The sequence below is a fragment of the Buteo buteo genome, chromosome 17 (assembly GCF_964188355.1).
Source record: "Buteo buteo chromosome 17, bButBut1.hap1.1, whole genome shotgun sequence".
NCBI classification, from domain to species: Eukaryota; Metazoa; Chordata; class Aves; order Accipitriformes; family Accipitridae; genus Buteo; species Buteo buteo.
Genome location: NC_134187.1, coordinates 15,997,047 through 16,141,225, shown reverse-complemented (window position 1 = coordinate 16,141,225; position 144,179 = coordinate 15,997,047). Strand labels below are relative to the sequence as shown.

At 41.0% G+C, this 144,179-nt stretch overlaps 3 protein-coding genes across 6 annotated transcripts; 1 reads left to right on the top strand and 2 right to left on the bottom strand.

Moving 5' to 3' along the window:
- Positions 1-23,376: 23,376 nt before the first annotated feature.
- Positions 23,377-77,837, bottom strand: NOL10 (nucleolar protein 10). Of its 4 annotated transcripts, XM_075049137.1 has the most exons (21): positions 77,717-77,831; positions 77,193-77,238; positions 76,319-76,417; positions 75,435-75,512; positions 73,572-73,609; positions 69,612-69,748; positions 68,804-68,869; positions 67,293-67,353; positions 66,690-66,775; positions 66,265-66,343; positions 64,897-65,046; positions 62,522-62,588; positions 56,268-56,320; positions 37,884-38,010; positions 36,131-36,210; positions 35,874-35,972; positions 35,140-35,229; positions 33,206-33,379; positions 32,568-32,815; positions 27,155-27,257; positions 23,377-23,805 (listed from the first exon to the last, which is right to left on the bottom strand). In XM_075049137.1, exons 1-21 carry the CDS (start codon positions 77,780-77,782, stop codon positions 23,686-23,688), a joined length of 2,067 nt encoding a protein of 688 aa, XP_074905238.1. In that variant the 5' UTR covers positions 77,783-77,831; the 3' UTR covers positions 23,377-23,685. The 4 variants fall into 4 exon arrangements, with proteins under 4 accessions (XP_074905238.1, XP_074905239.1, XP_074905241.1 ...); XM_075049138.1 differs by lacking the exon at positions 75,435-75,512; XM_075049140.1 differs by lacking the exons at positions 73,572-73,609; positions 75,435-75,512 and having other exon boundaries at positions 77,717-77,837.
- Positions 77,838-84,070: 6,233 nt separating this feature from the next.
- Positions 84,071-104,947, top strand: ATP6V1C2 (ATPase H+ transporting V1 subunit C2). Its single transcript, XM_075049136.1, has 14 exons — positions 84,071-84,115; positions 84,271-84,428; positions 85,976-86,043; positions 91,367-91,452; positions 92,553-92,582; positions 96,144-96,238; positions 96,916-97,007; positions 100,020-100,118; positions 101,193-101,261; positions 102,272-102,364; positions 102,788-102,881; positions 103,191-103,288; positions 103,696-103,825; positions 104,649-104,947. Exons 2-14 carry the CDS (start codon positions 84,300-84,302, stop codon positions 104,742-104,744), a joined length of 1,179 nt encoding a protein of 392 aa, XP_074905237.1. The 5' UTR covers positions 84,071-84,115; positions 84,271-84,299; the 3' UTR covers positions 104,745-104,947.
- Positions 104,948-105,554: 607 nt separating this feature from the next.
- PDIA6 (protein disulfide isomerase family A member 6) lies at positions 105,555-121,829 on the bottom strand. Its single transcript, XM_075049135.1, has 13 exons — positions 121,729-121,829; positions 118,700-118,841; positions 117,429-117,486; positions 116,534-116,660; positions 115,850-115,956; positions 114,263-114,396; positions 113,727-113,841; positions 112,649-112,789; positions 111,366-111,450; positions 111,200-111,272; positions 109,958-110,116; positions 107,304-107,400; positions 105,555-106,574 (listed from the first exon to the last, which is right to left on the bottom strand). The coding sequence occupies exons 1-13, from the start codon at positions 121,760-121,762 to the stop codon at positions 106,506-106,508; spliced, it is 1,341 nt and encodes a 446-aa protein (XP_074905236.1). The 5' UTR covers positions 121,763-121,829; the 3' UTR covers positions 105,555-106,505.
- Positions 121,830-144,179: the final 22,350 nt, after the last annotated feature.

The window sequence follows — 144,179 nt, the reverse complement described above, 5'->3', positions numbered from 1 at the left end:
CTGAAGCTTAGAGAAATCTGGCAAAAGCCACAGAGCAAATCTGCCATGCCAGAAAAGAGGTCCAAACTTTCAGCTCCTATTCATGTTTCGGCTCCTTTGGTCTTGCTACCTCTTGGTGCACCGAGAGCAGAGAATCCAGTGAAGTTACTTGTAAATATGACCAGAGACCACACTGCTCCAGTCCTGCCTGTCTAATCAAGTCCATCTCCTGTGTCCCTTGAGAGCACTGGAATGACAGGGTGACCTCTGGGGTCCAGAAAACCCTAAGAGATGTCTCCCTAGGTATTAAATGACCACTCGTATTTCAGGTCGTGCCTTTGCATTACAATAACATCTTTAGGATTTAGAAAAACTAGGGTGCCGACACTGGACAAACAGCGAGGCATAGAGGGGACAGTAACACCAGCAAATAAAATGGGCCCAGACCCATTCTCTGATCCCGAGGTCAATGGCCCACCAGATGGCATCTGTCCAGCTTAGCTTTCTGCAGCAGGGTGGCCACATCCGAACCGCTTAGTAAGACTAGGTCCAAGCTGATCCCCAAGCCATGGGCTGGACATTGCCTGAAGGTCCAAGCTGACTCAGGACCAAACCATGCTAGGCACAGCAGCAGGTGGTCAACGGGACTCCACAGACACCACAAGAGCTGCAGCAGCAAACCTCCTCCACCTTTGAAGAGGGTGCCCAGTCCAGCTCTGAGTGCACACACAAATCAAATCAAATCTGTCAAAATCAGCCAGATTATTTTAACGTACCGGTGCCGACTGTTCAAACCCATGTGGCTGACTGAAGCTGATCAGAGGTTGTTTCTATGGTCTTGTCCAGCATCAGAGCTTTGGAAGTGGTCACCTCCAGCAAAGGGACAGTCACATGCACTCTGAAGAGGCAATAACACCTTCAAATGGCACAGCTGACAGCAAAGGGAGCGTTTGCTTGTGCCCTTACTGCTGGGGCACTGACTTGTCTTTTCCAGTTGATTAAAGCACTGGGTCAGTTTTTCTGTAAAAAGAACTGTTGCAGCTACAACATGGGCAACAATAACACAAGGAGAAAATCCAGACAGGTCAGACCGTCTTGGCAGGGATCAGGTTGAGAGCAGGTTAAGCTCAGTTGTGGTGGTGATTTGTGACAAATGGGGTTGGATTGATATGAACATGAATAAATCATATCAAACGGACCACTAAAAAGCTACTGAAGAACAGCCTATTTCAGTCATGACTGATCCGATTCATAGCCAAATTAGCAACCCAGACAGTGAAAGGCTCCATATTGCTTTACCCATCCAGCCCAAGAGCTATCTTTAGACACAGCAGGAGCTCTGTCTTGTCTTCAGACCATCCCAGATCTCTGGGCATGAGTGTGAGGACGCAAGAACAGGAAGGGGGAAATGTACCATGAAAAAAATAAAGCACGTTTAGTCTTGTGGGCTGGAAGTGGGAAAGAGATCATAAAGGAGCATAACCAAAGTGCACTGACAAAAAGAAAACATTGGACCTTGAAAAGATAAATAGATTTAATGGTGTTGTGAAAGGATTTTTAACTTATGAGGTCTTTCTGGTGCTTTATAGCATATGAAGAAAGGTGGATATTTTCTGGTTTTACTTTAAAAAAGCTTTTTTAAAGCTCATCTTCCCCAGTTTTATTTGGCACATTTTTAAATAGAAAGGACAAGATCTGAGAGTTTACCAAATTCATTTTCAAAGTATCAAAGTATTTTGTCTTCTGATTTGAACTGTCACTGTTGTACAAGTAAAAGCTGGTCTAACACAGTGCAAAGAAACAAAAAAACCTATTTATGCTCAGATTTCTGCACCAATGTAGTGACATGCTTTCAAGACTGGTTTAGAAAATGGCTTAAGCAAAACCATGTTCAAATTCATTTCAGCAACCTGACCAATTTGAAAATAATAATTAACAGCCTTTAAACTGTAGGAGTTAAATCAGTGCTAAACTGTCTGTGGAAGATGCTTCAGAGCTTCTACAAAAAACTTCCCTGGTTTGTCAGCAGGCTGTTGCTATTTGTGCATGTAGAAGAGCCCTTGAAAACACAGGTTTAAGCAAAGCCAAAGTAGAACTGTCAACAGCTAAAATAGAGCGGCTACCTAATTTTAACTATTAACTGCAAAAAGATGTGTTCCCTTTGGGAACAGGAGGAGCAGTTTCAGAATTGCCTGCCCCTTGCAGCTGGCCACCTCTCTGCGAGAGGTTACTGCTCTGGCAGTTGGCAAATTCAGCACATTTGTGTTCCTCAAAGCACAGAGGAGGCTGCTGCGGCTTGGTCTGCTTGCAGAGGGAGCCCTAGCTAGGATGTCACACTGCCTGCTGGAGCAGCTAAGGGGTGTAACCTGTAATGCTGGGCTTATGCTTGGGGAGCAAAAGCACCTTAAATTTCTCAGTCAGGCTTCATTGGAATACAGCTGCCAGTTCATTCAAATAAGAGGGCCATCTTCATAAATCACACTGAAGTATCAAGCTATAATGCTTACACTTAAGGAGCCCTCTCTAAAGGAAAAAAAGATAATTTAGCTTATTTTATCAATTCCTACCAAGCTTCAGAAAAAAATTAAGTTTTTAAGCTGTTGGGTCCCTCTCCTTAGAGACAGATGCTCGCAGTCTGCAGAACAGCTGACTTGAAAAGAGCACCGACAACTTTGGCTGGCTGAGAGTATGGCTTTGTAGCAGCCCACTGCTGGTCCCAAGGGTCTTGTGATCCCCCAGCCAAAGCTGCTTACACACCTTCCCTTCTGGCTTTTTGTTCTGGGCGCCAGCCCTGTCTCTGCAGCAAAGCCCTTCCCTGCTCCGATCTGGTCAGTGATGTTTTAGTGAATGGGACAGACATCCCTTCTTAAAAACACCTTCCACTGAGCGAAAAACACGGATGAGAAAAGCCCGATCAAAACTACTAATCATGAAATTCAAATGCCATCCAAGGCTGCTGGGCAATTCTCCAAGGTGCATCCTCATCTTCTCACTGTGTCCTCAGTAGTGCAGTGAGGGCAGCAGAGACAAATCAGCTAATTGGTCTCCAGCCTGATTGCGCTGTAGCTCTGAAGGCCTGCTCCTGAGAGCAGTTTGACATAAAATAGGTGCTTTTAAACAGATTAGCAAGTGCTGGGCCTGTCTGTTGGTGATGGCAGCATTGCAGGAACGTATGGTCATGGCAGCCTCGTGCTAACTGTGAGGAAGGACTTTTCTTCATGGGCAAATGTGCCTACACAGAGATCATTGAAAGTTATACACAGCAAGGTAAAGTGTCTCCTTGCTTTTAGGCTGCACATTCCAAAGATCTCCCTAACTACAAAAAGCTGAACTTCAGGTGTCTGTAGGAGACACCTCAGGAAAAATAAAAAACCCCACCAAACTCAGAGGACTCCTGCCACCGTGATACCTTTACCACCATCAAAGAGGATCCCCGAGTGCCACAGCCTACCAGCTTTTCCTCCTCTCTCACACTTGGTACTTGTTAGGGTCTCATGACTATATTCTCCAGTTAAGCCACAAACTTTCATTACTTTTTCTCCTCCAAAACAGGGAATTGCTCCTGTTCCTAAAGTGAAGCAGAGTTTAAGCTACTTCCAAAATCACACGGGAAAGCGCAGGTAGAAACTACTACTGCAGTTCAGTCCTACCAGTCCAGTATCCTAATTGTAAGACCATCCTTTCTTCCAGATGCTCAGCTTTAACAGGAAGCCGAGGTAAAAAAGAGGTTTCCAGCACGGCTGTGCCCCACCAGTGCCTGCTCTGCAGGGCAGGAAGCACCACTGTTATTCTGAGATGGGCAATCCCCACACATCCATCCCTGCAGTGAAAATCCAGCCAGTATCAGCTGCCACAACCAAGGACACTGCTGATGAAGATGCCACATTGAAACGGATGTCCGGGCTGTTTGTGATCATGAGGGCTGAGGGGGTCTCTGCACCTGGACCAATTCCAATGCAGAGTTTTACAGTCTTTAGCTGCCTGGATCAGAGCTTGCCCCATTTCCTGGCCCCTGGCTGCTCCGTAGTTGAGTGGCAACATTTTTGCTTCTGTGGGGAAAAAAAGGGACAAAGAAGAACGTCCTTTGCAACACATCACATGAATGGGAACAGTGCCTCCATTCCCACCTTCCTCAATTGACTTAAATGACATAAATCCTATAGCAATTAAAAAGACACAAGGGCCCTATCTGCTGCCACAGCCTTAGGAGTAGGGAAGCTCTGGGGACTCCAGGATTAGATGTGGAAACAGAAAAAAATTCCTGTGCCTGGATGCACATTCACAGTGGCTTCTTGAAGACCGTCACTGGGGTGCCAGGGCTGTCCTGGACTGCAGGACCATCCCAGATGAGCTTGTGACCCTTTGCGCATTTGAGCTTGCACGGGTAAAATTCCTGCTCCTTTCCAGCGACGGTTGCATTTTTACATTGTGTGCAGAACAAACAGATCCCCATCCGAATGAACAGGCCTTTCTGCCAAAAGGCTCAATCATACAAGCAGCCTCATCGACCTTGCGGGGGCCGACTCGATGAGTAAGGACTAGTCCCATGAGTAAGACCCACGGGACTGGACGCAGCTTGTCATTTTTTTTCAAGTGCGTGCAGGCCTGCTAAAGCTGACCTGCAAATCAGGAAAGAAAGCAAACATTAAAGGTTACCCTGTCCTCTCTTCTAAGGAAAACCCTGGGATGCCTGGGGTACTCTTCTTTCCCACCATACTTCCTTGCTCTCTCCAGACAGCCCCAAACTTGGAGTTTCAGTGCCCTTGCCTGAAATGAGAACATCGTTTGACAATTGAGACAAGCCCCACCAATTCCCAAACCTCATTTGCTCTCCTTGCTTTACCTCGAGGCCCTCCAGTGCAGTAGTCAACATGCTAAACCCCCTAGCATGTACTTAGAAATAATCTTTAAAAAGTATATGCAAAAGTGTTAATGCCTGCATGGTGAGAAGGGCTGGAGAAGGGGCTGTGGTCAGGCAACACTACTGGCTTTCCTCTGCTCAGACATTCCCCTCCTTTTTCTGGAGTGGGTCTGAACAGAGCTGACCTCTTGCTAGAGCTCCTTGGATGAATCATTTTTCCTTTAGAAATGTTTTACTGATCCTACAGCAACTGAATAAATGCAGACGAGGAAAGTTTGCTGGAGGCAGGCGTCCAATTCACGTTCCCTGCTATTTCAATAACTCATTCATACAAGAACATTTACAATAATGTATGTGCACCACGTGTGACAAGAAACATAACTGTAATGTCTGCAGTGTCATCAGCATTGTTAGCTTCCGGGAATGAAGAACAAGCAAAAGCACATTGTAAATGCTGGTTTAGTAGGGAATACCCCAAGACAGGAGTCACTGGAATTTGCCATGTGCTAAATCACAGTGAAGACATGTTTGCATTCTTCCTACTCATCTTTGCATGCTATTCTCAGGTTTGTTATCACCAAATAGCATATGCATGCAAGATGCATATTATCAGCTCCTGTATGTACACATGATCATTTAATTTCCTGATCTCTCTGAAACACCTCCTGCTACACAGCTGACACAGGACAAAAGAGAAGAGAGAAAATACCAGTGGTGACACTGACCTAGTAAAACGTTTGCTGCAGCCTGTTTGTTTATGGGGGATTACTATAGTGTGCTGATTAAAGAGATTACAATTATCTCTTTATAAGAGATTTATCTGCTGTGATTGTGTGTACGTAAATACCTCACTGCAAGGAGCTGGAGGAAAAGCTATAGTCAGATAATACCAGATCCAAGACCAAAGCATTTAGGATGAGTAACAGAAAATGTCTCAGAAAGCAAAGAACGTCTAGTCAGATGCCACTAAATCTTGGCTAGGTATTATTTCATCTGACAAAGCCAGTGCCCATTCCCCGTCTGGCAAGAACTGGCAAAGCTCCAGTGACCAGCTGAAGAGCTGGCCTATATCCAACAGAAATCCCATCTTTCCCTTCTGCTTCCAAAATAAACCAGGCAGAAAGTCAGAAAACCTAGCAAAGTGTCAGAAGTGAGCTAATGGCTCACTAATGGCTCACACAGCTAATGGCTTACGGGTTGAGGTGGGTTGCCATAAACCAGCTTTCAGATTAGCCTTTGAGAGGCCCTCTGGAGTTGTAAAGACGTATTATGCAGTGTACACAACATGGTTGTGGTAGGTCATATCAAATCTATAGTGTTGCAGACGTAAAGCAGGGGAAAAATTCAGACCCATACTTTTTTACAACATTATTAGTCCATGTATTATTTCAGCTTTAAAAAAATGTTGTCACATGAAAGTGATGTCAAGCTCACCTCCAAATAAAATCACAAGAGATCAATCTGCACCACTGCCAACTATGAAGTGATGGAAGGGCCACCCCAGCCAATGCAGATGCAGGGAGCCAGAGCGAGGACTTCAGCAGTGGCCGTGTTGTTCTGTGCTGCCCTGATGGTGCAGCTACAGCTCTGAGATGCAAGTCCCTCCCGCAAAGCTTTCCCTCTAAGCAGGACACTTTTTGACCAGTTGATTGGTACCCTTGGAGTTGCTGGGGGATGGAACTGTTTAAATGGGGGTGTTGCAAAAACTGGGACTTCAGAGCAGATCAGTGACAGCCAGTTGTTTGTGATCATCTCTTCTGGCATGACTACATGGGAAAAGGCCCCTTTTAACTCTGGGATCTGGCAGAGCAGCTCTAACAAATTTTGTCACAGTGGTTTAAGACATCCCCTTTATCTTGCAGCACATCCAGACAGACGGGGCTCAGAACTGCACCCCGGCTACCCAGCTCACGGCACAGGGCATTAGACCGTCCACCACACAGGCACCAAAGCCAACCAAAGGCACCCGCACCACTCTGCCACCATGTCACCTCATGCATCGCCTGGGCCAGGATGACAACTCAGGGGGTGACGACGGGGAGGACAGCCCTGCAAAGCAAGTCAGTGACAAAATCATCCCGGCCAAGCCGAGAGCTATAGCACACACCTCTTGCTCTTTGACGTTTGCTAACACGGTGTTGTTAGTACCCATGGCTCGTCCAAAGTCCCACTCAGGAGGGGTTACCCACAACAGAGGTCACCGACAGCCCAAAAAGCAGCAGCCACGTTCATTACAAAAGAGGAGAAGCATCCAAAGGAAACGCCAGTGAGCACCTTCTGTGCAGCAGTTCAGAGGCTAGTTCGCACCTCAGAAGAGATGGAAAGATGGATCCTAGGCTCTCACAGCTTCTAGGCTTTGCTCCCACGCTTGTGTCTTTCACCTTTAACACCTCTCGCTCCTGGGTAGCTGTATCCAACAGTCCCAGGGACAGGCTCCTCTTAGGCGATGAATCTTGCTGGCAAGAGTGGTCCTACTCCAGCCTTAACCTGAGCACTGGGACACGAGACAGACGAGGTGGTTTCAGACATAGTCCTCTCATCATCATTGATTTACCTGTCTGCTTGCGCTAACTGGTGGCAAATCTCAAGCTTAGGAGACCTGTACCACAGAGGGAATTAATGCTCACCTTTCCCTCTCCAGACCCATTCTGCAGCCTGTGCTTCAGACTTCTGGGTCTCTGCAGCAGAGCCCCACAGTAAAACCAGCTTCTGCTGCCTCTCACACTTTTTTTCCAGTTAAAACCAGCTTCTGCCTCCTTTCACGCTTTTTTCCAGTTACAAGGGGTACAAGCAGGAGGTGGAGTGTCCCAAGACAGGCTGGTAGGACCAGGGATCCATTGGCCGCATGCTGGCAGGCTCTGCTTCAGACCTTCCATCGTCATCAGAGTCCCCGAGTTAGCAGCGGGTCAGGGTAGAAGCCTCAGGGAAGATCACAGCACTGTGCCTTGCAGACGGTTGCTCAGTCCAGATTTGAAGGCCATCGAGTTTCTTTGCCAGAGCTGTAGGCTGAAAGGGTAGATGTTTTCTCTGGGAAGCAGGGCCTAAACATAGAAATACTTTAAAAGAAAGCAGTTATTCTTATCTTCCAGTTCAGTGAGGGCAAATGATTTACGGTTGCCTTTGTCTCCTATATTAATGAGACTCATTATTCCCTATCCCTTAATTCTTTCCACCTTCCATGTTCAACACTCCTCAATTCTGAAACCTGGCAACTCTTCCTGGGCTCATCCAAATCTGCTGTCCAGAAGACAGAACTGTAGCACTTTCTTTTCCTCCTGCTTGCACTGATACAGAACAAATCAACATCTGCTACCAAGCCTTGTGATAAAAGGAGACCCTTGCAAAAAGAGTCTTTAACACTGAATGCAGAATTTTATTAGAATAAGAAAAACCAAATTATTAACGCTATTCTGCCTCTCTCCTTGCTCCTGCCAGGGACATACCCAAATTACTCCCATCTGCCACCCTGCTGCAAATTTAAAAGCAGCAGTAATCCATAGAGCCTTGCAGCTATGATTAATTCTATCTGGGAAGGAAGAAAACCTCAGAATTCAATGAAGAAGTTACCACATACAAAAGACTTGTTGCCTAATAGTGGCCCGCTTTTATTTTATTAGAACTATAACACTGAAATTAGTTGCTAATGTTTTGAGGTCTGCCTTTGATCTTAATAATATATGTGGTGAGAATTGGACAAATCGGTAATTGTCTCCAGCTGGAGACAAAGCAGTTGGAGGAGAAGCCATTTCAGGATCCTGTGTAGTTGCTTAAGTAAATCGTAGGATTAGGGACATGCAAATTTTACTGGGGAAGGGAACAGAGGAGGGGCTTGCAGGGTTGAACAGAAAAATGAATACAAATCATTTTAGGTGGGCTAGAAACAGAAAATGCTTGACTTTAATTAATTTCAAGAAAATGAAAAACTCAGGTTTGGCCTGCTCTATCTGCAGTGAAAGCCATTGGCTGAGTTCACAGCTGCAGGTGACAAACCTATCCAAAAGGTCTGTCAGAGCTAGTACAGAGAGGAAGAGACACGACAGAGAATTGGTTTTGGAGTCTCCTCTGCTGTGTGAGAGCAGGCATGTGGACGGAGACCTCCCTCTGAGCGGTGTGTGTTAATCACTTCCATACAATGTTCTGTGTGGAGTTATCCCAACCTTACCTGATGAAGCTGTCCTGGGATCTGCAAAATATTTAAATACAAATTTGGGCACAAATGAGCAATGCTTCATAGAGGAATGTTTTAACCATAGGCTATAGACTACTTGTTTCCTTGTGCAGTCCAAGCTAAAATTTTGTGTAAAGTACACCTGTCCTGCTTGCTAAAGAAAGGGAGCCCCACCCCCAAAATGCCTTGTTCCTCAGAGATGAAGACTTCTCTAGTCAGCTTGTGTAAGAGACCCCAGTCCTCTTGCCCCTGTTCTGAGTGGTGCCCAAATCCTTCAAGAGCCCAGCCTAGAAAAATCTCAGGAATTTAGGTCAGAGTTTAAACAGGCCAAACCCGCACTTCTTAACAGAAAAATTGCTCTCTATAAACACTCATTAGGATCCCAGTTAGGATGTTGCAATGTAATCTTTGATTTCCCTAATGCTGGGAGCTCATAAGGACACACAAACAATAATGGGCTGATACCTCATCATCTCCCTCCTGCAACTATCATGCGGTGGCTCCAAGATGTGCCTATCTAAAATAGATGCGATTCCTTCGGTCTACCTATGTTAAATACAGAACTACTTTTGGAATGGCAGAGGTTATGTCCTGTCAGGCTCTATTTTCCAGCAGGATTACAGAAGTGCCACCTTCAAGACTACTAGCAGTCAGACTGGCATTCTTCCAACCAGGTTTTATTCCACAAACATGTCCCTTATGCTCTAATTTTTTTGTGTTATGCCTGCATTTAATGAATGCAAATAACATAACAAAAAATAAACAAATGAAAGAAATGCAGGTCTCTAATCACTTCAGAAGTTGTCGGCAACAGTTAAAAACAAGCTGGAAATCTTTTCATTTGTTGCTCTGGTTTCAAAACCATTAGGGGAAGATCTTGCCCCATATGAAAAGGAGAGGGCTTGTGGAGGTGGAACACATTTATGGACTGCAGGGAGCTGTTTGCAATTATTACTTGTAGAACACACCTTAATGGAACCACACTGAAGTGGTTTACTTGTTCAAAGACCGGCTGTTACTCATACTTTATATGTGGTAGACACCATGAGGTTGACTTAGGCAGGAGCCATCAAACACTTCTGACTGCTAAGCCACATAACATGCATGATATGGCCATGGAAAGCATCTTCAGGTTTCTTCACAATAGCTAGTCAGAACCTGGAAGCTGTTTTGCCTCTGAGAAGGGATTTCCAGGCTTGGGTATTTGTGGTTAGATGCAGCTCCGGCCTCCTGAACTGAAGGCCGATGAGCTGGACTGAAAGTTAGAGGTTCAGCTATCTTCTTGGCAATATTACTTGTCCGTTAATAACAGAGGACCTCAAAGTAAGTCCCTGGAAAAAAAAGCTGTAGCTCACATAAATCTTTGGACATTTTAAAAGAGGACATAGGGGAATATGCACTAATTCACTGCTTGTTTATACCTTTTCTTGCATGCTGTGATTTTCAAATGCCAGTTCTTGCTATGTTGAGTTCTTTGGGAGCTCAATTCATCTCTAATTGCAAGTATGTAACACTTGATTTTTTTTTTTTTTCATGTTTTCCTCCCAGCATAGTCTGTTAGCTCTTCAAGTCTATTGCTGTCCATTTTCAATGTTATCTACAGGGATTGGTTTTGCTGGAGGAGAGTGCAGGAGACTCAGTCAGTGGTAACTTCCCCATGGCACTGCCTTGAAGAACATGCACTCTGAAATGCATGAGCATCAGCATCTGCTGTAGCTGCCCTCCCTACCACCAACATCACCCTGCATCTGGCAACAGGGTCCTGCAGGATAGCTTACAGTCCAAAGCCACAATGACTCCAAAAGGAGAAACTAAGAGCAGTGTTGTAGGGACAAGACTGCCATCTGTCCTGTAAGCCCATTCCTGTTCTGTCCTTTTTCCCATGGAAAGCTCATGGGCCAGATGTGTTGCGAAACTACTCCTTAGACGCCTCATCTGGGTCTTCACCACTTCTGCCGCAACGTTATAACAACAGCTACAGGCTCAGCGGTTGCAATTCCTTTCTCCTAGGGCTTGAAGCAACCTCATTCTGCCACTTGCACTCCTCTGTAGGCAGACTGCCTGTAACAGAGCAGACTGACACGATGTTGGCTCCAGCGCCTACAGACCCGGATTATGGCTTAGACTGGCCTTTGAGTCACATCCTGGCACGTCTGCTCTGGTGCACTTCGGAGGCATAACTCACCCTCAGCCTCCACAGTGATTGCAATGGTGGGAAGATTAGATGCTGGCTGCAGGCTCTGCCCTTGTTTCAGCCTTTCTTTCCCTTTAGCACCCAGGACCCCTTTCCGTCACGTCCTGATGACAGCCCAGAGGTGGGAAGGGGAGAAATAGGCACTTTCACTCACCGTTTCCATAAAAATGCAGGAAATGGGATCAAAGTGACTTTCAGAGGTCCCTGAGTCTAGTTTCCCTTCTGAAGCAGGATAAGCTCTACCTACCCTGCATCAGAGAGACATTTAGCTAATCCGCTCTTAAGCTCCTGTGATGGTAATCTCACAGCCTTCAGCATGCTCATAGCAACATACAAATACAGGCAGACTAAAGTTACCTGCTCCATTGCAGACACTTAAGAAAGGCTATAAGGAGCAGGACAAGTACAGCATGATCTTTTTCTCAATACATGCTTCCAGCTTCAGGCAATTACTGATTTAAGGATTTCTTGAGCTGGAGATGGCATCCAGGTTCTCAGGTACAGTAAATCTCAGCAGATTTATCACTTGTGAGCATATCTCACCCCTTCTAGGGCTTGTACCTACATTTGGCCTCTGTAATAGCCTAAGATATTAGCTTCATAGTGTACGTATTTATCATATACATAAATGCTCCATATGTCTGTCTTAAACCTGCTACCTGATAATTTCATTTGATGGCACCTGGATCTTACATTATGAAGAATATTTAATAGTAGTTTTGTAACCTTCCTCTACACACCATTCCAACTATTTTATAGGCTTCTATCTTATGGCTGCTCAGCTGTCTTTGTTTCCAAGCCGAAAAGTCCCTCACTATTTAATCTTTATTTGCAAGGAAGCTCTTCATGTCTCATAAAAAATGCTGTTTCTCTTCAGTGCGTTGTTATACCACACCCTTTCTTAAAGTGAGGTGATCAGAACTAAACATAACACCCAAGATACAGGAGCTCTGGGGGTTTGTGTATAGCACAGATACATTTTTTTTTCTCTTCCTCTTTTCTCATTTCCAATAATATTTAACTATTGCTGAACACTGAATGTTTTCAGAGAACCTTCTCCAGTGACAAGATCCTTCCTGTATACCAATAACAAGCTGAGAGCTCACTGTTGTGTCCCTGCAGCTGACTGGATTTTCCTGCCTGTGTCTATTACTTTGCACAGCCGACATGCTGCTGCCATGTCGCAGCATGCCACAGTGACAGCTGTTGCTTCTTCTTCTACCCAGGTTTACTGGGGTAGGGCACAAAGCACACAAAAGTAGGTCTCCCTTAGCTCATCAGAAGTAAAACAGAAGAAGAAAAAAAAATTCAGTGAATTGTTTTGTTTATTTATAAATATTTTTTGAAGATTTTCTTTTTTTTTCCTCTCTCAAATTCTATCTTCTTGAAGTGTGTCTTTGGTTTAAATCCTTAGCAACAGCAACTGGGTCACAGAGATGTTTTGACAAATACTGTCTCTAATTAAATCACCGATTTCAGAGCAGGGAATGCACGTTTTTTTTTCCTGCCTTGCGTGTAATACAGAACCATTTGCACTTAACCACCTTCCTGGTGTATAATGTACGATACTGTCAGGAAATCAAAGCAAAGGTGTAAAACATCTTGTCCATCACAGCAGACCAAAACTTCAGCTCCTTCCCACGTCACTTAAGACAGTGCTCTGACAGAACCACTCAGTGGATTCAGAAACTTTCACCTTGCTTTTCTGAGACACGGTCCTCATCTCATCCCTTCTGATTTTGGGACCCACTATAGCACATACATTGGGAATGAATGTGAAACAAGGGAGCAGCAGAAACCTTACAGAGCTTCCAGTGTTTTCCTGCATCCTCCTTCCACTCTGGGAAATTATGTGGCCACCAGGAACTGGGTCTATGCAAAGCATACAGCAAATCTGACTGCTCAAGGAGGGCACCCTGCTAGACTTGTGCACGACTCACCTTTGGCCTCTGCCGCAGAGCAGGAATCATGGGCTACTCTGCACAGCCATCGTTAGGGGTCAGGGCAGCAGCCATTAGAGATAGTGAACTCACCACACCTAAACAGCTGTTTTCCCTTACCCCAATACTACATACTCTTTCCCCTCAACTCCATACACTAGAACAACCCAAACCAAAAGGCAACCAGTAAGCTAGACAGTACCTTGCAATTGTCACAGTAAACATATGACCAACACCATCTCAACACAGGCAAAACTCCTTTGATGTCAGCGAGAGTGTCGCTTGCATCAAAGCAGCAGGATTGACCCTGTTATTTTGGAGGCTGTGTAGGTAGAAAAGACAAGACCCGCAGGTGGAGTAAAAGCCCACAGAAAATTAATTGAGAAATTATTCAGTAACAGTTCAAAGCCCTGCATGTGGGATGAAAGCTGGCTTATGCTTAATAAATCTAAGAAATCATTCAGTAACAGTTTATCCTGTGCAATGGGTTCCCTGTAATTAATGTATGGTAGCATCCACAAGAGTCAATACAAATTAAGTACCAGTCGTTCAAATTAACTCTCTGCCTTTCGGCTGCTTTACTTACGTACCAAAGTAAGAACTTCTAATTGAGAGAAAATTAAGTCTTTCTCAACAATCACATGCTACTCAACACAAGCTATGGATCTGTTGTTGAGGGATTTCGAGCATGGTCACCATAGCTAGCTCTCATGGTATCACTGCTTCTCTGGTAAAAACACAAGAGATCCCATTGATCTAACAGAATTTCCCTCTTTCAATGCTTGAAATCCACATGCAAAAGGGTGTTCAAAGAAAACTGTTTGAGTAGCTTTCAAAGTTCTTGCTTTATTTTGAGGCATTTGCATCAGACGCTTTGAGAGATTGACACTGAAATGCCTCAGAATTGTTATTGTCCCTTGTTTATTTATGTCCTTCTGCCTTAGGGCTTAGTCCTCCTTTCTCTGAACCCAGTGGCCAGCTTTGCTCTACTTCAGACACTCTTAATATTTATGGAAGAAAATAAAATCTACTATGGACAGTTTTGGTTCTATTGCTTTTCAGCTTGGTGGTAAGGAACACTGCCTAGGCCCCACAGGGAGCTTGTGGTACCTTTCTGAAACACTGAAGATATTTCTAGATATGTTGGCCTCAAAACACATGAATATACTGAAGGTTTTCAAGAAAGAGCAGGGAGATTGTTCAGAGAATGCACAGTAGAGGGAAGGCTAGAAGCATGGCTGTAGCCAAGCTCTTAGGACAGCCTTGTGGTGAAGATTTCTAAGCTGTGGTCAAAGCAGGGATAGGCCTATGTTCTTGGATTCAAGCACCTTTGAACTCTGAGCAAGCCTGGAGGCCAGTCCGAATTCTTGCCTTAGCCAAGAGACAGAAATTTTGACCTATGGGAATTACACAGTTTAATACAGTAGAAGTTCATTGGCCATACGAGTACCTTACACAACGACAGATTCTTCAGCCCATCTTGTTCTTCAGCCTGGTTTGTATCATGATGTATTAGTTTAGATGCCCTAAAATGCATTACTCGGTATGCTGAAATAGATGGAAGTGATGCACGAAGTAAGCCAGAAGTATGGTTGTCTCAAAGCCAGAAGCTCCAAAGCTTCCTGTGATTAAGAAATTATTTCCACTTAGCTCCTATCAGTTAGTTGTCACCAAATCCCAACTACACTGGGAAAACACATCAGCAATGATAGTAATTTTCATTCTCACTACTCCTACTTAGTGCAGAAATTGGTTCACTGTTAGGACTTAACAGCTAAAGACAGCTTGAAGAAATGAAGAGGTTGTCTATCAAACTTCCTATACCCATTTTGTCCTCGAGGCTTGGAAACCTGTTGCTGACAGCTGCTGTGGGTCACTTTCTTGATGCTGTCGGTGTCTAAACATGCCTACTGAGAAGGAAGGGGAGATAGAAAGGGTTCAGACAGCTTAACACTTCAGCAGTCACAAGCTGCAGGCACTTCGGACTGCTGCTCAACACGGGCACTCACTGACTCAGGACTTGTGATTAGATAGTGGCCAACTACCTAACCCCCAATAACTCCAGATGTTGGGGGAGTGTGGAACTGGGAAAAAAAAGTTTGAAAGAGTTTGCATTACTATTTCTACCTGGCCAGTTCTAGTAACATTGTCATGCTAGCTGGAGGAATCCAGTTTTTAAAAGACACTGAAGTGCAAGAAACCAGAGCAGGTCAGGACAGGACTGTACCCTGTAGGAGAAAATGGTAGTAAAATTAAAAGCTAGAAAGTCCTCATTGAAAACCCCAAACCAGAACAGATTAGTTTCAGCTCTTGAAAATTTGACATTTACAAGCTCTTTTCTCTGTTGGAAAGTGTTTTAGGAAAAACATTTGGCCAGATCTCAAATGATTTTCCACCTCTCCTCTCTCCTTTCCTTCCCATCTGCTTTACTGACTGCCTTACGAGACAGTTACTCCTTTTTCCGAATTATCTCTTCCTATGAGAAATTCCTCTAATTTCATGGGTAGTCACGGCCTCTCTGAAGGAAGGAGTACTGCTTCCCCAGCTCTTCAGAGGCAAGGGGAAATAGTATGTCTTAACTGACACCAATGGTCAGTTACTTTTCTGTGATTAAGAGGAAGCACGTAAGTATCACTAGAGACCAAGAAAGACATCCACCATCGGACATTACTCTCTAGAAATTGCCTCAGTAGACATCATGTATACATCATATAACAAGGGAAAGTAAAGAGAGATCCTCTGGAAAAATGGTGGAGAGAAGGATCTGCGTGCCTTGACTGTCTGGTTATTTCATCCTCTGGTACCCTGAGGCACACTGTTCTCTCCACTTGGGTGTAAAATCTCCCTTGCTTTGGTCACATTAAATATCCACCATATACTAGCAGCCCTGCCCTCACATCTATCCAAAATGCCACCACTGAAGTCAGCTTTCATTCCCACCATTCCAGGGAGGTCAAGCATTTCTTGAATACCTGAAGTAGCCTTGTACCTAATCTCTGCTCTGGAGAAGTTTCCATCTTCTTCCAGTTTTGACTGGAACTTCTCATGGTTTGAGAGACTGACCCTGGAAATAAAGGATCGTCTCCTTTGAATTCTCCTAAAATAACTTTCTCTAAACTTATCAATACTTCTAATTTCTTCCCTTAACTGGCTAAACTACAGTTAATTTAGTGATACTAGTTGCCAGCTACATGCATATGTGGAATATTACACACAACGTCCTTACCCATACCTATACTCGTAAACTGAACAGCGTCAGGCCCCATACTAAGCACTGGAGCATGATCATCTATGCTCTGCTTCTAGTAATATTTAAATTGCAGCTATGTAGTTACCATGGCATTGTGCAAAAGAGGTTTGTTGTAACCTGTCTAAAATATCTCAGATAGAGGATATTTACTTGCTGTGGAGATCTGTTTAAAATATTGCCTCATTATTTTCAGTGCAACAGTGTCAGTCCCATTAGGCAATCTCCTGTTTGTATCTGGGAAAGGAGAAAAACACAGTAGCTACGACAGGAGTGCTGCAAACTTGCCTTTTGATTCGGTTTACAAGAATATCAGCAAAATCCTAATAGACAAGAGAATTACTTTTCACAACATTCTCATTTGCATAAAATGATTAAATCCTTACAGGTAAGCATGTGGTCTTTTATGACCCCTACTGTATGCACTCCACTTGTGATATAAAGTTGCAATATTACAAAGGTTAAAATACATAAGAAAATATATTTACAGAAGAAATATTGATAAATGGAATGGACATAAGATTCATTACTGAAGTCAGATGATATATAATTTGAATGCTTTTGAATGTTGAACCTTTTGTGTAATTGTACATAATGTAATTGTGCATGTATGTAACTGTACATTGCAATTGTACTAATGCAGTAGTAAAAGTCTTAAAAACTATAAAACACAACCACCCCACCCAAAACACCCAGACCCTTACTGAAGTAGAGCTACCACAGCGGTAGAGATGCACACAGAGCAGTAAGAGTGGAAATTTTTGGGGTCATTCCCCCTGCCCATCACCAACAATGTGCACAGGAGTGCGTGCCAGCTCTCTGAACCCCCACCGTGCACTTTGATGTCACAGCTCTCCACATCTCCAAGTTCATACAAATCCATTCTGCTCACAATGTGTCTCTACACAACCTATTACCATTTTAGTGCTCATTCTCAAATCTGTGCTGTATCTGTACAAATTTGTACTATAGATCCTGATATTAATAGAAAAACTGGAGGGTAGAGACAGGCACCCCACAAGAAATAGCCAGATGTTAAAAGAAGAGATAATAAGTAGGAGAGACAGAGCAGCTTTGGCAGAAACCGCTGTAGGGAAGGGAAGGGTGGTTCCAGGAATTGGGAGTATAAATTTTGATTAGGGCTGGGCTGGTATTTCCCACTTCAACTGCCTAGTTTTCTCTTTAATGAGGAAATGGGATTTTCACTTTTGCCCCACTCAGTGAAGAATTAAATGGGAACAAGGACTTGCCTTCACAGGTAAACTGACCCAAATGTCACTTGTAAAGCATGACCACACTGGGAACAATAGTATTTTAAACTCATACCTGATCTTGCTGTAAAATTACTGTACTTAAACTCTAACTGAATATAACTCTCAAAGGAAACGCAGCACTTCTCTCTGTAATTACTTCTTTCAAACTGTAAGAGAAAAATTACTCCTTTCTGAACACGCTCAAGGTCAACCTTCACTCCTTGCACATGCACCACAGTCTAAAACACTAAGCAAAGAATACAAAATGAGAGCCTGAAAAACACAGTCAGCAACAGACATACATTTCTGAATTTACACTAGTATGGACAAATTACAGTCATTGCAGTTTTCATTCACTTGTACAGAAATCAGCTTACTTTACCTCTGCTGATGCGAATGTGCAAACTGTCTGTACCATGGGATGCTCACAAGTATTTTGTACAGAAGTGCTGCTTACAGTACAAATGCAGAATAACATGTGACATATTCATAGAAATTTGCCACTAGGCCCCATGTGGATCAAAGATCTGGGCCAAATTAAAAAACAAAGGAGGAAGGAAGCAATACTAAAATGCAGTTAACATAAACAGAGTCATCAGAGGAATGGGGCAGAGAGAAAATGCCTAAATTATAGGTGGGGGAATGGGTGCGGAAATTAGCAATGTGCAGTTTTATAGAGAATGACTTACGAACCACATTGCAAGGTTTACAGTTATCCATCTACAGAATCTTTAAAATTCAGGAATTCTTTTTCCTCTGGTTGTGTAAACTACTAGCTCTGCTAAATCTGATTATTTTCTGCAGGCTGTACTATAAATTGTTCATTTTGGTGATAGGACTACTTCATGTTCATCACAAAGAGTCAGTTGTTGAGTAAAATGGGCTTTGAAACACAGAGATAATGATCAAGAGCTAAAGTTTATTAATAGATTTATGTGCTTTCATTCAGCTTAAAACTCCCATACTTCCCAAGATCAGACAAAATATGTTAGCTATGGAAACAAGCAAAGTATTTAATCATCATGAAAGAGATAAAAAGATAGAACTAGTGAGTGATTCAGTTGAAGGATGGGACAACGGGGGAAAACTACTCCAGTTAATTAATGCTGCATGCCTCTTCCTTATGCCGTACAACCAATCATAGTCATTGGGCTGGAGAGGTCCTCTGAAGTTCATTAATCCCTTCCTCCTCCTCAAGGCAGGCTTCACCATACCTGTGGGATTCCTACAGATATTTAATCTGTCATTGCAAGTCTTTCGGTGGACATTGCACAATGTCCCCAGGTAAGCTGTTGTACTGCTTCACTGTCCTGCATCTGAAAGTTGGTCCTTTCTTCCTAGAATTCAAGTCTATTACTTGTTTTCCCATCTGGAAACAGAGAGAACACAAATATAAAAGGCTGCTGCGAAGCAAGACGGAGTAATTTGAAAACTGTTACACCCTTCCACACAACACTTCCTGAAGCTGGTAATCTCAAATCATACCTACTTTAAGCTCCATACATAAACAAACCCCATGAGTATAAAAATGTGTATGTACGTTTTACATAAGCTTGCTGTTTATACAGGGAAATATTTTAAAATCATGTTTTGCTATTTTGTTCAGATATTAAAAGCCAGCAGTGTGGTACCATAAACTCTTTCACTGTTTTGTATAAACTGATGGATGCTCTCAATTTCAGACAATTATGCCAGCCACAGGAACACAGCATGCTTCTTGGCTTGGTAATAGCATTTTGGAAAGAATATTACACAAATAGTTTTGGTTCACTGTTTGTTCAAGGACTAATAGCCTATCTGAAGTAAACTATATTACTTGCGGAGTAAGAAAGTACTTAAGTATAGGTGACACATCAGATCTAGGTTTTTTCTTTATCATGCTAGTATTTCACTCACATTTAACCACTATCTGTAAATTTATTTATAAGGAGTTTTTAAACTGATTCTCACCACTACATTCTCACAACTGTGAAACAGTCATGGTTTCCATGAGGCTACAGCATCTAATCACCCTTGCCTTAGAGTATGAGCCTTAAATGTGAAAAAAGATCCCAAGAGCTGCTCAGCTTCTAGGAATGGCAATACTGGATCAATACCAATTCCTGCAGTACAGCAAATGAAGTACTGTTGACTGAAAAAAAGTTGATGTAGTCAGGCTGATACCTCAGAAATGTCTGCTTTGGTTGCATTATGAAGTTAATTGGCTGCAACGATGTTGCATTAATATGTCAGCTACTACTAAAAGTCTTAAATCTTCCCCCAAATAGCTGTTCAAGGACATTAACCTGCTTTATCAATCTCAAGAGTCTAAACATGCTTCATGTCAGGTCCTTATGTGGGACCCTAGGGCTCTGCTACCTCTTCCCCCACCTTGCCAAGGGTTTGGCTGTCTCTGCTGAAAGCCAGCTCTGGCAACAGCATGACCAAACAACTGGGGACCAGACTGCTATGAGAAGAGCTGTATGAGAAAGAGCCCAGAGCGGCTTTGCCAGAGACCTGCTCCTGCTTTGCTTGGGAGCCACGTCACCCTTAGTCCTTGCCTAAGCTATACTGCAGGTGTGCCCATGCCTGCCCAAGTACCTCACAGACCCTCATCTGCTCATTTGACCTTGGACCTGCCTTGTCATTAAGGACTGGTCTGTGTGTCTGCTGGTTGAGCCTCATTGCTGTCACCCTACTGCTCTTCTTGTTTGACAACTGCAGGACTGCACCTCCTGTAAGGGGGTCACTGCCCCTGCCCTTTGTCACCCTGAGCTCCCAGCCTGCTTTCCCTCACAGAGCTGCCCACTCTTGCTGCTCCCCAATACCTCAAAAGCAAGGCTCACAAGGAATCTTCAACCCTATTCCATCAAAAAGCTCTTGGGTTCGAATGCGTGCCAGGCAGTCTGGCACTGCCCACCAACTATAGCTCACCTGTGTTCCAGAGTTCCAGTGCTGGACACATTGAAGAGCCATGTCTCACTGTTCACAAAATACAAACATCAAACACCTCTCCTGACCCAAAGTGAGCAACAATAGGAAGAACATCGCCTTCTTTCAAATATTTAATAGTCAGATCAAGGCTAGGAAACCCACTTTTCTGGGTATTGCTGATTCTTACAGCTGCCCTTTCATGGGGAAAAAGTAGCCTGAGATTAATTATTAGTTCAATTAATGTATGAATTTTTAAATTATATACTATCTTCCTGCTTTAGAGACATGCTGGATATCCCTCTGCCTGTATTAGAATGACATGTCTCTCCTTCAGGAACATGGCTGCAGAAGGAAAACACCTTTGGCACTACAGACCTGGTTATGCTTAATTCTCTCTGGTCTTTCAAAACCTACATCAGCCGCTGATTATCTAGTAGAGCACAAATTCAGTCATAGCTATGATAGAGGCTGCACAGAACTTTGCCTCTTCTTTACCTTACACAAATGCTCTGTTCCACCATGATCTCATGCAAGCCCTGAGCAATCCAGTCCACAAATGAAGAAACTGTTGCATGAAGAACTGTCCACAAGGCAGGTATTCCTAGGCAAAGACAAACAGACGAATTTACAATGCACTACAGTCTCCCTCCTTGGAGGGCACATCACAACCAGTTGTTACATATGCTGTTCATGAATAGTCAAGATTCTTGAGCCAACACTAACATTTTCATTCGCAAATGCTATCCGTGACCTCCAATTCTCTAGGATTATTGTCCAGAATGGCTGTATCTATTACTTACACTTTTATCTCTAATTAGCCTTAATCACAGTCACAGTCCTGTTTTTCCAGGCATCTCACTGATTATGCCTAGTATATTTAAGCACCATTTAAAGTATATGCCAAATATCCTTTATATGAAGTAAATGGTGTGCTAAGTACAGTTTGCATGTGCCTTCTCTCTAGCAGTATGAAGTATATTGCTCTATCATACATGCTCCAACCTAAATACATGATCAGTATTATCATGAGGTACTCCATAAGTGTATGAAAAACAAAGCATACACTGACCTAAACCAGTGTCAGTCATGAGATACTCAAAACAGAAGAAATACAGTTTTTAAGCTGAAAGTTAACCATTTCAAACCCAGTTTCACTAGTATCCCACAGATGAACCAGATTTTTTTTTTTTTTTACTGCTCTTGACAGCCAGCAAAATCACTGCTGAAATAAGGATGCCTTAAACCATAAATGCACCTCCAGCTCTTGATCAAACATAATGGTATTTAGGCCTACAATGAGAAGGAGCAAACTCCTCCAAACTCCTGTTCTTACAGTGCCAGTTCTGTCCACCTAATCCCCAATTCTCCCTGTATCAACCAGAATCGTGGCAAGTTTCCACCATTAATCTTTCCACATTCAGTATAGCCATGTATACAAAGCAAACACACCTGAATTGCATGGAGATAATTTCTAAGAGATAACACAATGCTCCAGGGGAAAGATGTTGCACTATTACAAACTTTAACTTGTCATTGCATTTGGATTTCAAAGGCTTCAATGTTATCAAAAGACAAGACTCCAAGAAGAGGGACATACCCTGGAGCAACCACAACTGCATTACATTTTCTCAGTGGCTAAAGAGAAATAATGGTTCTTCTTGATATACAGCATGGGTGAGACTGAGATTTGAATATTGGATAGTTCTGTGTTAAATACAAAGCATGAGAAGCTTATGGACAATGCAGAAATTTGACAGCTAGAGATAAAAAATAGGTATTGAGACACTCATCTTTTAGTTGAACGCAAAGACAGAGAGGTGACGATTACAATGTATGTTTTAAAGATGAAAATACCAGGTGCAAAAGGCATTTTTAAATTAAAGGAAACAATATAATTAAAAACAGAAGCAAGGAATTAAAGCAGGTAAAATTAAATCAGGGAGAAGAAAATAAATCTAACCATGTGACTGATTATTCTACCATCTAAAAAAAAAAAATTTTAAAAAAGCATCAGGCTATGAGAAACCAAAGTTTTTACTGAAATAACTGCAAAAATTCTACAGTAAATACTGTCCAGGAGACCTGACCAGATTAATAACGTCTCTGGTTTATAAAGCAAAACACTTAAGAACCTCCAAGTCTCTTAAAGAGATTTACAGTGATGGGGAGATTCACTGATTCTTGTTGGATCCAAAGTTCAGTTTCTTGGATTTAGCAAAGAGACAATTTATAAAGCCTTCTAAAAAGCTCCTTGAGGATCAAAGGTAAAAATTAATTTCTTTGCTTAAGTAGTGAACTACTTATGTAAATGATGGGTTTGCAAGATAAAAAAAATAAAATCAAGAAGAGATGCTGTATCCTGGTTAGCAACAAGCATTCTTCTGGGAATCAAAAAGAAGACATAGAAAAGAATCAATCACCTCCTTATCATAGGTTCTAGTTTCTTATTTAACTAAACTAACTTTCTGAAGAATAGGAGGCTACTGGCATGGCCTTAATGTGCTTGTTATGTGAACATATGCCACTTGATTTATGTTGAACCACGGCTGGCTTACCAAAACATGTTAAACCTGGTCCTAAGGATTCTGAGTAAAGGCAATATTCACAAAATTTAACTTAGTAAGACTATCCTTCTGAGATTCCCCTTTGTACATTGGTGTGGCAAGAGGTTTCCTTATAGAGTGACTTAGAGGAACTTAAATCAGGCATTCTCAGTTGCCCTCATGATGACCATTTGTACCTCCTCCTGGCTACTAAGGCAACCCAAGCATATAAAGCCCAAGAATATAAAGCTCTTAAGTTAAATAAAAGACAGGCAGCCTTGGTGTATCATAAATTCTTATATAGAAAATATCCAGGGTTACACAATAACCAGTTGTTGGCTATTTCTGCACAAATACAGTTCACACTGTAGTTTAGAACACACCATACTCATAGCATCCTTTGGTCAATATTTTTACTTTCATAAAACTTTCAATAATTAACACAGGGTTTAGCAAGTTCTGGTTTTTGTGTTCATGAATGAATGAAAATATAAATACATTGGTACTGTGTCCCAATTTGAAAAAGTCCCTTTTTCAAATGAAAAATGAGATTAAAAGTTTCTTAAAAAAAAATAACATAAAATAAATCAATGAAACAGACGTCCTCTTCCACACTTGCTCTTGAGATGACTAGCAGAACGCCTAAGAGTTTTCCTCTCTTGACGATGTTGTTTCTCAGCTTCCTGCTGTTTCTTTTGTTGCTCTGACTGGAATATTAAACAAAAATAGACTTAGGTTCTTGTAAACTTATGTATCACCTCATTGTTCAAGTATCTATATATCAATTCAGAATTCCATTAGGAAAATCTGGGAATGTTACTGTAAATGGTTCCATGCTATCTTGTCTTATACCACACCTGTTGATTCTGAGTATCCCTAGGCATTATCATCCCAAGTAATTCAGAGCAAACATTTTAGACAAAGATATCAAAAACCAGTGAATAAAATCATGTATTTCAGATGAAAACCAGGGTCTAACAACAGACTGTAAAATTACACTCCAGAATTTATTTTTTAATGCCCTTAAGAAGGTAGAGCACAATTTGAGGCTATTTAGTATCTACTTTGGTTAACTACTTTTACCACATTTAATATTTGCACAAATGGATTTTTAAAAGACAGAACAATTAGTTAAATTTGCTGAAACATACAGGTTTTCTAAAAAATGTTCTTAGAAGTTCTTGCAAGTGTTTGATATGCTGTATGCAATTCTAGAAAGACTTCCCACATGAAAATCATCTAAAATCTCTGCTCCTGTGGCACATGCTCTATTAATGTTTCTCCTCTTCATCAAAAACAAGCTGAAAGGGTTTCATTTACATACCACATAGATGAAATGGCTCTTACAGCCATAAACTACTATTTTCTTTGGAAGACTAAGGTTTGTCTTCAGACTAAGCATAAACTGGAACTAGTCAACTTGAACTAGCCAAGCTCAGGCAACTCTCCATGCGATAAAATACTCAGGCACTTAGAGCAATTTCAACAGCAGCACAGGATAAGTGCATTCACAGTGTGATAGAAGTATCCCCATTGCATCTAATTCTGTAATCAGCAGCATTCATATGTCAGCCCATGTCCTCCTGAATCTCCGATCAAAGTACCATTTAAACTTGAGTTAAAGATTTGCACACACAGACAACATTTTGATTGAGGTGAGATATGAACCAATTCACCAAATGCAGCAATAAGCCCATACCAGCATCAGCATAATAAAAACTAGTGGTCTTTAGACATTGTTGAAATTTATTGACTCCTGTTTCCACTGCAAGTAGGGAAACAAGAAACCCACTATGTGAAAAAGTAAGTAGTTTCTCTGTCTCCAGACTTCGTCTGAAATGGTCTTGAGAAATCTTACTGAATACAAGTAATTACAAGAATGACTGCTACCACTAGTATACTGAAATTGAATGATCTTGATTTGCATTTGAAACTTTGGGTTTTTTAAAAATATGTCCTCTATACCTCCCCAGTATTGTAAGTACTTAGGTATTTTTGAAACCCTGCTATTTTGTTATATCTATTTGCTATCATAAAGCATGCTGAAATTGAAAAACAGGATACCACACTGTAGGAACCATACAAAAATCCCCTGAAAACTAAACTGTGAAATATCAACAACAAAGAATTTCAGCGCTGGATCTGTCAGTGGCTGCGGGGCATTTGGGAGGCTGCTAACATACCACAACTGCAGCAGCCAAGTTTAGTCTCAATTCCACTGACTTACAAGGTTGAGTGACATCAGTCCCATGGAAGCACAACTCTCTCCCCCACTGAATCTTTCTACCTATTCTTAAATACACCTGCTCTTTAAAGAAAGGGCATCACTAAAGTAGAAGCTGATGATCAGAGTAACACTAAAATCCCTTTTAGCTTGCCAACTTCATCTCCGCATCCTCTGAAAACAAGTGTCAAGTCACAGCATACTGCACAGCGTGCCTTCTTCCCAGCTCTGCCTGCTCCATTTCCTGGGACTTCAGAATATATACACAGGGTCTATTTATTTGAGAGAAGACTTAAGTCTTATTTTGCTATTCTGTTGATAGGAGAAAAGATTTCCACTGTAGATGCATGATTTTTCTTTTAATTAGACTTTTAAAAGTCTTTTTAATGCAAATGAGCACAACGTATGTATTTCAATAAAGTAACATCAGTTAACAGTCAGAGAAAAAAAATCCATATATGTTAGCAGCAACATAATTAAAAAAAACAAAAGCTATAGCATATCTGATGGAATCAAGTAAAAATGGCAGTCTGAACCACTGCAGTTTCTGCCTTCTTCCACCTTACTCCCAAATCTTCACAAAGCTGTTAGCAAAAGGTGATAGGTTATTGTTCACCATCAATTGCAAGAAACCTTGTGGCTTTGTGCTTCCTAATTTAAAGCTACTATACAAAGAGACTGTGCTTTTGAAGCCCTGCAAAGCCCATTTAATTAGCTGCAAGACACCAACAGATCAGTTACAGCAGCTGGTACAATCCCCAGAATGGTTATCCTACACAGCACTGCAGAGGAATCTGTGACTTATTCTAAACTCAACACATTTTAAATTCCAGCAATACAGGAATCAAAAACAGATGAAAAAGGGCATCTGCAAACAGACAATAATCAGGTAAAACAAGTAAGGTAGAAATAGTCCAATAAATTTTGTTATTTAAAATTTTTTTTCCAGACATACCCAATGTGACAATCAAATAACTATTTAGCCATTCTTGTGACAGCAGTTTTACCAGTGAGAAAAATATTTGACCACTGGGAAGGAGAAATGTATTACAGCAAAGAGGCTTACCTGAGGAAAACCAGTTTTAATTGAAGTACATTTTGTCAGCTCAAATGTCAATTAAGATCAGTCTTCAGCTTTAATAATGTGTCCTTTCCTCAGTTCTAAAGCAATTTTCTAGTAAAAATTCCCTAAGTGTTCTACAGCAGTAGCAGATGCACACATGCATTTAACTCTGCCCACACTATAAAATAATCACCTGCCTGCAATCTACAAAATTCCTTAGGATGGGAAATCAAAACCCTTTGGGAAAGGTAGATAGGCAGCAGTCAACTACACACTTCAAATGGAATTTGGCAAGTAAAACAGGACCAGAGCTCGTTCTTGTGATCTGTGTTACACAAGTTCAATGACAAAGGCAGTTAGAAGCTCTGTTCTTATCATGCTGAGACCTAGCAACATTATCAACCAAGAGAAAGCCTGTCATCTACAGCATCCTGATTGCATTTGGACCTGCAGACCAAGACCTCATCAGTCCTGGCAGAGAAGTCAGGTAAGGTCACAAGCGTCTGATGGTATGTCTGCAAATAAACTATTAAAAGATGGAAGCCAGTATTTTCCACCGGAACGTAAGATTTTATGAGTGCTGCCTGAGTTATAAGTACACACAGTGTACTACCGGAGGCTTTCATTCTCTTGGCAAGAAACAGAAGAGTTGGCAGCTTATAAAGAAATGAAGAGGGACATTTGTTTGACGGTTTTAAAGTTCCTGTTCTTTCTTGCAAAACCTAAAGTTACTTGTGTATTATCTTAAAAAATTATATATATAGCTCACCTTCTTTAATTTGAATGTTGCCTGTTTGCTGCCTACTGTAGTATCAGACACATTAAGCGTGCCAAGTTTTTCTTCAAGCTTTAGACGATCTTCAAGAGTTTTCCTGCAGAGAATAATTAACATTAATCCCAATTCTTGCCATCTTTTTACTATAATAAATGCTGATAATGCAGTCAAAACTAATCTCAATTTCTCTGAAACCCTGAAATGCCATAACTCTAAAAAATAAACATTCAGTAAACAGAAGAGAAAGACAAGTTTAAATCATTCCCTCCAGATATTGCTTTTAGTAGAAACAATTTTAAAATTTATGTAAAGTTCATTGTTTTTTCTGCTAAAAAAGCAACAGGACTCTAGTTGAGAAAGAAACCACACCCTTCTATTGCTATAGTTTTCTATGAAATGTCAGAAAAAGTCAGGAATATTCAGCTGCAGTAATAGATACATACACAAATAAAAAAACCAGTAAGGTTTCTTGAAATCTTATAATTTCTGAACTGGAAACACTTTTGAGGGAAGGAAATAATCTTGACTGTACATCAGAACAAATTCATTACTGAATGAATCACTTCACTGATAGAGACAAACTACTTAGCCCAAATAAAAATGACCGTTTGGACACTGTAAGTCTAATGCAAATAGTCTTCTAAATAAAAGAACAATGCAAACAAGTGAACATGATAAATAGACAGACTCTGACCCCAGCAAGGAGCTCCACATGAGCATAATGCCTTCAAGCTCATGGTACTGATCAGTTACCTTCTGTGAGCAAGCTGGTATAGAGCCTCATCCTCAGGCACTGAACTCTAGTATTTCTGTGGAGGAGGTAGCCATTGTGGTTGAAACCGATACTGCTGTCAGCTCTCCCCCACTGAAAGTAAATGCCCCTACAAAAGGGAGACACATGGACATGCCCCAGTTGCTCCAGGTTGTGAGCTGATATTTAATATCACCCTGCTGACTTCAGTAAGTTGGGTCGTAAATTGCAACAGCTGAGGAGTGGAAATACACTTTGTTCCCACACAGCCTCCAGCACAGGGGTGAGGCAGGCAGGGATGGTGCTGGCTTCACCCAGCCTCCCTAAAGGCACCTGTGAGTCCTAACACGGCTAGTCCTTCTTCTACAATGTGGGCCCTACGAGTAGGTAGTGCCACCTGAGAATATGACATGGCTTGTATGATCAGACAACTCACTCTGTGATGCGCTTAGAAAACATTCCCCGAACTGTAAATGAAATTAGCCTCTGCAATTTGAGATGCAGCTATTAGGTGCCTTATTAGATCTCTGAAGAAGGCTAAAAGACACTTTTTGTACAAGTTTTAAAGTGGAAAATAAGTAATCATAAAAATACGGACGATTAGCAGCCACCAAAGTCATTGGCATTCACTGTGGATAAAGGGCTCATGGATGGTGGCCTATGCATGAAGCCTCTGAAGTCCACTGAATTTTGGTTAATGAGCCATTTTATGTAACAAAGACTGTTCAGATTAACAATGAAAAATTACTGTCAAGAATTACTTTATTTCTCATGACTAGGTACTTTGATTGTGTTGCTTTTCTGTAGTATATTTTTCATTGAGTACATGTAAAAACTTGTTCCATCTGTGCGTATTGGGAAGACAAGCTAAGCCTTAGAGCTAACTATGGCAGAAGATCAGTCACCAACATTGTGGTGGGATTTCTACATTCAAGTGAAGTCCCATTTTTCTCCCCTTTGAAAGTGAACTGGAGAAATATGGCTATTACCCAGCAATTATTTAGCATGACTGCCTAGATACTGCTTCAGTCAGGAGAAAAATTAAAATGAGGAGATATTAGCAAAACACTGTGGGGTTGCAATTTTACTGAATAATTGCAGGTATGGCTATATTTATCTGAAAATGTGCAGACCTCAAATGATAGTCAATTGCACACATTGATACACAAACACTTAAAATGGCTGGGTTGTTTGGGGTTTTTTTTGTTTTGTTTTTTTGTTTTTAAATCATCCTCAACAAATTGATTCAAGGGATACATTAACAGTGTTATTAAAAGCAACTTCCCCTGCCCCACAGTAAAAAAAGCAAACAAACAAAAAAATTGCCCAGGCACTTTTTTTTTTCCTCGTTATAAAGAGAACAGTTTTTCAGGACTTTTCCTGCTGTTTTACTTTAGCAATACCTAGGAATGTCGACTATGCTTTTGTTGGCTTTTGTTGACTTTCTTGGCCACCTCTGAAGATACATACATTGACTGTCATAGTTTATAAAGTATGACTACTGTAGTTTTTAATTTTGACATGCTCTTAACTTCAATAACAAACCTTTTAAAGGGACATCAAGAAAATCAGAAGAGCTCTCAGCACACTGATAAAAACCCTTTCCTTTTATGGATCCCTTTTAAGTTACTATGTAAGGAACTTACGCAGGAAGTAAACAAAGCAAAGTTTCACAAGTTTTCATGTGTAAGCCTAAGAGTGAAAAAGGGGAAAATGAAATGTAGAAGATTTGAGACAAGGCATTTTTTACAACCATGACTAAATTTTGCAGCTTTCCTGTGCAAAGAAATGTGTAGACTGTTGGTCTATGAAGAAATTTATAGTATGCACCACTGCTTTAGAAGTTGGGCTTGGAGCCGTGCTGAGTCACGAACATGTTGAAAGAAACACCCAGTTTTATGTAAGTCATAAACTGTTTCCTCAGGTAGAACATTATATGATTAGAGAAAAAAAGAACACCTAGCCATTAAATGCATAGTGAAGGTATTAAGGTACTTAATTATATTGGTCACAGACCATCATTCCATAACTTGGATAAATCAAATCAAACATGCCAGCCTCACCAGATGGTACATGCCACTACAGTCTTTCCAATTTTCAGCACATTACTTGAATTAATTATTTTTATGCTGACTACTTAACACTGAATAAGGCCAGCAGAAAACATATTTAAGTATTTTCTTCATAAAATTATAATATGTAAAAATGCTTATTAACCAAACAAGTAGCTCACAACACAGACTAAGTCATTATGATTACAGAATCGTGTCAGCTATACATTATAAGAAACAGATACCAGCTGTTAATTTTTAATTTCTTCTAAGACTTTGAGGAATATCAAACTCCGCACTATGAACAGTGCTTGGATGAGCACAAATGGGATCAGTGAGTATAGAGCCAATTCTTAGACAAAAATAAATTATGGAAAGACAATTCAATGACAGCAAGTCAGAAAAACATAAAGGATGTAATGCTGTCACATCCATTTTTTTGTCATCTAATTCTATCCTCAATTTTATCTCCTTTTTTTCTTTTTTTTTTTTTTTTAAAAAATTTTACATTACATCCCATCTATGCACCTACCACACAGAGGGTAACTAACCTAAGCAACCCTAATTATGCATCATACCTTGCAAAATATTCTGCAGAGAATTAGCAGCAAATCTTAAGACATATTCTCTTTTCCCTAAAAGCAGTCTTTTAAAAGTCTTCCCATGGTTTATGTCATCACTGATATTCCTCCATTCATTGGACAGGTCTGTGGTATTTGATTTCAATTTTCCCAAGTTAAAGCAATAATTTTTCTCCCTTTACACAGCAGATGAAAGAATTTACTTTGTCCTGTGTTACACTGTAATAATTTTTTCCAAATGTTTCTCTTCCTTACACCTGTCTTGGCTTATTTACTTAACTTTCAGTATCCTTGTTCACATTTAAGCCTTCCATGTTTTGAACAAAATGAAATCTTAATACTTCAAGTTGAGTGTCCTTGAGAATTTCCTTTAGAGGTCAACAGCTGAATTTGTGTAAAAGAACAGTATGTGAGTAGGCTGCAGCCATACTGCCTTTTAGTGAAGTATTTCAATGGCAATGAGAATACAGGGCCATTTGACCAGTGTCTCAGGCTCCTTTCAAGTCACTTGTTAACATGACTATAAATCTAAGTACAATGTAAAAAATATCCTTAACCTAGAATACTCTGTCAGAGTGTCCAGAGTGGATTTTCTCCTGACAAAGAAGAAAAACTGACAAAAGCAAGAAGTTGTTTCATCTTCTGGAAGAAAGAAAGAAAAATAATCAGAAGCAAGGTGATGGAGAAATCTAATAAAGTTAAGAGTCCAGAATGTGGGTATACTCAATATAAAGAACAAAGAAAAATCCCTGTGTGAAAACACTTGCTGATAAAAAACAGCTAAGGAAAATATGGGAATCAGTTCTGCAGAACTGCTATAAATGCCAATTTATAAAAACTACTACTTCTATTTAAAGAGGTCTTACAGGTACAGCATGGAAGACTACTAGACTATCTAGAAATACTATCTCAGTAATACTTGAAGACCATTTTACATGATAATTCCAGTTAAAAACTTGCACATTTAAAGGGACAGGCTAAATTTTTTATCAAATGTTTCTTTACATATCTCCAGAAAATTTCCATCATGAAACAACTAGGTTGTAGAGTCAGTCATTAGTGACATAAAGAAACAGCTCCATTATATGTATTATTCATTTCCTTTTCTTTGACTGTATCATTTCATTCTATGTAAAGACATAATGGCTATCACGAGATCCATCTAGCCCAGCAACTTGTTTCCGACATTAGTCAAAATTCTGCTCTGTATCCATTGTGCTGCAAGAACTTTGAAGCTATTGTCTTTCAATGTTTCAATATTAGCATCTGTGCTCCAAATAATAAAAGGCTATTAAATCTCATTTTTGAAGGGGGAAAAAAAAAAAAAGTGAGATTTGCAGGCATTAAGCACCTCAAAGGCAAGTCCTTTAGTTTGACGTGCTCTTTATACAGTACCCAACTACTTCGGCTGATCATCAACTTAAGGAAATCCAAATTAAAAAAAAAAAAAAAAGTCTGATGATTTTATATTGCAAAAAGAAAACCAGAAATAGTAAAACCTGATAATATCAGGACAGCACAGTTTTTTGAAAGTTTCTGGATGCCATAAAAATTCCCAGACAAAACAATATTTTCTTTTTTACCACCTTGATCCTTCCTCCAAAACAGTGTCTAGTCATGCAGTATTCTACACCTTTTTAGAGGGTCAGATGAAAAACATGCAGCCTGTCAACCTCATACTGACATTGGTGGACAAATATAACCAGTCTCACAGACATCAGTGTTGTTATTTGTGAGAGCAGCAGTTCACCAGCACTGATTAATGGATCCCCAAACCTGGCTCAGAATATTAATCTCTTACTCATCTCATTTGTGTTGTCTCTCTGCCATACTTTAAACATCATATTTGTTTAACTACAAAACAAAGCCTTCAACAACTATGTCGCTTTAAGTTATATCCCTGAGTTGCCAGCTGTGGCTTTACTAGTAAGTGCTTCTGAGCCAAAATGCCACCGGCCTGCATTGTAGAGAAATACTTGAGAATTGCCCACCCCCAGCTATTAAAACAGGAACATTAGTCTTACTTCATTAATTTTTGTTTTTTGGCAGAGTCTTTGAAGCTTCTGAATTCCTCTCCTTCTTTAATCTCAAAAAAATGAGGTTTTAGTAATGTTTGCTGATCCTCCTTGAACCTTTCCTGCCACTTTACTTTTTCCTCTTGGCGTAGAAGCTTGCGCTGTTTCCTGACCTCTTCAACCCAGCCTTTTTCATCATCTGAACTCTCAGAACTTTCTGCATCACTTGCTTTTCCTTCTGGTTCTTCCTCCTCTTCCTGCAGACAAAAATAGTACAAAATAAGAAATCATCAACTAATTTTCTTTTTAAACCATTCCTGCAATGAGAGTACGTGACAGCTTTTACATAGACACAGTTGAAGAGAACTAAACTTTGAACAAAAGCAGTAACAGCAAATGAAGCAGAAGATATATTATAAAATTTCTTCCACCTACATATTTTACGCTTTTCAAACCTACATTAATGTAGACACAATATTGTTCACATCTAAAAACTAGAATAACATTATAAATTAAACTTAATTACTGTAGCTGATAAGACATTCTTGCATTGCCTCCATCTTTCCTTCTTTCTAGGGTGAAAAATCTGAATGCTTGAAACAAAGAAAACTATGGATTTTTCCTAATCCAAGTGGAAAATATTTTACCTGTTCTTGTGCTTCCAGTTCCTCTAAGATCTTTAGTTTCCTCTTTCTTTTCTCACTTATTTTAGAAACAAGTGGGTTAAGTAGCCTAAATTCTTCACTCTGCTCATCCACCTGGTAATCTGGATTCTCAAACATGACCTTAAAACGATCATCTTTGAGAAGGCTAGGCAGATTCTGGAAAAGAAGCAAAGCATGAGTGAGTTATAAAATTCTGAAATGGACACTGGTAAAGTAAGTAACACCTTTTTAATTAAACAAAACTCAAAAGCAGCATGTGAAATGCCAGTTCCTTCCAGGTCATATAAAAATCAAGATTTATGCTTATTATATTTTATTACTTTCACAAAGATCAAATAAACATCATTCTAAGCTACCTGTAAGCAAGACAGGTTGGTTTTCTTTATGCATACTATAGACACCTTAAATACACAATTACTAATATTTTTGAATTAATGTTTCTCATACATTCAAGCCAGCTAGTCTGGAGACGTGTTGATATCTATTGACTAATCAGCAGTACCTCCAAGGCAAATACCCCGCCTGACGGGGATGATTGTACAACATGTACAACAAATTATCAAGGTAAACATGTCTTTATGCAATGCTACTACTGTTTTACTGTAAATACGTAAGAGTAAGTGTTTCTATACACCTTACACACTTTTTCTTCACTGCCCTCGCATACAGAATGAAAAAGGCAGTTTCATTCATGTCAAAGTAAAATGAACTCAGTTTAAATTATGCTACTGTTGAATTAGGAACAGTTCAAGCTACAATGTCAGCTTCTGCGAATACCTGTTGTCATCATTTTAAAATCATTAAGTACATAGCTTTTTAATATAAAAAACTGATCTTTCAAAATTGTCAAAATTACATCAGCAAATACATCCCACCCTAGCATTGAATTTTCATTGTTACCTAAGAAGGAGGGGAGGGGGCGGGGAAGATACAGAAAACAAATGTAGATTTCAAACACAGAAACTGTTGCAAATGTGTGACTTGCAGTCACACAGCCAAAAATTAAATCCCAAAGCCTAAAATAAATTGTTTTTCATAAGACTCTAATGCCATTTCAGGAAAATAACCAGAACATGCATTTTTACATATACTCTTTTTAGTCCACTTAATAATACAATTTATATGTACTCCTAGACAAATCAGCCCCCATTTATTGAACTCATATTTCCATCATAACACTGGCTTAGTCTGCATTTAAGGTTTTACCACCACCTACTTTTTCAGTAGTTCATGCTTCCTAGTAACTGTAACACACAGGATTTCATTAGATGCCACATGAAGCTAATGCCTGCCTTTCACGAATGCCACAGGCCTGTGAGAATGAGCACCTATGAAGTGATACCTACAGACACCCCCCCCCCCCACCCCCCCCCGATACTAAACATTAACTCATTTGGTCATTTAGACTTCGCTTAGGATAAAGATTGATTATTTTGAACATCAGGAAGAATTCTGGTTGCATAAGAGCAAACCATTTTGGCTATTTTATAAAATGTAGTCAACTGTGCGCACAAAGACAGGCAATTGTATCTTCAGTTTTACAGATAACATCTGTCTTGTCATGGTCACCACCAAGATACCAACAAATGCAAACAACAGGTCTTTTTTGAACAACTTTGGTATTGACTCTGCATTTAGCTAGCTTCTGGAGTCCTGTGAAGCCCATATCACTTCACAGTGAATATTTCATCATTTTAAGCTTTAAGTTACTACATGGTCTTTTTGGCACTGCAGCTACAGTGAAGTACACCTTAAAGCCACCTACTAGGATAAGTTATTTATGAGCAACAGAAACAATGGAACGTTGAATCTGTTTGCCAGATAACAAAAAAAGCCCCAACAACAAAAAAATCAATACTGTAAGCATTACTATTTCTGTGATCCCAGTTAGAGAAGTCTCCAAAATGAAAGCTCACCTTCTGTTTCCTTTTTCTAGTAACCTGTTGCTCTTCTCCTTCTTCTTCAATCAGTTTGAGTGCAAGCTCTTTATTGACTTTTGGAAGTTTCTAAAGAGAGGAAAGCAATTAATCAGTAAATTACTCTTTTAGACATGCAAACCCCTATATGCATTACATTCTTAAGTGTCGTGAAGAGAGTATTCTTATTCATTCTTCTAACTCTTGCTGAAAAGCTCCTTGACTGTTTCCAAATATTTCTAGGTATTAGTTAAGCAACAGCACTTGGAGAAAATTTAAGCCGAACTTCTGTATTATTTTTTCCTTGTAATGCATCAGCTTTAGTACTTTAAAAGCAATTATTTTTCCTTGTATGTTGAACAAATTCAATCTAGAAAGCTACTAGTTACAAATGCAATACTATTTTTATATTCTCTTTCCAGAGTCATCCAGTATTTTAATGGCTTAAATCACTTAGTTCAATGACAGAGGTAGAAACTGCAAGTTTTACCAGTAGGTTACTCACTCAAGTGGCAAATGTGATGAGAGCTGCTCTTTTACATCTTTCTCATCTGTGGGGATCACACGCATGGGAATTTTATGGTTCCATTGAACAAGTTCTATAAATTACTTTGTGTCTCCGATGATAAACAGAATCAAATCCTAAGTCATTACATCTCTGAGATACACTTAAGAATATACTGCTCTTTGTGAATAGTTTTCCCAGGACTATACTCATTGTTTACAGGATTTACCTTTAGCTGAACTCTCTGTGCACGTGTTTCTTCTATCTTCTGCCTTATTTTCTCTCTTCTGTATTCTTCATAGGCAAAGGGGTTGGCCATCATTTTTGCCTTTGAACAAGGAGGAAGTAAAAAGAAAATACCATTAATACAGGAGACAGTCCGTTATTTGGAGGAAAAAAACCCCACAAAACAAAAACCACCCCCCCCCCAAAACCCAACACACATTTTATTAAGAGTAAAAATTGACAAAGATCAGCCTTATTTACCTTATGATAAAGTCTTATGTCCATGAAAAAGCCATGCATATATGCTCTGAGCAATGATGATCCAATGAGATGAGAAAGGCCTGGGAAAAAAGTTACAGAGGATTTCAAAGAGCTTTCATATACAAAGAATTCCTATTCCAAGCTAGCCACTTCACTTACCTGATTCAAGACAAACAAGCACTGCTAATGCAACACATCAATCTAACAGTCACATCCATTACATAAAGACTAAGTAAAAACATTAAAAAAAAAAAATCAGTTTGGCCAGCTAGAAATTCAAGCTTCTTCAGAGCAAGAAAATCCATTTTTCTTGACATAACACATGTTACTGTGCACTTTTTAAAAATGCCCACATGTACTACGCTCCTTAAAAGTTCATGAAGAAAAATTCCGAGAGAATTTTTTTGAAAGTCCATAGGTGTTTGACAATCACTTTTTTAGTGTGGTATAGAGATGTTTTTAATTAAAGAGTTTTGCCTTGGGTCACTATCTTTGAAGAATCAACATGTTGGAAAAAAATACAGTACCACATCAGGTCATAAAACTGTCACCCTAGGCCCTAACCTAAGTAAAAATGAAAATACTTAACAGTTCTCTGATATTCCTTCCATGTATCTTCACAAAATTCCAGGACTGAGAAAAGGAAAAGCTTTTTATAGCAAAATATCCTCTACAGACCCTGAATCTTTATTTTAGTGTCTTATAATTAAGAATTAACAAAATTCCTCTAGAACTAATTGCAAAAAAACAGAAGTGAGAAACTGCTCTGCATCTCAGAAAGCAAAGTTGTTTCTAAAAATTTTGTTAACTGTTTGCAGGAAACAATCTTCCTGCATATTTCAAAATGAGAGTACCTCCAGCTAATGGCGAGTAATACAAAGAAACCCTAACATATGAAATATAAAATATCCCTTAAGCTGGTTCTTCATTTGAAAGCCTGCATCTATAGGGAAATGAATTTGATTAAGTTATAGCGAATTTAAAGCAGAATAAGTATTCCCAGTCAAGTCTCTGTGTAGATAACACTACATTACCTTATTCCCTTACAACTGGGATAGGGGTCTGTGGGCTACATTCAGACCATCTACTCTAGAACTCGTAATGCTGAAGATGCAGGTGCTTTGGATGACCTCCTCCTTGTATGGCGTCCTGCCAGGCCAAACCCAACTCCCATATTCAGAGGTTAATTAAACTGGAGCAAAGCACTGCAATCAAAACACGCAGCAGACAGAAAAGGACTAACTACCTTGGGAAAAGCACGCTTACCTTCTCTGCTATATAACTTTCAGCATTCTAATTCCTTGAAACTCTGTTTCTATTAGACCCAGAATGATTTGTATTTTCTGGAAATCACTACCTTCAAATAGGATAGCCTTTGGCAGATTTTCCTGAGTTCCACCACACTATTTGAGCACCTAAAAAATATTTTGATAACTAAACCAACTTCTCTTCCTATGCCTTTCATTTTGTGTCTGAAAGCACACACAACAGATTCCTGGACAAATCAGCAAATATCAATCATCTTCACGGGATAAATATCTGAGAAACACAAATACCTAGTGTTGCACTGCTTGGGAACCAAAGAACATCAGCCATCAGCCTGGTATATTAATAACCAAGAAGACTGGAGGAAACTACTGCCAGTGACTTTCTAACATCCCTCCTATGTCACATCAAAATTACAAAACTTATTGTGTAAATAATCAAAAACTGAACAAAGAAGTCAGCTAAAGAGGATATTCAACTGTTTTACCTAAATTTTCAAGGTCTTTTCTGGTAACGAATTTGTAATCATCATAAACTGTGCTCTCTGGATTCTCTTCCAGTTCTTCAGTCAAGTTGTCCAAGAAGGAACACCATTTTGGGGCAGGTCCTAAAACCTGTGGATATTATAGAAAGTTGTAACATTGTATATTCTTAGAGAAAAAAACCTACAGTTATGCTTTCAAGCTACTGCGCTGTAATGGAATAGAGAATGATTCCCCCTGAAATTATAACAGACCTTAAAAGCAACAGCAGTCAGAGAACACAATTAAACCTATGGCTTGCAACACCAATAAGGAGTATTATAGATTATGCAAGTGTTATTTTAATTTAGGTCATTTGTTCGAGACCAACAATCTAGAGGTTTCATGTTTAACTGTTTCAAGTGGTCCCAGTCTGATTAATTTATTAAAAACTCAGAGCCAAATGTTATAGATAAAATTATGAACTAATTGCATTAGATAGTAACTAATCTGTAAAGCACTGTTGGATCTTGAACTCATTAGGTTCACTATGCAATCATGTTAAATGCTATTCTGCCTTATTTATTTTAATTAAACCACCACAGGTATATTTCATGTATTTTTATTCAACGATAAACCCAGACTGTATGAACAGAAAATAGGAAATACTAAAAAGCTTGCATATTTCTACCATGAGGCAAAGGATTTATTTGAACAATATTATGTTGCACTATCAATGTACTTTTCCATATAAGCTTCCTCCAATTTCCCAAGTTAACAATTAGCTCCCTTCACTTTTCCCTCCCACTGTTCTGATTTAAATTCCTCTCTATCCTGATGCATGCAGCCATACTCAACTGTTCCAGTACTATTATTTTAGTAGGTGAGTTAGACGAATGGAAAAATCCAACGCTACATTTTTTTCTCTAGAGCAAATCATCTGACATTTTAGAATGTAAAGTGGCCAGTTAACTCCTAGAGTGGGATTTCAGATGAGGCTTCTGATTTGTTTGCTAAAAATTTACGTTAAAAACTCTGCAGTCAACACAACTACAAGAATGGTTGTGATTCAACAACAACATTTTAAGATTCTATTTGGTTATGGAAACAAGGAGAAGTGATTTTATGTATATAAAATACATATAGTTTGACATGATAGTGTGTAAGAGTATGAGATAATGCTGTTCATTTAAAAAAGTGTGTTACTACTCATTTAAAAGTCTTTTGAAGACAACTATACACAAAAAAATTGTAAAAATTGTATTCTAGACCATAATATTCTCGACTGTAACATTCCAGTATTCTAGACCACTATTGTCTCTGTATCAAGTACAATTTATCTCGGTAAGATTTCAGAACTAGCTGAGAACCACAACATGCCAAATGAAAAATTGCACTTTTTTACAGTGCTGCATAGTTTATTCCAATTAGTGAGAGCTTCTAAGGAAAGACCCAAGATGTCACTAACAGGAAAGACTTTACCTACTTAATGAATTAATCAAATCCCTGTATCTGCTCCAGTAATACTCAGCTTAAACACTATAAAACATTCATGCTGATTTCTTACCAACATTGCAGAAGCTTTTCTCTCCATCCAGATTTTAAACTTTTCAGTTATTTCCCCCAAACCCACTTCTTCAAGTCTAAATGCCAAACTTTCATATTAATAAGAAAGCAGTCTAGATATATTAAATGTACCACTGGTTTTCATGCCATTCAAGAAATCAGTTATCTGTGCTTCATTACCAGAACATCAAAGCATGACCAGGGTGGAGGAATCTTCTCTAAAGTTTACTTACAGTTTTGTTTTGGATGAAACCATTTGTCCTTTTTACAAAAAAGAAGTTGCTTACTACCTAAACAAAACTTCTCTTGTAACAAAATTTAAGTACAAGTTTCTCTGCTGAAGATTATTAGAAATGAGATTAGAGAATCCTTGACTCGCGTCCATTCCCATTAAATAAAAAGTTCCCCCTCATTCCATCTTGCTGACACATGATGTAAAGATCTCTATCACTTCAATAAACCTTTTCCATCACTTCCACATCTATGACACTACCTGCTCAAGCCTTACAAAGTGCACGTTACTCATTAGAATTCAGGCCATTCCAAGCCGTTAGGGTAATCCCCCCATGGGATCCTGACTGGTGTAAATCTTTGAACATATAACTAAAGCAGAAGTCTCACAAATAAGGGGAAAACAGTTAATCTGCTCTTCAGCTGTAGCTCCACTCACTGTTCCAAGTATCCCTGTACTCAAAACCTGATATTGAGAGTAAAACCTTTCATAGCACATAACATGTGCCATGAAAAACACAAAAAACACATAAAACCAAAAGTCCCGATTATTCGTTATAATCTGTGGAGTGAGTTGGATGATCAGATCATAGAAAACAAGGGGGTGGGTGGGAAATAAGATAATTAACAGAAAAAAGCAGTGACAGAATACCAGGAAAAAATAGAAAGTCCAACCATTATTCAAATTTCACATGTAAGCTGACAGAAAGTAAAACCCTACAGAGATGTCTGTGTATGTTTTATTGCCTTATTTCCCTCTCTCTCACCCTACTGAAACCACTTGCCTACCTATTCTAAGACACGCTAGGAGCTTTGCTTTGTATGTTAGAACACTTTTTAAAGCTTAGGAAGACATTTAAAGATAGAAAAGGCAAACAATACCAGCCACAATGACAAAAACATAAACAAGAAATGTCCTTCTCTTGCAATAGTAATTCTTCACAAAATTTAATTGCCACTGCATTTTAACTGCGGAGTTTAATGCTCCTCTCTCACCCGCTGTCAACCATCAGACATCCCAGGACAGTGCCAAGAGCAGTCCGAAATAGCAGGCTCTGCCATTCCTGTGCCCAGGTACAAATGCGACAGTTCAGAGGGCTGGTCTGCACCTGGCCACCAAGCATGAGGCAGATAGGTGAAACCTGCCTCCCCAGCCACTTCCCGGGTTTCCATACAGCAGGTGCGCAGCAGCACAGGTGGGACCCCTTGGGACCCCTGCCACCACCTCAGCCTGCTGTGCAGTACCTGCCAAAACCAGCAAACAGCCACAAAGTTGTGGAGTTGGGGTAGGCTAATATACTTGTCGATTTTGATTGGGAACGTACAATTCTACCGCATCTAAGGGAGAAAAAAGCACTGGAATTCACAGCAAGAATAAGAAAATGTTATCGAGGTAGGTAATCACATGCAACCAAACTGACAGATCTCATTTTTACAATATTTATGATATACCAAATAGGTTTCCCTGCAAGTTTTAGATAAGTTGCACACAGCTAATGGGAAAATCATTATTAAATGAGTGCACATCTACACTCGGCTTTTACTCAAGTATTTCTTAGGATAGGAAAACCAGATATCATCACCAACAGTGACCAAACCTATATTTTTGCTATTTTCATTATTATTCTATTTTTAGTAGGATAACCACTTCTCGAGACAATTTCCTCCAACTGCTGGTGAAAGTCAAGACGTCTGCCTTTGAAAATATTTTTGCCTATGAACAGAGCAGCCTCACCTGCAGACTGGGCTCCGCTGGCAGCAAGCTGGGTGAGCTGCTCCTCCTCTCCTCCCCTGCTGCTCTCCTCCTCAGCCGATTGGGAACTGCACCCACGAGGTGATCAAAACACAGTTATCCCACACCGTGTCCCACCACCACACTGCAAGACGGAGTGGCAGCTAGGTCACGCTGGGCCAGAGACGAGGAGCAGCCACGGGCAAGCCACGCGGCCAGACTTACCACAGGGGCCTTCCCGCTGCGGCACACAGCCAACACAGACACCTCGCCACTGCCTTTCCCGTCTTATACCAAGGCACAAGAAGTAAAGATGTGGACTTTATAATTATTAGTTTTGTGCCTTCTAATGCCAAAGTTTTGTTAGTACACATTAGAATGTCTTTTTTTCCTTAACTTTAGATGCAGAAAAAACAAAACATGATGAGTAATCAAGCATGCAACTGAGCAGAGACAAGTGCAAGGCCAAACCGTTCAAGAAAAAGGGAGAGAAAAATGTTGACAGAAAAATATTTTTTAAAATATTGTAAAATAACTTCAAAGAACACAGTTCTTTGTATTCTATTTTATAAGACATTTAACTTGATAGTCCCGTAGCAGCACAAATCTTATGCGGCACAGCTCTGCAATGCCCTGCACTTACAGCCATGCCTAACTCCTGAGCAATTCTGTAAAAAGTATCATCCTGTCATCAGCCTGTAATTCCCCTGAAATTAATGAACCCTAGAACAGAGTAGGTATTACTCCCAACCCACAAGAGATGTTCCTTATCTTGAATCTGGAACAGCTAGCTCTGCAGAGCCCTTAGAGCCACAGAAAAACTGAGTCTAATCCTAACTAGTATTAAACATGCTCAACGACTCAAAAGAAGGCCACGATGTGTAGGAGATTCCAGAGTCAGATGTCATGAGATTTAAATTAAATTACTTTGAACACACATACAGACGTATGTTAAGTATGTGTTTGAAGGTTTCAGGGACCAATTCTACACCAGTGAACAGTTGCTCTTTTCTTCTCAGGGAGTCAAAACAGGTTCCAAAATCTATTTTTCAGGTTATTAAATAGTAAGTCCCTGGAGGATTTCATACAAGGCAGCGATAAACTCGTCAGCTGTAAATAAGATGTCAAAATATATTAATACTCAACCAGCAGAAACTCCTCTCAACCTTCACTGATGTATTTTAGCAATCAAAAATATGCATAACGTTCACAGACAGTATAAATCAGGTTTGAAAATAATTAACTAGAATTTGCAAAGTTTACACTGCCTGATTTCCCTCTAGAAGATTAACTTAATGTATGTGGACATCAGTCAATGAAACACTTCCAAAGACTGTGGAAAGCAAAAGTATAAGCTGCCATGGCTGTACAAGACAGCAACAGGCAGCATCAGAGAAACTGCAGTTTCACAAAAATTAATGTTAATGCCGTATCATGCCATACCATAATAATATGGTTAATAACAAATAAGTATGAAAATACATCACAACACTGCTCTTTCATAATGTATTTTGGAAGTAAAACCTTCTTTCAAAAATCTTCAAATTGTTTGTTGTGGTCTCCTATGGATTTTAAGTTAGACTCTAAGACCTTTATCAGGTAGCAAAAATGTACTAGTTTATTCAAATAATATGGCAGTGAATGATTTATGTCAATTAGAACAAAAATAGCATATTTTTAAGGCCTTCAGCAGAGCTCTGGGTACAGTGTATTGTGCAAAATAGTAAGACAAGAATTTTAATGACTGTAAGGCAAGATAGGAACTGGCTAATGAGAAATAGTTTATGCTGAAAGGGGTGTTACTGCACAGGAAGTAGGTTGCAAGTGAAGCTCCAAGGACAATCCTGTTAAATATTTTCAGTAATGACTGCCACATATAGTAGGAAAATGCCAATAAAATCTGCTGATGACACAGCACAAAAGAAGGGTCAAAATCTCTCAGGGAAAAAAGCTACCTTGAAAACTAAGATGCTAGAAATTGGAGGAAATGTATAGCCAATCGCTATCAGCTGTAAAGAACAGAATAGGAAAAAATGATACCAACTGATCACACAACAATAAAATAGTCATATAAAGCCATTTTATTGGCATAGGATAGGAATAATGACTCAATGGAGGTATCCTGTACAACTCCAGGCAATAATATTCAGCATACGTGAATGCAAACTGTAGCAAGTACAGTGAAAGGCTGCTAGGATGATTTCTGGAACAGTAATGCTTGCACAAGAGTAAATACATGCAAAGTTATCACAGTGACACTGTAAATTAGAAAAGTTAACTAAGCATCAGAGGAATGTGACTCTTGAACAGCCTGTTAATAGAGATAATGAGGAAGAAACAAACAACTAATTTTCAGATTAAATCTGACATATTAATGGAAAAGATTATACAATCTGATTGCTTGTGACACGATGGGACTAGACTCCCATGATCCAAGCAAGCTCGTCCATTTCTCTATTCCCATTAAAAAACAAACAAACAAAAAACAAAGCCCCAAACAAAACAAAAAACCAAACCCAAACTTAAAGCACTTTAACAAAGAGAGATTCTTTTCTAGTTTATATTTTTTTAAATTAAATATATTTTATACATATGACTCAATGACTTCATGTACATATTTACCTGTAGGAGACAAAAATGATTCTTTGGAGACGACAAAGAATAATAATAATAATATATTAATTTTGGGGGTTTTTTTTAATAAAATGGCACAATAAAAAGCATTTTAAACTTTTAACAGGACACATTTGCTGCAGAAAGCAAATGCACATCTATGCATGCATGTTCTCAGCTTCAATCACACCATTTAACAGGAGAAGGAGATTACAGAAGGTCTAATGAGGGAGGAGGAAAAAATGGGTGATCCCCAGGGCGTGGGCAGTGATTGAAATGTGCAATTGTGTTTTAAACATAATTAGCTCCCTAATTGCATAGCCAAGTTTAATTAATGCAATTACATGAGTAATTAATTACTATTCATTTTAAGAGTACTGTTTTCAATGTTTTGTTCTCTCATTTTAAGAATTAGACCGATCTCAGTATGTAATAACTTTGAAAAGTTTCCATCTATATGCATTGAAAAGGCAAGAGAAGAACGAACACCTTTTTGTACCTCATTAACAGTCAAGGTTACATCAATTGCAATTGGTATCTCTCAAAAATCAGATGGATTATTTCTAGCTTGTAGGCATGAAAAGTTATGGGTCTCCATTCTTGTTTCTGTGCTTTTGGGCTTCAGTCTTACCCAGCCCAAGAGATTCAGAGAGCCCAAGAAATTAGCTTGTGTTAGAAAGGAGCCTTGGGATCACGTTACCATGTTATGTTTTTTATCTACTACATTTCCATATACAGTGTTTCCCTTAGCAACCAACATGCTCCGAACAACTTGTGATTTTGAATTTTATTCTGCCATTCCTTTCTAATCTACTTTCTCCCTATGAAAGGTCTACAATCAACTCCAATTGTGCCCTGTTAATCTCATGAGTAATTCCATTTAGTGTACTGAATAAAATTCTTTAATTCTCTAAATTAAATGAGTTTTGGGAATAAACTCCAAACAAATCTCCCATATATTTTCATTTTTCATAATTTCATGCTTTCATTCACCCTACATTACACGGTGTAGATTTGATGCTTTTATGGCCATCAAGTAGCTCACTGGAGTACAGCTATGACCAAGAGAGAGTGAACAGCACATTTTTCTTTTTCAGCATACTACTGACAACAGCATTGCATTTGGTTTTAAGCCCACACACTCATAAATTTTACTGAACTATACAACGAATTGGCTTTTTCTCTCATCCTAACTCCAGCGCATCCAGATATTTTTGGCAGATTCATTAATCAGAGAGGTTGGTTTTCCTACCTTTCACTATGCTATGGAAGCTGCCAAATCAACAATTTAGAGGTTTTACTCCTTAGAGAGCATGTTCAAGGAAACATTGCTTTTAAGATCTTCCCAGTGTTAAACAAAAACTGCTGCAGGAACTTGCACACATCTTCTAGGAATGACATACTAAATCTTTCTGTCCTGGTAGTTATCAGATAGTAAGTACTTCTTTTTCTAATCCTAAGCAGTTTGGTTTGATAGTGTTGTGTTTGGTTTTTTTAAAAAAAAATCTCATATTCTCTGGTCTGACAGGTATTACAGTCTGTAAACCAGTCACAGGTCTGCTCTCACTGTAAGGGTCTTTCTGGTGAAGCCATCATCTTTCAAAGGAGGCAACAGTCCGATTGCTCATATTGTTGGGGAAGAAAATGCCCTCCAAGACAGGAACAGCAAATAATATTTCAGCAGAGAAAGTTACTCCTTAAAATTGTAAGTAAGTTTAGCAGAATAGTTTTCTTCCTCACAAGACAGGAAGAAAAAGGGACGCTTCTCACAAGCCATCTGTAACTTACCAGCCATGGCATTAAGAGTAAGAAGCCTGATGCTTTCACCAATGTCCCTGTCATGATCTGACATGCTGACATACATAAAAGATAAAACACTTGTCACTATTGCCATGGAACATTTTATCAGACTCCCTGCACATTTTAGGTCTTTAGATAACTGCAGCTGAGACAATTTGAGGTCAGAAAAATAGATAGAAACTTGAAGTAAAAGAATCCACTACTTTTGCATTAAGTCAACTTATCAAATGAAGCTCAAGAGGTAAGGAGAGAGTGACTTTTCAAAGCATGTGTTACAAGCACGACCCGCTTCAAGCACTTTCCCATAAATATCAGCTGGAAATGAATTAAAAGTTCCTGAAAGTCTGTTCTTATTCTAATACAGCAGCTTCTATAGCATATCTGCTGTAATATTAGAGACACTTAAATACTGTGCAATAAGTTCAGCTGAGACTCACTTCACAGGATTTATTTAGCTGTGAACATCTGCTGATGGTCTGTTTCTTTATCCATGGGGGAAAAAAAAAAAGTGCAGATCAGGTATGATCAGCTGATTTAATGTCTTGCTGATGATAAAAGGCAGCAACCACATTTTAGTTTGGCCATCTACACATCCTGTTCCCTACCACATCTGACTATGTGCTCTTACCAATTCCTTTGCATAGGTTCTGGCATTTGTTAGACCCTTCATGAAGCCAATTTACTGTTCAGTGACTCAATGGCACTGAACCAGCACAACCCCCTCCTCACAAACACACACACCTCCACATTTTATTTGAAGTCTAACAAAAAAAACCCCCACCCTATCACGATACTCTTTGAAGAATAAACCCCTCACAAAGCTCTCCCCCTGCATTTACAATTGTGACTGCAGGGGAGGCAGAAAAGGCAATGGCAAGTGGGAGACTTCGTAACTGCCGTGACCTTTTTCTTACACAAGGAGAGAACTTCTACGCAGCTTTCACCTGTTCCAACATGGTCAGAAATTTGTTTCTCAAAATACAATAGCACTTCTTGCAGTACTAAGGGCATGGGCCATCAATGGACAAAAACTTGCGCTACTAATAGAGATGAGAGTAACACATTCATTGATTTTAGTATGTAAATAATAGCCTCTAATTGCAATCTAAATTAACAAGTAAGAAGAACCAAGAATAAGCCAGAAATGCAAAATCCTGCCAAGTCCCCTTCTCCACTTCTCTGATAGGACAGGAAAATTCCCAACCGTCACACTGTCTGGGGACTTGCCTCTCATGCTTTTAAGTAGACAGGAACAACAGGGCTCTCACAGTACAAGTCAGATGCCAAGGAATGTTGCAGCATAAATATCTTTACAGTCATGAAAACAAAACTTACTGTACTGGAGTTCAGAGCATGACCTGCATTTTAGAGAAATCTGAAGGATGCTACAGATATAAAGGTAACGGCAAATCCAGCTGTACATCTACCTTACATAACTGACAAACTACTAGAAATCTAGGAACGTGTGAGCTTCTAATAACTCCCTACCACGGCAGCTTAATTGCTCTTTGCAAACCTGGGAGGAAGGCTGCTCTGTGAGTTTATACAACTACTGCCAGACAACACAAAGGGAAGGAAAGGCAACTACCTGTTGGGAATGTGCAACTCCTCCAGACAGATAATGAAGATAACCTCAGCATAAACCAACCTACTCTTTGCAGAGCATAATGTTAGAGAAAGGAAATTTCATATAACGTATGAAATGATTTTCTTTGAGTAGGAAACATCTTTCAAATATATATTTGAAAACTTTCATGTATTTGATGGTTTTATTTCTCTCTCAGGTTTGTGTGATAGAAGTCTTAAGTCCTCACAACTTTGTTAGTTTTTTTTTTATAAAATAGTCATAACTTACAACACATTTGGTTCACTACTGAGTGCAGCACAGATTACAATACAGATAAGCCACGAGTCACTTGCCTCTGCTTTCAAATATAATGAAATAAAGACTTAGTTGAAATTATCACAGAGAAAATTCTCACATGCTTTGTCTTTTCTGATCCAAAAGCTAAAAAAAGACAGTAATTCTTATTACACACTGATAGACCATAGTATAGTATAAAACTTCCTTTCAGCAATTACATCTTTTCATTATCTGTGACTGCTTCTCTCTTCACTGACTGAAGCTGAGCAACTGTACCTCTTAAGTTTTCAGAAACCAGGTGAAGAATAGATGACCTAAAGTAAGGAACAAGCGGAACTTAAGAAATAAAAAATACCTTTCAGAAACTCAAGGCTTAAATTTTCTACCATTTAAAAAGGGCAGCACACTCCCCCCTCGAAACCTGTTTTCTTAAAATAGGAACTCAAGAACAGAGGGTCCCACACTACCAATTGCTTGTGAAACAGTCACAACACTAAAAAACTTTTGAGTCTATCAACTGGCAGAGCAATCACCATAATTCAGTAAAACTGCTCTGAAGAGTTTTCTCCCCTGCTCTATGAAGGGGATGATGTAAACTATAAGAAAGTATGGACTTAACAGTCAGCATGCTGCTATCTATTAAAAAATAACGAAGACATACTGCCTATCGTACTATCATCCACAACAGCAGTAAGCAGGGATCATACACCTTCATAATCTATACATGATGTTGAACTAGTACATCATCAGCACCAAAAACATCTCAAACAAGTTTTACAGGAAGATCAGAAATTGTTTCCTGATTATTGCACGTTGGCGTTTTCCTTCTACATATGAGTGATAGTGGTACAGTGTCTCTCAGCCAGTGCATGGGAAATGGAGGATATCCTTCGTTGGGAATAAGGCCAGCATGTTACTTTTCAGTTTGAAAGTGTTTAGGTTAAAAATAGGAAGCTCACATTTCTGCTTGTGAAGATAAACAACTTTTTTCCTATGCTTGTAAATACTGAGACATAGGTAATATATCATTCACCAGGCATTCTTTTTATATCGTTTGCACAATTTTCTGTGTAAAGGATTAGACTGTTCTGGATGGAACACACAGTTCTAAAAGACTGATATACCAAAACTCAGAATTAGCTTAAAGGCCAAAGATGCACTCAAGTGTCTTTTTATTAATGGAAAGTTTTTTCTTTTAAACTTGGCAGCCCCAAAGCACAACTGTAATATGCTACTTCATAACAACCCTGCTTTCCAGTCATTTCACAGTTCTCAAAATGAGCAAGCTATGGTTAAAGACCAACATTTCCCATTCTATGTCATGACTACTATATTTCTATTTTACAACATTTTTTTCCCAGGGAATGAAACATTTTTCTACACTATATATTGTTTCAGGATAGAAAAAAAATCTCTTAGCACAATTGAGTTTCATGGCTGCTTTCCACTTTATCTAAAACTTCTTAGGTAAGGGCTGTATTGAAGGAGATTAACAACAGTCTCCTAAAAAATACAGCCTCATCATATGAACTTCAAGACAACAGTTGAGGCAGCAGTAATCCAGAATGACCTAATACTGCCAATCAAAAGACATGAAAACGTCCTAAAAGAAATCAAAATCTCACACTCTAGTCCTAATCCATTCTATTAATGTCAAAACGCCAGCCACAAATATACAAAGAACTGCATCATTTGCATCATAGCTTTTGCCATGCAGAAGCCAGAAATCAGTTCAGAATATCTTTCTGTAACTCTTCACAGCACCCATAAACCATTTAAATGACAGCTAATTGGTCTTAAGGGCATGAAGTACAAGGTGTGGATAGGTGTTTCTCTCTAATTGTATCCCTACCATATAAAGACACAAGGGACAAAAAAGACAATCAGTAGACCCTAAAATAACGAAAGGATGAGAAAGTTAAGACTTAGAGTGATAAAATTGTTCTGAAAGGCTATGACCATAGAGGTAAGTGCGGAGCATGCCACACATGAGAAACCTCCCACATCTTTTAAAGTGAAAAATGACAGACTGTAAGGGTAAGATATCTGATGATCATAACCCCTTGTACAGAACTAGTGAGAGCACTCTGTCACCAGGCTGAGAGAAAATACTAATTCAGATAAATACTATTTCAGATAAATGCTTTTTCTGTCTGTGACTGAACTGAACACAACTCTTTGGTCAATTCAGTCACAAGTAGGTTTAGAAACAGCTAACCTGCAAGCCTACAATCGAACCAAAGCATGTTCATCCTTACTTTACAATCCAGAATTGTTCCAAACTAGTATCAAGAAAGAAATAAAGGGGTGAACCAAAGTATTAAAAAACTGCCTTTACTCATATCTCCTTCAGTACAAGTTCGTAGATTTTGGTGCCTTAATCTGTGATTATGTTATTTGAGGATTAACTACTAAGGAAAAACTAGCTTTTTCTACAGTTTTTCTAAAACTTTCTTTTCTAAATCTAAGGAAAAAACATGGGTTTTTTTTAAGAATGAGCATTTTTGAGGCATATTCAAAACAAAAAGATGGTGATAAATAGTAATTAAACCAGGCAAGTAGAGGACCTAAAAAAAGGATAAACGAAATAATTTAAAATAGCATGTATGAAAGGAAAGAAATACCAGGAATGGCTGCTTTAGTTGAAAAGCCACCCAATTTGAAAAGTCATAAATATTTCTAGCTATAAAGAGATCCACATATCCAAAGCAGGTATTGTATTAGAAACCAGACCCATTATAAAGATATTCTTGGAGAAACTGAATCATTGAGTAGGCAAGAAATACTTGCCCTTGAAATGTTTCCAGTTTATAACTCCAACAACCCTGAACTAGGACAGTGCTAGGATATCAAATGATTTTTCCAAAACCACCTGAAAAGAAGCCAGAGACGCTCCAGGATTTGTTTTTTCTTAAGGAGCTTAATATCTTCTCTACACCAAAAGTACATTGCTTCTAGCCTCAACAGGGAGTTTTCTGCCAAGACTGCAGGAAAGTAAAAAAAATCCAGAACACAGAATATTACACTCAATTAATTACACGCTTAATTGCTCTCTTCTTTTAACAGCCTAATGAATAGAGCAAGTTTCAGTTTCAGTATGTAGAGGTAGCCCAAAGTTTCAAGTCCAATAAAGGAGACAGGACCGATTTGAAATGTCTGTGCTAAGATCAGACATGTTCATGTAACCAGTAGTAAACACGCAGAATAAATAACACCTATGGCCCTTGCCTTCCACCCTGAGTATCCAGGAGCAAACATGTAGTGCTTCTTCTGTACAACCTGAAAAGAGAACATTATATGCCATGGAAGCTGACAGCTTCAATTAAACTTAAGAGAATCTGACACATCTTAAGATCCCAGGCCAGTGGACCACCATGTGTCAGTGGAGCTTCTTCCTCTCTTTACTTCTTTGGCCAGGACCTGGTTGCACTATTGACTCAACTTATATTTCTGAGTCAGTAGACTGAAAAGTATCCCAAGGCACACACAACTTTCATTTCAACCTTCCCGAGGCACACATCAAAGTGATAGACCAGGAAGCCAGCTGGCAAGAAGTAGGTTCCAAATGTTTGCATAAACTGCAAGTTAACTATTAAACTACTGGCAAACAGCCCAATTCCAGTCAGAGGCACTTGTCCTCATTAAAGCCCAACAAAATAAAACAAACACAAAGTCTCTGAGCTAAGCCACTCAAGATGTTACCTATGTAAAACAAACATTTCATTTTAATGGTCAGATTCAATTTGGCTTTTACTCACTCTCTGCACTATGTACCTGCATAAGGCATCTTCTTGCCATTTAAAAGCAAACCTGCCTGTCCTTTCCAATAAACCAAAAATCACCTGATCACCTTCTTTCCCCTCTACTAACAGCTTTGCACACAAAAGAAATAACTGGGGTGATTTTTTGATTTTTTTTTTTTAAGAAACACATAGTTCTCTCAGACATTCCTAGTCTCAAATGTCATACCTATCTTGTTGAAAATTCTGCAGGAAAAGCTGATGCATGCCATTTCATTTACAGACAATATTATGATACCCGTTGTCAACTCTTTTATAATCCTGAAGTTCAAGAGTCATTTTTTGGTTTTGCAATGGAAATTTAGCTTTGGCATTAACAATGGAGAGAATGGGCACATGTACACAGATAATTCAGTCAGACATGAGCTCAGTCAGACCGTACTCCAAGCTGGCCGGACATGAGCCAGCTGTAGTTCACAATTCATGTAGCTGTGTTAGCACAGCACTGTGCCCACACTAATAAAACCTGCTGAGAAGAAGGGTATATTAGGCTGGGCACAGTCCTACACTGTCTGGCCAACTTCAATCAAGGACAGAGGATGCTGAGTCTGTCTGCACACATCCACGCACATATGCACTCCTGCTCTCTAAGACTCTGACTTCTGTGCATGTCTTCTCCTGAAGATTTTTTTCTCAGGTTGTAAACTAGAGGGCTAGTGCACAGCACCATACATTTGAGATTTTAAGTATCCTCCTTGACCATAGCCATGGTTAATTCCTTGTAGCTGTTCCAGTGAAGACTTAAAAAAAAAAAAAAAGAGAGAATAATTACTAGCACTACAGGGCATTGAGGGTCTAGGGCAATCGAATGGATTCTATTTACACAAAAGTACTTCCAAGAACTCTGAAACACAACTGTCCTTTATAGTAGTAGTATTTCCCCCAGGCATTTATTCTGTTGTGGAATTCAAGAATTATAACTCAGTTCTTGTCAACATCTCAAAAACAGAGGACGCATTTTAAGTAGTATTCACATCTATCTCAAAGTAAACAAACAAATAGAAAATTAAGCTATTCATTGGAAAAACAGTGAATCCTAGTTCTTAGAAAAAGCCAGAAAATGAGACTATGAAAAGAGATCAGGTAATACAGCAAATCACTAGTTCTTTAAAGTTTTGCTCCAAAGACGCATGCAACTAAACTCATCTTCGCCTGTGCAAGGAATTACTGTGTTCCAAGGATGGAAAAAACCCATGTCTTACTAATCTACTGACACAGAAACCAAAGGACAGGTGTGCATCTCTGAGATCAAATAACTAGCCCAAAAGATCAAGGAATAAAACTGTAACATTAACACATTAATAACATTGCGTTTTCCTTAATAACAAATGCCCTGGAGCAGCTTAAGGCTGACACAACTTCTCCATTTTATATTTTCTTCATTTAAAAAGGAGATTAAAAAAAAACAAAACAGCCAACCAAAACAGATTTAGTGAGCTACATACTTGATTTTTAGGAAACGCAGTAAGAAACCATTCAATTATACAAAGCTATCTGTGCCAGCCCCTTCAGTCTTGCCCGTGAAAAGGCACAGGATAAAAAAAGCCACTTACTAGAGCATGAGACTTCTCTGTCTGTTTCAGAGTAACTTCTTCTCACCTATCCACTTCTACCTTTAACTTTTCTATTGTCTAAAATAAGCAATCCATGTTTTGAAATGAACTATTGATTGCTGACTAAAAAAAAAAAAAGTCATGCCAGTATTTAAGATATGTATCTTCAGCAGCCTTCAAACTCAAAGCCATTGATGTGAACAGGAGAAGTTTAGCTTATTCAAAAAGCAAATTTAATAATTTTCTTATACACAACAGTATTTCAAAAATAGAACTCATATCTGCATTTATGCTTCAACATTCATCATTTGGGTCCATTTGTATACTCATGTGTCACTGTGAATGTAAAACCCATAAAAAGGTATGATCCAAACAAGTTCAGGCAGAATCAGGTACCAACAATCAGAGAACGGTGACAAAGGAAGATGGTTTAAGAAAAGATTTGTGTTAATTTTCATTAGAATAGCCTGCATGCTACAAAATTACTAGATAGTATTAGTCAATATTTAGGTTTGCAATAGTGTCTGTTAAGTGATCCGAAATCTAATATGGAGCGTTTATCTCTTAGCTAAAAATTACTTATCTGACTTCAGAAACATAAATTCAGTATTCACAAAGGATTCTACGAGAATGAGATTTTTGAGAGAGTAAAAAAATAAGTATTTTTCATTTTGGTTTACAATATATGCAAGAATACTCAAAATACTACTGGCTACAACAAGTTCTAACAAACATTCATTGCTGGTGACAATCAAGACAATGAAATAATTTTTTGGCTAAGTGGCAATGTTGGATATGCACCTATAAAGTACTATAGCTGTAAAGTTCATGTATTGCACACCTGCATGAAAAAAATCTCAGTGCACAATTTTCAGAGAGAAGCTGAACCTTACCCTTAGTGACAGTAGGAATGCTTTTTCCATCTGAATTACTTAAACTGAGTAACTAGTCCATTCAAGTTTGAAAAACTCATCAGACTTTGAAAATCTGGGAGTTTGTCTTACCCAATCCATTAATTAAAAAAGACGACAGACTAAAAAATGCTTGGAGAGCTATTCTTTAAACCTTAAACAGAACAACGTAAACAGAAACAGTGTTCAGCTTCTAACTACAGCTAATACTTTGTCTTAAATACAAAAATATTTGTTGTCCCCCTGCCCTTTGTTATCCAAGGTATGGAACAGCTCCAGCTAACAAAATATAAGTTGGTTAGAGCTGAATTAGAGAAACAGATAATTTACATCCAAAGAACAACCCAACACAAATGACACACAAAGAACTCATGTATAAAATTTTACCTTTCTTTAAATGCAAAAATCTATTAATACAAGTAAACATAACCAGACTACAGAATTGTTCAGAGGGGTATACTGTTGTGTTTAGACATGTACATACAACAGGTATATAGTGTCTATGCCACAAAGAAAAATCATCTAGTTCCAACCCCCCTGCTATGGGCAGGGACCCCTTCCACTAGACCAGGTTGCTCAAAGCCCCATCCAACCTGGCCTTGAACACTTCTAGGGATGGGGCATCCACAGACTCTCTGTGCAACCTGTTCCAGCGCCTCACCACCCTCACAGTAAAGAACTTCTTCCTTACATCTAATCTAAACCTACCTTCTCTCAGTTTAAAGCCATTACCCCTTGTCCTATCACTACATGCTCTTGTAAAAAGTCCCTCTCCAGCTTTCTTGTAGGCCCCCTTTAGGTACTGGAAGGCTGCAGTAAGGTGTCCCTGGAGCCTTCTCTTCTCCAGGCTGAACAACCCCAATTCTCTCATCCTGTCTTCATAGGAGAGGTGCTCCATCCCTCTGATCATTTTTGTGTCCCCCCTCTGGGCTTGCTCCAACAGGTCCATGTCCTTATGCTGGGGGCCCCAGACCTGAACACAATACTCCAGGTGGGGTCTCATGAGAACAGAGCAGAGGGGCAGAATCACCTACTTCAACCTGCTGACCACACTTCTGATGCAGCCCAGGATGCGACTGGCTTTCTGGGCTGCGAGTGCAACTGCTGGCTCATACTCACTTTTTTATCCACTAATGCACCCACATCCTTGTCTGCAGGGCTGCTCAATCCACTCATTGCCCAGCCTGTATTTGTGCTTGGGATTGCCCCAACCCATGTGCAGGACCTTGCACTTGGTCTTGTTGAACTTCATGAAGTTTGCACAGGCCCACCTCTCAAGCCTGTCAAGGTCCCTCTGGATGGCATCCCTTCCCTCCAGCGTGTCAACCGCACCACACAGATTGGTGTGGTCACTGTAATGCCTTAAACGTAATCAAGATCATACAGGGGCGGGGAGGGGGGCAGGCGGATGACAACGACCCAGAAATAAACTGAAGAAAATTAACTTACAATTAATTTAAAATTTATGATTTAAATGAAGACTTCTTGGCTGATTTAAAAAACAGTTAAAAAAATAGTTCAAAATTAACAACTCTTATAGTTTGTCCAGAATGTGAATGAAATGACTTAAGAAGAACTGTACATATTTTTAGAGTCTGGTCAGCTATTCTGCACGTAACATTCGCATATATATCCTACTACTTATCTCCTACCAGGCCAAAAACCCCCTAGTGAATGCACTGTAGAATCAAAAACAAGAGTGAAATGCATGTGTACCTTTCTGTACCACACCCTAACACCAGAAGGCTTGCTGTTAAGTCTCCCTAAAACCAACCTGCAGAGATATAACACAGAGCCAAGCTACAGTTAAGCCCTTCAAGCGAAGAGCTTCTCAAGTGAAAAGCTGCAATTCAAGTAGGGCACTGAGCAGAAGCTACAGCCAAGAGCCATACTTGAAGCCACACAACAACATTTCTTTGCCAGAACAGAATATTTACTGTCATGACTCTGTCACTACATATCACATTTTAAAGACAGTAATGAACTATTTCACAACAAAGCAAAATTATTATCTTGAAAGTAAGCTATATAGTCCCTATTGAAGAATTCGTTTCTGATCAGCTATCAAAAAACTACTTTTTCTGGCAAAGCTCCACTTGAATTTCCTACTGCCACCAGCCAGTTTTGGAACTGGTAGCAAAAGGCAAATTACTTGCTGTTTTTTCAGTAATTCAATGTGTTACATTAATTAATTATGGTTAGCTTGAATTTCCTTTATCGTGAGAAGTCAGAGAACGTAGACATGAATTTGCAGAAGTAATTTTCCAACATGAATACTTGAATGGCACCAAACAACTGAGTTTTAAAAGAGCAATATCAGCAACAATGTGTATTACTTACTGGTATATAATAGATATTCATTTTAGGGGCTTCATTGGCAGTCATTAGCATTCCTAAAAAGAGATTTCCACATTTAAAAATATTGGTCACAAGAAGATAACACTACTTTAAAAAAAAAAAAAGTATATACTTGAGGCAGTTAATTCATATGAAGTAGATTTGTACATAGGACTTAAAATATCTTTCCAGGAAAAGAAACAGAAAAAATGGAAAATTTGCTGGCACCCAAAAAAAAAACAAAAACCAAACAAACCACCAAAGACCATTAGCATGGCAACCTGAGTATTTGTAAGGAAAAAACTCTTCATGGGTTAGAGGAGGAGGGGTGAAATCACATTACCTGTATGTCGCTCATACAGTACATATTCTTGGCCTGCAATGGAACAGCTAATTGGGACCCATAATAAATTGTTGCATCAAATGCCAAGGAAAGAAAGGTCTGATAGCAGCACAATTAATGAAGCTTTGTTTCCTACATATTTATCCCCTTTTGTTCTTTATCTTAACTGTCCAAGCAAGCCTAAGTCCTGACAACTGTGAGCTGCCAATTTTCATGACAAATTTAAATAGTTCATCCCATAATACTGTTTACAACAAATCCAGTTAGCATTGCACTTAAAACCTACCTTGGGCATAAACTTGTATTATTAATACAAGGGGGACTGGGTTTTTGTTTTTAAACACACACCTATATTCTAAACAAAGTCATAATTCATAACATGGTTTACACCTTTCTTCATATTTCATCTTGGGAAATCAACACAACAGTAGCTTCTCAACACAAAACGAGAGACAGGATATTGTGGCTTCAAACGCAGTAATCTTAGTGATACTTGCCAACCAGGGCAAATGTAAAATTTGAAATATCTATGAATGCACCTAAGAAACACCATGAATAATGGTTGTAAATACTCTGATTATAAAAAACTACTGTAGAAATATTAAAACCCATGGAAAATCTCCAACCACCAGAAGACTTCATGTTAAGTTCAAAATGAATACTCCTCTCAATTTCCTTCTACATAAGAAAGTAAGAAGGACATTTGGCACATGCTTTTACGTTTATCTCAATTTTGTCTCTCCAGCGTAGCTGATCACTACGTAATGCAAGAGATGGAATATGGAGAAGAAAAGAGCAATCAAGTTAGATAACATTCTGATCTAAAAGTACTGTAACATATGCCACTGAAACTATGAATAATTGGGTCAATTACTACACACCCAGAGGGTGGAAATATAATTTACACCCAACTAGAGGAACGCAATTAACATGGGTGGAGTAATCCTTCCTACCTAATCCTTTTATTAAAAATGCACAATGCAGCTGGACTTAAAATGTCAGAAAAAAAGGGGGCTTGCTTTCCTGGCAAAGCAAGAAATTTGTGAAAGCTTAGTCAGCAAACTGAGGCTACAAGCCATACCCTGAAAGGTTTCCAAGCAATTTAGGGAAAAATCAAGAATTTATACTATATACATATATACACACACAATATACTATAGTATATAGATTACATGCTCCCTTAACATACCAGCATGCTCACTACTATTTCAAGAGACAAAGTATTTCTCCATTGACTGAATATGAATCACTAGAGATAAAGGACAGAAATTAATTCTGCAGGTGCTTCAAAGATGACAGTAAAGGGAAAACCTCCTCTTTGAGAGTCTTCCACCAACAATTAAAGGAGGGAAAAACAGACTTCGGAACAGTACATGGGTGTACAATACAAGGAAAATAAAAGAATAAAAAAAGGAACAACTCTGTGAAAGGAGAAGTTTATTCCACACATTTTCATTGTTTCAGCTTGTTAGTTTTAACCAGTTTTTATAGGAAGAGGGACCACACCCTAACAAACCACACAGCAGCCTAGTTTGATCACTTTAAAAGGGAAATAAATGAGAACTCTTTTTCAGAGAAGAGATTTTACTAAGACCATCTTTGGAAAGTGATTTGCAATACAGTATCATCAATTTAAAGGAATGAAAACACGAGTATGAAGTGGTAGTAAATGGGAGAAGCAGTTTTAAAAAATGCAAATTTGTAACTTAAAAAATTTCTTACAGTAATTGAAACAATTGAGGCACAGATTTCTACACACTGAAGATGCTGTTACGTTTCATTTATATTCTATGACTTAACTGAAGCTGAGTCATGGCTACTCAGCAAGTGGTAAACCTTTTTCCCCCTAACCCCACGCTGTGCATGTGTGATCACAGAAAAGAGATTCATAAGTAGTTTAAGACATCCACTAAAGTTTGTCATCAAGTAGTTTGGTCAAAGCTACACAAGGATTTGCTTCCCATGAAAGGTAATAATACTGAAGCTGGTTGGTAGAATAATTTAATTTAAAAACAAAAAACAACAGCTACAACAAAACTCCTACAAAACTACTGAAAAACAAATTTTCACATTATACTGATCCACAGTTTACCATAAATCTTAGAATCAGAGAACAGTTTGGGTTGGAAGGGACCTTTAACGGTCATCTAGTCCAATCCCCCTGCAGTGAGCAGGGACATCTTCAACTAGATCAGGTTGCTCAGAGCCCCGTCCAACCTGACCTTGAATGTTTCCAGGGATGGGGCATCCACAGCCTCTCTGGACAGCCTGTTCCAGTGCCTCACCACCCTCATTTTAAAGAATTGCTTCCCTATATCTAATTTAAATCTACCCTCTTCCAGTTTAAAACCTATGCCTCTTGTCCTATTGCTACAGACCTTGATAAAAAGTCCCTCTCCATCATTCTTACAAGCCCCCTTTATATACTAGAAGGCTGCTATAAGGCCTCCCTGGAGCCTTCTCTTCTCCAGGCTGAACAACCCCAACTCTCTCAGCCTGTCTTCAGAGGTGTTCCATCCCTCTGATCATTTTTGTGGCCCTCCTCTGGACCCACTCCAACACGTCCCTGTCCTTCCTGTGCTGAGGACCCCAGAGCTGAACGCAGGACTGCAGGTGGGGTCTCACCAGAGCGGAGCAGAGGGGCAGAATCCCCTCCCTCGACCTGCTGGCCATGCTGCTTTTGATGCAGCCCAGGATACGGTTGGCTTTCTGGGCTGCGAGCGCACATTGCCAGGTCATGTCCAGCTGGCTCATCCACCAGTACTTCCAAGGACTGCTCTCAATCCCTTCATCCCCCAGTCTGTATTGATACCGGAGGTTGCCCCAACCCATGTGCAGGACCTTGCACTTGGCCTTGTTGAACCTCACGAGGTTCACATGGGCCCAGTTCTTGGGCTTGTCCAGGTCCCTCTGGATGACATCCCATCCCTCAGGTGTGTCAACCACACCACTCAGCTTGGTGTCATCTGCAAACCTGCTGAGGGTGCACTTGATCCCACTGTCCATGTCATTGATGAAGATATTGAATGGTACTGGTCCCAATATGGATCCCTGAGGGACACCACTTGTCACTGATCTCCATCTGGACATTGAGTCATTGACCACTACCCTTTGGATATGACCATCCAACCAAATCCTCATCCACCGAACAGTCCACCCATCAAATCCATCTCTCTCCAATTTAGATAGAAGGATGTTGTGGGCGACCGTGTCAAAGGCCTTACAGAAGTCCAGACAGATGACATTCATAGCTCTTCCCTTGTCCACTGATGTAGTCACTATTTCAGAAATATTTCAGAATGTTTTATATTACAATGTAGTTTCACTTTTTAATTTCTTTAATTTTTTTTTTTTTTTAATTGTGACAAAGCAGTGTGAAAACTATTTCATAAGGGTGAGATTAGGGTAGGGGCTTTCCGAGCAGCAGTTTCACATGAACTGTTAAAACACAAACTAGGCAAAGATGTCCTGGGTTTTCTGTGCCATGCTGGCTTCGCAAACATTCAGTGGTGCTCAGAATGCTGGGGCACCAATGAGAGCACTGAGCTATAGCCATACTGGTACTTAAATGATATTATATTTCCAGCTTTCCACAACTGCAAGCTCATATTACTGAAAGTATTTCCTCATTTTCAGGAGTTCAATCATTATTATTCTCTAAATTCTGAATAAGCATGAGGTGGTGCTAGGCATCTTCAATTCTGGAGCAAGAGTATTTATGACAAACGTGCAATGCACCACCTCTTATCTTAAATATCTTAATTTCCACTGCAACATGTGCTAGTTTTTCCCCTCTGTCTCCATATGATTATAAAATACAACCTAGTTTTCATCCAACAACAGTTCTTACCAAAAGACATCAGCCTGTCCCCCTAGAGACATGGTCAAAGAAAGAACAATAAGAAAAGCAGAACTGACTTAAGGAGGAGACATGGGACAGGACTGGAACGCACAATCTAGATGACTGATCTATAGCACAGACACATGAAAAAGTAATGTCCAATAAGCAACATTAGGGAGATATGTGCATTCAATTCTTTGCACTACAAGATTCTTCCTGCAGAGTATTATGAAAATAGTTTCTGCAAAAGCACTTGAGGCATGTCTATCTACCATAGAGGCTATAGAGCGTCCATAGTTGAGTAATGTCCATCCTTGTAGATACTCAAACTTGACTGGTTATGACCTCAGCAACATGATCAGACTTCAAAGTTGGGTCTAACTTCAAGTTTGGCCCTGCTTTGAGCAGGAGAATATATGACCGCCAGAGGTCCCTTCCAACCTGAATTATGCTAAGATTCTACATAGTCAAGTAACTAACTTCTGTTTCACTCCCTGTCACGAGCCCTTCATTATCAATGCTGCATGGATGTTAATTCACTCCTGGGTTCTCTTTTGGATCACATCAATAAACTCATCAAACGTAAAACCTGGACAAAATGCTAATGATAATTCACTCCAATTACCTCTCTCTGTAGCTACCACAGATGAGAGAAGATCAGGTTTATCTGCCTCCATGTTGCACAGTCCACACTGTTACCACACATTTATTCTCAAATACACCCAAATGAAGTCATACACACAACCAGCACACGAGATGTACCCTCAGCACCATGCCATAAAGTCCCTGTTTTGGCAGGCTTTGATTCTTTGCTTATGTTATTTCTGGCACTTTAATCTGGGAGACACAAATATATGGAACACAAATAAAAATGGTATCTATGTATTTTTGAGGGCTCAGAAAAACCTAGCCCAATTCCTAAGTAGTAAAACACCATTCTGCTTCAGAGGGGGGCTAAACCTGAGCAGCATGGAAATAAGTTAATATTTTCATCAGAAAGGTCCTGCAGACCATTACAGTTTTGCTGCTGCATAAGGTCAAAAATGCCCAGCATCTCAGCCGGGATCAGTATTTAAGTGGTCATCTTACACAAAACAAAAAACCAAAACAAACAACAAAAAAAGATACATTCTTAACTGAAGCTGGCAGAAAAGACAAGTTTTAACTCGTTAGAAATCTCAAATTCACTTATCTACAATCTTGAATTTGAGCTGCTAGTATGAACCAAAGTCCAAGTCGCTCTATCTTCACTGCTACCTCTCTCTAAAATTAAGATAATAGAAGAGTTTGCAACATAGGCATTCTGGGGATCAAGAATTTTGCCCTGTGCTGTGCTAGTGGCCCTAGTTTTTATTTCATCTTGTTCAGTACTGCTTTCTAAAAAGGAAGCAGGTATCACATAGTAGTTAAGAACCAAGTAACTCGGATCAAGCAGGGAAAATTAAGGTCAGTTGCAATCTGAGGTACAATCAAAGCACATGTGCACATACAACTACCATTTTGTAAAATATTTTTACTGATAAGGTAGGATCTGAAAACTGGTTAAAAGTGACCCTCAGTTTTGACCTCTAAACTTAACATTATGAGACACAACAAATTTCAAGAGTCACAAAAAGCATGCAAATCTGTGCACTTGGGAATCTACACTTAAAACCAAAGTATTCAATCTAAGGGAGGGCACAAATAGTTGTAAACACTTGTAAAAATTTGTAAACTTGCTGTAAAGAGATTTTTCCTAGCTCTAGAAAGCAAGCTCTAACTCATCTGGGACTTAGCCAAGAGACAAAAGGACAAAATTCCTATTGCTATAAAACACCTCAGATATCTGAAAGAGCAAAAGAGGTCAATCACTCAACTGACAGCACAGCAGCTTCTAACTGCAAAGAGGCTCCAATTCAATGCAGATGCAGAGGAAACAATGACACTGACTAACAAGTAACCATTTTTTCCTAGCTCTGTCATAAGGAGGAAAGTAGACCCAACTGTATCACCTAAATAGAAAAAAGACCACAGCTTGGGTTAACATGAGCTCTCCCTTTTGAACTTAGCAAGACATTAATATATTTAACGTACCTGAATTTGGATACAGGCAGACATCATTGATATCATATTCTGGCTCCATTGAAGTAAATATCTTCCCCTGAAATTGTAGGAAGAAAAACATTACAAAGAACTCCAAATATAATTAAATTTAGTAAATCTAAAGATTATGGATAGCCATTACAGAAGCTAAGAAATATGATGGAATAAAGATGGAACAGATTTTGCAGAGCAATAAAATGTTACTGAAGTATCTGAACGTAACACAAGGAACTCAATATTGTATTTTGTCTCTGATCTCTTACAAGGAATGTAGCTTACTGGTTACTGAAGACACAACAACGTACAGCAGCATCTCTAACTTCTCAGCTCACACTTCTGTGTTGAAAATACGTGTGTCAGATTTACTTTATTTCTTGCAAAAGGCAGGGGTGAGGTCCCTAACTTCCTGGCACATTCTCAGTGTAACCCTCATTTTGTTCAACTTCATGGTAGTTTTAAAGCACTTTATTTTGGTAAATATCATTAGCTGAAATGATGGATCGGGAGTGGAATTTGATTCTGGAGCTTGGCTCGGCTACCCTGCTCACGTCTACATGAAATAAAATATAGCTCAGCACTTTATTTATAATTTATAAACTCAGTATTAAAGAGGTCTAAATATAAAATAAAAGTAGTAAAAGCATCCAGTGGTATCTAGCTTAGATCAGAATTGAAGTTATAAAGGTTATTTAAGAAAGAGGTAAAAGAAGGAAACAACATTCAAAAAAATTAGAATTGGAACAGAGTCTGAAAAACCCAGACAAAATACAGGTGCTCTTACAAGCCAACACACAATACAGCCAGTAAAGGAAGAGTCTCTAAGAACTGGGCCACAGAATCTGAAGCATGAGAGTACATGCCTACACAGTTCTAAATGAGGGACAGGAACACAGCAAATTTTGATCCTATTCCTCTTTTTTCTTTCCCTGCAGCAATCCCACCTACCTTTCTGGGCCCTTCCTTTCCCTCCCAGTTACATGCTGTTACCCCACCCACCTCTGGTCTCTCCCCAATGATTAATAAGAATCCTCCCCCACCCCGGTCTTAGCAGACAAAAGCCTCATGCTCCCCACCCCAAGGCACGTCTCAGCATGGGGCTATTCTGGTATCAAAGCCATATGCTCTCCACCCCACAGTCTGCCTCTGCAGTTGGTTCCCTGCCAGAGATAGTCAGGAACCAACATCTGGGAGAGGTGGAGCCAGCTGGAACATACTCTAGGAAAGAGTCCAAAGCTATCCTTGCCTTCCAGCAGTAAGAAACCCTCCCTTTTCCCACTGTAGAGGCCACCTGACAAACCTACAGTGTTTCATTCTCAATGAGGGAAATACACATACCTAGGAAAAATGGAGAGAGGCCACTGCAGATGTTTTAAATAATAACCAATAATGTATTTGCTCTTTTAAACAATAAAAAAATAACTGCAGAGGAGCTTACAAAAAAACGCTTGCAATCACAGAAAAAATAAGAGGCTGTTGAAAGTTCATGAAGAAGCACAACAATAGAGAAATGACTGCGTGAATAGTCAGAAAAGAGTGCCTCTAAACTACTACAACTGCTCTTGATATGTTTCACTATAAAGCTAGAAAAGCATAGATGAAGCATGTTTTTTAGAAGGAATACAATGACTAAAGATAGTCCCTCAAACTGAATCAAGTTACAGTAGTATTACTATGAAACTGTGGGGTGACATATTTTGTGCAAGCTTCATTGATGGAAAGGTAAGAAAAAGAACAGCATAATATAATGAAAGTGTTATGAAAATTAATTTCAATTTCAGTTAGAGTTGCAAGAGGCAGGGATAAAGACGTTGCCTGCTGCAACATAATCCATTAATACAGCATAATGCACATTGTTATTTCAATCTAGGCATAGTATCTGCTTCAATACTCAAATAGGTTTCTGTGAAAATAAGCAGCACCTGACTTAAATAGGTCATAAACTAACTGATCTACCTCTGAAGTTAGCCCTTCTTTAAGCAGTGAATTCGAAAGACCATGTTTTCTCTGATGAAAAATTGTAACTGGATGTGTTCAAGCTCACTGTGAGAAATACAGAAACCAGGGCAATAGCTAAGATACTACTTTTTATGTTTAAATCCTTCTACTGAAAGAAGCATCTTAGGCAGACATGTACGAACAGCTAAAAAATACCTAAGACTATATCTTTATACCTGACAGGCTGTTGAATAACTTCCCAGATGTTGGTTTATTTAGTCAGACAGGACAAAATGCTATGTAAATTAGGACACATTAAAAACCCAACTTCCCTACACTGAATTTCAGCTTTATTATTCAAGCTGCATGAAAAAACAAAAAGAAAGTAAAAATTTTAAAAAATCTGAGTGCAGCAACATAAAAACACTTACTGTATCTTTGTTCCACATTTTTATGATTCGAGAATCTGCAGAGATAATTAAATCCAACTGACGCTGAAACTGAATTGACTTAATAGGCAGGCCATAGTGGTGATCTTTGACTATTAATGGATTACTAGACCGGAGATCATATAACAAAACCTTTAAGAATAAGAGACAGATTAAACTTACAATATTGCAAGATAAAGAGGAAGTCATGCACACCGTATCTTCACTAAGGATTTAACTAAACTTGAGATTTTTTTACTTAAATACATGGACAGGATTTATGTAAAATAAATAATTTTAAATTCTGAAAACAGCTTATTAAGTGAGCCCAGTTTATTCTGGCAATATATTTTAACCTCAGCATGCTTCAGTCTAGAAAAAATAAGAACAAATTTAAGAGCTCACCATCTTTCTACAGTCTTTTTTAATTTCTATTGAAAAAACGAATGGTTTTCAAGGCTCTTAGTATTTCTTAATAACTAATATTTCACTTTCAGATTCTTGTGCTGTTCTTACAAGATTTAAATTTTCAGACTACCTTCCACATTCAGTGAGTATGACTTTCACTCAGTGAAACACCACAGAATGTAATTTTTTGTTAAGGAAATTAGAGAGTATAGAAACCTACATTTTTATCTCCAAAGTTTTCTACGGAACTCGAGAAAGACCTTAAACCTTTCACACGCAAAGTGTGAGTACTAATAATTTTGGGGAAAAAAACATTATCAGTTTGTGCATAAAAAATATAATCTCCAATAAAACTTGCCTGGCATGTATACTAACATTATCACAAATACAACTCTTACATACGTATCTGCTCTTGAGCAAGCTACAGTTTTCTAAACCCATGAAAAGACTGAAGGCAGAATAAAATCCCCATACTCCACTTTAAAAATATGATGGCTATAATGAATAAATGAATCAAAATGATCCTTTATAGAAAGATAAGACAGTAAAAACAATAGCTGAAAGACAATCACTTCTGCTTCTTTAGCCCCATCAAGATAAGCGAAGAGCATATATGTTGCATTGAGAAGGTACTGATACAGTCTCAAAAAGCAGCAACTTCCTTGCATACTTGACTCTTAGGTCCTAAGAAAACTGTAGAATTTGAAGTTATACATACAGTATGTAGGTTGTGAAGATTTTAAGTGGTCCCTACAGTATTCTGAAGAGACGATCATTTGACAAAATTAATCTGCAGTTTAAGAATGACTATTACTACTCTCTATATGTAATTTATGCTCTTCTAAATACTTGCATTAATATCTATTTACATTACAACAAGTGCACTCAAGGTATGATAGACTTGGACTGGCAACTGCAAGAAGAGGATCTCCTAAGAACTGTTGTAGATGAAGTTAAGTCTACCTGCCCAGTAGATGTTCCAACAGCCATATTCAAAGCTCCATCAAATTTCAGTGCTGAAATGGATGGTAGACCATCTATCCTGCAAAGCACAATGCTCATAGTTAGACATTCTTCCAATAAAGGCTGCAAATAACTTTTTAAATGTTAAAAATAGCTAAGATAATTAATGTAAATTAATTTACAGATATCGCTCAGAAATACTACTTCAAAAAGCTGCATTGTTTACATTCAAAACTTGTGGTTGTATAGAAAATTAGTCACTACTACTGAGATCAATAACTAAGAGACTCCAGTGTGACTAAGAAAACCCCTTATTCACACTAGCAATGAGAAGAGAAGACCACGGGCAGGTCATTTTAATGCTAAGTGGGATTTATTTCTAAAAAAACCCAGAACACACTTAAAAAAAGGTAGCCTTTACTCACTCTGTGTCTGCTGTCACACTGCTTAAAGCACAGTCCAAGAGCCCAACTCGATTTCTAGTTCTAGGATCCCAGCATTCCACTTTACCCTAAACAGTTTAAAAAATAGGTTTCAAGCTTATGCAACAGATGTCTGGTATTCCGAAAATGTTTAAATAAAATTATGAATTATTTAATCTATGAATAATTAATCAAATTTCCTAGGTTGACATGAGTTGTTCTAATAATGCCATACAAGCTCCACACGTTTCATTTATATTCTTTAAAAATATGATCTGAATCAAAATCATTACACTAAATTTCCGAAGATTAATACGGTACACATGCTAGCTAATTTCTACAGATGGCTATACTGTAAAGCAAGATAACATTATTTTCTCTTCCATCTGCAAAATCTCAAGCATTTCAGAAACCAAGGTAGCTCAGAAATACCTGCACTATGCTCTAAGAAGTCATCTTGTTTAACAGATCTATACTTAACATAGCAAATGAGATCAAATTAATTCATTAGGTTCCTGTCATGATTTCTTCTTAGCCTCATGCAAACTAATATAAAAAAGAAACAAGCACTACTGCCCTTCTTATAAAAGGAATGTAAACATTTACCTCAGCTGTCCCCATAGCAAACAAGAAGTGTACAGGATTTATGTCACAGACATTACTCTCTCTAAAATAGAAAAAGGAGCAAGTTTAATGACGTCATAATAATTTAAACACATGAACAACTAAAAAGATTTCTGTAATCATGTACACTATTGCTCAGCCTGGAAAAGCAAAAGCTGGAGGGGAGGGATGGATAGCCATGTAATAGCAGCTTCCCATACATATATTAAGAGGAGCTTACCAAGAATTTGGAGCCATCAGAGACAGCGCTGATTACTTTGAACAGGTAAGGTTCCAGCTGGATGTAAGGATATTTTTACACTATGTGGATAATTAAGCACTGGAACGGGTTGCCCATAGAGGCTGTGGAATTCCCATCCTCAGAGTTTTCAAGACCCCCTGGGAAAATTCATCTGAATTCAGTGTGACCATGCCTTGAGCAGGAGGGTGGGCTCTGAGGTTCTCTCCACCCTGAATGATTCTGCATTTCTCTGCCCATACCCACCACCTACCACCAAGCCTTGCCACACCACTCGGCTCCACTACGTTCTTAAACAACTCAATTATGTCAAAAGGTCTTCCTGATTACTTATGTTCTGAAGCTTACATCACCAACATATTCTGATGAATGGCCTGTCTTCCTTTCTCTCACCCAAGTATCCTATTTCTCAACAGGGCACCCAAGAGCCCTGTATTTCTCCAACAATTCTTCCAAAGTACAAATATTTCTCCTTACACCACTCATCCTGGCGCTATCCAACTTCTTCTATTCAAAGCCCTCCACCTCTAATTCTGTAACTCATCCAACTCCCCCACCTCACATCCTTCTCACAACTTCAAGTGTCATCTCTCTAATTCAGATTTTACACTACACCCTTAGCTCTCCCACTGCAGGATTTTCCCCCTTTTTTTCCTGCTGCTCAGTTTCTGTATTGTGCCTTCCCAAATACTGCTTCAACCATTAAGCTATCCTACCCACTGAGCACCAGCGGTTGCCCACCAACTAGCCACTTTATCTAGTCAAGTCTCTTCTCATCTGCTTCTCCCCACAGAAAAGAAGCCTAGCTCCTGCTCTGATAGTGTTTTCAAAAGAATCAGACACATGCTGGAGATAGAAAAATTCTCTTTGGGCTACTCCAGGAGCAGAAGGACAAAGACATGTCTGGGAAAGTACATAGCCTGTGGGTGTATCTCTATATGATGGCTAAATTGAGCAATAATGGCAAAGTTTTAATGAAATGCTGTTAAGATCAAGTTATATAATACTTATTACAAGTCTATATTAAGCAATTTTAAAATATACACAAAAGAAACTCAATTAAAACGTAAAAACTAGAACAAAGAATTACAGAACATAAAATAAAGTGAGTCTCAGAGTCGGCATATGTTCCTTTTCAACTCTACAATGTGTTTGGGCAGTATTCAGACACAATACTGACGGTGAGCATGCTAGTAGTTTGCTTCCACCTGGTGGAAAGAAGACAGATAAACGTCACGCATTGCAGATAACTTACGAAGCATCAGTTTGCAGGGAGTTCAGAAACCTTCCTTGTTCCAAATTTAGCCTGTATACTTCAGAACTACAAAGGAAAAAGCCAAAATTACTGAAAATACTGTTGTAAGTTAGAAGGAGTTATAAAAATTCTTGCTGACTGCCTAATTTGACCACATACACAATTTTCAGAGTTCACAATCTAAAACATAAGACAAATCTATCCTTCAGTGTTAAAAATACAGAGAAAAATGTGCGTGTTCACCAGAGATATTTATTACATTGCAATATCCTACCAATTATTCTTTTTCCAAGGAAAAGATGCATTAATTCCTTTCTTAAGATCTTTTAATTTCCTATGATTTATGTTACATCTTGAATTGCTACTTATTTTGTTTGAAACCCTAAAGACCTAATTTTATTTTTACTACGTCTTCTCACAAACTCAATTAATTATTTTATGTGATTTGACTCATACTTTAACAGCAACAAAACATCAACCAGGATAGAAAAAGTTATTTAATTTTCCTTACTTAGATGCCAATCACTTTTTAAAACAGTACATTGAATTGCAATTTTTATAAGAAATTTGCAAATACATCAGGTACCTGGTTTAAGAATCAAAGTAAAAAAGTCTTTAAACAGTACAGAAAACTGAATCAATCTTAGTCTTCCTACATTTTCCACTCTTCACAAACAGTCTCTATTATTAATTTGGAAAGAATTGCTGCCACTTCCAATTTTTAACTTTTCTGGTATTTTAATGTTCATTTTATTCTTGGAAAACATTGCTAACAAAAGTGAAACAAAATAACCCACTTAATCAGTACCTTGCTCCTACAAAATACAGGTCACACGATGGATAGTGATAAGAGAAATCTCTACCAAATTTTGGTATTCTTGTTCTGTAGTAATGGCCATGTTGCGAATGAAACTCCACAAACCTGTCACACTGCAAGAAGACAATCTGAAAATAAAACAGAAAGCACTGAAACATACAGAAGACGACAATCTCCTCAACTTGTCTCACAGCACAAACTCCAGCTATTTTTTTCAAGCTCACACAGATCTATCACAATGCATTTAAATAATTTCCATTAAAATGACAGAATCAACTAGTGCATCATTCTCACTAGCCACAGCAAAGAGCTTTATTAATAAACATTAAATTAATATTCACAAGAGTGTATGTAACACCCTGAAAGTGACTCTGCAAACAGAAGCAGTATAGTCATCTCAGTGTTGTGCTGCACCAAAATTAACACCTGTACTTCTTTCAGACACCAGAGTTAATCATTTCTTCCAGGTACAATGTCGCACAGACACCAATATGTTCATAGTACTAAGCAAGTGAACTACGCATCCTGGTGTACGGCAGCATCCCAATAAATGACACCAATGACCTTTGTGCATTTTTTTGTTGTTTGTCAATTGAATAAGCACATTGTTCCTTTCTGAAACTTAGACAAACATCTCAGTCCTGGAAGAGCCCACAGGGAGGCATTACTAGAAGGCTAGACTCGTAAACAAAATAGGCCAGAACCTGCCCCTATAGTCCTGATGGCAAGTTAACATGGCACAACTCATATCCACATGAAGGAATTCTTCGCACTCCAAACAGAGACAGTATCATCCACACCATCCATTACACTGATGCTGTACCTCAGACCATGCCCAGGCACTGTCAGATGGAGGAACAGTTGGCCTGGCCCAAATTTATGCCACAATACATGCAAACAATTAAATGATATGGATAATCACAGGCTAACTATTGACTCTGAGCCTCATCCCTATTTAGCTTAGATTAGAAAAGTGCTAGTTTAGTTTGGAGTATGTATAGTCCATGCATCTTCTAAAAGTAGTAGATAAGGAAGATTTTAAATTTCCTACTTCTGGACTACATTGTTAGCAATGCAAATAAGGATGCAAAGCTCAGGAAAGGTGAGGTACAAAAATTATTCTGAATCTGTCATCTTTATTTATATATCTGTGTATTCTTCCCTTACGAGACACGGATAAAGCACTGACCTAGGCTAGTACTTTATGCCTATTTATCATTAAGTCCCCCCTTACTTATGCTTTTTCTGATATGAGAAACCCTAGTGTTTCAACTTTTATTCATGGACTCACCCATCTCCATCTAAGACCAAGTAGAGTATCATCTTTCAGAAGCGTAACTACGATTTCATACAAGATTACAGATGCAGCTGCACAGTTGATGGTATAGAATGATTTTTTTCATATACATCCCAATCAATCCCTTGTGTACCTAACGCCTTTATGCTTTTAACTGGAGGTTTACAACAAGCAAAGCTCTTTATTAATCTGTTTGAAGCAATGCCCAGATCAAATCTTTTCTCTATCATCATTGCAACACAAAAAATGTCTGCATCTTCATGCATAAACTACATGAACTGTGAGAACACAAAATTAAACCATAGTTAATTTAAAAATATCAATATCACATTCTCTTAGTTCACTACCAGTAAGCCATCAAAAACCTGTTACCAGGAAAAGATGCTGTTTGGTTTCAATGAGAAAAGCGAATTTTCTTCTCACCCACTCTACCTCCAAAAAGACTTTAGAAACTTTTTGAAGGTTGCCAAAAACAATCAAATATTCTGCTAATAACTGCCTTACCTCTAATAATTTTCTGGTTTAAGATAAATTTCTACAATACAGGACTTGAAGATATTTGTATCCTCTTTCATTAGCAGTGGATACAACTCACTGTAAATCATGTTTGTCTTTCCTTCATACTAAATTAATTTTGGTCACTCTCAGAAAACTACAACCTCAGGGTAGCAAAAGTATAGTCACCAATGCGTGGTAAAAATACTGAGCAGAAATACGTGTCTTTTTGCAAAGGGCTGTGGAAAAAGAGGTATTGCTCTCTCCTAAGTCTGAAACTTAGTCCAAGTCTAGAACTTTTAAGTCTAAAACTTAGGAAAGCACAGAAGTGTAACTGGCCTTATGGATACCAATATGAATGAAAGCCAACAGCATGCTCTCACTGTGAAAATGCAAATAAGCCTCAAAAGGCAACCTTCTGAGCATAGTGGGAGCAGACTGGGGAGAAGCTATTTTCCCTGCACTACTAAAGCATGAGGCAGTGTGTCTAATGTTGGGCCACCCAGATCAAGAGGGATGTTGAGAGCATCAAGAGGGCTACCAAGACAGACAATGGGCAGAACATAAAACATACAAAGAACAGTTGGAAGAATCTTAGCTTGTTTAGTCAGGCAAAGAGCACCCTGCAGAACAACCTAATAGCAGCCAGCAACTGAAGAGTCAAACTCTTTGCAGTAGCAACAGTGAAAATTTCAGATTTTCCTGGGCAGGTTGGACAGGAAGGAAAAATTCTTTACGATGAGGTAGTGCAGCATTGCAGCAATTTATTCAGTGAATTTGTGAAACTGCCATGCTTGCAGTTTTTGACTGTCCTGTTCAAGCATTAAATGACATCTGAAGGCCCCCTTCCAATCAGTATTTTTATGATTCTAAGCATTTCAAGTGTAATTTCTCAAATATTGTTCCCTCTAACATGTTCAAAACATTATGACAGCTACCTGCAATTAGTTTGCTTTCTAATGATTTGTTAAGTTTTAGGAAAATAAAATTGAAAACAACGTTGTATTAAGTTGTGAAAGTAGGGCTTCAGTCTGAAGTATAGTACCAATTTCAGCTGGAAAACACACACAAACCTTAGTGTTCATAAGCAGTCAGAAACATATTTGAAAACACAGTGTGTTCCTCAGCCTCCCAAATAACTGTTTGGTCTGTACAACCAGAAACATTCTCCCACAGACAGACAAGTGGGAGGCTACTATACTGTATCAGTCACCCTCTTCTGCTACTTGAATTCATGCACATTCTTGGAAATCTCAGAGGGGATAAATTTTGAAAAGACTAAAGCTAGAAGGCTAGATGATAACATCCCTGATCAAATAGAAATATTTATTAAAACCAACATGTACCAGAAATGCTAAGGTCTCTTCTCAGAAAAAAAGTATTAAAATAACCACTTAACAAAAAAAATTAAAAAAAAAAATAATTTAAAAAGCTTGTCCTAATGAAATTAGCAAAATTGTATGCTTAAATTTCATATTTAATTTGGAACATAACACTTTCATGAATCAGCAAAGTTTACAGAAAGAGGTAACATCCTTTTATCACACCAACTGCTGAAGAAAACAGCCAGGTGTGAAACAGAATTAGAAGTGCTAATGGTACTGGGCCTGAAAAAGGGTTGATGGTCCCAAGAACTCAACTGTTTCCTCCAGGTACGGCACTTCATAAAAAAAGAAAAGGAAAAAAAAAAAGTTACTTCTCTCCACAATTTTGGCATCATTCATATGCTTTAATCATCATGGCTACAACATCACCGAAAAATCAGGCTATTAACTTACCTATAGCTATCCCACCTGTCAAAAATGGTGTATCTGTGTATTACTTGTGACAAGGGATTATGACTAAATGTCATTCTAGAAAGAATAACTAATTCTGGTTTTCACATTATTTTGTTTGTAGGACAGATAACTATTTGAACTTTTTCTCTACTACAGACAAAAGACTTTAAAAGTGGTAAGGCAAATTATAATAAAAAGAGGCAAAGAAAACAAACAACATTTTGAAGCTACAAAAAATGTTTATCCTGTTTGCTTTTTTTAAAAAAAACTTTTCTGTTCCAAAAGGTGTGTTGATTGACTGCCTTTACTATATATGAAAATGCATTTTAATATACATATTAAACAATTTTTTCATTTATACATTGAAAACATTAAACATACCTTTGAGTAATCATCTGATAAAATCTCAAACGTAACCACTAGAGGAGAGAGCAAGAGAATTTTAAGTCAACTAAGTAAGCAAACTTATTTGCAAACTTTGGCATAAATCCTGAAAACGTTTACACTCATGCTAACCTTTAGTCATGTAAGTATTCCCCACAGGTGTCAATGCATAATGCAGGCATTGTGATAAAATCTTTAATTATATAACTTTATTTGCAAAATAGTAAGTAGCTTTCTAAAACTTTAGAAACATATGAAGCATCTTGTAATCTTTTTATCATTCTTGTGTACTTGACATGTTCCTCAGCACAATGCTCAACCATGTATTTATTGGCTCGGGGAAGGTCTAATCAAATGGTTTTCAGTGAGTGTGTGGTCCATGGACCTTTGGTAATCCATCAAGGATGATAAAAAATGACATGAGTTCAGACATGTGATCCTTCTAAGGGGTCAGCACTTCCACAGAAGAAGTTTTAAGGCTCAAAAAAAAAAAAAAGAAAAATCACAAATTTGAAAGCTACTATCTGTGCTGAGCACTGCAACATATTGAACTTTGCCTAGTTTTAAATGAGTTGGGTTGGGAACATTAGGGAGTAGCTGCTTCAGCTAAATCGTTCCATTTAAATGAGGTAGCTCATTTAAAGTTACCTGAAGTGACTCTATGCTACATTTCAAATTAAACATACTTCTGCAGTCTAGTAAGATGCCAGTTGAAAAAAATTTTACTTTAAGCTCTAATTACCAGCAAGCATTTACTATTACAATGACTCCTACTCTTTTAAAGCAGGTCTCACTCTTGCCATAGCTTCCTCTCCCTGCCTCTCTGAACCCCTACCCCTACCACCTCCCTTCTTACTATGTTGTAGCCCTGTCCCTTCACCCTACACAGTTCCCTTGTAGTCCTGAGGCACAGTGTAAAGAAACACCACCATGCTCTACTCCCCTTTTCCTGACCTAATGCAGTAGTTCTCAATTTTAATTTTTCACATCACTTTCACACACATCACAGCTAGACCAGTTTCATTCTTCTGTAATGATTTAGGACTTCTGCCACTCTATGCTCATCCCCTCATTGCTTCGGTCAGCTCTGTATTCCAGTTCTCAGCCATCAGACTTCTAACAAAAAAACAAACCAAACAAAAAAAATTCCACCACACCATTCACCAAATCTATGCACCCTAAAACTCAAGAGCCACAGCAGCTCTGACCTCCTCCCCTAGTCTAACTGCCAGCAGATTCTCCCTTTCCCGTTGTCTAGATGTCTCCTTGCTTTCCTCACCATAGCAGTTCTCCCTCCAAATTAGTAGCAAACAAGCTGTGATTAGGGCTTTGGCCATGCTACCATCTATCCCTAAGTACCTTGTTCCCAAGAAAACAAACAAAAAACCAAACCATCCCACTCTCAGGGAATTCTCTTTACCCTGTAACTCACCTACTGAGCTTGGGCTCCAGTGAGAACTCATTTCAGTAATGATAGCACAACCACAGTGCATTCTCCTACCTTACTGCTTCACAGAAGGGGAAAGAAAGGAGATAAGGCCACTACGCAGCCATCGTACCCGCGTCACATTCCCCAAACAGAGTGCAGACTTTAGCCACATTTACTCTCTGAGCCCCACACCTACTGGCTCAAGGTAAATCTTACATTCCTCACACCACTCCAAGAGAGAAATGAACTTTGAAGGAGGAGGAAAAAGGAAAAATACAGAGATAAAGACTAGGCGACGTTTTACTCTAGATTCTTGTGCTCCCCCAAAGTACATTCTGTCCCCTCAGCACAGGCAAGGAAATTTCTACTCAAGTCCAACCTGAATTGTATGTGAAAGGTGTCTTGCACTAACAGCCATAGCTTATACTAACCTTCAGAATCTAAGCATCTTTCAAATTTCTGGGATAACTGATAGGTATCAAAACAGCGGACCCTTGGCTTGTAAGTTCCTGAAAGAATAATTTGATCTTTAATAAAAAAATTAAACAAAAAAAATACCATTAAAGCTTTTTTTTTTTGTTTGTTTAAAATATAATGTCTTACATATATAGGCTTTACTGCATTTCAACTGTAAGTATTCTGATCTTACCAAAGTCTCTGTGACTGGAAAAACACGCCTCTTAGTAACATAACCTTACAGCCTGTTTTTTGTCTCTGGCACCTGAAAGCACCCTACCTATATGTAGGTTCTTCTGATGACCAGATACATCATATAGAATTTAATAATACCTTCCAGTAAGTCTGAAAGACCAAGTCTCCTTAAACTATTAACACCTACTAAAGTATTCATGTTTGGATCCTGCTTTGACAGTTACAAAACATAGCATAATCCTCCATCCTTTAAAACAATACTCAAACAATGAAGTTCAGAAGTTATTTAAAGCAAATTTATATACACAGAATAAAGTTAATTAGGAACTTAGTTTTTAACTGTATTATAAACAGTTCAGTTTTTAATTGTATTATAAACCCCCGGTGGCAGGGGTGTTGGGACTAGATGATCTTCAAATGTCTCTTCCAACCCAAACCATTCTATGATTCTAAGAACATCTGTATTCCAAAAAGAAGTGTTTCACAATACCCCTACCAAGACAGCCACTCAATCACATCTTAAGACTAAGTTTCCAACGCTCTGTTCAATGCTGCATTTAAAAATGAACTCTTATCAATTCTACCTGAAATACTAAGTCATTCTGCAATCAAGATTTTCTAGCACTTTTGGCCTCTGCTACAGAGAGACACTTTGTTAACTCACCAACTGCCATAACATACTGTCCATCTCTTGATACCTTAATCTTTGTGCTAACGGTGGGCATTTCAAAGTCTTGAATAAGTTCAATTCTTCTACGGATATCTATAAAGAAAAATAAAATTTTTTTGTAAAGGTAGCGCAATTGTATCAGTGCAAAAAACTGTAATGGTTTCTTACGGAAGCATGCTGAGTTAATTGAATATAGGGAATATCTTTTAAGATCTTTTAAATTATAAAGACCTCTTGAGTATAATTAACACATTACAAGCAGATTAATACAGTCTGTTAACCCTGAGAAGCAGGCTACCTCCATGAAAAATAAATGTCTGTTCTGAGGTAACTAAGTAACAAATTATTATATAATGTAGTATCAAGTATTTTTCATATATTTTACACAACTAACATGTTGTATAATGTATTCCACCCTCCTGTTAACTCTATGCATTTTTTTGTTGGTTGAGTTTCTTATACAACACTTCCTATGGTATGTAAATAGCCATTTTTATTTTGTATAACAAGTTTAGGCTAAAACAGTGGTGTTCCTGCACTCTAAGATTAGCATAATACCATAGAGGAGTTTATAGTTGGACTTTATCATAAGCTATAGATGGAGTCCATCCATCACATTTCTGTACAATCTACAACCCCAATATTTAATGTCTGAAATTGAAAACAATATTGGTAATATTCTGTTCATATAAAGCTACAGAGGCTGTTGAACTAGCCTTTGACTATTTCTAGCTTTGACTTTGTAGTTTTTAAAATGCGAGCTATGCATAACTTCCTCATATCAGTTAGTAAAGTGTCTCCCTCTGGACCTGCACGTTGTATACGTGTAGCCGACTATCAGCAAGTGCCCTGTAATGGGAAAACTCACCCACATCTTTCTTCTGTAAAGCTCTTTTCTTCCTGTCTGAGAGCCACTGAAAGGAAATGCATAAATCAGTCTTGAGCTCATTATTCATAAAGAAACTAGAGAATTGCCTGAAGTTTGGAAGAATAAGACATTTATGCCGCTAACTTTTTTTTCTCGACTATTTTAAAATTTCCACTGCGAAGTTTAGCCACTCCACACCAAGAAAAGTTACAAAGTCACGTTTTTTAAGGGCCTGCAAAATGACACACCTACAGTTAGAGATGCACGCGTTCAAGCCGCAGTTTGAGCTTAAAAACTCCTTAGAGCTGGTTGTAGTTAACGACCCCCACCCTCCACACAAGCACATGTGACGGAGGGACAGCTCAGCCAGCGGCTCGGGCCCGGCCCGGAGCTCCGGCCCAGGCCGCACAGCCCGCCCTCAAAGCCAGCTTCTGCTGCTGCTGCTGCTGCTGCTGCAGGACCCGCCGGCTCGGCTCAGCCCGGCCCAGCTCGGCTCGGCGGCCCTCGCCCCGCCACTCCCTCACCTCCGGGAGGCTCCTGCCGGCGCTGAGGCTGTAGATCTTCACCTCGTTGAGGCTGGAGACCTGCATGGCCGCGGCCCTGCCCGCCTCTTCCCGGGCGGAGCGGAAGCGGAAGGCCGATTGCTTCCGGCCCGCGGCTGCTTCCACCCGCTGACGGCGGCGGGGGCCTGCCGGTGGGCCGGAGCGGGGCCGGCCGCCCGCGCTCGTCGGCGGGGCAGGGGGCAGCCGGGTAAGGGGCAAGGAGCAGCGGGCAGCCAGCAAGGGGCAGCCCGGGTGATGGCGGCTCTGGCCCCTTCCTTCCTCCCTCCCTCAGTCTCATCGGGAAGAAGCCGGTCCCTGGGAAAGCGAGCTTTGCCGGCGCCAGTGCGTGTAGCCAAACAACTCGGCTGCCCCCAGTTTCCCCGGGCGGCTGTTTCTCATGTTCAAAAAGCCACTGGGCAAGACGCTGCCGGGCGTCGAAGTCCGTGGAGGCGGCAGGCGACAGGCCTGCGGCTCTCCTCCTTGGCAGGTGAGCCCCGTCTGGTAACACCCAGAGACCACCGGCCGTGAGGCAGGCCGTGGTGCCGTTCTACGGTTAAATCACAAAGGCAGGAGTTGCTTTGGCAGGCCTGGTGGAGGGGGTTGATTTTCTTGCCCTGCGGCAAACCGTCTCCATTATCTGTGGAAAACAACGAATCCGGGATTTGGTTGATTAGCACCTTGCCAGCAAATGTAAAAAGACCCATTTGTATTGCATTGTAGCACCACCATTTAAAAAAGAACGGACACACAAAGTTCTGACCATTCCTATTCTAACTTACAAGAGCAACAACAAGGACTGAAAAAATGTATATCCAATCCATGTACATCTTCAAGAAACAATGAAAATCACAACTAAATTTTTAATCACAACAATACATAACTCCAGTACAAGATGCAAACTGAAGCTGTTTCAAACAAGTCTAACATATGGTATTCCCTGGACGATGCATCTCAACAATGATGATAGCAATATTGTGACTAGAAAGGACTCTATTCTAGTTTGTATTAGAGGGCATTATAGCTGAGATTCATGGGAGATCAACACACCTAAATATAGGTGCCTGGGTGGGTGCTAGATGTCTAAGCTCCCATTTCAGAGACCTAACGCTTTGCTTGCTTAAATGGAGGCTGTCTAGTGGCATTTGAGATGCTGCACGGTATCCAGGACACCTAGATGGGGCTGATGCAAGACCTATGGAAAACCCATGCCCTTCTGCGGCATGAGCTGGAGGCCAAGCTGGGTGTGCAAAGACATCTCAAGTGGCACTAGAAGCTCCGGCAGCTGGATCTCATCCCTGGCAAATGCAGTTAATGAAGCCTGAGGAGCAATATAGCACGGTAGCCACTAGGTGACTTCTTCAGGGTGAGCTCAACCATTTCTAGGTTCCACTGTCCAATTACTTAGACCACCACTAGCTATTAATAGACATTTAAAGTTGAATTCACTTGCCCACACATAGAGGTCTTCTGCTATTTGGGATGCCCTAAGGAATCCCAGAAATCCACAGGGGGTTGGTTGGTGTGACATAAGATGCACAGAAGACCAGTGTCATCTCTGGCAGCGCAGCTGAAGCCCAACAGGATGTTCCACGGCACCTCAAAAGGCATTAGGCAGGGTCAGGAGGACTGAACCTACAAAGAATTCCTAGAGGTGTAAAACACTGGAGATTCTTACAGACTGGAGAATTATGTGACTTTCTTCAGGTGAGACTGCCCAAGGATTCCTGACCCTCTTGTCCATTGTCTAGAAGCAGTTAACTGACCACAGTTCAAACAAAGAACGCATAGTGCAGTAGAACCCAGAGGTTCTGCCTGCACAGCAGGAAACAGTGTTTTATTTCAAGTTGCTTGAAATTAATTTTTTGTTCTTTTCAGTCAAATTTGGTTTTCAGATAAAGTTGATAAATCTGAGCCTGGCCAGTCATACATTTAAGACTTCTTAGAAAATCAAAGGGGAAAAGATCAGCTAGAATTTGGACTATTAACATTTCAATCCAGATAACTTAAAAGTAGCCAAATCTGCCTGTTACACTTGTAACAGTTAAAAAAGTCAGGATCTGAATGATGCAGGAGAAGCTTTGACAAAGCATTTTGCTTCTTGTATATAATGAATCTTTGTTGTGTGTAGTAATGATATACTCTTAGATTTTCCATTCAAATGAATATAGATGAGCAGGTAGGTGTACTGACTGCAAACAGGTGTGATATAGGATGCTTTTAACCAAGAGCAAATCATTTTGCTTGCTTTTTCTTTTTCTAGTGTCAGAATTTGCTGTGTGCGTTACCTGGTGACAGACATGGTGGTGCAGTGAAACAACGTGGTGATAAGCAAACCAAATGTTACCTTTACTGATTTTAATGACAACGAGACAGTGCCCCTTCAGTACGGACATACATTTCATTATGTTAGGTATGAGTTGTCAGGTACATTCACATTGAAACAGCATTTCACATTCAGTGTATAAAAGCAGTTCATCAGGAAGGTTCTGCTGCACTTCACAGTACAGAGAGAGTGCATAACCAATATTCTTTAACATAATTAAGAAATAGATACACAGATAAGGAATTATGATAAAGAAGTAGTTTGCACACTAATCTCTAAAAGAACACAGAAAAATGTTTTCATTTAAATAATATTTTATTATCCATTATCAAGTTATTTAAGAGTTCCTCCATCGAAATATTTTAGACAATAATTTTTAATACATTGCTACAGTAATAATAAAACACACAGGACTAGGAAATAGGATTTAAAAGATCCTTTCTAAGCAGAGGGAACCTCCCACCACCACATTACTAGAAGTCTAAACAGGTAATCCCTGTAATAGATGTATAAATTGTTTTATAGAGAACTACAGCTCTGTGGTTCCTGTTTTGCAAGCTTAAAACATAAGCTTTCCCATTATTATCAATGTCATAATTGTCTAGGTAATTAATTTTGGTTATCTGTTAGAGAAATTTGCCTTGGGAGATACTTCAGGTAGGATATTTCAGTACTCTTAATGACTGTTTGGAGGCAGAGTTTTGCTCCTTAGTGTGACATCTGAAGAAGTACTCATAGAGAGAGGCAAAATCATGGAAAGGTTCATTGCATTGATGGATCAAAGGGAGCAGAAAGACACATCATGATCATGAGGGAATTAGAGAGCTTTGAGATCACATGGCACTACATGCAGGACCAGCCAGGGAAATGGCAGGGGAAACAAGAGCTGTCATAGCTGTGTTACCACCAGAGTGTGCAGCAGACTCTCCATATCCCATGGCATGTGGTGCTGCATGCTCCTTCCTTCCTCCACCTTCACTGCTGCTTCATCCAGCCTAAAAAAAACGTATAGTGGGGGAAAAAAGGTGAAAAAGTCACAGTAAAACCAGAAAATGTGATAATAGAAAACATTCAATAGGACATCGCTTAGGCATTAACATCATGTTTCCTTGATATTTTTCTATTAAAACAATCAATTAAGTAGCAAAATACTTTCCACTTTAATAATAGTAACCAAAGCAAATGATTCTATATGAAAAAATAAGAAAAATTACATTGCTTCAATAAAAACAGTTAGGAAGGAAATAACATATATTGTAGAATCTAGAAATAATCTGACAACCCTTCAGCTTGGATTTTACCTTATTCAATATAATGTCCATGTGTACAGAAGCATCCCCAACAGCTAGCGCCACTGCAGCAAGTAACATTTCTTGTCTGTTAACACTAGTGTCAACTGACACAATTCTAAATTTAAGAAGCCTATGAGAACATAACATTTCTAAAATCAATCATGCAAAACATTTCCATGGCTTGAGACTGCAGCAAGGGTCCAGTGAACACTGTACTTGGTTTGAGATGGGAAAAAACCTGCCTTATCTAGGTGAGGTTTACTATACCTTTCAGACTACTGGCCTGTGGGTAGAAATACATGATGTACATACTCAAATATCAGCTGATTGTGTTTTCATTATTAAAACACATAGTCTAAAGAAACAAAAAAATGGAAGATTAGCCAATAATCACTATCTCTTTGAATGCCATCACACACATCAGTAGGTTAGGTTTTTTGCATAACTTCTGGAAAGTCCTTTGTCATGCCCTAGAGGACACCATGATTGAAAAGAACTAGAATAATTGCAGTTATGAGCGCTGAATGTTTAATTAGCCTAGAAAGGAAAAAGAATAAATCAAAAAAAAAGCAAACAAAAAAAAACCCCATAGAGTGGTTATTTCAGCTACAAATCTTCTCAGTGCCTTTTTCTGGAGAGCTTTCAGTAGAGACTCTCTTCCTCCACACATGTATTGCTTTTTTATATATCACTAAAAATGTTCAAGTGAAGCAAAGGAAGGTGAATCCTTGGTTAATCTAAAGAGCCTATAAATTTAGAGTCTAAGACCTTGAGCTGCATGTTAGCTACCTAAAGCATGATTTAAATGGAACAGTCCAAGTCCAAGGCTATGATTCAGGATGTCTTCCATCAGCTGTTTCTACCTAGTGCTGGAGATACTTAAACCCATTAGGGGTCTTCATTTGAGGTTCTCTGAAGCATCAAGAGCTCTGCTTCTGTGCATGAGCAGACCTGCCTGGCCCCAGCATCTCAAACCCTTGCAGTTTAGGACAGATCATGTGGAAAACCAAGAGCATCCTACTGTTTAGTTTCTTGTGGGGCTTTATTTACACTAGATACACAGAAACATGAGCAAAAAATGCACTTTGGAGGAAAATAAAACACCAGTAATAGGAGAGATTGCCTAAGTGCTGTATGGCAGCAGAGTAATTAGACCACTCAACTGGAAAATGGGAACTGGATGCACCATATACTCTATGAGGGGGTTGAATTCCTGCTTGCAGAGATGCCCCTCAAAGGCAGGTACTCGAAGTTGTTTAGGCGCTTGTTTCCTTCAGAGCATGTCTGGTTTAGAAGGCTCCGGAGAACATTTTGACCTACGAAACACTCCCAATATCTTAACCAAGCTTAAGGCAAACGTGAGGCTCAGTAAGGACTAAAAGCCACAGCTATCATTCTGCCAAGGAAGAAGCATCACCAGAGGAGGAAGCATCGCTACCTTGCTGACTGCTGCACCGTGTGAGGATTTGTTAAATAAAGCACGCGGGGAAGTCCCAGAAGCAAGACTTTCCTAAAAGTTTCTTTAATTATTCCCAACCCTTCAGACTCGCTGAAAGCAGTCAGCGTTTAATAAAAACGAATGGCCTCTGCATTATCCGCGCGAGTTTCAAAGAGAGCAGAACGATGAAAAGCTGCACCGCTCAGAGCTCTTACCGGGCTTTTACGGGCTTGTCTCGCCAACCGCAGAATCCGCCCCCCCCCCGCCCCGCCCCGGCGCCCACCGCCGTCTCTCCGGCGCGGCTCCAGCGGCTGCCCTCCCGCCCGCCTCCTCACCGAGCGTGTCCGCGCCCGTTACGCCGGGAGCCGCCGCCGCCGGGCGGGCACCAGCGGGGCGGTGCGGGGAGGGGGAGGCAGCTGGAGCAGATACGGACGCGGACAGGCTGCGGGCGGGGCGGGCCCCCCCAGCCACCGGCAGCATCTCCCCCCAGCCACCGGCAGCATCCCCCCCCAGCCACCGGCAGCATCCCCCCCGCCACCGGCAGCATCCTCCCCCCCGGCAGCATTCCCCCCCCCCGGCTCCATCCGCTGGCAGGGCTGGGGCCGCGCAGCCCGGCGCGCACCGAGGAGCGGGGCAGCGCCCGCACCACCGCCCCCCGCGGCGGTGCTCGGGGCGAGGGCGGGGGGGTCTGCCGGCCCCGGGCAGCGGCCAGGCACCGCGGGGGGCGTGAAGGGCAAGCGCCAAATCTTCCCCGACCCACGCAGCTGAGAGCAAAGGCGTGCCGGGCGGGGGAGGCTCCGGGGAGAGCCTCGGGAGGTTGCTGGGCGGTTTCTGCTTCTCGCTGTCCTGCCCCGCTCTGTCCGGCTAACGCCGGTGTGGTTGTCCCGCGTGGATTATCGCGACTGTTGTGTCTATGTTGTTCTGCTGATCACCGTCTCTCTGCACCGCGACTTGCCTTCCTCCGGCTCCTTCCTATCCAACCTGGGAAGAAAAACACAGGGGAAAGCAATATTCCATCGTGCCAGTGGCATCTTTTGCAGCCTGCGTGTTCAGCAGAGGGCTTTTTACGTCTTGCTTTCACTTTTGCCTACAAGTGCCCAAAAATCTGAGTGACGATATTTATCAAACAGAAATCCTTAATTACGGCTTGGATGGTTTAGTGAAGTCCCCAAACTCCGCAATGGAACTGGACTTACAGTGCAAGGCGAATGGAAGAGGCTGGGAGGGAAAAGGGGAGGAGGAAGATTCGTTTCTTCATTCAGAAACTGGATGGAACAACCCTGAGAAAGGACGAACGGCCACACTCTTTCCGTGACATTCTGGAGAAGGTCATGTTCCATTTCAGCCTGAGACACAGGACTGACTCACTCTCCTGGTGTTTCTGAAAAAAAATCAGTCATCCATTCTAACTCTTTCTGCTCTTAGGGAAGAACATATTTTGTGTGGTGCTCTTTAGTCACTTACCTGCCTTGTTTTTCTACAGTGTCCAGGAGCGAAGGGAAAGATTAGATCATGTCGGAGTTCTGGCTAATTTCTGCCCCGGGAGATAAAGCAAATCTGCAGGCATGGGAGAGAATGAACACAGCGACGTCTAAATCCAACCTGTCGAGCAACAGCAAATTCCATATTCCAGACTTAAAGGTAAATGAAGAAGGGGTTTGTGCATGGGCAATACAAAAGTATCAGGGGCTAATGACTTTTGGGAAAAATGTGGGATTTATTTTGGGGGTAATATGCAGGGAGAAGAAGAACATTGCAGCTGGGGGATGAGTTGTGTTCAGTCAACTGAAAATTGATCAAAGAGAAAAGGAGCCATTGTGCTTGAAGCTGACCTTCACAGTGGAAGGATATGTGTATAAGGAGTGAACATGAGTGAGATGAGTTAAATAACTGATCTATTGCCTCCAACGTACCATTTAGGCCCAGTCATGAAAGTCATACAGCATTGTACAACTTGGATCGCTAATGCAAAGAGAGTAGCTAAGTATCTAGAACCATGGCAGTAAGACTGCTGACAGAGAAAACGGTGCTATAATCCACATCACTCCTTGGGAAATGGATGTGTGTGTATATTCAGCTACATTATCCAGCTTCATATCATCATATAAATAGGAAGAGTATGAATCCATGATTTTTTAAATATCTTTGCATTATTTAATCCTTATTTTGTAAGATCTGCACCTTATTTTTATTTCACTTGTGGCTATTAAAAATCCAAATATGCTGCATTAGTCAATGGAGCTACTGCAGATGTAGAACTTGGTTCGTTGGGGAGTTCCCATCACCCATCACTTAACGAAGCTACACTTAGTGCATCCAGGGTCTGGCTTTAATCCAAAAAGATTGTTAACAGTTATAACTTGAGGGTTACATAAGGGTGCAAGTAAAAGGGGAATGTGGCCTGTTCCCAAGTAATAACCTACTGAATTGTCATATGAATGTTTCAGACTGGGAATGTTGCTTTTTGCATGTTCACCTGAGATTGATGTGATTTCTAGCATCTATGGGCCTTACCCAGCCTGTGTTGGTGTGAGTCAGCTAATGTTAAAGGAAATAAAGCATTTGTAATATTCGAAAATGCAACCAGCCTATTAATATTCTGCTAATTTTTCTAGGTAAAATTTGTTTCTTCTCCTTCAGCTTGACCCTTCATAATGTTGAACTGGCAACATTACAAGAAAAGGTTTGGCAATATATTGCCATGCCATAAACATGGGATTATGACTGTGACAGAGTCATAGGAAAAGCAGATGTTGGTCTTGGAGGAAATGGCTTTGTGAGAGGCTTAGTGTTTGGTAATAGCAAAGAATGCAGAGACCCCCTTTTGAATAAGTGCTGCTTCCCTTGGTTCTCTCAGTACATCTGATTTGTTTGGATGTATGTTGTGTGCATTTCTAGTCACTATTTTATCAGGTTAAAGACTAGTCTATGCAACTTGATGATACGGGAATGAAAACAGGAAGGAAGACACTGATGTGTAGTCTTGAGACTACACATACTTTTTTCCTTTATTGGAAAAGGCTTTTTATGCCCTAGGTCTTGGGTAAAGGAATTGCTACTATTTTCCACCAAGTATATAAAGTTCTGCCAAACAAGTGCTAAACACAAGTCAGTGTCCCTAAGACTCTGCCAACAGAAGCCTTAGACAGACTTGTGCATCTTTCACCTACTTCTCATCTTTTGCACAGGTGGGGACACTGGATGCTCTTGTTGGTCTGTCAGATGAGTTGGGAAAACTTGATAGCTTTGCTGAAAGGTAAAATAGATCTTATTTACTACCTACAAATGAGAAACAGACATTGTTTTTGTGGAACGGTAGGTCCTTGTGTTCACCTCTGTCTGACTCAGTTCAGCCCAGACTACAACTGGACTGAAGTGGATAGGCTTTGTTTAACCCTTGTGTTGATCGTTATGGAGTCATCACAAAGAAAGGCTCATTCCTTAAAATTTAGCTGAATTAAGTCCATGATAGTTTTGTGTGCACAACAATCCATTTGAGTCGCAGTGATAGGGAAGCTGTTTCTTGAAATGAAACTGCTTAAAAAGGTTCTTTTTTTTTTCTTTTTTTTTTTTTAGAGAACATCCTCCCACCCCATCCAGAAACTTAAATTAATAAAACAGCATTTAAAGAATATGAAGCCCTCCCTAATCTTATTTTCCCAGAATATTTCTATTGAGCCTTCTGCCCCTTTTCAACCAGATATAGGAGATCTAAGGAATAAGTTCTTCTGAATGAAACCCAGAGCTCTCCCTCTCAGGCTTTTAAACTCCTTGAAAATCAAAATATTGACTCACATTGTATCAAACCTACTTATGCAAAGGCTCACATGATCTCCTTGATGATCATTGCCCAGTGTCCCTTTTGGGCCAAACTGACCTGGGTGTACAAAGAATAATATAGTACAGCAAGCTGAGAAAATGCCAGGTTGTAAGATACTTCATGGCACAAAGTAGACTTTGTTGTTGAGGCAATGAAAGTATAAGCTGCTGGGTTTTGGGGGGGGGTGTTCTTTTTTGCTTTGGAAACATACCTCACGTATAGTTGTGGTCTTGTTCACAGAGGCATGTGTTAGCTCTGGGGCTTTTTGCCTTTTTTCCCCTCAACTGGGACCAATAAGGATTTGCTCGTCTAAATATGCTTGATACTTCCATAGATTTTGTCTGGCAAACACATACAGAAACATTGATGTAAACTGTTTACATGTAAGCTAGGCAGTTTGGGTAAAAGTAAGTCTTCTAGAATACATTTGTCCATAGGTTTTTTGGTTTGGTTTTTTTTACACTTCACTGGTGTGACAGCAAGGCTGTATTAGGATGATTACATTTGATCACTCTGGGTTGCACACAATGTTGATCTTTTTAGAATCATTGAGTATCTTAAGTTGGAAAGGACCCATAAGGATCATTGAGTCCAACTCTGCTTCTCACGGGACTACCTAAAACTAAACCATATCCCTTTTTTCAGGATTTTTAGTAGGACAGAGCAACTTAATTCATCAAGAAAACCTTCTTCATTGTGACCCTGCCAAAAAACAACTGCCCCAAATTCTTTGTAAACACGTTCAGGCCTCTGGTTCCTACTGTAGAGATTCTTCATGAAGTAGGAATGGGGGCAAATTTGGGGAGAGACAGTGCTATCTGTTCTCAAGGAAGGGCAGCAGGCAGGCAAGCAACTGTGTGATCTGGGTTTGAGGGCTGCCAAAAGTCATGCAGAACTGATTTTCAGAAGGGCTGAACTAATTCCCAGCTTTGTGAAGAATTATGACTTCTGAAAAGCTGCCTGTAGGATCCATGTAAGATCATGGAGGGTAGTTTTAAGTGAAATGTCAGTATGAGCTCCCTAGGCTCACTGGCTCCTTCTGTTACGTTTGACTTAACTCGACAACATGGTACAGATCCTTGTTCAAGCTGAATGCCACTTTACTCCACTAACAGTCCATTTAATGCCAGTAATGACTCTTACTGTATGACATGCTATAGGCACTGAGCAAAGGGGACTGTGAGGCCCTTCCACCATGACCTGCTGAGGTAAGGACTCTTCCTATTTGTCTCATTTGCCTATCAAGCTAGGTAACCAAGAAGGATCAACAAGATTTAAAAATAAGAAAAATGTGTTGAAAAATAATAAAAAAAAGCATTAGAATAGAGTAATAACAGAGAATAATCAACACATGTATTAGCAGATCAAGTCCCACATGGACATACAAAAGCATTTTGCGTTAAATAAATGCCCAGGGTTTTGAGTCTAAGTTGTGATTCGAGGGTTAAAATGCCAAGCACTTGGACTTCGTTGAAGTAAATGGCATCCAGAGGGTTACAAGCCTGTACAAATGACCTGAGCATTTAGATTCCTGCTCCTCTGAAACAGCTACCTGCTGAACTGTTGCTAGATAAACACAGCTGCCAGTAAGGCCAGGCAGTGCAAACCTGTCAGCGCTGCCTCCGGCCAGGACAGCAGAGAAGGGGCAAGAGTTTGCAGGATCTATTGTTTCCACATACTTTTATTATTTATTTACGCAGGGAGGCAGAGTGTTTTTCCATGTCACCGCGTGGTAGCATGGAGCTCTCTCAAGCTGACAGTCCCCTCGGTCACTCTTACCTGGGGGTTCTCCCCGGTCCTTGGTCGGCGCAGCATTCTGCAGTGGCCTCAGATTGCAGGGCTTCTGCTCCCTGCAGTATTTTGGAGGCCTAGCTGGTAGCACCCTTTAATACACAGTATCATTTAAAGAGTGTTAGACTTTTTTTGTGTGTGTGTTAAAGGAATGGCATTGCAGCAATTTCAGAAGCAAAATGTGAGAGTCTTCCAAGCCATAATAATAGGCTAAATGGAGTTACTCTCTTTACAGGTTTTTATTACTACTTCTCGAGGCAGTTTAGCTGAAACCCTCTCCTTTTATAACGCATCATTTGAGCATGAGATTTGCTTAAGGTGGGATTCATCTCACCTAAAGGCAGAGGTTTAAGGGTTGGATGTGAAAGCTGCTTGCTGTTGGATGTCACTATAGTCAATGGGTCTCCTCTGGGGGTCTGATTCCTCTCACTTGCCTCAGACATCAGTGGTATGCAAGGTGCATGTTCTGTCTTTGCATGGGGAATGTATTGGATGAGTGAATCCCACTTGCATTTCATGGGATGCGGATGAGTGAATCCCACTTGCATTTCATGGGATGCAAGGCAAGGCACAGAGACTAGGCCAGAACTGGAGAACATTTCTCTGGCCCAGTGTATACATACATTCTGGCTGTATCTTGCTGCAGGGACCTTGGGGCGTGTGGGCTGGAAGGTAACCAAGCCTCACCTGGGCAGCTAGGACTGTTGGGTACATGAGAGTTGGGTACATACCGGTCTCACCATCTATACCTATGGAGAGAGACCAGAGGTAACTGTCTCCCAGCTATCAGGTTAGCCACCAGCTGCACTCAATGCTAATGAAAGCAGCTCAGGCTCCTTGGAAAAGCTACTGGTTTATACACTTTCCTGATGGCTGCTTTCTCTGTAATGTCTTTAGCCTCCTGCTATATTGTTCTCACTAACTGGGCTGAAGTCCTGCCTTGTTCCAAGTTCCTTTGGGCTCCCTGAGCATTGTGAAGGAGCCAAAAAACAGCTGCATCTACAAGCTGAAAATTGCCAAAGTGCTTGGCAAGGTTGCAGCTGATGGGGAACTGTTGTGTGGATCCCTGCACCCTCCCCGCAGCCTGAGTGTGGGCAACACACGCTGTACTCCACCAACACTCAGCTGGCACTGGGTCCCTAAGTGGCTGCAGCCAGATGGTGAAAAACTGTGGCAGTCCTGAGAAAGGGATGTGAACTAGAGTATAGTGGTGTAGACTCCTCCTACAGGCAGTCTAAACTGCTCCTGTCCAGGGTCATGAGAAGAATGGTTTGGGTTGGAAGGGACCTTTAAAGATCATCTAGTCCAATCCCCCTGCCATGGGCAGGGATACCTTCCTCTAGACCAGGTTGCTCAAAGCCCCATCCAACCTGGACTTGAGCACTTCCAGGGATGGGGCATCCACAGCCTCTCTGTGCAACCTGTTCCAGTGCCTCACCACCCTCACAGTAAAGAATTCCTTCTTCATGTCCAATCTAAATCTACGCTCTTTCAGTTTAAAACTGTTGCCTTTTGTCCTGTCACTACAGGTGCTGGTAAAAAGTCTCTCTCCATCTTTCTTATAAGGCCCCTTTATATACTGAAATGCTGCAATACCGTCTTCTCTTGTCTAGGCTAAATGACCCCAAACAGCAGGAATTCTGACTACTGCATTCTTGGCAGCATCAGCAATCTCAGATTTTTCCTTCCTGTCACAGGACAGGAAAACCTTTCCAAAGACTGTAGGTTTCTTCACAGGAGTGGAGATAGAGGGAATCTTTACCTCTATGAATTATTGCTTTTAAATGGCCTGTATAACTGCTTTGTAGCACATCGAAGAAAATCCTTTTCTGTGATGCTTTCATGGTATCTGTACCTGGCCTGATGTCCCTTTCCTGAGCTCTTGAAAGGCACAGGATGTCACAAGACACATTGTCCAAACACTGTAGGTGCCCTTTCAGTCTTCAGCAAATCTGCAGCTGTAGTAGTCTCCGCTCTGTAAGGAAGGACAGGGAGAAGAAGCCTGCCATTATGCTCTACTCCCTGTCACCACACGAAGGATTATGTCCACTTCATGTCTCTGCCAATTTCATGATCAGGCAGTTACTTTTTAGCAGTTGCTTTTTTTTTTTTTTTTTTTTTTTTAACAATGCGTAGTGAGCCTGGAGCGGTTAGGGAACTAAAGGCCAAATTCTGTGAATATTTCTCAGTACAGAAGGATACTAGAACAACCAGAAAGGCTCTTAACCTGTATGAGGTAGGTACTTTGACTAGAGCCAGGGGGATCTACTGCTGGAGAGACTCAATGAATCCATTTTTTAAAATAAGCAAAGAATAAATAACTACATGGAGACAATGTTCTGCAGAAAGGGCTCTGTTCAAATCACTTCTCTGAATTGGGCAGAGGGAGGATTTGAATCTAGTTCTTCCACATCTTAAAGGAGTGTCTTGTCCAGCATGCTAAAGAGAGGAGTTCCCTAAAGAGAAATAAGAAAGAAATTCTTCCTGTCAAACAAGAGAACATTGTCATTTTCCCCTGAGTGCTTTGTAAGAATCTTATCTCAGCAAGCCCTGAGGGTTTATTTAGCATCCCATGAAACAGATTTTCAGCCAATGTTGTCTGTATGTAGCTTCTTTTTCCTCCATCACCTTTGGAGTTTTAAACATGGGTTTCCTGCCGCCTTCTTGCCATGGGTTTCTGCTATGAGTATCCTGAGTGTACAGAAGACTGAATCTTGATCTTCTGCAAGTCTAAAGCACCGGGGAGATGATATTACCTATGTTTTTGCAGAGATCAGTGTATTCAGAAATAAGGCATTTAGTTCTGCAATATGCCATAGATTGTTCATCATCATTTGAATTGCAAATTAAGCTGCCCTGCCTCAGAAGTGTTTTGTTTGGGCATCTCCATGTTTATCAGATTATTGTGGCAACTGTTTTATATGCATTTTGTTTCTTCACTAACAAAGCTTCTCTTGTTACACCTAAGCGTAATAAAGAAAATAGCCCAGTACATAGGAGAAGTTATGGAGGACTCAAAAGATAAAGTCCAGGAAAATCTTCTGGCCAATGGAGGTAGGTTCTGTGAATGTGGGTTTTTTTTAATGCATTGCTGCTGCTTTTGTTTGCTTCAGAATAGGAACATGTGGAATTGAAACACTCACATACTAGAAAGGACAACCATCAGCAACATTTTTTGAGAACACATCTAGCCTGTTCCCATTTTTCTCAAAGTTAGCAGAAGCTTTATCCAGCACCAGCTTTGCTTCCAGGACAGTGTTCAGCATCTGGTACTGAACTAGTTTCTAATACCAGAGCTGAGGAGTGAAGAGGAAAGCAGGAGACATCCTTCTTCACTCCTAAAATGACCTAGCCCTGTGCCCTGTATGGGCTGGATCTCTTACAGGCAGCTAAATCTCATTCTGTATGGCTGCATGACATCTGTCAGTGATCTGTTAGTGATTTGCCTTCCTTCCTACAGTGCTGGGATAGATTGCATTGTTAACTGTGGATTTCTGACATCACGGGTGGACATGTGAGGCAACAGCTCCAAAACATGAAGCCAGGGCTGCACTCACAAGGTTGTTCCAGAGGCTGGCAGGACGTGCTTGTGCTGCTCCAGTTAGGAAGAAATGCCCTCTGGTGGTGTTCTGCCCTGGCTGGCAGGAGTTGGGTAGCAAAGAAGAGCAGGCAGTGACAACAGGCGCACTTTGGACATGCCACCTTACTGTATGCTCCCCTACACCATCTCTAAGTAGTCAATGTGGTGTTTTTATAACTTCCATGAACTAATTTTCCCCCTTTATTATCTACCATGGTAGTCAAGGCCCTAAAGGGAGCCTGTGTCAAGGACAAAATTAACCTTTAGAAACTGATGGCTCCTAGGTCATTAGATCCTGAGTGTGTTTCAAAGCAAATTCCTCCCCAGCTCTCCTGGCAAAGTACAACAAAACTGGATGTGTCACACATGCTAATTACAGGCTTGTAGAATGACACTTTTAAAAAAACTAAAAGTGCACACTCCATCACCCTTTGACTGCCTGCAATGTTGTACTTCATGAGTAAAGAATGGGGAGGAAGTTCTTTTAGAAATGTCTTCCTTGCATGACATATGACTGACATTTGATGAGTGCAACTGCTTGACAAGTACAATAATCCCACTTACTGTATTTCAGGGCTAAAGGATAAAATGAAATGTCTCAAAAGTATGTTGAGGATTGATGATTGTGGTGTTACAAGCATGCATTTGTGTGTATTAGTGCTCGAGACAAGTCTTGGTCTGGTTGTAGAGATACAGTGATCAGGTTACGATGGATTTCTCAAGTAACAACCTCGTAGCTTGATCACGATATCCCTATGACTTGAGAAACAACAGGTTTCACTTATTTCCTTTGTTTCCTCTTTTTACACCATTTTCCTTTCCTATCAGCTCTGCATGTGTTGTAATAGAAGGATGTGGAAATTACTTGTATGTGTTACTAATTTCTGTCCTCTGTCTGGATTTGGTCACCCAAACAAATCATATTAAACTAAGACATTAACTTTTCCAAGTTTATTGACTGCATCTTAAAAAATTGAGTCAGCTTTAGTATATGAGAATTCCCTTAATATATTCCAGTGTCATTCTTCATAAGCAGCAGCAACTTTGCTGTACTAATTCTTCCTCCTCCCCTTTCTGGTTAGCAAAAGGACCTTATGTTGAAGACTTCCTTGAGGCTGTGAAATCAGAAACAAAATTATAAGACATGACTTCTTGCTGCATCATCCTGTTTGACTATTAGTCTGTCCCAACTCAAACTTTGTTTTAAGTTGCACTCTACAAGTTTTCTGATTTTAGCTCATTTGCATATAATCCTGACAGCAGTTTGGTCCATGAACTGATGAAGGTGGTAGCTGTGTGTCTAACAATTGTATGGTTAGATTTACATGAAGAAAAATACAAAGTACTAGAAGATACAGCACTTCTAGTTAAGTGAACACACACATTACTTTCCAGCAGGCACCACTTGGAAGCAGCCATGTGGAGATGTCTCTCTTATAGAGGGTAATGTGTGTTTGTGTAATAAAGGGAATTTTAGTATATTAAAACAGCAGGAAATACTTTATTGCTTATGACAGAATAAGAAATGTGAAATGTAAGTAAACCTTTTCTTTAAAGATTCGGACACAACTCTCTTCCATTTATAGTAACATTAAAGCCAAACGAATTTTAAAATTTGGTAAGTGGTGGAATAACTTCATTCTTTATAATGAGCTCAAAACAAAGCAAAATGGCAAGCATAACAATTTTGAAGAATTAAGCGTTTTGAAGGGGAAGTATTTAACTTTGCCTCTTAGAGTTAGGTGAATAAATTAGAGTTACGAGATACTCAGGCTGTGGGGTTCCTGGGCAGCTGTGAGCACATTGGGGTAGGTAGGAAGCATCTCCTGGATGGGCAGCTATCTGAAGTCTTTTAGAATTGACTTTAGAGTTCCATAAATGAGGAGTGCCATTCCAGGAGCATCAGGGTGCTTGGACTGCTTGGCATTTTAAGCTCAGTTCTGCTAGTGTGTTCACAGTAGTTTGTGCCATCCCCAAGATCAGGCTGCTTAACTAAACTGCACCAATGCCAGAGCACTGCTCAGGAGTGAACTTGTAAAACAGGCTGAGAATGTATGCTGTGCTTAACTGCCTGACATTTGAATTCTGCTGAGATTCAAGGAATGTGAGGATAGAAGGGGCATGTGCAGGTCTCCAGGGAACTTTTATATCTCCTCAGTTATATACAGGTCAGTGTCTGTCTTTAAAGAGCCTGTGAATACACTGTTCCTCCACACAGCCCAGTAATACCATGCTCTTTGCAGGTGTCAGTCCCACTGAATTTAGCAAAGACTAAGCAAGAAAGCTTGGAAGAGAGGCAGGGGAATGAAATCCTTGTGTCACATACCCCATGCTGAAAAAGAATTTTGTCGCTCAAATATTTTTGACCTCCCTGCCTTCCCCTACAGAGACCATGAGCAAGCACTGCCGGAGAACTGCACACACAGGAGCTGTGTGATAGCTCTCCCTGCCTGCTGCAGTTTTGCCTCCGTTTGGTACCCTGCCTGTGCAGGGGAATTTGTTGATTCCCAGTCAGACCTTAGCAGGAAGGGTTGGATCTTTGCCTCATGACTCCTGTCCATTGGATGGGGGGGAGGTTTACACAGCTGTGGTTTAAGAAAGGGGGAGAACACCATCATGCCAGTGCTCTCTGCCTCCCAGGCAGTTTATCCCTTGCTAAGAAGCCTGTTTCCTCCTAACATAAGACTTTCCATGCTTTGGAAATCTAATAGGGTAAACTGACTCTGTTGAGGGATGAGAGAAGCCCATGGAAAGGATAATGCTCTCCTGCCAAGGGTATTCGGTATCACAGGGTAGAACCCTCAGCCTGGTAGTATGGCAATTATACAACTTTTCACATTCCTTCTCATGCATCTTGGTTCATAAAGTTTTCCTCACACCCTGGAAGTCCAGCCCACAAGAAATTGTGTTCAAACCTCGCTGTGGGACTGAATTAATTGTCTGGACAAGGCAGTAAAGAGCAATGAACATGCCCCGGCATGCCCCTCCTTGGCACCTTGAGCTTGTTTTGCTCCCCATCTCCCCAGAGCAACTTCCCAGATATTCTCCATGTTTACCCTTCTGGTCTGGAAGGAAGCGCACCCTGCAGATGACTGTTCCTCTGGCCTCTTTGTCTAGACATGGAGACCCTGCCTGCTGCCTTCCTCTAGCCTCCCTAACCTGCAGGGAGACAGTCCCAGCCCCTCTGCTTGTTGTGGCAGCATGCATGACTTTATCCCATCCCATAAAGTTGCCCAAGAACACTATGTAGGGGTGTGTTTGGCATCCTAAGGGCTCTCAAGACTCAGGCAGAGAGCTGTCTGATTTCATGAGCTGCTAGACAAGAATTCCCTCTTTGGTACCATAATGTTTTCTAATGTTAAGGAGCCTTGGTCTTCAGAGTGAAATGGCATGATCCTATTCTAGGAGCTGCGTGTCATATGTGTCATCTCCCCTCAATTCTGGGCAGAAGCCATGGCTCCCTGCGGTCCAAGTGTGCCTTGTTTTGGGGGGCTGCATGCATGGGGCCTTGCTGTGAATTTCTGTTGTTGTGGCTGGATTTATCCATTTAGAGAAATACCGTATAGCTTTGCGTGAGATGGGGAGCTCTGTGTGCAAAGTCAATGAGGAATTCCTCATTGCACCTGAATTTGTTTGATTTCTAGTGAGCGCTTGACTGAATCACAGAGAAATTACATCAGCTACGCTCTTAATACCTTTGATCAAACTCTCAACAATCCTGAGTATTACTGCTGGTCCTGGGCACAAAGTATTTTTCTGGTAGCTCTTGCTGGGATTAAATCCAGGTGTATTGCAATAATCAAGATTGAGATTACATTGAGAAGCTGTTTCTACTGTGAGGAATGGCTGCATGTTGCTGTGTCCTGCTGATACAGCTAATTTTACAGTAATGCTTGTTCTACACTGTTAGGTGTAATGCAGAAAAGATTTCTGTTTCAGCTTCTATGTTTGGGCATGTTTAGAAAGATGATTAGATTGGGCATATGATCTGTGTGGATTTCATCTAGATCAAATTTCTATGAGGATTCAGAGGTGGGCTTTTGGTTCACTCCTGTCTCTAATGTCAGCCAAAGTTATGCCTAGGCTATAGCTGGGGACTACTACCCAAACTTTGACTTGCCATCTGGTAAGCTATCTGCTTTCATGCATCTCTTTGCATTTTCAGTTGACCTAATTAGCTACCTGACACAGTTTGAGTGGGACATGGCCAAATATCCCATCAAGCAGCCGCTGAAGAATATATCAGAAGCATTAGCCAAGGTAAATTGTACTCCAAATTTTAAGACATCAGCATGGGGAAGCATGTCTTTTGGCAGTTTTTGGTCTCTCATGGCAGTCAGTGAGAGCTTTGCCTTTGGTTTGGGCAGGAACAGGCTCAGAAGCACACACTTTGTACTGAAGCAGTTGATATTACTTTAATTTCTACTGTAATAATAATGGTACATATATTTAAACCTATCCAGTCTGTAAGTATATGGCACTTTATCAGATTTACTAGGGTACATTGACATGCTTTCTGCGCTTTAATCCCCTTCATTGTAATATTTTATTGGCTTTATATACTGCCATATTATTCTCCATTTTGGAGTTCTTTTGTGAAATTATTGGCCTGACATGAAATCAAACCCATTGCAGTCTGGATGAATTATTTACACAGTCAGTCCATAAAGAAAGGCATGATGTGTTGTTCAGTATAGATAACAAAAGAAACCATGAGCTTGCTCCTTAGGTACAGCTATAACACACAAAGCAACAGCTAACTGAATCCTACTCTTCTGCCTTTGCCCCAGGGGAGCTCTGACACCGGTTCCTTCTTGGCCACAATCCGGTGGTTTTACAAGGGGCTGACTGCTGTGTTAAGGTGCAGAGGTAGTGAGAGGGGGGCAAGGACAATGCCTCAAGCACTGAGTTGACTCACTTTTTTTACTTTGTTATAGCAAGTGACTCAGATAGAAACAGACCTAAAGACACGATCAGCTGCATACAACAACATTAAAGGAAATTTGCAAAGCCTGGAGAAAAAAACTGTGTAAGTATAGCATATGCCTGTTTGCATCTGGAATGCTACATGGCTGAACTGAGGACAGTGCTCGCACCGTTGCTGTCCGGTGGACCATGTGTGTTCTGGTGGCAACAAATTTTTCTGGCTTTGGGGCATGCTGAGCATCTACAGACCCAGTGAAAGCTGGAGGTGGGGAGCTGGTGTGATCAGTATGTCTCAAAATCAGCTCAGGGAGACTGCAGTTCCTAATACGATTTTATTGGCAGTGTGAGCAGACAGTCTTGGAAAGAGTCAAAAACAAATGCGCTCTACTGTTCTGATGAGATTTCAGGGATTCAGAAATTAGATGAGCTGGGTCAGCTGGTGGATTCCTTTGCAGGACAGAACTGTTTCCTATGTTCTGAACAGCATTTGCAGAGCTCCCATAGGAAACAGCTCTGTCTTGCTTGTTGCCGCACCTCACCAGCATCCCACTTACATTTTTCTTTTCTTTGTCCCATTATGTTGGTCCAGGTAATGCCTTGTCAGGGGTTCCCAAATGTTCTCTCTCCTGTCTTCAACTGCTTGTGGTCTTTACTTATGTCAATGTTGATACCTGGATTTTTTTCCAGGGTATCACTGGGGAGAATAGTAAATTCCAGTAAGTAGTAAATTTAAAGCAACTTAGATGATGCTGTGCAAGCCCTTGCCCAACACATGCTCATATGTGCCACTCTCTCCTACTCAGGCCCTTTGCTCTGGGCACAGGACACAGGTCCTCACCTTCCACAAATACAGGTTGGGTGATGAGTGGATTGAGAGCAGCCCTGCGGAGAAGGACTTGGGGGTATTAGTGGATGAAAAACTGTATATGAGCCAGCAATGTGCACTCGCAGCCCAGAGAGCCAACCATATCCTGAGCTGCATCAAAAGCAGCGTGGCCTGCAGGTCGAGGGAGGTGATTCTGCCCCTCTGCTCCGCTCTGGTGAGACCCCACCTGGAGTGCTGCATCCAGCTCTGGGGTCCTCAGCACAGGAAAGACAGGGACCTGTTGGAGCAAGTCCAGAGGAGGGCCACAAAAATGATCAGAGGGATAGAACATCTCTCCTATGAAGACAGGCTGAAAGAGTTGGGGTTGTTCAGCCTGGAGAAGAGAAGGATCCAGGGAGATCTTACTGCAGCCTTTCAGTACTTAAAGAGGGCCCACAAGAAAGCCAGAGAGGCACTTTTTACAAGGGCATGGAGTGATAGAACAAGGGGTAATGGCTTTAAACTGGAAGAGGGTAGGTTTAGATTAGATGTAAGGAAGAAGTTCTTTACTGTGAGGGTGGTGAGGCAGTGGAATAGGTTGCACAGAGAGGCTGTGGATGCCCCATCCCTGGAAGTGTTCAAGGCCAGGTTGGATGGGGCTTTGAGCAACCTGGTCTAGTGGAAGGGGTCCCTGCCCATGGCAGGGGGGTTGGAACTAGATGATCTTTAACATCCCTTCCAACCCAAACCATTCTATGATTCTATGATTCCTGGTACTGCAGCCAGACAGGCTGGCAGCCTCCCTAGAAACCAGCCTTTACCCAAGGCAGATAGTCACAGAGGCTCACAACAAAGTCCAGAGTGGCTTGAATTTCGCTCTGACTGTGGAGCTAAAATGAGCATGCCTGGCACCAACTCCACTGAACCCAAGGAGAAACCACAGAAAAAAATACTTCCAGGTGGTGGTTCCGAATGAGTTTGTCAAAAAGCCCGCTATCCCTTATGGTGACCTGCTCAACATGGGGACTGCAGTGCCCACGAGGGTCAGCAGAGCCAGGTCACAGTTACATCTCCCTCTCTCTCTGCTGAGTTCCTGTGTCCATGCCTCACCACCGCCAGCCAGCACCACTGGCCTGTGCTTCCAGCTTGACATAGACAGTCTTAGACATGTTTGTCTCAGGCTGCGTGCATGTGGATAATCATGGGCGGGAGGAACAAGGGGACGTTAGCTCCCATTTCTCTTTTCTTGGCACCATTTGTATTCCCAGCCCACTCTTGCAGCATCTCTCCAGCTTCCATGTCAGCTTTAAGCACCTGGAGAGAGGAAGAAGCTGGGTGTGGGGAACATGAGCAGTGCCAGGCCTCCAGCAAGGTGATGAGGGAGAGGAACGGAGACCTTGTGGTCCAGGTCTATTGTCCTCTCACCCTCCCATCCACCTTTAAGTGCTGGCTTCTCTGGTGACTACCAGTGCCAGCTAGCTTGGCTTGAACAAACATCTAATAAGATGTTACCGGCCAGTTAATTAGTGTTTAGACTGGGACAGAGAACCTCAAACCAAAACCTACTGGTTTAGGTCCTTTTTCACTCCTGCCCTGCCACAGGGAGGGCAGCTGCTCTCTTCACACACACACCTAGTGCCTACCAGCCATGCCCGGCCAGCCCCAGCCGCCTATACTTCCTTGAGTGTGCAGCAGTAGTAGGACTCAATGTGATCAAGTGGGCTCCTGCTGTGAAGAGACCACCTCCTGCAGGTCCCACGTGCGCACCAGACTGCTGCTCCCACTGTCCTTCAGCTGGAGGTATCTCTGTGTGCTTGTCCGTGGCAGTCCAGGTGTGCCAGGGTTGCTTTGATGGCTTCAGTCCATACTAACATTGCTTACTCTGACTGAAGCACGGTCACACAGGCAGGTCAACAGGCAGCCTGAGAAGGCAGGTGCCTCCTGCAAGATGCAGCGATGACCAGGAGTGGGATGGTAACTTCAGATGTGCGCTTCCCAAGCATCTACACCCTTAATGTAGAAACAATAGCAGCAGAATGGTGTAATTTCACATAAAGGGCATAAACTAGCCTAGTGCTAGTCACCAATATTCTGCCATTAGTAGTAGTTCCTTTTTTATTCTTTTTAGTTGCAGTAAAAATAACTAAATAGCCATTTTAGAAGTGTAGACATGTCCTTTAGCCACCTCCTTCCTGGCCGCCTTCTACCCCAGTATGTACTATTAGCAACTATAACCACAGCACAATACCTCCAGTGTGCTGCTGCTGGGTTCCTGCTAATGTTATTTTTCCTTTGTCTTCTTCACCGTAGGGGAAATCTGCTGACTCGGACCCTAGCAGACATTGTGCATAAAGAAGACTTTGTTCTGAATTCCGAGTATCTTATCACGCTGCTTGTTGTGGTGCCAAAGTAAGGCAATAGTGCGTGCACACACGCTCAATGTGGCATTGAGTTTCAGGCCTAAGCACTAGATCCAGGCAATACTGGATGAGGTTGGGGCAGCCCATCAGCACCCTGACTGGGGCACAGGTGGAGCGGTTAGCAAAGAGGAAAGAACATTTTCTGCCAAGGATGGTGCTGGCATGAAAGAAAGAGACAAAGACTGCTCTGAACTTGGAGCAGGACAGAATTGGGATGCAGGTTTTTAATGGTTACAGAGTGCGTTCTCAAACGGCCTCCTGGTAGGAATAGTATGAGTTAAAAAAAAGAGAAAACCAGATTCTTACTGGAGCTTAGCCAGTTTATAAAAGGAATTAGACCTGTCAAGCTCACAAGGCCTCTGCTGGCTGTGTGTTTGTAAATGCCTGCAAGTAGGATGACTGCCATCACCATCAGTTGTGAAGTTATGCAACATCCTTCCCAGAAGCCTACACAAAACTTTTCCTCTCCGTATAGCTCTGTCCCAAGATACACATACAGTACCATCACTATTTTGTCTGAAAACCATGTTACAAAAAGCTATCTGAGGTAAGTTTGTTGAGTTTATTATCTGCACACCCTTTCAGATTCCCCCCTATAAACAGACTTCTTGCTTTGCAAACTCTTACCATCCCCTTGACCCCTTTCTCCCAGCGCTGGCACTTACCTTGTTTGCACTGTAGCACCAGATCAGCTCTGGGATTGCGGATAGCAGATGTACCACACCTACCGTGGATCAGGGGCAGCTTATGCAGGGGTCCTGGAGCATGTGTGGCAGCCTGGAAGTATGTGCCAAAAGCCATATCCTTCCCACCATCAGCTTCCTGCTCTGGGCCCTTCCTCATGCCAAGACCCAAAGCGAGGATTGCAGTGTTGAGGAAAACATCTCCCTAGCTGGTGACTAGGAGAGGAAAGGATAGGAGAGGCTTAATGTATCTTAATCACATAACCAGCACAATGAGCTCCAACCCTTCTATCCTAAGCCGTTAGCTTAATTATTTATCAACACACTTGCTTTCTGGTATGTAGTATTTATTTACTGTGCTTTTTTTGTGTTGCTCAAAGGTCAAGCTATATACAGTGGCAGAAGACCTATGAATCCCTCTCTGATATGGTAGTGCCTCGCTCCACCAAGTAAGTAAAATTCCAAATTAAGGTCCCTGTTTGTTTCAGACATCCCTGCCATATTTCAGCCCCTGAAATTGCTGGATCCTGGAAGGAATCACTTGTCTAACCCATGGGCTCCATGTTAACATATAGATTTGCCCAATCTCATTCTCAATTGAAATCAGAAATTATCCTCTTGAAGGGAAGTGCAGATGAAAGGAAAAAAAAAATCATTACTGTTTTTTTTACAATTAGCTTGTTGTTCCCTTTTCCAGTAATCTAGTTCTTTCTACTTTCAACCAGGGCCTTTGCTTTTTGTGTAAAACAGACAATTTGTTACAGTAATCCAGGCATAATTCAGTCTCCTGGTTTCCCCTCCCAGGTTCCTGTGAAAATTATCTCTATCTCAGCTGAACCCAGGACATTCAGCCACATGCAATCACATACAACTCTATGAAAACTACTTTTGACAAAGATCAAACACTGTATTTGCATCTTTAATTGCTTCCTGCTGTAGAATAGGGTAATTCACTGTACTGTCATTTGCATTAGCAAATGCCATATTAACTTATCCTGTTACCTGGACTAAAAAATCCTTCCCAGGAATTATATATTCCACTGCTCAGTTCATGCACACCATGAGGTCCAGTGCAGGGCACAAGAGGTGACTGCTATTATCTGAAATGGAAGAAGTGAAAAGCACAGAGAAAGAAGAAAGCTGTTTCCTACTTCCTGTCTCAAAAAACAGAAGTGCATGGAAAGTGGGGGAATGTTACCAGGAAACACAGTAAAATCAGACAGGCAGAATGTGTGTGTACTATGATGGGTTCAGGAACTTAATTCATGGGAGTTTTACACTTGAGATAGCATAGCCGGTGTTAGTAAAGACTTAGCTCCCTATTTCAGTCACAGCAGTTCTTGAAAAGCAGGGTGTTGTTTAGTATCATAAATGAAAAAAAGAACTGCAAAAGAAGGTGGTAAAGAAGGTATGAGGGATTTGCCATGTCAAATCACAGCAGTGGATTTCCCTCTCACAGAATGATTGCTGAGGATGCAGAGGGAGGACTCTTCACTGTGACCCTATTTAGAAAAGTGATGGATGACTTCAAGGCTAAAGCCAGGGAGAACAGGTAAGAAGCACCAATTGCTAGGCAGCACAGGCTAGCAAGCAGGTGTAAGGTGAGGCTTGTTCTGTGTGCAGTACAGCTGAATCCATCACTGGTTTTCAGGACTTGTTTACTGTTTGGGCTGCTGCTGGTCCTAAAGCCATGAGAAGGCAGGGTGGAAGGAGCTGTGGCAGTAGATACAGCAGCGATCCTGTTCTTTAAGGACCAGACTACAGATCCTGGAATTGTCTTTCCCGCTCTCATGCTACTGACAGCAGGAAGCTTGCTTTCTGTGGGTGACTTCAACTCCCACCCTCCACATACCTGATCTGGTTAAATGGCTAGCAACTTTGAAACATCCTGTACCCGCTTCTCCAGAAACAAAAGAAATGAGTGTGCGTATTGCTTGGACTATGGCTTGTGAGAGCAAATGTCATTCAATTGTAGGTTCATGGTTCGAGAGTTTTATTTTGATGAGAAGGAACTGAAATGTGAGAAGGAAGAGCTGATGAAATTAGCTTCCGATAAGAAACAACAATATGTAAGTAGCACATGAAATTGATGGCCTACACAATGACAGCCTCTGCTACCAGTGCGCCTAAGCACCTCTCACTCAGAAATGGTTTTATGGTTCCAACAGACTCCTGTGAGCTCCATTTAGCTAAGAAAACTGAGGCACAGGATAGATAACACAATTTGCCCAAGGTCACTTGAGTTTCTGATAAACTGGGAGCCACTAACAGGCTGCCTGAGAATTATCTCAGCAGCCCGTGATGGATTCAGTGGTGTTAGCTATGGAGCTGCTTCACACAGCGAGGGGATCACAATACTGTTGTATCTGTTCTCATAGGGCCCGTTACTGCGCTGGCTGAAAGTGAACTTCAGCGAAGCATTTGTGGCTTGGATTCACGTGAAAGCCTTGAGAGTTTTTGTTGAATCTGTCCTGAGGTAAGTGGGTAAACATGCAGTGCTGGCAGACATTCCTATAGAAGTCAAAATCCACAGCTGTCTTCCTGGAGCAGTTTCTTTGTGGGAGGGAACATCCCTTACACACCTCATTCCAGGAGCTAACAGGAGACAATACAGATGACCACAAAAAAGGTGACATACAAAGTTGATGAACAGTTCTTTGGGGGCACTTACAGGGAAGTGGAAAACAAAGACACCATTTAGTTGACTTTCAGCTTCAAAACCAAAATGCTTTCAGATAAGGAGGCAGCACACCACCACTGACATTGTTTCTGCAATGTACCATCAGCTAGCATGCCAGGAGACAGGAGAGAGAGAGAGAAGGGCAGGAGCGGAAAGGTGTGCCCCTTCCCAGCAGATGATTGTGTATGTTGATGTGTTTCAAGGTATGGCCTCCCAGTGAATTTCCAAGCAATGCTGCTGCAGCCAAATAGGAAGTCTGTAAAACGCCTCAGAGATGTCCTAAATGTGGTCTTCAAACACCTGGATGAAGTTGCAGCAGCAAGTATAATGGACGTATGTATTTGGACTGCAAGTGCACATGCTCTAGCTTGTCTCAGCTTAGACAAATGAACACTTTCACAATCCAGGGGCTAGAGCGTGCATCTCCTCACATCTTGCAATGCGAGGAGCCCTGGATGCACCTTTAATCCCTCCAGTGGTTACAGACTGAATTAGGGTAACAGGTAGGCTCAGGTGATGATGGAGATGCGTAGAGATTGCTTACGTTTTCTGTTAAAATATCTGATGTTTACAACTACCAGACTGAAATAGGTCTGCTCAATTACAGCAGTCCCTCCAGGTAAAAAGCTTCAACTCTTCTATAAACATTCAGATCAACGCAAGCAAGACAAATGAATGCAGAACTAAATGCTAGGACTCTGACACCTCGATCCCCTGTAAAAGGCTGTCATTGACTAAATACCTCAATCTAGGCCTTCAGCAAGAAGCAGTAGTTGCTTTCTCCCACCGCATATCTTGAGTGTACAAGCAATTTAGGATAAACCACTAGGCATTAAACCAGCAAGCACAAAATTCCCAGTGCATGAAGAAAGGAGAAAGAAATTAGTTGCTCTAGAGCTGAAGCACACAAAAATGCTACAATACATGTTCCTGAAGTTGCAACAAAGCATGAATTCTCAATGCTAACTGTATTAGGTAGCCTGAAAATACCAAGCAAATGCCAGATTCTCAGTGGCAAATTCCCCATCTTACGCACAGCAGATGCAAAACTCCATTCCACCTGTGGAAGAGGAGCGAGCGCAAAAGCAATCTGCTGTAGCTTGGAACTGTGCAAGTTTGTTTACTGGTACTAAAGTCATATTGTTTCCTTTTGCAGCCTGGCATGGACATCCCTGGTTTACAACTGAGTAATCAAGAATACTATCCTTATGTCTATTTCAAGATTGACCTCAGTCTTCTTGACTGCAGTTAAAGAAAAATTGCTCAAGCTTCATCTATTAATTTTCCAAGACCCTAATGTTACAGTAAAAAAATCTTTAGCTGCTGAAAGTCAAATTAAAATGCAGATGCTGTAGCAGGATAATTGCGTAAGATCTTCTTACCCCTTCCAGTAATTTCTACAGTGACTTCAACATAAGTCTCCCTTATTCATAGTTTTACAAAAACATATTTCAGAGGCAGGATGTACTATGGTAGTATTTATTTTTTTTGGTAAGTTACAAAGATGGAATATCTACTGGACTTGAAATAAAACAATTTAAAAAGTGTGGTGGCTAATAGATCTGCTAGGTGTACACAGTCCTGGTTTTCTAACAAAGCAAACTTAAAAAACCCCCAAAAAGTAGAAAGCATCAGAGCAAAACCCAAAAGTTTTTAATTTAAAAAAAGCTTAAGAAGAAAGATCCTGAAAATTGCTGTGGAACTTATTGTAGTATGACTTGTAGTCCCAAGTACTCATAAGCTTAGTTTTTGCTGAGACATCTCAGATAGAACAGGTCCATTAGATCTCATCTGCTGGGATGACTTAGAGTTGGAGCACACTTCCTGCACCAAATCAGCCGTCAAGTTACTGTTGGCTACCAGTGGTTCTTGCACTGCCTTTCATAGGTATGAGCTACAGGCAATCTCTTACAGATACTAGATGACAAATACCCATATTAAGTTATTTCCTTGAAAGGAGGGGAAACTTTCAGTTCTTTCATTCCTTACTTATAAACAAGCTGATCAGATGAGGCTCACTTCACTAGACACCAGTACATAAGACATGGAGAGCAACAAAATATAGTAGTATTTTTATTAAAGAAAAAGCAGCAGTAACCATCCCCATTCCCAGTCCTGATTCCCCTTCCAAGGAGCTAGCAATTTCAAATCAAAGCAATGCCAGATGGGAAGTGAAGAAATATTACCCAATTTCTGGAGTCAGCACCATGGTGTTTTTCTGTTAGCACCTGGAAGTCCTCATGCCCTAAAACAGGGATTAGCTTCCTCACTAATCCTGGGGAAAAGACCAACAGCTCCCAGTGTCTCCAATTGCAGCAGCAACCCCACTTCCATTGTATTAATGATCTTACAAATTCTGGCACAAAGAAGGAGAAAGGCCCTGAGAAGGAATAGGAAAAGGAAGACTGAAGAGCATTTAAACCAAGATTCTCTGTCTAATCAGGCTTTAGGCCAAACTGTCAAGATCATTCACAGCAAGGGGGTGGTTTAGGACTCCCCTCTGCACCATCCTCTATTCTACTGTTCATTTTTCAAAAGTCATCCAAAATTGGATAGCTTTTATCATGTGCACCTTTGTTACTCTATACAAGACTAACACTGTGTGTCAAAAATAATTGTTTTATTCTTTAATTGAAACAGAAGCTGACCAGGTTCCACCTCCATGAAAAAAATATCACATTTAAAATTGGTTACACTAACAGCCTCCAGTAACACTCAAACAGCACACTATCAACAAAATAAAAACCAAGATGTTCCAAAGAAATATCCATGTTGTCCTCAAAATATTTGTTACACAGAATACAATCAATCAAGTTTACTGGTTATGACAATTCATAGAATTTCTGCAATGTTTTCTTGAGATGCGTACAGTTCACTGCTGCAGTGTATCAGATAGCACAGTGTGTCAGGTGCTATTTCTCCATAAAAAGGCCACTGGAATATCCATCCAATTGTGAACCAGGTTGCAAACTACTGCACAAACTCTCCCAAGAAAAGAAGTTTCCTGAAGATATCACAGCTCATCTTTATCCCAGTCATCCAGATCCACATCACTGAGATCAATATCATCTTCAACTGGAAGCTGTGAAAAAGGGAAGATTTCAAGCACACATTTAGAAATGCTTAACACCAGGACATCACTAACTTTGAAAGATGCTTACTTCATCCTGACAGTAAAGCTCCCTCCTGTCATCTCTTTCATGAAATCTCAAATGTATTAGCACAGGACAAGTGATCAGAGTTTAGACTAGAAGGTTGTTTTCTACCAATAAAAATGCTCCAGATAAAGGCAAATACAGATAAACTACGTAACAAAACTACTACCATATTCTATATTTTAATTCCATCTGAAGTAGATCAAAGGATTGTAGTAACTTTGTTTTTTACAGCAATGTTGAACCTTAAGAACATACTTAATCACTGTGTTATTTACTACACAGACTTTATCTTACAAACTTTGACATTAAGACTTTGACAGTAATGTCAGCATTTTGCAGAACCAAAGTCTCCACAACATTCAGGTCTTGAATGCATACACTACCACCTCCTTTACTCAGCATAGGTAATAACACATTTCAGCCTCAAGCAGATTACATCCTAACAGCTAGGCAGGAGTACCTGTCCATAACATCAGATGATGAATCTGGTGTTTGGTCTGATGGCAGGATTTAGTTAACGGGAAACTGTCAACACAACTTACCATGATCTTTAAAGAACAAGATTTTTCACACTGCCAGTTCTTAGTTAATCTATGCAGTCATTTCTGAACCTAGCAAATCATCAGCTCTTTTAGAGATGGAGCACCTCTTACCTCACCATCTTTGCCATCCCAAGGTTCAACTGAATGAATTTTAGGGAAAGCTCCACCACCCACTGGTGCTGTAGAGCCACGACCAACAGATAGTTCCCTGAGAAAAAACAAGTTAAAGTTAAATTTAAGAAGTTTCTCCAGTCTCCATCCACCTGGAACAGCACCCACTTCACATAAAAGGAAGTAAACTTTGAGATGTCATCTCTTGAAGCAAATCTAAACTGTCCAGAAGCAAAAGCTTTTCTAATTGAGAAGCAGAAAGTGATAGAGCCCTTAAAGCAGCATTGCAGATTTACAACTGGATCCAAAGAGACAAACTATGTGAGCTACACTATTTTGTATTTCAGCAGTTGTCGTGGTTTAACCCCAGTCAGCAACTAAGCACCGTGCAGCCGCTCACTCGCTCCCCCCCATCCCGCTGGGTGAGGGAGAAAATTGGGAAAAAGTCAAACTCATGGGTTGAGATAAGAACTGTTTAATAGAACAGAAAAGAAGAAGCTAATAATGATAATGATAACACTAATAAAATGACAACAGTAGTAAGAAAAGGATTGGAATGTACAAATGATGCACAGGGCAATTACTCACCACCCGCCGACCGACATCCAGCTAGTCCCGAGCAGCAATTCCCCGCCCCCCACTTCCCAGTTCTATACTACATGGGATGTCACATGGTATGGAATACACCGTTGGCCAGTTTGGGTCAGGTGCCCTGGCTGTGTCCTGTGGCAACTTCTTGTGCCCCTCCAGCTTTCTCGCTGGCTGGGCAAGAGAAGCTGAAAAGTCCTTGACTTTAGTGTAAACACTACTTAGCAACAACTGAAGACATCAGTGTTATCAACATTCTTTGCATACTGGACTCAAAACATAGCACCCCTACCAGCTACTAGGAAGACAGTTAACTCTATCCCAGCTGAAACCAGGACAGCAGTGTAACAATCATGGATAAATACAGCCCCTTTAACCGTATGTTTACCACTTAAGACAACTCCAAAAGGAGTCTGTAATTCTAGTTTTGAAAGTCACCTGCAACTGTTAACTTGAAATTACTAGTGATTTTTTTTAGTGGAGGCTAAGCCTCCACAGGTTACAATGGGTATGAGGTATTTGAGACACTCCATCTTGCACTTGCTAGTTAGGCTTGCTCAAAAAGCCTAACATTAAAATCCTGAAGAGCTAATCCCTTTGCATTCTTTCAGAAGCAAATAAGACTGCATCAGCATTCCTCCTTAAATGGAGTCTAGAATTTTTATGCTTGTCTCAGTGCCGATTTCCTTACTTTTGGTCAACACTGTTGAGACTGCCTATTAGATTACAAAAGCTGCACACAGCAAGCTGAGTTAACAGCCAGCTACATTGACTGTGATTGTACTGCTTTCTTTAGGCAGCACAGCTGCACTGAAGTGTCAGGTAAGAGATTATTCTAGCAAGTATTGCTGTGTAGTAAGACAATACCAAACCAATTATCTAATGTAATATAAGCTGTTAAGTTGGCTGTTGTGTCCTGGAAGCACCATCCACCCTTACCAGGAAAGGCTTCACTAAGATGGATTCTGTAGACTAAGGGAATTTGCCATGTCTGAGAAAAGGCAGACATTTCTCTCGCACGCATTAGTACAGACTGCCTGGTATTACTCTTCTTGCATCTGAATCCTAAATTTTAGCTGATGCTCTGAGAACATTCCCTTTTTTGGCATAAAGAAGAAAGTCTGATCACTTACACAGGTAAGAGAATATAGCACTGTTTCCATTAACCCAGCAGGAACAGGATTGAATTAACATGCTGCTTATGGCAAGGTGGCAAAGAGACTGTTGTACTTACTTTTGCAATTCTGACTGTCCTCTGACATTCTCCAAGCAAGGACATAGAAATAACACTGCTAATGTAAGCTCTCAAAGGCTCTTACATACCTTATGGCAGCTGGTGTTTTATCCAGAAGCAGAGTTCCTACTTCACTTTGACCATGCTTAAGTAACAGTTTAACTGCTCTGTTTCAGTGCTGCTGCCACCTTCTATGCTCCTGTCCATTTCCCTTCCCCATTCAATTCTTCTCAGCACTGGCTCTTGCCCAACTAGGCAAGAGGCAGTTTCAGGGAACTTGAGCTGAGCAGAGAGCTATTGACTTTTTGGATGGATTGCTTCAGCTCTCCCAATTAGCTTATTGGATGCCAGGGGAATAGGGAAGGGGAGGGTGGGAGGAGGAAGACAGGAATAGATGAACCAGAAAGATGAACAGCAACATACAGAACCTCAACAGCACCCATTTAGATTCCCAAACTGGGAACTTCCCAGTTACTAATCAGAGTGCACCACTTGAATTAATTAGTATTGATTGCCAAGTCCCATTAATTTCTTGAGCTACCAGAGAACCAGAATTTCTCAAGATCAAAGCTCACTTCTGTTTTCAAAAGTTGTGCTAAAACTACCATTTAAGTCTAAATGACCAGCTACTTAATTCTGTCCACCACAAAAAGGTAGCGACTGCTTTAGTAGTTGCAATTCCCACTGAAATCATTCCCTTACTCCAGTGAATGCTCATCCTCTTAGTTCTCTTAACTGTGCAAGTCTTGTTGGATCCAGGAGAGCCTGATTTTGGTCTGAACAGTCTCAGCCCCAGTTACAGAAACATTTAAGTCACTTAAAGATTTCAAACCTGAGAAACTCATTAATCCCTTGCTCACTGAACGATCCTTTCAGAAGGGCAAATTTCATCTTCCGAGCATTAACAGCTGCCATTGCTGGATAACCAAAGCCTCCAATCCCCAGAGAGCTCTCAAGATCTGACTGAGCACCTGCTTCTGTCCACAGCCACCTTGAGGAAAAGATAAAATAGAAAATGAATAATTAGGATAGGCACTACAATCATTTTGAAGTTGCACATATCCTGCAACTCTGCAGAGTTCAGGCTGGGCTCTGAACTGCCCTTGACAGTGTCAACTGTTACTGAAGTCAGCAGGGACTAGAGGGTCCCAATCTTGAACCATGTAACAGAAGAAAGCCCCTCCTCAACAACACCTCTAGGCCAACTCCATGCTCACAGCCACTGAAAGCTGGATCAGAACAACAGCCATGAAAGAGTCCAGGGAAAGAACTATGTTACCAATCTGAACGAATTACACTTCAGCCTATACTAAGCAAGGTTTAAAATGGCTCAAGTCACAGATCTAAACATGACAAAGTACTGCCCAAAGCACACTGTAGAGGATTTCTGGCCAAAGACTGAAAGACCACTATTTCACTCAGTATTAGTGCCGCACTGGTCAGGTCTCAGTTCCTCCAATGCTTAGTAAGTCCCCTGAAGGGCCTCTGGAATCAGCCAATCTCAGCATTTTCCCCCAGGCTTTCATGCCATTTCACACCCTTTTCACAGCAGTCAGTGTGTCAGAACAACTCTCACTTCCCAAAGAAGTCCCACAGATCCTAACCTCTATTTGAGAGGAGGAGAAAAGGCAAAACCTGCTGGCCTGCTTCTCTGAGAGCATGAAACTTGTTAATAACCTGCAATTTACTTTTTTTTTTGTTAAGAATTCAGCAGTCACACCAGCAGACTTACCCACCAGCAAAAGACTCTAAAAGAAACTGGATAAATACTGCCCTAAAATATTTTAGCATTCAGAACAAGAGTAAAAGATGCTTAACCTGATCTCATTAATGCTTAGATATCACTTGTAAATGCAGGATTTGAGAGGTGGATGAAAAGAAAAAAAACAATCAGCAGTTTATTCTAAAGCCACAGCATCCCCTCCCGCAGTACAGTTAGTAGAATACCAACATATACCATCCTGAACAAGGAACAACTCTTACCTGCAGATGAATCACTCATACAAATTCCATCCTGTTATCTCTAAAAACACTCACATCTTTTCCAAGAGGACCAGTCTACAACGACACTTACCCCCACATTTTCTTTTTGTATTTTTCAGCCATTTTTAACATGACATCGAGGTAAGAATTCCTCCCTGAAGCTCCTGTTTGTTAGACAGAATTGGACAAGTTAAAAACCACTACTAAATGCTTCAAGTGACAAATTAATACAGAAGTCTGCTTGCTTGTATGTCTACCTGTGTCAAGAATATGAGGCAGGACAGAAATGATGCAGAGCTGATGAGCATCACAGGTACTCTTCAGAATATCTTCATTAATTATCTAGAAGAAAGCCACAGAAAGTCAGTAAGAGTAAGACTTGGTTACCCAGCTGTGACCGCACTTCCCTCCAACAGCCTATCAACTCTATCCTACAAGGTAATAAGCACTGAAGCAACTTGACACAAAAGCTTACAAGCCTCTCCTACTTCACTGGTCCCCCAACACAAGATTGATTACAAAGAGTTCACAAAATCTTCTGTTGAGACTTGCAGCAACAGGAAATAAGCAGTACCAAATAAGGTTTACAGAGAGCACAGTAAGATATCACTTCTTGCTCCAAATCCCTGTCCTTGGACCAGGGCTGGAAACAGCACACCCATACACCTATGCATATGCCTATAGGTTTAATTCATTGTGCTGCTAGCATAAGGAGAGCCAGCAGGGTGCAGCATTTGCTGAAGATGAGGACATTTCATCAACATTAACACAGCAATACCTTTTTTGTGTGATCTACCTTAAAAAGGAATCAACCCATTTATCTGCATCAGTGGTCTCCAAATTTTGATTGTGCACCCCCATCAGTAAAAAATTTTCTAAGCAAGCAGCCCTGATATATGTATTTTAATTATATACATGTACTACTGTACTAACGTATACATTATAAAGCATACAGAAAATAGACATTTTAAAAGGATAACGAGGATGAAATAAACCTTTAAAAATATCTTTAAGTTTATTAATGGTACAAATTCTTTTTTCCTGCACCCCAAGGGGTTGTCTTGCATGCACCCCACTTTGGAGACAACTGATCACCATTTCAAATCTACCAACATCAAGCTGAAACTAGAAGTCACCACACAGAGGGTGGAATTTTTTGGCCAACAAGCAAGATTAGTCATCATGCATCTCCTAATGGATGGCTTACAAATGACAAAACCCTGCCATCTTGTAAAAAAAAAAAAAAGAGGCGTGGCACAGAACCCAACATTTTGACTCTTCCTCAAAAGAGGATTCAGACACTCTGGCACCATTCTGTCAGTGCCTTCAATGTATCAATTCTGATAATCTTTCAGTCAACAACAAATTCACAGTAAAAAAATAACAGAAAGCTGAATGATCAGTCTTGCTATCCTTGACCTGCTGCAAAACAGTGTGCAAGCAGCATATTTAGGCTGTTTTTACAGTTGATACAGTCCTGTAAAAACTGCTGCAAAGGATATGAAGGAAAAGCACTTTGAAAAAAATGATGTAGAGGTACCTCCAAGAGCTCAGGTGGTGGTGCATTATCAGAAAACAGATCCAGAGCACGAGCAATGATATCAGATCTAGTTCTCCCACCATCATAATCAACAGGGTCTTCTCCTTTCTGGAAGATTTTAATGGTGGGAAATCCACGAATCTGAAAGACAAGTTTAAGCCATCAGCTCAAATAAATCTGAATATTTATGGTGGAAGTTATCTGCTACTCTGATGTGTTCTAGATTAAGAGAAAGGGAAGAGAGAACATCTACACTAATCCAGTCTCACAGCAGGTTATAACTGAACCTGAACAATTTAGTAGCTTCCTACTTGTGCAACAATTCAAAACAAAGTTAACACACACTGAAATACTGTTTTAAGTTTTAGGCCTGATGAATCAGCAATGGTGTCACCTCAATTTAGACACACCAAGCACTGCAGGTTTAAGTGCCATGAGGACTATCTTAACTCTTTGTATTTATTAGTTTCCCATTTTATCTGTAGGGAAACAGCACTGTGGCTACATGGCAACAAGTGGATCTTAAGCTCCCTCTGCTACATTTCCACTAAAACTTGTTCAGTGTTCATGCCGACTGCCAGCCACATACACTTGAAGGTAAACTAAGCAGCACACCAAGTTCCCTGTACTATATTAAAAATTCAAGAGTATCAGTTCACTCTGGGCACACATCATAGCTGATCTGGGCAGCTAATATTGTTGGAGTGATCCCTGATAACTGGCTCCAACATGTACAGGTACATGTGGGGGTTCTGAAGATGCTCAGCCAGCACAAACAGTCCGGAAGGAGAGATCTCTCACTTCAGATGATAAAGGTATACAAGATCTTACAGAAATGAACAGCCTTTTTCATCAGCATCATCCAGATTTATTCCTTTCTTCTCACTCCATTTACTTATATTGTTACTGACATTCAGGAATGAATTATTTGTGGAAAAATTGTATGTGTCACTTAACATTATTTTTAGCACAAAACACTTAAGAGGTAACAGATTAAGGAACAGTTCAGTAAGCATTAAAGGGAAATCTGACATGCTAGAGATGGAAAGGAAATTGTAACCACTGCAGAGACATTTACCCCGTATCGGCCTGCCAGCATCTGATTGACTGTTGCATCTACTGCAGCCAGCTTTACTTTTCCCTTTGTTTGTTCTTTCACCTCAGTGGCAGCAGCTGCCCATTCTGGTTCCAGGCTGAAAAACAAAGAATACAAGTGCTCTAAGCTCTCTTAGAGCTAGCAAAAGTATACCATGTTCCACCATTCTGTAGCATACTCCACTCAGGGAAAAAATAAAGTCTCTGCAGAGAATGACAGCTAGGAGGGTTATTCCAAATGAGACTGAAGTCCTGCAACTGAAGAAATGAAAAGGTTAATAAAAGTTCTGGATCTTATTTCCACTGGTAACTGGGAATTTTACTGCTAAGGAGGAATGCAGCCAGAGCACCACCAGGGTGCCCTGAGCAGGAAAAGCCCACACATTTTTGTTAAAACACCTTACAGAAAACATCACTTCTGATATACCAGAGATGCAAGGTCTCTTTCAGGGGACTAAGGGTATCACACAAAACTAAGCAGTAATGGGAAATGAATTGTCAAAGAAAAACCACATTTACTTTTTGCAGTGGCCACACCATGGGGCATAAAACTCCACCATCCACACATCGTCACTGTTTATGACGTTCTTATCAAAGCTGTCATCGGTCAGCTCAATCACATCCTTCTTATCTCCACCTCCGCTCTCTCGGCTCTGTAAGAAACAAACAGACCCTCACATAAGATGTAACCAAAATTGGTTTCCCACACAAGCCCTCTCCTGTGTGTCATGTCGTACAAAATGGTCTTTATTTGAATGAGATACAAAAGAGGCAGTGTTAGGTCACACACCTTTCCCATTTTAGAACTGACAATACACACAGCCTACTCCCAGTGCACTTTCAAGAAACAGCAAGTGAACCTTCCCCCCCCCCCCCCCCCCCCAAAAAAAAGGGAAATCAAGTCAAACTGACTAACAAGATGCGAGAATACTTCCCCAGTTCCTCATGCTCTGACCTGTCCAAGAACAAAGTGCTCTCTAAGACCCCACCACCCCACTGTGCCTTGGTTTCCAGGCAAAACAAACGTGCGAGTGCAATACACACTACAGGGTACAGTCCACCTAGGTCTTTTATCTGGCCAGCCTGATGATGTTGGAGTATACTTGCTCCATGATCTAGAAACAGTAGTAGGAGCCAGAAGCTTTTCAATTTACCTTCAAGGAGAAATCCAGCAAGCCAACATCAGAAGAACACTACTAAATTAGAAAAAACTCACCCATCTAGTTTAGACTAGGACTAGACAAATGGTACTTAAACCAGTTGGATAATGGGGCTCACAGAGACCTCAAAGTTCAAAGGGAGATACACCTGGGGAAGAATAACCCCATGCACCAGTACACACTGGGGACTAACTAGCTGGAAAACAGCTTTTCAGAGAGGGATCTGGGGGTCCTGGTGGACAAGCTGAGCATAAGCCAGCACTGCACCCATGTGGCAAAGGCACCTCACAGTCTCCTGAGCTGCACTAGGCCAGCAGGTCTGGGGAGGTCAACTTGCTCTCTGCTCAGCACTGTGTGAATCACCTGGAGTGCTGTGTCTAGTTCTGGGCTCCCCAGTATAAGACGCATGCACACACTGGAGCAAGTTCAGCCAAGGTTAAAAGCTGATTCAGGGCTTTAAGCATCTCACATATGACAAGAGGTTGAGAAAGCTGGGATTGCTCAGCTGGAAAGAGAAGGCTCAGCATGGATCCTATCCAGGTATATAAATACCCAAATGGAAGGGAGCAAAGAAAACAAAGGCAGACTCTTTTCTGCAATGCCCAGTGTCAGGACAAAAAGGGCTTAAGTTGAAATACAGGAATTTAAATTAAACATAAGAGAAAACTTTTCTACTGTGAGGGTGGCCAAACACTGGAACGGGTTGCCCAAAGAGTGCCATCCATGTGGAGTCTCAGTCCTTGGAGATACTCACAACTTGATGGGACACAGCCCTGAGCAATCCGCTCTAGTTGACCCGGCACTAGGCAGGGGGGCTGGACTAGACAACCTCCAGAGGTCCCTTACAACTTCACCTATTCTATGAACTGAGTCAGGAGCACAAGCTCCAATCTCCTGTACAGGACAGTCTCCAGTTGAAAACAAACACACACATTCCCTCAAATACCTGTTTCCCAGAACTATATCCTCCACCTCTGCCACTAAGACGGTCTTTCACCAGGGACCGAAGAGCACTTAGAGCAGCATCAACAATAGCATCACTTGTCCTGCCACCTGCAATGCAGCAAAATGAGTGATTAAAGCATCAAAAGGCCAGTTTAAGGTAGGCCTCTGACTTAATTACAAACTTAATATTCCTTCACCCTAAGGATTTTTCAGGAAAAGGAGGACTGGGCTATGAGTGATATGGTAGTAGTGGTGGGACATCACTGACTTAAACACAAGCAGCAGGATTGACTTCACTCCACTTTTCAACTACTCCCTTTATCGGGGGGGGGGGGGGTGTGCGTCTGTGTGTGCGTGTGCGCGTGCGTGTGCGTCTGTGTGTGCGTGTGCGCGTGCGTCTGTGTGCGCGTGCGCGACTCTGGCAAGCTCCCAGTAAACAGGAAGAAAGGAATAATTCTTTGGATCTGCCTAACAACCTCCACCAACTACAAACTGCAGGTGGGACTGTTAGCACATGCTACGACATACACCATTTGGTCAAACAAGTCCCACCCATCTGCCTCTCAGTTATTATAAGCACTAGACAGGAAGGAAACACCACACAAGACAGCATTAACAGCTACCATAATTACTGTATTCAGGGAAGTTTTTAGGCATGCAACACGTGAAAGAGCACCACATTTACCCTGATAATCCTCTGCTTTGTTTTTGTTGGCTCCAAATATCTTGATAGTCGGAAACCCTCTGACTCCATACTGTCCACCCAAGGACTGATGTTTATCTGCATCTACTGCACCTACTTTCACTACACCCTGTGGAAATAAAAACCAAAAACTAAGACAAGACTTCTACAGTGATTTAACACATTGTATACTCTGTGCGTGCTGGAGAGAAAAAGAGTTATTAGGAGGGTAAGAAAACAGTCACCATAAGAGGCGTTATCCTCCCAAAAGCATTAAACTACAGAACACCATATATGTCCCTTTCTTTCTTCATCCTGACAAACAAAACTTTAAATTCTTTGGTTTTTTTTTTAGTTGGGTTTTGTTTGGTTGGTTTGGGGTTTTTTGTTTTTCTGTTTTTATTATTTTTAAGGGAAATATATTTCACATAGGCAAGAGTTTAGCAAATCACTACATGACCAAGTTTTCTGCAGTTAAAGAAATACTCATCACCAACAGCTTACAAAGCTGTTTTCAGCTATTCGGTTCATGCTGTTCAGAGGCAGGTGACAGAACAGCGAGGAAGAAAAGAGAAACATGCTATTTTCGGGGATGGCTGGGTTCTAATGTCCTCTGGTGCTGTTAAAAGCAGCCCTGAAAAACAGTAACAGGAATTCACAGGGACAGAACTGACCTGCTTCCTGTACAATTCAATGGCTTCTTTTAAAAAAGAAAAAACCACAAAAATCCTGACTTTAAGTGCCTCTGACTGGACTTCACTTCTCTGACCGGACAAGTACGATTAAAGTGATATGGTTTTGGGGACCAAACCCCACCTCCATGTTCCCAAGCCAGATGACAAACAGCCAAATTCTCCTCAATCCACTGCCACAAGCACATTTCAAAGGCTAAACTTACTTTTAATGCTGTTGCCGCTTTCTTCCACTCAGGGGTTAGTCTTTGACAATGACCACACCTTTAAAAAAAAAACAAACAAAACCAACAGTAATTGTCATTCAGATCTGACAACTATTTCCGAAGTAGAGTGGTCTTGTTGGGTTTGCAATTACAGAACAGTCACTCACAGCAAATTGTGGGAGACTTAAGATCTACTCGTGAGGAGGGGAAGAGGCTATGCCACAACATCACATCATCACTCAGACTTCTGAAGAGAAACCTCCATGTGTATTACATAAGCGCATACACACACACACACACAAAAGCTAACTGGCTTTCCTAACAGAGGCAAATGTGCACACCAAAATCCAGATATGCATGCTAGTCTGCTTGTTGCAAGCTAAAATGGACCTGTGATAAGACCTCTAGAATAATTTTTTTCAGGCAACTTCTTAACTAGCAAGAATTTGTGGCACAACATTTCCTGGAGGTGTCTGGGGGAAAAGACCAACAGCTGACCGGCAACTAGCACATACTCACAGCATCACAAGTCTGCAGAGAAAGAGGAGCTGCTCATTTACTTATACCAGTTCTACACTATTACCATTGTTCAACAGAGCTTTCTGTTGCCTGTAAAACTGCAACAACACTAGAAGCAGCACAGCAAGCTTTCCCCTAAACCTCTCAGTCCAGAGTCAGGCTGTTGCAATCAATGAAAGGCCCCTTTCTACAGAACATGGAGCTTTGGATGGCAATAGCACAGAGGATTTGTGCAAAGATGGAATATACATCACCAGAATTTATGTGGAAGAGATTCCACACACTGGACATGAGCAGGATGGGAGATAGAGGTGCTAAATTAAGATGCACAAAGCCAGTATTTTTCAATGGAAATGGGAAATTCTAAGTGAGAATTCAGATCTGTGCTTTCACATGAGAATCAGGTTCAGAAAGAGAGAAGTGAGGAGCCTTCTCACTTACTTATTGATCCACTAACCACTTTGATCAGTCATTTTTAATACTAATTTCTCTACTGAAATTGAAATAGTAAAATGGCATACAAGCTTTTGTTATTAGACCCTACTTGCCAATTTGAAACCAATTCTGCCTTTTTCCACTCTTGACGATATTTAAAATAGGAATCCCAACTACAGCTATTTGGCTAGTCACAAGGCCATCAAACTGATAACTGTACTTCCAACAACTGAATGAAACCCTGGACTGATCAGCAGCAGATTCCTATGCTGCTCCTCCATGCTAAGAGCAAGTAAGTACACAGCTGTAATTCTTACCATGGGGCGTAAAACTCCACGAGCCACAGGCTCTCACTCTGGATGACCTCCTTGTTGAAGTTAGTTGGTGTTAGCTCTATCACATCATCACTGGCTGAATATAAACAGTTAACTGCCAGGAATAACGTACAGCTCACTGTGCCTAGAACAAAAAAGCAAAGCAGTCAGCATTCCTGCAGAACATTTATGATTCTCCTGTTGCCATGGCTAAATCACCTCCCCACTGCCTGCAAATCAGCAGCAGGGGGAGGAAATCAGGGAAAGGGATTCCAGTTTGGCTGGAAGAAAAGGAACTTAAGGCAAGATATATGCTTTCCCTCCTCACTTAAATCCTGATTCCACAGGATCATGTAATATATTCTCTGTGCCTAAAGCTAGCTGGAATTATGCCACCCCTGCTATGGCCCTCCAGACAGTCTTTTGTCAAAGCTGCTACCCTAAATACTACTGGTACAAAACCAGCAGAACTTCCACAGGTATCCCCATGATAAGCTATGTTTTCTTTCAGTTCTTTCTCACAGAAACTCCTAAACAAACCGCCCACACCTCTTGCACAGCAGGCACTCAAATATATCTTTTATAGGATCACATAATGCAGGACTGTCCCAACTAGTCTTAGTACAGTTACGGTGATTTTAGGACCAGCACTTGATGCACTAGTAGTATAAGGAGCTCCTTCATTCTTGGTCGTAAGGATCTTGGTCTACCAGTAATTCATCTCTCTAGCAACAGACTGGAGAACAACAGCTAAGTCTCTCTGGTTCACAACTCCAGCACTCTTAGAATGCTAAAAAAAAGTTATCATTAAAATGTACAAGGAAATTGCTTTCTCTTAAGAAGACTTCATACTTCTGGTCACTTCGGGATCTTATTATTGCTTGCAACTTTCCACATAAAACCTCGTAATCCTTCCTTCTACCTAGTCAGAGAGCTTGAGAGATGACTTGATGAAAGATGACAAGCATCTCTGTAACAAAATTCACATAGCAAAAGACTTTTCCTAATCCACTAAAGACTGGAGGAAGTAAGAGCTCAGACACTGCAGTGAGAACTAGGCAAAAAACTATTAGCTTTGCTGCAAGCGGTTAATAACTTGCATGGTAAGCTGCACATTCTCTCTCAAGACTGAATATGAGAGGAAGATACAGTTCAGTGATGCAGAAACCCTACAGCACATGGTACACAGACTGCACAGCATCACCTACATTTTATCAGTCCTTCTCAAGAAAAGCCAGTTTCATTACACCTATTCTACAGGTGAGAGAAGCTGACAAATAACATCTTCCAGGTTACTCTGCCAGAGATCAGGACTGAATTGCCACACTGTAACCCAGTGCCCTATCCACTGCACCACTCCCCCTCCTAATGGCTTCTTCTAGCCCTAGGACCCAAGCCTTTTCTTTTGGCGTGATCTCAGTTGGTTTCCACCGCCAGATTCACACATTAGATTGGCTCTCTCCCTTCAGTATGCCCCACACAAACAGCACTGATCAACAGACTTCCAAGGCGATCTGTGGCTGTCACAGCATGTTACAGTGACCTACAGTAGCAGCTGCCGCTGGGGTAGAGTAAGAAAACAAGGATGGAAAAACCTACTTGAACATTACAGTCATTCTCAAGAGAGAAACCCTTTTATAGATGGAAAGAGAGCATTAAATCGAAATCAGCATATTGTGGCATCACCTAAAGAGATCTCTAGCAGAATACATTCAGAAGCTGAACAGAGTTCACTCAGCCATTTCTGTCACTTCAAACAGAGAAGTTCTAGCTTATGCAAAAACACCTGCTAAAGAGAACTCATGAAAGAAAGCACATGGTGAAATTCACCTAGTCACGTATCACTGCATTTTTGTTTAAGCTACAACTCATGAACTGGTAGCATAACTTTCCTTTCTATAGTGAAATATTTAAGATTTAATTCATCTTTAGCAAATAAACCGCTCATTTTCCTACAAGCATCTAAGCCAGGAAAATGCCAATCTGTTCTTGATATTAAAGCAAAAAAACCAACCTCAGATAATCTGGTTTTGAAAGTTGTTTTCTAAGGTAAGCCAATTAGATAGACAGGAGCACGGTTAAACCAACTAAGGCATCTGCATGCTGGTATTGCTAGTCCTCATCGAAAAGCCAAATTGTAACTCTGAAGATTTGTTAAAAAAAACTTTTGCTACTGGATGATGATTCTGTGAACTTCCTCCTTAAATACCCACCCCTTCTGCAGCAGAACTCGGTGTGCTGAAGTTCACCCGTCCCTGCACATCTGCGCTACATCTGCGCTCGGTGAGCGAGAGCCTTCCCCGTTCGGCCCCGTGCAGTGTTAGCTGCACCCTCGGTATTTCTATAAAGGGGTCCGCGGGGGACTACTTAACAGGTTTACCGATTTATTCGGCACAGAAGACCCAGCAGCAGGGGGAGGGGAAGAGGAAGAGGAAGGGCAATTCCCCACGGACTCCTCCCTTTGTCTTCAGTTATTACTTTCCGACTGCCCTTACAGCACTAGATCCCAGTTCAGGGCAGCCGGGCAAGTAAAACATCACCATTTACTGGAAACCAAAGCCGTTCGGATTTATTTTTTTTAATTAGGGTGAGAGATAAGCACCATTTTCTTTTTCTTGTTGTTGTTGCTGGGATCTTTAGGCCGTCTACCCGCACTCCAGTTACCCACCGAGTAACCGGGGACGGGGCGGCGCGGCGTGTCCCCCCCCGCCCCGGGGGGCACAGCGGCTCGGACCGGCAACGGCCCAAAGGCGGCTGCAGGCGCTGCCCCCCACTCCACGAGCCACCCGCCGGCCACCCCGGAGCGCGGCCCGCACGGCCTAGAGCCCTCGACCCATCCCCGAGCGGGAGACGAGCGCACGGTAGCTCCCAGCCCCTCCCCAGCGACCGGACGGCCGCCCGCTCCCTCAGCCCAGCTCCCTCCCGCCGCGACGGGCCGGGCCCACACCAGACAGCCGGGACGAGGGAAGCCGTGGTCGGACAGCCACCGCGCGCGCCCCTCTCCCCGCCCCCCCGGTCCCCTCAGCTCCTACCCCACCAGAGACGGCCCGCAGCGCGCACCCCCATGGCTGCCCCCCGCTCCCTCGGCCGCCGCTACTAGAGCCTGTCCGCTCCGCCCCCCGGCCCACGCGCCGCGCGTTCCGCGCCGTGGCCGCCGCCCATTGGCGGCGGTGGCGCTCGCGCACTGGCATAGCCAATGGGGGGAGGCCGCGTCAGTCGCTGCTGGGCGCGGGTGGCCGAAGGAGGCTCTGAGGGGCGGAGGAGGAGGAGGTTGGGGCCGGGGCCGGGGCGGGCCGGGCCTGACCTGGCCTGGCCTGGCTTGGCCTGGCTTGGCTTGGCTTGGCCTGGCTTGGCTTGGCGGGCCGGTAATGGGGATGGAGCGGGAGCGGTGTCCTGGGGTTGGCCGGGAGCTGCTGAGGGCAGGAGGGTGGCAGAGGTGTGCCTGGTGAGCGCTGCCAGTAGGCTGCCCCGGGCAAAGCGCTCTCAGCCTGCTTCTAGCAGCTTCCCGGGGTCCTGCCGCAGCTAGAGCGCCCTCAGCTGCTCCCCGCCTCGCAGCCCTGGTGGGTGTCTGGGTCTGGGCTGAAACCCGCGCAGGCCTTCAAGGAGAAGGAAGGCAGGCCAGTGTTTTGTCCTGTTTGGTGCCCGAGCTTCTTTTGTACCACCTCTCAGTGCAAACGTAAGTCTCAAGGACTTGACAGTCCGAATGGTGTCACTGTGAAAACCAAGGCAGGCATCTAGATTTGAAAAAAAAATTGTTTGCAAGTCACAAGCTTCCATGTAAAAGTAGAAATTAGCCTAGCTGCATCTGCTGTAGGCCAAGGAAATAAAAGTAGGGAGAGAGGGCAGCTGATGCATGGCGGTACGAGTGCTGTTAAAACCTAGATAACCTGCTTGCATCCAACAGAGACTTGGAAAGTTTGGGTCCAGCAGCACAATGTGTATATGGCTATTTTGTATGAAAAATCAGCATCCCAGTTCAACAGCTTCAGCAGCAACGGATTAAAAAAGCTGGTTGTTGTTCACCCCCCCCCCCATGACTGCACATTGCAGGAGGGTACTAGAGCTTGGGGCTATGTTGTTGGTGGGCATAGATGCAGACAAAAGGTTTTTGCAGAGCTAGGATTCAGCCGTTAAGTGAGCTGTGAATTTTTTAGTGTAGTGGTAGTAGCTGGACTTAATGTACCGTTGAAATAGAATTTTTCAGCAATTGGATCTTAAGTGGTCTAAATTTTACCCCCATCCATACGCCCATTGCTTCATGCTCACAAGTAGTGCTTTTCAGTACGATTAAGTCCTGCTTTTTGAGAGTACAAAATTGTTAGCATGGTAGTGAGAACAGGCAGCCATTTTCACCTTCAAGATGTTTCAGATATGGAGGAACAGGGAAGCATGAAATAAAAGTTTTAACCAGAATGGCTATAAAATACTGACATCTTGGCATCTCCATCCATAAAAGGACAGCCTTCTGAGCAGGCAGGTTCAAGTTTGTGGCGATTCCTAGATCTTAAGATAAAACATACCTCACCTATTATTTTACTGACTCCTAAAGCAAACAGGAGCTGCTCTGCAGACTATCTTTTCTAAGGAAATGAGTATTTCTCTTAAGTTTCACCAGTATGATGAAAAAAATAAACATGACACCTTGGGGCGCTATTGAGCAGTTAACATGACATTGGCTCCAGGTAAAATCCTCAAAACCAGAAATAATTAAAGGATAGTTTTATGGCATGTAAATTTGCAGAGAAAATTGATAATTTGGGGCGGGTGGCTAATAGAAGGAACTGGGTAGAGGTAGTGTATTTTATTTTGCATTAGTGTCATGCAACAGTAAGTTGAATGGCTGTGTTTAACGTTTCTATAGCACCAAGAAACCTGTGTTAAAGTACCTATTGCTGAATAAGAAGCTTTTAACACAGATCTTTACTGACTTGGTAAATTCCTAGTGAGTTACTGCAGGAAACAATTCTATACCAGGAGCAAGTCAACATTTTTATGTGTGTTCTGGAAATACACCTAAGATACTGCTGATAAAACCTGCACCAAGACAAATATTAGTACAGTGATAAATAACGATGAAAATAGGGCAATGATACAGGGTATTTGATAAATGAGCTGCCTTCAGACAAAACGCTTTAAGGGTTTTAATGAGTTCGCATGAGGTTTTACTATCTCAGTGAAGAAGGTACTTGAATGGAGTCTCTGAAAGAGATTTAGATGCTGTTTCTCCATTGCAGCATGAACTTCTGTGATATTCCTGGCAAAAAACCTCATGTGATTCATGACTATGTAAAAAGGGGAAGAATGGAAAGATACTTTGTCTGCAGATGTTAATGAGACAAGTTATTGAGTCTATATTTAAAAATGTATAGGTAATTGTAGGGACAGGATTAGAAGGGACTTTGCAGATTTCTGAGGTCAGCACACTGATGCAGCAGAAACCGTTCCATGTATGAGTCTGTGAGACCTCATGGATGTGTGCTGGGGAGCTGGCTGATACAAAACCTGAGATCAGTTACCAGAGAAAGGAAAGACAGTGTTTGAAGAACACTTGTACAGAAAAGACAAGGAGAGATTTAATGTTATAAATGTAAGGAATATTCTGGTATTGCAGGGATCTTGCCTGGTTCCTGCCCTGCAGATGAGTAGGAGGAGTATAACGCACAGGGATTCTGGCTTTACAAGTTCTGGGTACTTTCTGACTCCAAAACTGAGACATGGTTGAGTGTTCCTGGAATGCAGTTCACAGTAAAGCAAGCTTTGCCTGAAGTAGTGTTTTTCATTTGTGTTATTAACATGCATTTAATCTTAGTGGCCTGCAATTACCAGAAGACAGTGGACAGAAGCTTTTACTGGAGACAGAAAAAACAGGGGAAGCCTTAGAGCTAGTAAAAAGAGATGGGGATAAGGATTGCTCCCTGGAACAACTGGCTTTGTTTCTAGCAGAGGGGAGCCAGCTGCTGCACAGCCTCAGAAGGAGCAATGGATGGAGCTTAAGACAAGCTATTCTCTGCTTAATGAGGCTTATTACCTGTTTAGGATGAGACTGGGGTGAAGGTTTGGAAGCTCTAAAAAGGCCTTTTGCTGGCTGATTTGATACACATAATGAGAACTGGCCATGTTTAAAGAAGGAGGGGAAGACTCAGAGGCAGCAAAATTTTGAGGGGCCTTCACTAACTGGCAGGTATAGCCCTACAGATATTCCAGGCTCCAGCATCTGCTGTTCAGAGATGCAACAGCCATTGTCAGCTTTGGAGCCCATTTGCCTTGATCAGGGTGAGGCTGTCACATGGAGTGAACTCAGTTATGAGGCTTCAACATTATCCTAAACCAGATATGATTGTTTTAGCCTGATCCCCACCACAGCTGGAATCAGCCACCTTTCCTCTTCTGTTATTTAAATGGAGCTTTCACCTGTTCAGATCCAGGCCTTTTTCTCCCATCTTTACTGTCATGGTCATTCAGGTCCCCAGCAGGACCCGTCATTTCCCTTTTCGATATCATAATTTACTTGGGATTAGCCTGTTACACAGCCATTTTATAATCACTTCTGGACTCTAAAAATGGCATTGAAAAAACAGTAGTTTGAGATGCACCTAGTCTTACCCGATCGTGTATCCACATCACATGGTATACCAATACGAGCTTTATTCTTTATGCGTAACAGCAGAAGGCATCATGTTTTCCAGTGCCAGATGTCTTGTTTCTTCGGTTATATCCTGATAACAAATAAGCTGGATAGCAAATGACACGCACTGCCGTAGACAGTCACCTGCCATTCAGCTGGGCCACGTGAGAGGCAGTGTGATTGCAACATGCTTCAGAAGGATTTCCAGTGGCCTTTTCTAGATTCTTGTTTGCTGCAGTATACCTGTTAGAGGTCCATCCCTTGAGCTGTGAAGCCTCTGTTACCCAGATATCTGAGGACACATCCACTCCTTTAAAACAACAGCAAGGTTCTATTTTCTTAGTACTTACAACCTTAATATCTGCCAGACCAGTGTTACTGTTGCCCGTGAAGCAGCTTGGGAGGAGTGACCAGTGCTGATGGAGGCAAAGTTACTAGTCTGGCCCCATTTCATTCTGGTCCCTCTGGAAGCAGTGACAGCAGGAATGTGGGGACACCTAGCTGAAAGCTAATGGCTTTATTTTCAGCAGTGTTCGTTTTCATCTATCATCTCAATTCCCTGAGCCAGCTGCACAAGGGAAGGTGCAGGTTCAGGGGCAAGAGTCTGGCAGGATCCCAACAGTCCTGACTTTTAGTAGCTTAAGATACCATAGACTGAACCCTCAGATTTCAGCAGCAAAAGAAAAATGGGTAATAAGGATCTAGTTTGTTGAGGATGCCTCTGTGCTGCTTGGAAACTTGTGAGCAGCAAGGGAGTGGATGATGCGGGAGGAGATCTCTCAGATCAGATACAAGAAGAGAGGGTACAACCCTTCTCTTGCAAACTCCTTATGGGAGGAAGGGGATTATAGAAGATGAGCATCCAGTTTGGAATATCAGAGGCATGAAAGCTTTTCAAATTCGGTTAGTTAGTACATGAGAGAGTTTCCAAAATTCATCCAGAAGAGTACATGATGACAATGCTTCCTGTGCCTGCAGTTCCAAACAGGGAGTAGGAACAGAATGGAAAAATGAATTCTGTTTGGCTGAAAAAAATTAGAGGAGCTTGTGGGTCCATTTCTGTTTTCTTCAACTTGTCCAAGCTACTTGTAAACACAGCAGGTCTCAAACCTTCTAGCTTGAAGTATCTAACAAGGCTTGGCAGCACAGAAACAGTATTTTCAGCAGCTAAATAAAATATTTAGCCTCTTCCTGACAGATATACCAGAACATCCTGGATTAAAAGAAAAAATTACACAAAACCATTTCAACTAATCCAGTAAGTGTTTCAGAAAGTAACATGATGCTTGGTGGGAAGGAGACCATACCCCAGACCACAGGATTCTGTAGGAATACCTCCAGGTGATTAACATTACTGCAGCTGGGCCTCACTTTTGTGCTAAACATGGAAGTCCAGTCTCTTCATGGATCTCAGGGCTGACTAAATCATATATAGTTGTATAGAAGGTCAGACTGTCTGTCGCTTTGCAAGTCACCTTGGGATTGTCAAGAAAAGACAAGTATAATAGATACCTAATGTTATGGAAGCCCAGTAAGCTTCTTGCCATTTTTCGGTTTAATGGCTGGCTTGTTTCATTTGACCATTGTGGCAAGGAGAAAAATCTGTTGTAATAAAGTAAGCATAGCTGTCTTTTGTTAAGAAAAATAGGTTTGATTTGAGTATATCACATATAGGTTGACTTGTATAGAAAAGCCTTGGAGCTCACTGAATTCCTGTGAGCACAGTTTGTTCTCCTTGGCGAGGAGAACGTCAGTCCTCCAGCTTGAATTCCCACTATGCCTATCCTGAGAAAGAACCAGGGGAAATGTTGCAACCAAAGAAAATTTCAACAAGGGAAATTCTGTTTAGATGTTGGGAAAATATTTTTCGCTTTGAGAGTGACTGAGCATTGGAGCACAGAGATTTTGGAACCTCCATCCCTGGAGGTACTACAATTCAGTTGAGTGTGACCTGGAGCAATCAGACTTAACTTTAGCTCTGAAGTTCACCTCCAGTGGTCCTAACTAACTCTCAGAAGGCCTATCCCTGCCATCTGCCCTATGCAGTGAACGCAGCATTACTACCGTAGTTAAAGCTTTTTTTTTGCATGAGAAACTGTATTTCTGTGCAAGGCTTTCTGATGAGGTAAGCTTTTACCACCCAAGGCTTTTTGCTTAATAGCTGTGCGTAGTTCTACACATCTAATCACTATAACTCTGCTAGACAAACACTGCATGTGTATGCACAGCATCTGTATGGCCACTGAACATCTCTGCTCAATAAAGTCAAAGCATCAGCCCACTGAAAAGCTAAAAGCCAGCACCACAGAGCTGAGTTAAAATTCCTGCCAGATTGTATTAGAGGGAATGCAAATAAGTTAAAAAAAAATCAAGTGATTTCTAGTTGTCCCTGAAGGGCTGAAGCTGCATAAATTTTGTTACAACATGTATTTCTGCAGAAATCTGCCTTCTCAGACATCTCATGTACAGCTCACCAGTCCGCCTCAGCTCCCCCTCTTGGTGTCTTGCTTAATAAGTCATTTAATATAGAAACCCAGTTTTCTACTGTTTCTCTTCTACCCCTGAATAGGAGAGTTTGCCTTAAACCCCGATAAACACATCTCATAAGGCCAGCCTGCCTTTGCCTGTGTTATAGTGGAGCTTTTGGAAGTGTTGATTTTAAAGGTTAATTGAGAAGGGTAAAGAATCAGGTGGAACAAGACTAAGAGAAAGCAGATACTGAGGGAGTTAAAAAATACAGCAGTGTACGTACACCAAGGGAAACTGTAAAAAGAAGGGAAAAATACCAAATGTGGCAGTGAAGGGGAGTGTTGCAGAGGTTTTATAGATGCAGATCTCCACTAGCTTGTTTGTGTCAGGCAGGTAGAAGCCCAGTGTGGCTGGAAGGGGGAGCCTGCACAACCAGCCAGCTCCAGTGGTACCTGTGTCCCTGGGGGTGCTGGCTGATGGGGCAGGGTCCTGCAGCCCCATCCTGCTCCTCTCCTTTCACCGTGGTCAGTCCAGGATGGCAGTACACTCCACCAGAGTATTTCTGCACAATGGCAGGCTGTATTTTTGGCTGGCCAGTAGGCTGCATGTTTACTGTGATTGACTGCTTTGCCTTGTCTCATCCTGAAGGCACAGGCTTTTCCACATGGCTTATCTATTGCACTGGCAGAAATGCATATAGGACACCATAAAAATTGATAAAAGACAGTGAAGGGAAACTCAGACTCAAAAAAATGGTATCAGGACTAAACTATGTGAGACATCGTTTTGAAAGCATAGCCTGAATATTGGCCGTCAGACTGTAGACAGTACAGGCAAGGTCGCAATAAAATAGAAACATATCCTGTTAGAACCAGGATCAGGAACTCAAGGAAGAAAGTGCATCAATGAGATCCACAGGCAGTATTATTCTGGAAGAAGTTGCTAACCACAAAGAAGCAGATCAAAGACTTGTGGGAATGATCAGCAAGATCAGTGAGATTGAGTCTGGGGAACTGCAGACCAGTCTGCTTGGGAGACTGGCTTGAACCTCTGGCACTCTGAGCCATCAAAGCCTAGAAATACCTGGAGGTATAATCCTGACCCTACTAGAAACCATGGCAAGTTTCCCCTGGCTTCAATAGAGGATTTTTGTTGAGTTAGTTCTGGTGAGCAGCAAACATGAAGCAAAGGTAAAGGCACTGTATGGATTGGAAAAGATGAGCTAGTTTCTGCTCCCACACGACTCCAGGAGAAGGAGACATGACTCAGATGAAGAATAAGTGATTAAAACTTGTAATTTACTGCCTCACTAGCAATACATTGATGCATTACAGGTTAAGGCGGCGGTAAAAAGCTGTTCTGTGTAACCTTGTGAAGTTTTATTTTAACTTACGGTAAAAATGAAGGAGTTAATTTGTGAGTGGCACAGAGACAGTGGATAGGGAACAGCTGCTTATTGTGTAATACAAGAACTAGAGTTAGTTATTAAGAAGAAACAAATGAAAATAATAGATGTTTGGTTCAAAACCAAAAGTGCAGATACTTTGTCCTATGGGTAGTGAAACTGTTGAACTCCTTGCTGCAGGATTTTTTGCATGGTAAAATTCTAAATGGATTAAAAAAGTGACTGACAAAGTCATGGAAAGAAAAGCCACTCATGGCTGGTTAGCCATGAACCCTGTCTTGAAAAGTCCCCTAACAACAAAATGGTGGGGGCTGAGACTGTGCTGGGAAAATGTATCTATTTTTTCCTCTTATTACCTTCTTTCAAGGTCCAGTGCTGGATGACTTTTTGGCCTGCTTTCATAGTGCTGTTTTGTGTTGTCAAATGCTTATCTATCTTTTATTAAGAAGTTGATTATTTTGGGGATGGGGTTGGAAAAAGCTTGTGTAAAGCAGTTACCACCAAGCTTGTTTGCTCTTTGGTATTTCCTTAGCCTGAGTTGCCTGTGGACAAGAGAAATTCCCTCATTAGCTGAATAATATATAAGCCTGCATTTATTTGCACCATGGCAAAAAAATTGAAGATGCTTTGCTAAAAAACCCAAAACAATAAATTGAAATTGTTTCAGAGAAGGGCATCAAGGTGACAGAGGTTTAGAAAGATGATCTGGAATGACCTATTTCCTAAGTAATGAGTAAACGCTGAGTAGGTAGATGAAAATAGATGACAAATATCTGTATAGTAGAAATATCTAGGTGATCAAGGAAGTTTTTTACTAGAGTATGTGGAAGCAGAAGAAGGAGAGAGGTGGGAAGAAATTAAGGATGAGTTCATGAAAGCTGTTTATTGGAAGAGCTACTGAGAACGGCCAAGCTTGGGGGGGGTGGCCCCTGATGCCAGGGTTTTTCTCTGCGGTGGAGAGGGAGGCAGGAGGGCAGACCTCCAGATTTCCCCTACCCTTTAGCTGGTTTTATACTCCTCTGTCTCCACACTGGTGCAGGTTGTGGCCCTAATGGATCAAGAATTTTTGCCAGGTATCAGCTAATGCAATGAATACCCACTAGATGCCACTGTGCCATTTCTCAATCTGTGTTAAGACTGCACGCCCTTTGCAGACCGGAGCAGAATATGGTCCTCTCAGTGGCAGCTCTGATGCTTTTAGCTGATGGCGATCTTGGCAGAACATTTGTAGATGTGTGTGAGTTGTTTTGTGTGCATATAACCCAACAGAGACTTAGGACAACACTGTCATAGAAAACAACAGGATAGGTTGTTTGTTACTGAGGTAATGCTAACAAGATTAGTTGTTATACAACAGTGGCCATTACTTTATAAGAAGTTTGTAATATTTTCCTACAAGCTCTTCTTTGTGCTCAGCCTGAGTTGCCACGTGACCGTATCTGTGAGCTTGGGGACAGTCAGTACAATCCTCACTCAGGGCTACCAAGTAGGGGCACAAATGCACAAGAACTCTGTAATGCATGTAAGCATTATTAAAAAACCCTTATAGATGGCACCTTCTTCTGTGTTGTAGCAAATTGTAATCTATTTAACATTGCCTCATTTTGCCTCCATTGTGACATGTTACCTCCTTGTGATGTTACTGGTGCTGCTGTATGCAACCTCTTTAATCACTATTAAATCAGAAGATTTTAGTGAGGTTTAGAAAGTTCTGGTGGGGATAAACCACACTATCCCCAAGCTAAGAGCTTCCCCTGGGCTAAATATTCCTTAGAGAAGATTTAGGGCATTAGCCCTTAGTTTGCTTTGGAGTATACTTTCCTGTCCCCCTACAGCTGTAGTTTTGTGCTGACCTTTTCTCTCAACCTGACCCTAAGCCTAGTCCTAGAGTGTCCCTCGGACAGAGCACGCCAAACCTTCTCCCAGTTACGCCATGTACAAGGGAAGATACTTTTTGCAGCCCTCTCTGTCTTTTTCCAGCCCTGCTCCAACTGTGGTCTCACTCTCGCTCTCAGACCTAATCCTGACCCTAGCAATAAGCTAAGCCATAGACCAGAGACCTTGCTCATTCCAGGGACTAATTATTCCTCAGATAAGAGCTCTAGTAAAGCCAATGCTTTACTTCGGTGTCGGGTTGAGAGGAAGAGAAAGCCCAGAGCTGCAGGAGCAGGGCTGACAGCACTCTTCCAAAGTGACTTCTGACATCAGCCCTTAGTTTACTTGGAAAGACACTTTGCAGTCCCTAACAGCTGTAGCTTTGAGTTTATCTCTTGGCTCTGAACTGACTGTAATCCTTGGCTGGACCTGAGACAAGGTACTCAAGCCTTTCCTCCAACTAAACAGTCCGCATGGGAGAGATCTTCTGCAGCTCGGAGCTTTCTTTGGCAGCCCCTTTCCAGCTCCACCCCAGCTGCAGCTCTGGGCTGTCTCTGTCTCTCAGCACCCAACACTAGGCTGAGCCGTTGGCCAAAGACCACTTAGATATGGGGATGAAATCAGCACCTCTAATTCACTTTAGCTGGTGAAAACTTTGTAATAGACTTGTGTGGGTGTACACGTTTGTTGAGCTCCAGAGAATTTGCAAAACTTAACAAACCTGCAAAAAAACCCCCAGAACCAAACAGTACGGATTACTCATTATCAAGCTAATACTAAGAAGATGAGAATATGTAAATGTTATACATTGGAAAACAGAAAAAAAAAGGCTTTTATCTTCTAAAGGGTCTTGTGACTTTCTGCTATGCACTCCGTTTTGCTCTTAGCCTTGTTTGCCACGTGCACATCTTTGTGGGGGTATGGATAGTGAGGGCTACAGTACAGGCATGTGCCTGTATGGCAGCTCCATGTATGTTTGATACTGTGACAAAGACAAGACGTGACAGATACAGAATTTCTCAGGAAAGATGCTAAAATGAAACAGCAGCCAGTTTTGCTTGAGTCCTTCCTGTACAAAAACATTTAAATATAGTCAGTTGGGTGTTATAACATTGCAATTTGCAAAAGACCAGTAGAAAGAGAGGCTGAGCATGAATAAGGTTGCAACAGAATGCAGAACCACCATCAAAGCTACAGGGGTCCCTTTTGTCTTGCATCTGGCAGCCTGGTCGTGTGATGAGCCAGAAGCTGGTCATCCCAGGTGCGTATGTGTGGTTTTTGCTACTCTGTTTTATTTAGTATTCCAATAACTTGATGTATGCTATATGACTAGAACCAGCTGGGGTCTTAACTCAGTGCTGCTCCTCTGCCTACAGTTGTTGGTTTAACAGGTGGAATCCAGGCTTTCTCTGGAGTGATGCCCTTTATTTTTCAAATATTGGTTCAGTTGTCTTATGAGTTCTGCAGTTTTCCATTTGAGTGACAAATGAGTGACAAGCAAGAAATCAAAGCACCTTATCTCCAGACACCAGCTGGTACTCTGTCTGGACTCAACTGATGGCATTTAGAAATATGTGAAATCTGTATTAAGCATCTGAAAAGGCATGTGTTTTTCTCGTGTTAATGTTTGGATCCTGCTGGATTCTAGTTCTTGCTGCACCACATGTTTTCTGTGCCAGAATTTACAAGTCTACAGACTAACTTATCTTCTTTTCCTCTCACTCAGTCTGCTATCGTCACTAATTAAAACATGTCATTCATGAGAAAGCTAATTATCACTACTGTACAGAAGAGCAGGCTGAGGAAAGGGTATTGCAAGGAGAGCAGAGCTGTGGCATGTGTTTTTTCTTTGGAAGCTAGAGGTCTGAAGGACTATCTCATTTTTACCTTTTTTTATTTTTCCTTGTTTTTTTTTTTTTAATCAGGGAGGATGACTTGGATCAAGTCCTTAGAGGGGTCCTGGGGGCTGTTTTCCTAACTAGCCTGCTTGTGTACTACCAGAAAATGCATTGCTTCCCAAAAGTTTTAAGAGGCTGAATATTCGGAAAGTCTCCAGCCAGCTGTGCCTGTGCAGGGAGGCATGTTCATTCAGATACTCACACATCTGGAAGGGGATGTGTCTGGGCAAATGGAGGGAGTGAAGAAATAGAAATGAATGGACTGGAGACCCCCCCATGCTCTATTTTAGAGATTCTCTGGGAGAGAAATTAGAGGATCATTTGGGACAAGATAATATTGATTGTCTATGAATGCCTGTGGTCAGGTGGAGGCAGGGTCTCTCTTACCAGATATCTGTCTTGGACCTTAGAAAACTTTGCCCCCAAATCCTTTAAATTAAACTAACATGTTACTTTGAATATTTTTTTATTGCAACAAATCAAAATGTTCTGAAAAATATGTTGTAGTTTGGTGCGTTTCAAAAATTCTTGGTTAGTTTGAGTCATGAACTGAATCAATGGCACGTGAACAGATATCTTTACTATAGGACATTATAGGGAAGTGGGGAGTGTGTGTGGAGTATGATCTTTCCTTTTCTCACCTGCTGCTACCTCAGGATTGCCCAAGTTCAGTCTGAGCCTGCTGCTCCTTGCAGTGCTCTAAAAGAGCTGGCAGATGGTGCTGCTTGCCTTTGATATACAGCATATTTTATCATTGTACTGTTGGTACTGCCAAAACAGTTCATACAGGTGTTGTATGCTGGAGAATGGAGATCAAGGGAGGAGGAGAAGAGTAAAAAGGGGTGAACAGGAGCAAGTCTTAGAATCCTTAAGTTTTTGATCAAAGATAACATAAGATTAATTGGAGCTACTGCATTAACATGACAAGTTGTGTTGTTTGCTAACATTAAAATTGAAACTCATATATGCAAAATTAGACATACTGTGTCATATTTTTTAACTGAGTACTCACAAGTTGATGTAGCCATCAACTGTAGAGCAAGAAGGGTTCATTCTGCTAGTCTAGGCTGACCTGGGTGAAAACAAAGGTCCTTAGGCTTCCCCAGATTAATTCCTGTCTGAACTAGTCCATAGCTTTTAGGCAAGCAGACAACTGCAGTTTAAAGATGAACAAAAATCAAGAGTTAGATCAATATTAATTTATCCCAGCTGAGGAAATGATACATTACATTTTGTGCACTGAATTTTACAGTGCTTCTGTAGAGGAAAAAGCTCACATTGCCTCATACTGCATCATGTCATTGTAGGAAATAATGCTGCACTGATGTAGAAACAATATTATAAAGCTCAAAGCCAGCCGTTATATGGAGGGAAAGGTTATTTTATTTACAAAAAAAGACAGTTTCTCCCATCCTCATACCTGCATGATCTCAAGCACCAAGACACATGTGTCCAAGTAGCCTGCCCAGCATTCAGGCATCTAGAAGGTGACCTGGTGGATCAGGTGGACAAGGTGGTCTGGTCCATATTCCTTTTGGTAAAAAAAAGTACAAAGGGCTCTGATTACTGAGCACTCATCATGTCTCCTGGGTTCTCCTTAGGTCGATGACAATTTGATAGTTTTGGATAAGCTTTTTTGCACCCGTAGAAGCTGATGGTGCCTTTGATCTTTTGCCTCACCATCCCATTGCATCTCACTCATTAGAATTTACTCATGGTCCTTTGTCTCCTTATGAGGGGATTTTAAGTATCCAGCCCTGTTAGAATCACAGAATGATTGAGGTTAGAAGGGACCTCTGAAGATTGTCTAGTCCAATACCCCTGCTCAAAGCAGGGTTAACCAAAGCAGGTTGCTTAAGACCTCATCAAGTTGGGTTTTAGAGATTTCCAGGACTGGAGACTCCACAACTACCGTTTTTGACCACCCCTTCAGTTAAAAAGTTTTTCCTTATGTTTAAATGGAATTTCCTTTTCCTCATCTTCTCACCATCATCTTGTAACATCTTGAGTCTTTGTTTTAGTCTTGATGTAGGCTGTCCTTTGTTTTAGGCTCTCCTGTTTTTTGCCAACCTGAGTGTGAAGCATGCAGAAGCTGTTGGTAGATATGCTATGATCTTGATGGCGTGCTAATCTAGGTGCCATCAACACATGCCATTCTTACACCTCCACTTCTTCCATGCATTCTGGTGCATCCACATCCAGACATTTCTCTTCTTTCTCCACTGGAACCCATCCTAAAATTTCTGTTACTAACATCAATGTCATATAGGGACACTCTGTCTAAATCAGGCAAATGTTAGTGCAGAGTCACCAGGTGTAAGGGAAATGGACATAGCAGAGTAAGACATTTTCCTTCTCACCCAGCTTAGAGAAATAAACGTATTTGCAGAGAACAGGGCAATGTTTCAAATTAAAAAGCACGAGTTCTCCTGTCAGCTCAGTCTATGGCAGGGAAATAAGATCTTGAATGTTAATGTATGAGGCTCACAATGTGATAATGAAAAGGAATGCAAGAACATGTCCTTGCAACATTACTAAAAGCTGGAACAAGTGGTTTCTTGAATGTTGAAAGACATTTGTTTAATGAACAAGGTCCTGTATGGATGCTAAGAGATTCAAAAGGAGGACTCATGAAACTGAGGAGTGTATTTGTCAGTGATTGCTTCAGAACATCTTCATTTTATTCAAAGGGAATACTACCCATTTGGGAAGGTTCATGTACATGTGATTACCAAAATTGATCTGTATTCCCATTGTGAAATGTGAAGTTTAGGAACACAGCATTCTTCATCGCTTATGAGCGTTACTTGGGTGAGATGTAAAGACAATATTTATGTACTTAGCTGATTTTCCCCAGTACTGATTGAAGCACAATCTTGAAGGAAACTTAGAGGACGTTTCACTACTTGAGACCTGAGTGCCACAGTTGTTCACAAAATGCTGATTTTGTGTTTATTGGCATGTATTCACCTTTGGGCTTCACAGAGCTCTGCAGCTACTACAGTGAGCTCTCAGGTGAGCAGCCACCAATATGCTGCCCTTCAACAGGGCAGAGGAGAAAAGGCTGACTATGATTTCATGTGCCACCAGATCTACTGTGCTCATTTTGGGGTGGCTTAGATGCCAAGGCTTCAGTACATCAAGGAGAGGCTTGTTTTTCACAGCTCTTGCATAGCTAAAGCTTCTTCTGAAATCACACTGATAGGTCAGCAATACAGTAGACAAATTGGATGGATTTAAATGTCTGCCTTTTATCACCTAAGTTTCAAATTTATGTCCTTAGCCTCTGGAGATGCCTCATAAGAAGTAAATAGTATGATCATACCGGCTGGCCACACATAGCAGTGTGATTAGTGAAAGGCCAGTATGCAAGTACGCATTACTGGGAGGCAAGGTATAACTTGGGCAAGTATCACTGTTGTTAGAACCTGTGTTTGAACCTCTGACCCTGTGCAGCTCTGGTGTTACACCCTGGCTCTTTGCTCTCTCAGTAACCTGCCCAGAATATTTCTGTTAAACCATTCAAAAAACCCAGGTGCTTTCCTTACACTGCTGCATATGAAAACAGTAACACCAACAGTGAATGCAAAATCCAGAGTCTAGATTTCACAAAGGGGAATAATTTATGGTTAGTTTTATGTTATATTTTTAGCTTTAAACATCTAAGGCAAATTTTCCTCTTTTTACCACCAAATTGATCAAGTTCAATGTAATTACAGCAGAACTGTTAAGGGGAGAATATGACTCTTTTGGCTTCATTGCTTTGGGCTGTTGATATACTGCAGTTATACCGCTACTGGTAAAGTAAGCAAAACGTGGATCCCTTTTTGGCCTTGGGGCCAATTGGCCTGGTCTGACCGTTACCACATTATGGAGCTCTTTAGCTTTTGAAAAATGTTATGTGCATCTGGATTGATCTCTGGCTTGCATTAACTCCAAAACTGTACTCGAGCATTGTGTAGGAAAGTGCTAGTTGCCCTGGGACAAAATTGTACCATGGATTATTCTAATGATATAGCCACTCTAGAAAATGAAGTGTCCAGGCCTACACCTCTAGCTTAGTTTATTAGTACAAATATAGTCTTATAGGTTTCAGTGCTTCTATTTTCCAAAGTAGGCATAGTCCCTACATGACTTCTAGAGCCAGGAGACAAGATGCAAAGCAAAATTTCCATGTGACTCTTTACCTTCCACAAAACCTAGTAACTTTTTTACTAAAAACACTTAATCCATATTTTTAAAGCCATTTGTTCAAGTGATTTTCTTTCTGATTAGAAAAGCCCAGGGGGCAAATGCAGAAAAAGAAACATCTGGCATGGGAGTCATCTGCTTGACTTCCATGTCAAAGAGTTACATAGATGATGAAGGGATCTTAGGCTGCATTTGTAATTAAGAAAGAGAGATAACTACTAATTTCATACCAAAACAGGTATCTAGATAGGTCAGGTGAGTTGCAGATTTCTATCCAGGGACTGTACTAAGAACCTGGGTGAATGCAATATCTAACCTTCAGGTAGACGAAACCTGAGCAAGTGGATTCCTGCCCATTATGGCTAATATTAGCTTCTCCAGATACTTTGCCCACGTATGGCAAACTCCTCAGTTGTTTTGGAAACCTTCTGTTCAGAAAACTCAAATAATTTTGGTGGCTGTGAAACATGCTTGTGGAAACATCTACCCCTGCTTCCTCAGGGGTGTTACAGGCACCACCAGAGCTGTATGAGACTGCCTCTTTCCCCTTTGTTTTACATAAGCAGTGCAAAGAGAGACCTTAAACTTGCTTTAATCATCAGTGATTCATCTCCCCTAGTTTGTGTCAAAAATTAATTAACTTTGGTTTGCTAAGCTGCATATCTCATTAATGCAGACTCTAAAGACAAGGAAATAAAGAGCTGTCATTCAAAACCACTTAATCCTGTTCATGCTGTGAGGAGCCGGGGAAGAGAGCTCTCCAGCCGGGACAGCTGGACAAAGGGAGAGGGGCATGGGAGTCAGCATGGATGCTTGGCTGCAACCACTGTCTCCATTCCCCTGCCCTAGTCTTATTTTCCATTCCTCATTCATACCTCCTAGGTCAGGTCAGTGCAGGTTTTGTGTGCTGGTACAGGCTCAGGCTGCACCTGGAATAAGCCACAGAAGCAGGAGAACGAGTTGTTTCTAGTGAGGTGGAGGATAAATCCTGACTCTTCACTCCTAAATCCCCTGAGGCCAAGCCGGAGGGCAGCACAAGAGAACTTCTTGTGGACAGAGAGGTCTCAAAATAAAAAAGGCTATGAACTTGCTGCTCTGCTCTGTCCGAAAGGCAATGATTCCCCAATCTGAGCTTTTCCCAGCAGAGAAAAATTTGTCTAGGATTTATGTCAGGTAAACATACAGAGGTCACATTCTTGTGGGTGAGTTTTAAGCTGATCTCTGTTTGAAGAAGTGGTCTAAAAATGCATGTAGGTTGGGCTGCAGATGATAAGAAATCCTTGAAGCTGAGACTAAAATCCAGGATGGAGAAATTTAAATTGTTCCCTAGCAATACTTGGGGGAATATTTTTCTAAAAATATGATCCAGACACTTTAATACTCCCCTGAAGAGTTACTGCAGGAGTTATGGAGACAAAATTCAATCATAAAAAAATGAACTAGAGGGATTTTAGCTCTACTTTAATTACAAATTTCAGTGAAACATCTGCTATGATGTTGCTACCAGCACCTCAGTCATGACACCATTCATTCTTTCAGGGCCGAAGAACATCCATTAATTTAAGAAAGGACTTCACATGATTTGGAGAGGAATATTACTATTTCCTAGAACAGATAGCCTTGGGCTTTCATAGTAACAGCAATAAACACCAAATAATGAAATAAATAATTATCAGCTGCTCCTGGCCCAAGATGAGCTTACCTTTTTATGAGTAATGGACTTCATTAGGACTGCAGGTTACCGACTGGATGCTGGCCTGAGGTGAGGCTGCCTGAGCGGGATATGGAAAACTATGGGACATTGGCATGAGAAATTGCTGTATGTGGCAGTTGGCAATGTGAAAGTCTGCCGAAAGTTACAGCTCGCGCTGTGAGGCAAGGCTGGATTTCACAGGTCGTTAGGGGGGACCAAGCTTCACAGATAAATGGAGGGGCATTTGGGGGAGTATTTGGGACCTCTTGGGGAGCAGAATTTTGCAAGTCCAGCAGTGCCTAGAGAAGCATGTCAACAACACTGTACGTCCAAGGGGATCTAAGCAATAATATCGAAATACCAAGTTTGGGTGCAGATGCAGCAAAACTGGGACAATGAGAAGAAAGCATTTAGGGATGATTTTGTTAAGAGAAGACTGAGGTGGAGAAAGGAAGCTACAAGGGTGGTGAAAAGGAGTGTCAAGAAATGGGGAAATGAATAATAGATGCCACAAATCTTGTGAATGGAGCTGTCTGGGAGTACCCAATGGGCAGCCCTGTGCCTGATCACCACAGCTGGAGCAGGACAATAGCATGTAGAGAAACTAAGCATTGAGCTATGTGGTTTGGGATGAAAAAGAGAGGATGTTGAACCCCTTCTATCAAAGCTGTTCTTCCTTGTACAGTAGGCTGGAAAGTTTCATTGGTAAGTGGGCAGGGTAAGCAGGCAGCAAGTTAGTGCGATCAGGGAAGCTCTGGTTCCAGTCCTGCAGAACAGGTAGTATCTACTGTGGATGGGAGCTCTGTAAATGATTCTTGTGTGGAAACAGCATCACAGAATAATGCCTTTTACCTATGTATGTGTGCAGGCACCTGCTTCCCTCCAGGCATAAATAAACATTTAATAACAGATGGAGATGTGTGCAGTCCTTTAAGTTACTGGGTGATGGCATGTGATGCTAAACTGTGATTTGTCTAACAGTAGAGCAGTTCAACAAAGCAATACAGTCTGTGAGAAGGTGTTGATTCTGGAAATTCCTAGATGTCCTGAGAAAAGAGAGAAATAATACATTTACCAAAATTTCCTGATCATAAGTCTGTTTCAGCACTTAAAGCTGAGGGAGAAACACAATATTAGGATTCTGTTAAAGAGTAGCTATGACACTCTGGGTGCATATACTAGGTAAAGAGTGCCAAGACATGGACCAAGGACTGGGAACTTGATTGTCCACACTGTTAACTTGCTAGAAAAGTCCTTGACATGGCTTTGGTCTCATTCAGCGAGCACTCCCCCAAAGTGCTACGAGCATTCCCCCAAAGCGCTCTTGAGAAGAACTGAGGTGCGATCCCAGACTAGGGACTTTTTCCACTGGGCAGGTTGCACATTGCCACCCTTTCTTGGAGGCGGAGAGAACATTTATCTGGCCTGCTGCTGCCAGCTGGCCCTGATACTGCTTACAACATTAGTATAGATGTTACCTCTACAGGGGTTTGTTTGATTGAGTATAGATGCCTACAATATGCATTTAAATCACTGTCACTCTCAGCTCTGTGGTGAGAAACAGGTAGTTTTAAGATGTGATTCATGTCATCTTAATGTAGACATCTAAATAAATCAGATGAATCACAGCCTAAAACTTCTCCATGCCTTTCCATTGATGACGGCAGCACAGGTGACTGATTTGGATGGAGGACCACCTGCATTAGTCTAGACAAATTCCTCCCTTGATGAGCAGAGACCCAGTGGCCATAGTGTTAAACCATAAGTAGGACCACCGAGGCCAAGGAGAAAGACAGGACCATGGTGTGAGTATAAGTGGAGCTGGAATCTTGTCCCTACTGCAGAGAGAGGCACTGACAACCATGAAGACACTTCTGCTCACTTCAAAAGGTAAAGGTCCTACTTTTGAATACCTAGATTTGTTTCTATAATCCAGCTGTCCAGTCTTCTTACCATTGACATCTTCTGTTAATGTTTCTTCCAGACCTAATACATGAATGCTGCTATTCGCAAATGTGGTGAGACTAGAACCAAATGGGGTGTTATTCCAAAGTTACTGGAGCTGAAAAATGGTGGTAGCCTTTTCAGGCTAAGTGGAAAACACAGCCAAATATCCCATTATGTATTGGACTTTGGAGACAATAAGCTACTTCCCAAGGCTGTGGGCAGCATGGTGAAGTCAGTCACAAGCTAATGTGATCAGGCTGTGATGAGATCAGCAATAACGAGACTGGTTGTGGCTTAAACTGTGCCAGATGAAGACAGCAGGCAGCAAGGAGAGCAAACCTGAGAGCTTGGCAGAGGGACATGGAGAATGAAAGCTGCAGGAAAGGTTCTGGTGGGTGCTGGATTGTGTTCTTTGCAGTGTGTTCCAGGAAAACATTATTAAAACAGACTGGGAAGACTAGGACAGCCTTTTGTAGTGCTAACTCATTAGAGGAAAGGAGTAGGAATATCTTAATTTGGGAATGCACCATCCACAGCTAAACTTTCTGTAGTAGGTAATTGAAGACAAATTCTTTCATTTTTGGTCCTTTAATGGTCCTGGCAAGATGAAGGTTACCTTTTGAATAGCTTTGTACTAAATTGCTAATGCTAATTAGACAGTCACAAAATCTAATACAAATTAAGGTGTTGCACTAATAGTAAACCTTTGAAGTTCACTGATAATGGAGGAGAGGGGCAGTAACCAGGGAAAATGCTGACAGTTCACAGATGCTTTCAAAATATGCCCTGTAGCCAAGTCTGGGAGGGGGATATAAAGGACTAAAGGACCAGCACTTTGACCCATCTGCCAAAGAAAGATGAAGGTTTGGATCTGAAGGCCAAGGGCACAGACTTAAATGACAAGTTAAGAGATGAGGAATTAGCAGAAAGAGCAATGCAGGTTTTAGCAAGCACAGAAAAGGGGAAGGTTAATTAGCAATCTGTTTCAGAAAAGACCATCTTCAAGTGCTCTTTTAGCCATTTTTGGATCTGTCTTAAAATGAACCTCTGGAGCAAAGAAAGATGATAACCCTTAATTAACTCCAGGAAGTGTTGAATTGTGGTGTGCTCAGAACTGCAAAACAAAGCAGTGCAGGATAGGTTTTTTTTAAAGCTACCTGTTAAAAGCCCCAAATATTATAAAACCCAGATTCAAATATTGGTGCATTTCAGTGGTGCTGAAAAGTAAAGGAGAATCGAGTGAAGTTTGTTCCTGTCAGGTGCTGAGGTCCTGATCAAAGAGGCAGCCTAGAAAATAATTGTACAGACCTGAAACCCAAACCTGTGATTTCTTACATACTGCAAATGATATCAATACATAATATTATCTTTATGTCATGAATGGTAGATGTAAGGTGGCATTCATCTCTGCTTAACTATGTGTCTAAAAGGTGGCCAAGTCAAAGCTAATTAACTGAAACATTCTTTGTTGTCGGTGGACACAACCAGGCTTTTCCAGGAGGCAGTGTCTCTCAGGCTAAGATAGCTGCATACATAGGTCAAATAAATTGCCTTCTGCAGTTGCCTCTTGACTGTGAAGTGACCATGGCTGAGCAGCTGACACACAGGCAACAAACTTTCCAATGTCTAGAATCACATCTGTTAAATCCTACCATTTTTACTCTTGCATGGTTTGTCACACTGGGATCCTCTGTAATTGATTTCCTTAATGGTATGAGACGGGAATGGATTTGAGAGGAAGACAGTTGTCATTAGTGTATTTTTAGATGCAAGCTCAAATTTGAATATCCTTTCCTAGGAGTCCTTTGAGTTAAGCCAAGGCAATGGCAGGATTTCACAGAGATCACAAAGCATAACTTTTCCCCAGTACCCACTTCAGATTTGCAAAGCCAGGTAGAAAAACGGAAAAAGACACAGAAAAAACCTGATTCATTGGCTTCAGCTTCATTCAAGTCTTACAGGAAAAAAAAGTGCCTTTATAATCTACATTTTCTTGGGAAGGGTGACAACTGCAAGCATTGCCTTCAGCTATTATCCCGAGGTTCACAAAGGCAGCATTTACCTTAACAATTTCATCATTCACAGGGAGAAACTACTGGCCTCAACACAACCGTGATAGGTGACTTTGAAATGTCTAGCTTGCTACCTAGACAGCAATTGGATATCAATCTGCCTTTTGTATTTGATGAGTATGGCAGATAAGAGTTGCTCAAATTTGCTTTTGAACCCAGCACATAGAGCTGTAAATCATATAACATCTACACAGAGCAACTTCTTTGGCCATGAGAAGAGTCAAACCAGAGTCAAGTGGGGAGATTTTGTCCTGTGAAGATAATTGTCCCTGATCACGTAAAGGAGCACAAATATAGCAAACGGAGTTACATACCGCGGCACTGGTTCTTGTTCAAGTGCTGAGTACTCTTCCGTCCTTATTTGTGACAGTAAGGAATGTGATATGGAAACAATCCATGTTATTTTCGAGCAGTGAAGCTCCAGTTAATTAGCAATAGCAAGATAAAGCCACCAGTTGATCTTTTGAGAAAATGACCACATACTTGTTCGATTTGGTATCATTAGATTACAATTTGATTAGTTGATTATATTTTATCCTCTTTTGTTCATACTGTTCATTAGAATGACAGACAACTGCTTAATGAGAGACTGTGGTTAATAATTGGCAGTATCATCTCTGCTATTTAACAAACACATAAAAGTATATGTGTTTCTTTTCCGAGTTAAGTAAAGGTGGCCCGTCCACCTGTGTCCAATCCAGTGAATAGTCCAATTCGGCAGAATTTGTCAAGTCCAATTAATATTTTGTCAAAAATTTAAAGCTTCATTTCTACTTCCTACTGTTTAATGAATTGGGCAATGAGCAATTTTTTAATTGGTGCAAGCTTGACGTTTATATGTAAGTCTTCTTTCAGCAGGTCTTTTGACAGTGCTTGCTTTGATTAGGAAGATAATGACAGGTCCTGCTGTGTGGAGGGGGTTGTAGTTTGCTGTTTTGTTTTTCTTTCCAGAGGCCGAGCAACAGGGTGCCAGCACTTACAGTTTGTATTTCTGCAGAAATTCATGGAAATCCAGGAAGGTATGAGGAATATCAGTATAGGACTATGTGCAGAGCATGTTTCTACTAGTAAATCGACAAATGCTATGGCATACATTCAAGCACTGCAACCCAGTCACCTATGCAGTTAAACTGTTAGCATGTCTCCTGATCCAGTTTAACATTGGGAACATTGCAACGCCATTCCAATTGTTTTTAGGGCCAGAGATTGGTCTCCAACATTATTTAAGTTATTAATACAGCCATAGCCACAACATCCCTCATCCTCCATTAGGTGTTGCAGATGGCAGCTATTTCTCACCACCTTTTC

What these genes read in the sequence shown, in the direction of transcription:
- NOL10 (XM_075049137.1), bottom strand. Translation starts at nt 77,782, where the DNA reads ATGCAGGTCTCCAGCCTCAACGAGGTGAAGATCTACAGCCTCAGCGCC. An exon ending in TGAATATCTATTATATACCA is followed by an intron (nt 38,011 to 56,267) that starts GTAAGTAATACA and finishes TAATATCCACAG; the next exon opens with GTTTTAGGACCTGCCCCAAA. An exon ending in ACATAAGACTTTATCATAAG is followed by an intron (nt 35,973 to 36,130) that starts GTAAATAAGGCT and finishes CCTTGTTCAAAG; the next exon opens with GCAAAAATGATGGCCAACCC.
- ATP6V1C2 (XM_075049136.1), top strand. Translation starts at nt 84,300, where the DNA reads ATGTCGGAGTTCTGGCTAATTTCTGCCCCGGGAGATAAAGCAAATCTG. An exon ending in TATCAGAAGCATTAGCCAAG is followed by an intron (nt 96,239 to 96,915) that starts GTAAATTGTACT and finishes ACTTTGTTATAG; the next exon opens with CAAGTGACTCAGATAGAAAC. An exon ending in CTGCTTGTTGTGGTGCCAAA is followed by an intron (nt 100,119 to 101,192) that starts GTAAGGCAATAG and finishes TGTTGCTCAAAG; the next exon opens with GTCAAGCTATATACAGTGGC.
- PDIA6 (XM_075049135.1), bottom strand. Translation starts at nt 121,762, where the DNA reads ATGGGGGTGCGCGCTGCGGGCCGTCTCTGGTGGG. An exon ending in TGCTGGCAGGCCGATACGGG is followed by an intron (nt 112,790 to 113,726) that starts GTAAATGTCTCT and finishes CTTGTCTTTCAG; the next exon opens with ATTCGTGGATTTCCCACCAT. An exon ending in CACCACCTGAGCTCTTGGAG is followed by an intron (nt 111,451 to 112,648) that starts GTACCTCTACAT and finishes GCTTTCTTCTAG; the next exon opens with ATAATTAATGAAGATATTCT.